This window comes from Mobula hypostoma, chromosome 4 (assembly GCF_963921235.1).
Source record: "Mobula hypostoma chromosome 4, sMobHyp1.1, whole genome shotgun sequence".
Classification (NCBI taxonomy): Eukaryota; Metazoa; Chordata; class Chondrichthyes; order Myliobatiformes; family Myliobatidae; genus Mobula; species Mobula hypostoma.
In genome coordinates this window covers 179,633,831-179,778,009 of record NC_086100.1, presented here as the reverse complement: position 1 = coordinate 179,778,009, position 144,179 = coordinate 179,633,831, and the positions used below count along the sequence as shown (strand labels likewise).

The 144,179-nt window shown below is 42.6% G+C and overlaps 1 protein-coding gene across 1 annotated transcript; it reads left to right on the top strand.

Moving 5' to 3' along the window:
- Positions 1 to 69,041: 69,041 nt before the first annotated feature.
- LOC134344988 (alpha-1A adrenergic receptor-like) lies at positions 69,042 to 138,691 on the top strand. Its single transcript, XM_063045123.1, has 2 exons — positions 69,042 to 70,810; positions 134,878 to 138,691. The coding sequence occupies exons 1-2, from the start codon at positions 69,856 to 69,858 to the stop codon at positions 135,489 to 135,491; spliced, it is 1,569 nt and encodes a 522-aa protein (XP_062901193.1). The 5' UTR covers positions 69,042 to 69,855; the 3' UTR covers positions 135,492 to 138,691.
- Positions 138,692 to 144,179: the final 5,488 nt, after the last annotated feature.

The window sequence follows — 144,179 nt, the reverse complement described above, 5'->3', positions numbered from 1 at the left end:
CATCAGCCCTCCTAGTAAAGGTTATTTTTAGTTCAAAGTAAATTTATTATCAAAGTGCATGCGGCATGTGTCACCATAAATTATCTTGAGATTCATTTTCTTGCAAGCATTCACAGGAAAGCAAAGGAATAGAATAGAGTCAGTGAGAAACTATGCACAAACAAAAACTGACAAATCACCAATGTGCAAAAGAAAACAAATTCTGCAAATAAAATAAATAAATAAACAAACAAACAAATAAATAAAACTGATAACATGAGCGGTAGAGTCCTTGAAAGTGTGTCCATGGGTTGTGGGTTCAGTTCAGAGTTGGGGTGAGTGAAGTTATCAGGTTCAGGAGCCTGATGGTTAAAGGATAATAACTGTTCCTGAACCTGGTGGGGTGGGGCCTAAGGCTTCTATTCCCTCCTTCCCGATGGCAGCGGCAAGACGAGAGCATGACCTGGGTCGTGGGGTTTCTTGGTGATGGATTTTGCTTCTCCTGGCAGCACTCTTTGTAGATGTGCTCAATGGTGGGAGAGCATTGCCTGTGTTAGACTGGGCCGTTTCCACCACTTTCTGTAGACTTTTCTATTCTTGGGCGTTGGTGTTTTCATACCAGGTTGTGATGCAACCAATCAGGATATTCTCCACTGGCCATCAGGGGAAAAGCTACCTTTAAGAAAAGTTTGCATAAGTGTATGGAGGAAAGGGGTATGAACTGGGTGCAGGAAGATGGGACTTGACAGAAGACTGGGTCAGCATGGACTAAATGGGCCAAATGGCCTGTTTCTGTGTCATAGCGCATTATCATTCTGACAGTACCCCAACAGTACTATTGAGTGGGGATTTTGAGGATAAATCCAGCAGAGATGAAGGATTTGTGATAATGTGCCACTTCATGATGATAGGCAACTTGGAACGTATCACATTTTATTGTTCCCAGACCTCATTTTCTCAATTGGGTTTTAAGACTAAGATCTGTCATTTGCATCTTGTTTATTTTCAGTCAAACAGACCTTATGTTAGTGAGAGATAAAATGTGTGTTTCTTGCACTGAGTCTGACCTGTGCATCAGTGAGCATTGCAGTAGAAGCAGTATAACTTATTTATTTCCAAACCTCATCCAAACTCTGTTATTGTTATTTTCATACTTATTCACATGATACTGTCATGCTTGGTGCATTACGCTGGTGATATGGTGCTTGTCGCTGCCCAGTTCAACTCAGTATTGCTGGTTAAACACAAGAGATTCTGCAGAAGCTTGAAGTCCAGAGTAACACATACAAAATCTTGGAGGAACTCAGTGGGTCAGGCAGTTTCTGTGGAAGAGAATCAACAATTAAAGTTGAAGTGTCTCGGCCTCAAAACACTGACTGTTTATTACTTTTCAAAGATGCTGCCTAACCTGCTGAGTTCCTCCAGCATTTTGCATGCATTGCAAAATATTGCTGAGACTTTCAGTTTTATCGGCTCCGAGGCAGGACAGAGGTGGATTCCAGTCAGTATCATCTTGCCGGTCTCAGTCTCAATGATATACAATATCTATATGTTTTTTTATTTAGAGATATAGCCCCTCCAGCCCACCAAGCCTGCACTGCTTAATTTCACCTTTGTGCCCAATTAAACAACTAACCCTTATTTATTTGTTTATTTGTTTGTTTATTCAGATACAGCATGGAATAGGCCCTTCTAGCCCATCAAGCCACTCTGCACAGCAATCCCCTGATTTAATCCTAACCTCATTATGGGACAATTTACGATGACTAATTAACCCATCAAACAGTACATCTTTTGACTGTGGGAGGAAACTGGAGCACCCAGAGGAAACCCACATGGTCACGGGGAGAACATACAAACCCCTTTAGAGGCAATGGTGGGAATTGATCCCAGGTCGCTGGTACTGTAAATTGTGGTGCTAACCACTACGCTTATACCCCTGGAACGTGGAGGAAACTAGAGCAACTTGAGGAAACTTACCCATTCACAAACTCCTTACAGGCAGCAGTGGAAATCAATAAGTTTGGCTGGACTCTATGTTTTCATGTGTATTCACTGTTCACCCTCTCAGTAACATAGGTGATAAGTTGCCACGGCTGTCGAAGTCAATACAGTCAACTACTTTCCAATGAAGGATCACAGACCCAAAGTATTGACTGCTTCTCCTCCTGGCATTTTCTGTTTTTGTTTCAGATTTCCAACGTCTGCAATGTTTTTGATTTTCTTTGGCTGTTGTAGTATCAAAGTTCAAAAACCTACTTTGAGAATCATTTTCTTGCAGGAATTTACAGGAAGGAAAGAAATACAGTAGAATTTTATGCTGCACACTACATAAACTGAGAAAGACTTTGTGCATCATCGAGTGATTTCCTACCTCTGCGCCTTATATATTTCTCCTTGCAAATTTGTTTTGTACTAACTACCATCAGGTCAATGGGGATTTCATAACCGTTTTTAGAGGAACAAACTGGATTGAAATACAATCTCTCTAGGTTTACTATCGTCCTCTCGACAGTCCAGACATGCTTTTGCAATCAAAACCAGGTCTCACTGATGATAAGGAGACTGAACTGTGAGCAACAGTTGCAATTAATAACCCTGACAGACTCGCAGGTTAAGCACTCCTTCACCTGCAAGGACAGTTTATGGCCCTGAACGGTGGTGAGGGAGGAGGTGTAGGGGCAGGTATTGCACTAGGCATGGTTACAGGGGTAGGTGCCAGGAGGGAGGTCAGTGGGGAGGGACAATTGGATAAAGAAGTTATGGAGAGAGCCAGAGGAGAGAGAGAGTCTGTCAAGATCGTTTCTTGCATCTGGTGGTTCCAGTGTGGCCTCCTCTGCAGCAGTGAGACCCAACACAGATTGGGAGCCTGCTTCATCACGCAACCTCACTCATGGTGCTCTAAAGGCCAGGATCTCCTGATCACCACACACTTCAATTCCATTATCCACTCCCACACCAATGTGCCTATCCATGGCCTCCTCTACTATCACAATGAGGCCAGTCACATTTTGGAGGAGCAGCACCTCATATCCAATCTGATGGCATGAACATTGATTTCTCTAATTTCCAGTAACCACTCCCCTTTGTTCCTCCATCCCTACCCTTTGTTTTCCCTCATTCTGATGGCTCTCACACCTTCTTCTTCCCCTCTCCTGCTTTCATAACTTGCACCTCACCTCCCTCTGGTTCCCACCCCCCCCCACACTTCTTCCTGTGCATTGTCGCCTCCCATCAGATTCCTTCCTTTACAGACCGCTACTTCTTCCACCTATCACCTCCCAGCGTCTTAGTTAATCTCCCCCTCCCCTACTCATCTACCTGTCCCCTCACCTGGTTTCACCTATCACCTGCTAGCTTGCACACCTACCCCATGCCTACCCCCACCACCTTTTTAATTCTAGCTTCTCCCCCCTTCCTCTCCAGTCCTGATGAAGGGTCTCGACCCAAATCTTTGGCTGTTCATTTCCCTCCATTGATGTTGCTCGACCTGATTTCCACCAGTACTATGCATGTGTTGAACATGTTTACACAGATAATGATTCCATTGTGTACACATATGTATGCACAAGTGTATTTGCCTGAAAGTAAAGAAGATCGAGCCTGGGGATGCAGAGCATTAAAGACAAGTTCTGGGCGCATGTGGTTGGTCTGGTCATGGGTAACTCCCCAGGACGTCGAAGGTGAGGGATATTACCAATATCAATGCCACTAAATATTAATGGGAGGTGGCTGATTGAAGTGTGCAATCCATCTTTTAAACAATTAAGATGGTTTAAATAAGCCGTTAATGTGACAGTAAGACAGCTGACCTGTCAATAAGAAGGGTAAAAATTTGTTTTGAATGAAAGGCAATATCTCCTAATTTTCCTGGCAAAGGCTTTCAAGAAGCTGATATACATTCAGTGGCCACTTTATTCGGTACATGAGCGGAACCGTGTGGTCTGCTGCTGTAGTCCAACCACTTGTTTGACTTGTGCGTTCAGAGACGCAGCTCTGTACACCTCCGTTGTAACACATGGTTATTTGAGCTGACCTTCCTGTTGGCTGCAGCCACTCTGACCATTCTCCTCTAACCTCTCTCAATTTCACCCACAAAACTGCTGTCTTTGGGATTTTTTTTTCGTTTCTCATGCCGTTCTCTGTAAGCTTTAGAGCTGTTTTGCTTGAAAATCCCAGGGGATCAGCAGATACTGAAAATGCAACTGTAATGGGACTCTTCAACATGCAAGGGAGTTGGGGAAGTCAGGTTGGAGTCCAATTGTTGAATTCCTCTGAGATGGCATTTAGCGCAGCGTGTGCTTGAGCCTACTCAGGATTTATTTTTTATTAAGTGCAATCGTGAACAATAGCCAGATCAGAAATGCTGATCAAGTTAACTAGTTCCCAAGGGGAACTCTGATAGGCCAGTCAGATGGTTCACTGCCGCTCAGCGATAGAACATAAAACAGGCACAAGGGTCGCTAGCCCCTGTACCCCAGAAACACACCTGAGCGGTGTGGCAGAGGTATGACCTGATCTGAAAGCATCATGTTTACTCATAACAGGTTGTGTTCACGGAGGAACAGCTTTGTCGAGGATGGGGTGATCAGCACAGATGGACAAATTATACCTCCACTACCCCTGGATGTTGTATAATAGCCCAGATCTTATTAGGGAGCTTAATGTAAAGGAGCCCATAGGAAGAGGGGAACATAAGTCAGTATCACTATGAAATAAAGGGAATTACAAAGGCATGAGAGAGGAGCTTGCCCAGGTGGATTGGGGGAGGATACTGGTGGGATGACGGCAGAGCAGAGGTGGCTGAAGTTTCTGGGAATAATTCAGAAGATGAAGGATAGATATGTCCCACAGAAGAGGGGGTTCTCAAATGGCAGGGCCAGGCAACTGTAGCTGACAAAGGAAGTTAAGAACTGCATAAAAGCCAAGGAAAGGGCATATAAGGGAGCAAAAGTGAGTGGGAAGTTGTATGATTGGGAAGCTTTTAAAATACAACTAAAGGCAACCAAAAAAAGCTATAAGGAGTAGGTGAAATATAAGGGTAATTGAGTCACTGAGTTTCTAAATCTTTGGTTTATAGTAATAAAGTCAATTTGATTTCTAGTGTTATCACCTGGACCAGGTCCACAAGCGTCACCAGGTCCACAAGCGTCTCGGATGGTTTGTAAAGTAGGTATTCATAATGACTTGATTATTCATCTTGCACCATTCTACCCATTTCTCACCTCTTTCATTTCTTTCCCCAGTCTAAATTTTCCTATGGTATTTCCATCAGCACCTTGTCCTACTTTAGCAATTAGATCTCCCATGACAATAACAATATCTTGAGTATATTCAGGAATTGTTTGAAGACGATTGAGATGAAAAACCAGAAATTAAGAAAAACATTGAAGGTCCAAGTATTTTAAAATCTGAAGTTCATAATGCAATAAATGAGATGAAGAAAGGAAAGGCAGCAGGTCCTGATGAATTAGTAATAGAACAAATTATTGCCCTTGAAGATTATGGAATTGAAAATCTTACTGATTTAATCAATGACATTTATGAGACTGGAATAATACCAGAAGAGATGAAAAATCAGTATTTATCATTCTTCCTAAGAAACCTGGAGCAATAGAATGTGAATACATAGGACCATAAGTTTAATGAGTCATATCACCAAGATACTTCTAAGAATTTATTGACAAGAGCTAAAAGTAAGATACAAGCTGAAATAGGTAAAGAACAATGTGGTTTTGTGAAAGACAAAGGTACAAGAAATGCAATATTGATGCTAAGGATACTATCAGAACGAGCTATTCAAGTGCAGAAAGATTTGTTTGTGTATTTTATCGGCTACACAAAAGCATTTGATAAAGTGAAACACTATAAATTATTTGAAATATTACAAGAAACTCTAGATCTAGATTTGAAAGACCTCTGCCTAATCAGAAGTCTATATTAGGAACAAAATGCCACTGTAAGAATAGATGGAGAAGTGAGTCAGTCAGTTTACGAAAATCAAGGGAGGCATTAAACAAGGGTGTATTTTCTCCCCTGATTTACTTAATGTGTACAGTGAAACAATATTACAAAAAATAAGAGACACCTTGGGAATCAAAGTTGGCAGTGAAAACATCAATAATTTCAGATATGCCAATGACACTGTGTTAATTGCAAGTACGGACGAAGAACTACAAAAATTAATTGATATAGTTGTTGAAGAAAGTGCAAAAATGGGACTATCTATCAATTACAAAAAGACAGAATGTATGGTGATATCCAAAAAGAAGGAGAATCCTATCCGCAGGCTCAGAATAAAAGGGGAAGACATAAAACAAGTACCACACATAAAAATTGCTGGTGAACGCAGCAGGCCTGGTAGCATCTATAGGAAGAGGTACAGTCGACGTTTTGGGCCGAGACACTTGATGACGAAGGGTCTCGGCCCAAAACGTCGACTGTACCTCTTCCCATAGATGCTGCCTGGCCTGCTGCATTTACCAGCAATTTTTATGTGTATTGCTTGAAATTCCAGCATCTGCAGACTTCCTTGTGTTTGCAGTTTTAGATAAAACAAGTACAGAACTTTTGCTACTTAGGAAGCTGGGTGACATCAGATAGCAGGCACGACATGGACATCAAAAGAAGAATTGGGATTGCAAAAGACGACTTTACGAGAATGAAGAGTATACTGACCAATACTAAACTAGGCATGATAACCCGCCTCAGAGTACTGAAATGTTACGCTTATCCAGTTATGTTATATGGTTCTGAATATTGGACAATATCTAGTAACATGAGAAAACGAATTGAAGCAGCAGAGATGTGGTTTTTGAGGAGGACGCAAAGAATATCATGGACAAAACGAATATCAAACGAGGATATCATGAACAGAGCAAACACAAAAAGAGAAATAATGTATGAGATCATGAAAAGGCAACTTAACTTTGTTGGACATGCGATTAGGAAAGAGGAGTTAGAATGTACTGTAATTATGGGAAAGATTGAAGGGAAGAAAGTGAGAGGAAGACAAGACGAATGATAATGGAGACAGCAGCCAGAGAACTGAAAATCAATACCAATGAATTAATCTACTTGACCCGAAACAGGAATGTGTGAGCCATGGCAGTCAAATCTCAAACTGGGCACCGCACCTGTTGATGATGATGAGGGCAAACTAGCCTATAACATAAAGCAGGATATGAAAAGTTTTTTTCAATTATATAAAGAGTAAAAGGGAGGTGAGAGCTGATATTGGACCACTGGAAAATGATGCTGGTGAGGTAGCAATGGGGACAAAGAAATGACAGATGAACTTAATGGGAACTTTGCATCCGTCTTCACTGTGGAGGACACTAGCAGTGTGCAGAGGCCAATGAGTGTCAGGGACAGGAGTGAGTCCCATTGCTATTACAAAGGAAAAAGTACTAGGCAAACTCAAAGATCTGAAGCTGGATAAGTCACCTGGGCCAGATTAACTATGTCCCAGAGCCCTGAGAGAGGTTGCTGAAGGGGTAACGGATGTATTGGTCATGATCTTTCAAGAATCCTTTGATTTTGGCATGGTCATGGAGGACTGGAAAATTGCAAATATCTCTCCACTCTTTAAGAAGGGAGAAAGACAAAAGAAAGGAAATTAAAAGCCAGTTAACCTAACCTCAGTGGTTGGGAAAGTGTTGAACTCTATTATTAAGGATGAGGCATCAGGGTACTTGGAGACTAACGATAAAGTAAGTCAAAGTCTACATGGCTTCTGTAAAGAGAAATCTTTCCTGACAAATCGGTTCGAGTTCTTCGAGGAAGTAACCAGCAGTTTGTCAGGAATTTGGATAATGAAATTGATGGCTTTGTGGCATAGTTTGCGGATGATACAAAGATAGATGGAAGGGTAGGTAGTGCTGAGGAAGCAACGCCATTGCTGCAGGACTTTAGACAAATTGGAAAAATGGGCAAAAAAGTGGCAGATGGAATACAGTGTTGGGAAATGTATGACAGTGCATTTTGGTAAAAGGAACAATAATTTGGACTATTATCTAAATGGGGAGAAGATTCAAACATCAGAGTTGCAGAGGGTCTTAGGAGTCCTTGTGCTTGACTTCCAGAAGGAGTCTGTAGTACAGCTTAACTTACAGCTTGAGTCTATAGTAAAGAAGGCAAATACAATGTTAGTATTTATTACAAGGGAAATAGAATATAAAAGCAAGGAGATAATGTTGAGGCTTTATAAGATACTAATCATGCTGAACTTAGAATATTGTCAACAGCTTTGGGCTCCTTATCTCAGAAAGCATGTGTTGTCATCGGGCAGAGTTCAGAGAAGGTTTACAAGGATGGTTCTGGAAATGAAGGGATTAACATGTGAGGACACTTCTGTGGTTTTGGGTCTGTACTCACTGGAATTTATTAGAATGTGTGGGGATCTCATTGAATCCTACTGAATGTTGAAAGAGTGGATGTGGAGAGGATGTTTCCTGTGGTGGAGGTATCCAGAACTAGAGGGCACAGCCTCAAAATTGTGGGACAACGATTTAGAACAGAGGTAAGTGGGAATTGTTTTTGGCAGTGAGAATTGAATCTCTGGAATGCTCTGCCACAGGCTGCAGTGGAGGCCAAGTCCACGTATATGTTTAAGATGAAAGTTGAGAGCTTCCTGATTGATCAGTGCATCAAAGGATGTGGCGAGAAGGCAGGTGTACAGAGTTGAGTGGGATCCAGGATCAGGCATGATGAAATGGCGGAGCAGATTCGATGGACTGAACGGTTTAATTCTGCTCCTATGTCTTATGGTTCTAAGATACTGAAACTACCCCTTCTGGCACCAACAATTATTCCATCGTCAAAGTCACTTAGATCGTATTTCTCCTCCATTCTGATGTTTGGTTTGAACAACAACTGAACTTCTTGGTGATGTCTGTATGCTCTTATGCATTGAGTTGCTACCACAGGATTGGCTGATTAGATATTTACATGAATAAGCAGATGAACAGGTGTACTAATAAAATGCCCACTGAGTGGACATTCAAAAGAAATTAGACCTTCAGAATTCCTTGCATATATCAGATTTTTGATCAATCATTGAGTTCAGTCTGGATCAATGTTGTGTGATGTTGGACATATCATGCAGATCACCTTCTCCCCAGTCTCAATACTGTCTGAAGTGTTTTTTTTTCCATAATACCACAGTGCCAGAATAGTTAAAGGAAGAGAGAAGCAACTTACCTTAAACTTTTTCCATTAGCTATGCTATGGGAAATCAATCAGAGTTTGATGGTTTATTGTGTTTCAGGATCATTGAAGTTGTTACTGCTTTGAGGGTGATTCCTGTTGACAAATGCAACTGAAGGGGCATCACATGATGCCATCAAGAAATTGGAAAGAAGAAAGAAAATCAAGTGACGAGAATCAGGAAAGGTCAGCCTTAGAGCAAAGGATTCGGTATTGCTTTGTCCCTTATTTTTAAAGTTTGAAGGAGTTTTGAAAGAAAAATCAAAAAAAAAATGTGCAACAACCCAGCTTGAAAACCTGAGAAAGAATGAGATAGATATGAACACATGAACATGAAATTCAGGCACAGAGGTAGCCACTCAGTCCCTTAAACCTGCTCCACCATTGAATCTACCATAAGACCATAAGACATAGAAGCAAAATTAGGCCTTTCAGCCCAATGCATCTGCCCACTATTCCACCGTGTTGATTTATTTATTTATTGACTTACCGTGTAGAGTAGGTCCTTCTGGCCCCTCTGGCCCTTCGAGCTGTGCCCCCAGTTTCATCCTAGCCTAATCATGGGACAATTTACAATGACCAAATAACCTACCAACCGCTATGTCTTTGGACTATGGGAGGAAACCGGAGCACCTGGAGGAAATCCACATGGTCATAGTGAGAACATTTATAAACCTTTTAGGCAGCGGTAGGAATTGAACCCGGGTCACTGGTATTGTAAAGCATTGTGCTAACCACCACATTACCCTGCCGCTCCTCTCAACCCATTCTCCTGCCTCCTCTCCGTAATTTTCGACACCGTTACTAACCAAGAACCTATCTACCAAAGGAAAAGTTAGCAGGGCTTTGAGGAGATGGGAATACCCCAGCAGCTCCTTCAAAGACCCAGCAGTAACATAATGGACAAAGGTCCTCCTCTGAGCTGTCTGATGCTGAGGAAGTGAAATTAGAGGAATATTGAGCATGATATCCATGTGGATATCACAGCAGATGAAACAAGAGGATATAAATGAGAGGCTAATCCATGTTGAAAATCCCCATCCATGTCCAATTTCACAGCAAGGAACATTTGATTTCCACAAGAAGGTAGTTATACTGAGAATTGGTGGATTGTCAAAGTTTCAAAGTAAATTTATTATCAAAGTACATATATGTCACCATATACTACCCCAGGATTTGTTTTCTTGCAGTCATTCACGGTAGAACATAGAAATGCAAGAGTATCAGTGAAAAACTACACACAAAGACTGACAAGCAACCAATATGCAAAAGAAAACTAATTTAACCTGTAACCTTTAATACCCTTCCTAATCAAGAGCCTATCAATCTCCATTTTAAATATAACCAATTACTTGTCCTCCACAGACATCTGTGACTATCAATTCCACAGATTCACCACCCTCTGGCTAAAGCAATTCCTTATCATCTCTGTTCTAAGGGGATGTTCCTTTAATCTGAGGCTGTGCCCTCTGGTCCTAGACTCCCCCACTGTAGGAAATACCATCTCCATATTCACTCTGTCTAGGCCTTTTGATATTCCATAAGTTACAATGAGGTCTCCCCTCATTCTTCTAAATTCCAGGCCCAGAGCTATCAAATGTTCTTCATATGTTTACCTATTCCTTTCCAGAATCATTCTTTTAAATCTCCTCTGGACTCTCCATGGCCAATCTAATTGTCATTTTAATCAGAATCAGGTTTATTTTCACCAGTATGTGATGTAAAATTTGTTAACTGAGCAGCAGCAGTTCAATGCAATACGTAATCCAGCAGAGAGAAAGAAAATAATAATAAGTAAAATAAAACATAATAATAATAAATAAACAAGTAAATCAATTACATATATCAAATGAATTTTTAAAAATGTGCAAAAACAGAAATACTGTATATTTAAAAAATGATGTAGTGTCCAAAGCTTCAATGTCCATTTAGGAATCGGATGGCAGGGGGGAAGAAGCTGTTACTGAATTGCCTTCATACCAGAGAGTGATGCAGCCTGTCAGAATGCTCTCCACCGTACAGCTATAGAAGTTTGAGTATATTTTTTGACATGCCAAATCTCTTCAAACTTCTAATAAAGTATAGCCACTGTCTTGCCTTCTTTATAACTACATCGACATGTTGGGACCAGGTTAGATCCTCAGAGATTTTGACACCCAGGATCTTGAAGATGCTCACTCTCTCCAGTTCTGCTCCCTCTATGAGGATTGATATGTGTTCCTTTGTCTTATGCTTCTTGAAGTCCACAATCAGCTCTTTCGTCTTAGAGATGATGAGTGCCAGGGTGTTGCTGTGGCACCATTCCACTAGTTGGCATATCTCAATCCTGTACACCCTCTCATCCCCATCATCTCATGTCATCTTGTTAACTCTACATCCCTCTAATATTTTGTAGCCTTTCTCCCACTACCTTTACCTTAAAAATATTTAATGTTTCTTCTTCCACCATCCTTAGAGAAAGACAGTTCCAAAGACTCAGGACAATCTGAAGAAAAGAAATAGCACCTTGATCTTATGAGTTTCAGTGATTAGTTTACCAAAATAATCATGCAGAGGCCTAAACTGACAGAGCAGGAAGATAGCTTCAAAAGTCAAATTCAAAATTGAGTTTATTGTCATCTGGAAAAGTGAAAGTAGGCACAGTTGTAATGAAAAACTTACTTACAGCAGCATCACAGGTACATAGAATCAGATAAGCAGCATTCACAAGAAAAATAAAAAATCTTCATAAATTATACACATTTTTTCAAAAGCACAATTAAAAGCAAAAAAGTCAATTTTTTATACAAAGTGATCACAGTGTTGCTAAACTGGCGTGATTAGGGTTGTACCAGTTGGTTCAAGAAGCTAATAGTTGGTGGGTACCTGTTCTTGAACCTGGTGGTGTAGGACTTCAGGCTTCTATCCCTCCCATTTGATGGTGGCTGCAAAAAGACGAATGGTGGAAGTCTTTGATGATGGCTGTTGCTGTGCTTCCTGTGAATATTACTGATGACAACTGTAGAATGTAAATCCAGATTAATAATCTGATAGTTGGAAATATAAAAGCTACTAATCTTGTTATAGGTGGCAGGAAGGAGATACGTCTCCACCAAAGGAGGTGTAAGGCACTCCTTCCCTCTGCTAGCCTTGTATGATCTGATCTGTCACCCTTGGACAAGATACAGCACTTGTTTAGCGCCCATCCTACCCCCCTTCCCCCCAGTCAGGGTCATGTGAAGTCATGGGAGCTGGTGGTGGATTGTTCGTATGAGCAGCTGGTGCATATCACAAGCCCTGGTTATAGAACGTAGAACATAGAACATAGAACAGTACAGCACATTACAGGCCCTTCGGCCCACAATGTTGTGCCGGCCCTCAAACCCTGCCTCCCATATAACCCCCCACCTTAAATTACTTCATATACCTGTCTAGTAGTCTCATGCGATCACTAACACCAGTTAGGCAATCTCTGAAGAGTCTCCCATCTTGTAGAGACACTAACCAGAAGGAGGCAATGATTATAGTCGCAGATAGAGCAACAGCATGGGGTCTTCCCCACAGGCAACAATTCCTTCACCCGATAGATAGAAGACCATGATCGCCTATGTCATCCAGCTTGGCACATAATGATGATGATGGTGAATCTTTGGTAATGATAACTACAGAAGCTACAAAAACTGCATCTGGTTTACAAATGCCTTTCAAGGCAAGGGAATCAGCCATCCTTGCCTGATCTTGAAATTTGAGTCCTTCCTGTGTGATTGACTTTTAAAAGTATCTTCTGAAGATCATTAAATGAATCTTAAAGAACAGCAAGCCACTTAACTGTACTGTTATCTTCATCACAAGGACAGTAATGGTCCACAAAGGAAGCTCACCAAGTCTTCTCAAGAACAATTTGGGTGTGCAATAAACGTTTGCTTTGTCTGCAATGCCAGATATGAAAAATGAATAAATAAATACAAAAGTGACATTTTGCTTTTAAGCATATTTGTATCCTGGTTTTTGATTCTCCCATGAGAAAGCATCCTTTCCATATCTGTCCTGTCAAGACATGTCAGGAGCATATAGTCGTAGAGAATCTCATACAGCAATGGGTGGCTGGCCAGCATCCATCCATTTACACTATCCCTACGTTAAACCCATGCCTAAATAACATGAAGGAAGTGGAGATGAAGTTACACAGTGTAACTTAGTGAAATCTGTTACCTCTCTGCGATGCTCCCCTGTTCTTTCATCTTTGATGACGTCATGTGCATTGACCCAGATCAACTTCTTCCTCAAAACCACATCCAAGAATTCTAGGCGATCAGCAAATGACCTGAAAACGTTGTGAAAAATCACTGCTTCTTGGACTACTATGGCAAGAATGTAAACCAGAGTGCAATATCAGATTCCACATCTCAACAACCGGATTCCTACCTCATGTCTGGGATTGGGAGCAGACTATTCCAGTTTGGGACCTCAAAAGTTCACAAAAGGTGAGCAGTTTTGGGCCCAATATATAAGGAAGGATATGCTGGCACTGGAGAGGATCCAGAAGAGGTTTACAAGAATGGTCCCTGAGATGAAAATGTTAACATATGGGGAGCATTTGATGTCTCTGGGCCTATACTCACTGGAGTTTAGAAGGATTGTGGTGGGGTGGGGGACAGAGATCTCATTGAAACTTATCGAATATTGAAAGGCCTGGGCAGAGTGAAAGTAGAGAGGATGTTTACAGAATGGGAATGTCTGGTATCAGTGAGCACAGCCTCAAAATAGAAGGATGTCACCCAAGAACAAAAGTGAGGAGAAATCTCTTCAGCCAGAAGGTAGGGAACCTGGGGAATTCATTGTCACAGACAGTTGTGGAGGCCACATCATTGGGTTGATAGATTCTTAATTAGTCAGGATGTCAAATATTATGGGGAGAAAGCAGGAAAATGGGGTAGAGAGGGAATAAAAAGATCAACCATGATCAAATGGCAGAGCAGACTCAATGGATCAATCGTCTAATTCTGCTCATATGTCATACGGTCTTATTATAAGTTCATCAAATGACCCAAGCAAATAATGAGGCTTGATTTCACTTGAAAACCTATTAATAGTAACCATGCCAAATAAACAAGAAACCCACTACAAAACAAAGTGGTGGTGGGGGTGTGGAATAAGCTGCCAGATGAAGTAGTAAATGCAGGCTCACTTTTAACATTTAAGAAAAACTTGGACAGGTACATGGATGAGAGGTGTATGGAGGGATATGGTCCAGGTGCAGGTCAGTGGGACTAGGCAGAAAAATGGTTCGGCACAACCAAGAAGGGCCAAAAGGCCTGTTTCTGTGCTGTAATGTTCTATGGTTCTATGGTTCTATATTAATAATGTGGCAGTCCAGGGGCATAGTCAACAGCTCGTCCCAGCATTCCCAGCAGCCAGTGCTATTTATTGTTCTTATTGTAAAAAGCATTCATGGTGTGTATGTTCAGTAGAATCACCTTCCCCATCTGTACGTGACTGGATTAGTTCTCCTGACTCTAACCTGGGCGTGCAATAACCATCTCCCCTGACTGAATGGGACTGAGTTGGAGGTAGTGCTGAGTGAACTGGTGGGCCTGAAGAGAGACAAGTCCCCTGGTCTGGATGGAATGCATCCCAGGATACTGAAAGAAATGGCAGAAGTTATAATAGAGGCTTTGGTGATGATCCACCAAAATTCTCTGGACTCTGGGCAGGTCCTGGCAGATTGGAAGATGGCAAATATTACGCCACTGTTCAAAAAAAGATATAGGTAAAAGACAGGTGACTATAGGCCAGATAGTTTAACATCTGTAGTTGGGAAAATGCTTGAAGCTATCATTAAAGAGGAATAGTGAGGCATCTGCAGAGAAATGGATCCATCAGGCAGACACAGCACGGATTCACTAAAGGCAGGTCCCGTTTGATAAACTTACTGGTGTACTTTGGAAGAATAACGAGCGCAGTAGATAGAGGGGAACAGATGGACATGATTAACTTGCATTTCCAGAAGGCATTTGATAAGGTGCGACAGAAAAGACTTATCCATAAGATAAGGATGCATAGATTTGGGGGTGATGTATTAGCATTGATAGAGGATTGGTTAACTAATAGAAAGCAGTGAGGTGGGATTCATAGCTGTTACTCTGGTTGGCGATCAGTAGTAAGCGGTGTGCCACAGGGGTCGATGCTTGGCTCACAACTGTTCACGATATACATTAATGATCTGGAAGAGCGGACCAAGTGTAATGTATCTAAGTTTGCTGATGATACTAAATTGAGTGGAAAAGCAAGTTGTGCAGAAGATACGGCGAGATTGCAGAGGGATATAGATAGGTTAAGTGACTGGGCAAGGGTCTGGCAGATGGAGTACAATATTGGCAAATCCATGGTCATCCACTTTGGAAGGAAAGATGAAAGAGCGGATTATCATTTAAGTGGTAAAAAATTGCTGCAAGTTGCCATGCACAGGTCTTAGGAGTGCTTGTGCATGAGTCACAACAGGCTGGTTTGCAGGTGCAGCAGGCTATCAGGAAGGCAAATGGAATATTGGCCTTCATTGCTAGAGAGATTAAATTTAAGATCAGGGAGGTCATGCTGCAACTATACAGGGTACTAGTGAGGTCGCACCTGGAGTACTGTGTGCAGTTCTGGTCTCCTTACTTGAAGAAGGATATACTGGCTTTGGAGGCAGTGCAGAGGAGGTCCACCAGGTTGATTCCAGAGATAAGGGGGTTAGACAATGAGGAGAGACTGAGTCACTTGGGACTGTACTCGCTGGAATTCAGAAGAATAAGAGGAGATCTTATAGAAACATATAAAATTATGAAAGGGATAGATAAGATAGAGGCAGGAAAGTTATTTCCACTGGTAGGATGAGACTATAACTGGGCGTCATAGCCTCAAGATTCGGGGGAGTAGATTTAGGATGGAGAAGAACTGCTTTTCCCAGAGAGTGGTGAAACTGTGGCGTTCTCTCCCCAGTGAAGCAGTGGAGGCTACTTCAGTAAATATAATTAAGACAAGACATGGTTCAATTGATTTTTGCACAGTACGGGAATTAAAGGTTATGGGGGAAAGACAGGTGGATGGAGATGAGTCCATAGCCAGATCAGTCATGATCTTATTGAGTGGCAGAGCAGGCTCGATGGGCCAGACTGCCTGCTCCTGCTCTTATTTCTTATGTTCTTATGTTCATACGTTCTCACCGAACCATGGTGCTCTGTCTGTTATTGTACTTGCAGAATAAAAATGGCAGTTGAGATAAATGAGCTCTTTTCGTCAGTCATCATGGACTGAATGCTCGCCAGAGTAATGTCCTGCCAAACTTATTGCTGGACGTTCATGTGTTACTGCTCTGAGCACAACCTGTCATTCAAACATTATTAGCCTTTGTACGATGTTTGGACCTCAGGCCTGCCCAATGCCACACTTCCACTCACTCATTTCCATACATCTGTTAATAATCTCACTCAAACATACTCTTTTAAATGACTTGAAAATCTCATTATCTTGAGTATGCCAAAGGAACCATATTAACATGCCCTCAGTATAGCTATTATTAATAATGACGGCCAGCCACTATATTAACAGACGTTCTGTTTTCCCTTCAGGTTTTGAAATTGTTATAAATAATTCAATTTCCTATTCTCTTACTTGAATAATCATTTTTTCTCCTTCCATTGCTCACCTAACAGAACCATTTCAATACTTGTGAAAAGAAGGTGTCATTTGCTTACTCTCGTAAAGAAAATGACTGAGTCCTCCTTCTGCTCATGATAGCAATTATTCCAGAAAGTAAATGTGTTTTGCTGTTTTAAACATTTTCATCTAGATGAGTATAAAATACTATGAGATGTCACTAATGATATACCCAGGAGTCCTATTTATAAGCTTTCAAGGTCATTTAATCATCAAGTTGCCAACATAAAAGACAAAGAGAAGTCCAATAGTGCCAGTCAAATCTCCCTCGTTGCGGAAAGACGTCACTGCAGTTTTATTTTATATGCATTTTGTTAAATAGGGTTTGTCAAAAAAGAAAACGTCGCTATGTAAATTTTGACAGAAGAGAACAGCAAACGCAGCCTCCGAAAACTATGCAAGGTGGACTGTGATTAAGTTGCTCTGTTCTTAGTGCAAGGTAAATGTGCTCCCAGCAGATGGTAGATAGTTTAATACCAGAGTTTCTGCAGATGATGGAAATCCAGAATAACACACAGAAGATGGTGGAGGGGGAACTCAGCAGGTGAGGCAGCATCTATGGAGGGGAATAAACAGTCATCAGGCCATTGCAGGCCAAGACCCTTCACTCCTGATGAAGGGTCTTGACCTGAAAAGTTGGCCCTTCATTCCTTTCCATAGGTGCTGCCTGCTCTTCTCAGTTCTTCCATGATTTTGTGTGTGTTACAACTGGTTTTGATGCACAGAGTATACTCTCAGCCGTCCAGCATCCATGAGGAATGGAGGTGCTGAGTACATGAATATGTATGACATTTGCTCAATCAAAAACCTTCCTGTACATCACACACTAGTAATCTAAGCTTTTTGATATATATTTTTTATTGTTGTCATTTTACTTTAGAGATACAGGAAAGTAACAAGCCCTTTTGGTCCAAAATTCCCATCTGCCTAATTACATGCATGTGACCAATTAACCTACTGACCAGTACGTGTTTGAAATGAGGAGGGAAACCGGAGCACCCGGAGAAAATCCATGGGATCGTGGGGAAGATGTACAAACTTCTTACAGACAGTGGCGGGAATTGAACTCACTGGTGTTGTAACAGTGTTACACTAATTGTTACACTACCATATAAGCCCTTGGTTGGAGTTGGGCATGAACGTTGTGTCCCAGCTGTCAGCACACAACCCAGGGCAGTACGACATGGAGAGCAAGATGTTGCCCATGTAGTAGGCTCCCCCCCACCCCCACATAGCCAATGAATCCAAATAACAGCAAAGACTGATTCAGCTGTGTCGCAGGAGTTGCCAGTCAGCGCGAAAGTGCCTTAGGAACTTCATCTCCAGATTTTTCCCTTTGAGTTTACTCTTGAAGCCTTCCCATGAGTGGGGATAGCCACAAGGCAGAGTTGATTTGAGATCAGAGTTTTCTTTCTCCTAGATGAGCTGCCAACCATAGCTGATGGGCGCCACCTGCCCAAAGCAACAGGTTTTAAGACACCAATAACCTGCATTTTCCCCCTCTCCTGCCAGTAGAACCAATTCCACCGGGCTTAGTAGCTAAGCTACACATAAAGACCAGGAGTTGGACTTGGGTATTGGAGGCTATTTGAGATGCACACCTTTAATAGGTAGTGGGAGGTTATCCTCAGTAGCTGCCCCACCCCCACTACCGCCAATAACAACATTAAGGAAGCTATGCTGCCATAATGTCCCTAAATCCTCTAACTTTATTTCATCTCCAAACTCTTCCTCAACACCAGCAAAAGAATAGATTTGGCCATTGACTTCAGGAAGGTGGGTGTGGTGCATCTGCTATTGTCTGTATCAATTATGTTGAGGTTGAGAGGGTTGAAAGCTTCAAGTTCCTGGGAGTGAACATCACCAGCAACCTTGTCCTGGTCCAACTATGTGGACATCATGGGTAAAAGAGCTCACCAAGTCCTTTACATCTCAGGAGGCTAAAGAAATTTGGCATGTCCCATATCAACCCTGACCAATTTTTAACAAGCACCTTATCTGGATGCTTAGTGGTTTGGAATGACATCTGCACTGTACGTGACCGCAAGAAACTGCTGAGAATTGTGGACACAGTTCAGCGCATCGCGGAAACAAGCCTCCCTCCACGGACTCCGTCCATATTTCTTGCTGCTTCAGTAAAGCAGCCAGCATAACAAAAGACCCCACTCATCCCAGGCATTCCCTCATCTCCCCTCTCCCATCGGGCAGAAATTACAAAAGGCTAACAGCATGTACCAGCAGGCTGAAAGACGCTTCTATCCCGCTATGATGAGACTGTTGAATGGCTCCATGGTATAAGATAGGCTCCTGACCTTGTAATTAGAATCAGGTTTGCTATCACTGGCGTAGGTCGTGAGATGTATTAAATCTGAGGCAGCTGTACAATGCAATACATGATAATAGAGAGAGGAAAAAAACGCTGTATTATTGCAATTGTATAATAGTTAAGATAAATAAGTAGTGCAAAAACAGGAAATAAAAAAGTTGTGAGGTAGCGTTCATGGGTTCAATTTCCATCCAGAAATCAGATGCCGGGGGGAAGAAGCCACTCCTAGATCATTGAGTAACTGTATCTCATTATCATTTTGCACCTTATCATTTACCTAAATTGCTTTCTTGTAACTTTTATACTTTATTCTTCATTCTATTACTGTTTCACCTTGCTCTACCTCAATGCACTGTGTAATGATTTAATCTGTATAAGTAGGAAGCAAGACAAATTTTTCAATGTATCTCAGTACATGTGACAATAAAAAAAAACTAATTCAATTTCCAAGTAACAGTGTAAAGTAAAATACAGGAAAAATAAAGCAATTGAATGACTGTTCTCACCATTACATGACATGCATAGTACTTTAAGAGAATATTGCTATTAATCAGCTTACTATTGCATGGTCCTTGTGCAAACATATAAATATACTAAAAATGTTTTTTGACATTTGAAATAAAATTCACTGCTTGAGCTTTTTACGAAATTGCTTAATAGTCTCAGAAATGATTGTTGGTTACACAAGAATTCCGAATGCATTGTTAGATCGATCTTGGAGGAGGTTAAAAGGGCAAATGACATTGTGCGCTGAAGGGCCTGTACTACGCTGTAGTGTTCTATGTTTTAAGCTCTATATACTGCAGATAAATGAGAGTTTACTGTCACAGTTAAGTGAGTGGGAAAATACGTGGGATGTAGTTTAAAACTTGACATGTAAAAAAATTCAAGAGACAGCGTGATTTGTAAAAGAAACTTAGGTGGAGTGTCACAGATCATAGCTTTTCAGCTTCTGAACTGCTTCCAGAGCCATAGTATTTGAGCAGATTTTCAGCTAAGTTTAAGGCTGATGTCCTCAGAAGGACAATCAATGACTGATCTACTGTAGCAGAAACTCGATGGGTACCGTTCTTGACTCACTAGAAAGGCCCCACTGCAGAAACCTGAGGCAAATAAATCAGAACTTTGCTGGTTTTGGTTGAAGTATTAAACCAAACCTCTCTGCTCCCTGAAGTGGATGCAAAAAATATCATGGAACTATTTTGAAAAGGAGCAGCATGATAAAACTGGCGATCTGCACAATGTTAACCATTCAATAAACATCACTAAACAGATTAATTAGTAAACTCAAAGACCTGGTCCTCAATACCCCCTCGTGCAATTGGATCCTGGATTTCCTCACTTTCCTCACCAGTCAGTTCAAATTGGCAAAAATATCCCCTCCACAATCTCCACCAGCACAGGAGCATCACAAGACTGTGAACTTAGCCTCCTGCTTTACACCTATGACTGTGTAGCTAAGTATAGCTCCAACATATTGCTTTGATAGACCGTCCTCAATCTCTGGAGATCACTATACCGTATGCAAAGAGTTTAACACTATAGTTGCTGATAAAATGATTCTGGCACATTGGAGGTCATAATCTTAGGATAAGAATCAGATCAGGTCTTCATATGGTGACAATATAATTACGCACAGGTTATAAATCTTTGGAATTCTTTCTCCCAGAGGATAATGGTCATTTAATCATTGACTGCACTCAGGAGTTTAATAGATTTTTTGTTCACTGGGGAAATCAAGAAACCTGGTGTGAGGATGAAAAACTGAAAATGATGTGGTAGATCACATTATTGGCGAAGGGAGCTCAAGTGGCTTATTCAATTAAATAGTATCACTCAAGAGTTGTCTCGTAATATACACTCAGTGGACACTTTATTAGGCATATCTGTATACCTACTTGTTAATGCACATGTATAATAAGCCAATCACGTGGCAGCAACTCAGTGCATTAAAGCATGCAGACATGGTCAAGAGGCCTGGTGGTTGTTCAGCCCAAACATCAGAATGGGGAAGAAATTTGATCTAAGGACTTTGAGTGTGGAGTGATTAAGGGTGCCAGGCGGGGTGGTTTGAGTATCTCAGAAACTGCTGATCTCCTGGGATTTTTGCATGCAACAGTCTCTAGAGTTTACAGAGACTGGTGAGACAAACAAAACAAATAAATAGCAATAAATAATGAGTATGAAGTAACAAGATAAAGAGTCTTAAGGTGAGATCTCTTGAGGAAGTAGAGTGAGTCCTTAAATAGAATGAGTGTAGCTATCCCATTTTATTCAAGAGCCTGATGGTTGAGGGGTAGTAACTGTTCTTGAACCTGGTGGTTCGAGTCCTGAGGCACCTGTACCTTCTACCTAACGGCAACAGTAAGAAAAGAGCATTGCCTGGGTGCTGAGGATCTTTGGTCCTCCTAGCCTAACAAGACCGTGCTGCCAAAAACACAGATGTGGCCAATTAACTGACTAACCTGGATGTTATAGAAATATGGGAGGGAATTGGAACACCTAGAAGAAACCCACATGATCAAAGGTGAACGTACAAGCTCCTTACAGACAGTATTGGAATTGAACCCAGGTCACTGGTGCTTTAATAGCGTTATACTATCCACTACGCTATAAATTTGGAATGTGAGGGGGGAAGCCCTTATGGTCACATGGAGAACATACAAATTCCTTACGGATCTATGCCATTGTTCATATGACATCATGCACGTTTCCTCTTTAAGCACACTTCTATTTAATTATTGGTAGTTGGACATATCTCCATTTTTCCACACAGTAATGCAAATCAGATGCGTAATGTTTCTTTCCACACAATGCGTTCATTTCCTCTGTCTTCAGTAATCCTAAACTCTCTAAGCAGGGGTTTCTCTGTACTATTTTGGTTATGCCCTGGCTCTTTCATAGTTTTAGGAGGGGATGAGATGCCTACTTTGCCCAAGAACATCTTAGCCTGAGAATCCAAGGAGGGGAAGACATGAAAGTTTCAAACAAATAAGCTGTTACCTGGCAACTGAGCATTAACAGCAACTCCTCAGTGAAACAATATAACTCAAGTGATATCTCTTGACTTAGGTTTAAGTGTTAATCTGGGACCACAGTGACCAGTGTAAATCACAGAATAATTGCACATTGTCCAATTCACAGCAATTGCAGCAATAATTAAAAGCCATTGTGAAATGGTGTGATCCCTTGCAAAAATCACCAGGGCCTACAGGTTTTAATTGGTAGGCTATTAAAACAAAAACTTTGCACTGTCTTAAAAGTTTCTTCCTCATGCAATTAATTTCATCAATCATTCTAGTTAGACCCCTGCCGCCCCAGTCACTGCACTGCATTTTAAGCACCTTGATCCACTTTTTATAATGCTATTTACATTGTAAGTACATTTTATTCCATGTCTACACTTTAACCTCAAGCCTATTTTTATATAATTCTTTATAATTGTTGAATGTTGGTGTTTTTTGTTGCGTGTCATACCAACACACATTCACTTAATTTGGACACATCGGGACCAATACCTTTTTGCCTGATTGAGCAGCTACCCCAATTTGCCAAAAGTATAAAAAAGACAAACTGCAGTTCAACTGAGTAATGAATTATATATTTTTTAATAAAATACAGATCAAATACTACTATAAAATTTTGTTTTAGTTCCCGATAGTTATTGGTGGAGGAATTCATCCACTGGCACATTCTTTTGATTGACAGCACAGATACCAGGTGTAGATAATAGACAGCCACAATACAATGCTATCGATGATAGCGTCCTCAAAATCTTTATATTCAAGAGGAATGTTACAAAGTTCCTAATTTGCTGAAGTAGTGAAATCACTTCATTTTCACTCCCAGCCATTTCTAGCATCTTCAAGCCTGAATGCTTGAAACCACAATGAGCAAAACGATTCCAAACTAGGTCTCGGCCTGAAACGTCGACTGTTTCTAGAGGTACTGCCTGGCCTGCTGTGTTCACCAGCAACTTTGATGTGTTTTGTCCAAATTGTCTTACTGCTTATTTCTTACCAATTATCAGTGATAAAAATCACTTTTCTTCTGAACACCGGAACATGCAACCGATGCTGTTTAAAAACTCTTCACTCTAAGCAAGGAGCAGTGCCCAATGGCCACACAAGTGCATGCACATGATGCTAGTTATAAATTGTTTGGCAACTGTCTCCTGTCCCAATTAAGTGGCATTATTGTCATCATCATCATTATGTGCCATGTCATATGACATTGGCGATCATGGTTTATCCATGATAATGATTGTTCTCGACAAATTTTCTACAGAAGTGGTTTGCCATTGCTTTCTTCTGGGCAGTGTCTTTACATGATAGATTATTCCAACCATTATCTGCCTGGTATCAGTGGTCGCATACCAGGACTTGTGATATGCACCAGCTGCTCATACAACTATTGACCCCCCTGCTCCTATGGCTTCACGTGACCCTGATTATGGGGCTAAGCAGGTGTTACACCTTGCCCAAGGGTGACTTGAGGGCTAGCAGAGGGAAGGAATACCTTACACCTTCTTTGTTGGAGACATATCTACACACTGCCACCCAAATTAAGTGGTATAGTGGCGCAAGTAAACAAAGGGAATTCTGGCTTTCTTAAAATTCGGTTTTGTTCTTTAAATAGGCAGTTTCCCAGATTAAGCGATGTCCCAATTCACCAGAATCCACTGTATATGGTGACAGTGACTGTGTGGCTCCAAGACCATAAGCAAATTTGCTGATGACACCACTGCTGTGGGCCGTATCAAAGGTGGTAATGAATGAGCATATAGGAGGGAGACTGAAAATTTGGCTGAGTGGTGTGATAACAACAACCTCTCACTCAATGTCAATAACACTAAGGAACTGATTGTAGATTTCAGGAGCGGGAATCCAGAGATCCACAAACCAGTAATCGTCAGAGGATCAGAGGTGGGGAGAGTGAGTAAATTCCTGGGTGTCACTATCTCAGAGGACCTGTCCTGGATCTATGATCTAAATATAATTGCAAAGGAAGCACAACAGCAACTCTACTTCCTCAGAGTCTGAGGAGATTCAGCGTGTCATCAAAAACCTTGGCAAATTTCTATAGATGTGTGCTGGGAGGTGTGCTGACAGGCTGCATTACAGCCAGGTATGAGAACACCAATGCCTTTGAGTGGAAAATCCTACAAAGGATAGTGGATTTGGCCCAGTACATCATGGCTAAAATCCTCCTAACCATTAAGCACATGAAATGTTACTGCAGAAAAGCAGCTTCCTTCATCAAAGATCCTCACCATTCAGGCAATGCTCTTTTCTCAGTGTTACCATTAGGTAGAAGGTACAGGTGCCTCAGGACTCGAACCACCAGGTTCAAGAACAGTTACTACCCCTCAGCCATCAGGATCTTGAACAAAAGGGGATAGCTACACTCATTCTATGTAAGGACTCACTCTATTTCCTCAAGAGATCTCACCTTAAGACTCTTTACCTTTTAGTTCATAATCATTGTTTATTACTATTTATTTCTATTTGCATTTACACAGTTTGTTTTTCATTAATCCTGTTTAACGTTCACTGTTCTATACATTTGCTGAGTATGCCCACAGGAAAAAGAATATCAGGGTTGGACATATGTGGTGACATGTATGTACTCTGATGATAAATTTTACTTTGAACTTTTGAACTTTGATAAAGTTGATCCTTGATCTGTGATCATTACAGATACCAATAGGAAGGTGTTGGGAAGGCGACTAGCCTCAATCACCCAGAATTTACGAAAAACAACAGAAAATCATCCAAAATTCCTGTTCCTGATTGTCATCTAACAAAGATGCAGGAGAACGTGTGTCTGTGGTGTGGAAGTGAAAATCAGATTGCTCTTGGTTTTCGTGCCTATACTCTCAGGCAGGCAACGGAGACCAGGAAACTGCTTTGTATTCATGACACTGAAATACAGTCAGAAGTGTAGGGCTGCAGGCGAGTAGGGACACAATTAAACAATAACAAGTGGTAGCCTAGAAACTGCCTCTGATGATTCCTTCATGCAATGTAAAAGTACCTGGGTTAAATGAGCAAGCAAAGATGTCACGCCAGCTCTCTCTGCACATGATTTCAATGACTTCATTTTAATATTCAGAGATTTACTTTTGGCAATATTTGGGGTGAATGGTAAATCTGCTGGAATGTATTCACAAGATTCTCACAATTTTTGGACAGAAGGATTTTTTATCCCTGTGTTGGGTGCATTAGAAACCAAGAGTTGGGATGGACTATATAGCATCTTGAGCCTGTCTGTCATTTAATAGGATTGTAGCTGATCAGAGTCTTAACTACATCCACTTGCCGGGCTCCCTCTCCTTAATACCCTTGCCCAACAGAAAATCCATTGATCAGATTTACTCCCGGAGTGAACACTTAACTGCTACTTAAAGGAGAGAATTCTGTAATTCTCCTACTTGGTGAAAATGTGATTCCCATTCTCCATTGAAAGACTTCACTGGCTCTAAAGTTTTATTCTTTTGTCCCAGACTTTGACGGCAACTGGAAAAAATGTACTCAATTCAACCATCAACTTCTTTACAAAATCTAAATCAATCCTCTTTAATCCTCTTTTGTCCTCCTTGTTAAGTACATGGATAGAAGGGGTATGGAGGGCTAAGGTCCCGATGCAGGTCGATGGGACTAAGCAGACTAATAGTTTGGCACAGATTAGATGGGCTGAAGGGCCTGTTTCTGTGCTGTAATGTTTTACGACACTAATCCTTTATATACCAAATCATAAAAAAATAATTTTTATAGTCTTTCTTTATAAGCTAACTTCAGAGTTCGGTAGCAAATTTGTGATGCGCATGGTCAATGTTCAAAGTTCAAAGTAAATTTATTATTAAGGTACATAGTGTATATGTCATCATATACTACCCTGAAATTAATTTTCTTGTGAGGATTTACAGTAAATAAAAAGAAGCATAATAGAATCAACGAAACACTGAAGGCAACAGAATTCTGCGCTGCTCCAGACATGGTCTATTTTGGGTTTAATATAATCACATTCAAACCTACTCACGTTGTATTTCAGAACTTCAGTTATAAAGACCTTCATTAACTCTGTTAATAATTTCATCTATGCCATGTACCTGACTGGTAAGTTCGGATTTTCATACAAGTTTTTTTTTATTTTCCATTTTCTCTGTTCTGATATTGTTATATACTGCATTTCTATTAATTTCTGATTTTATTCACTAATGATGTTTTTAGCTCTCCCTCAAATCCACTCTTTCTGTTTTCTCATGAGATGGAATTTCTAGACATGGTCTTGTCAAAATTTTAAACAGAAGGAACCTCCAGCATTACAATGAAAGGAGTAAACCCCTAAAGGCACTGTATATCCCACATAGTGCACTATATCAGAATCAAGTTTATTATCACTGGCATGTGACGTGAAGTTTGTTAACTTAGCAGCAGCAATTCTAGCAGAGAGAGAAAAAAAACAATAACAATAAATAAAATAAAACATAACAATAAATAAACAAATCAATTATATATATTGAATAGTTTTAAAAAAACATGCAAAAACAGAAATACTGTATATTTAAAAAAAGTGAGGTTAGTGTCCAAAGCTTCAATGTCCATTTAGGAACTGGATGGCAGAGGGGAAGAAGCTGTTCCTGAATCTCTGAGTGTGTGTCTTCAGGCTTCTGTATCTCCTGCCTGATGGTAACAGTGAGAAAAGGGCATACCCTGGGTGCTAGAAGTCCTTATAATGGACACTGCCTTTCTGAGACACTGCTCCCTAAACATGTCCTGGGTACTTTGTAGGCTAGTGCGTTAGCCCCTCCATACCAGACAGTGATGCAGCCTGTCAGAATGCTCTCCACTATAGAACTATACAACTATAGAAGTTTTTAAGTATATTTATTGACATACCAAATCTCTCCAAACTCATAATAAAGTATAGCTGCTGTCTTGTCCTTCTTTATTACTACATTGATATGTTGGGATGAGGTTAGATCCTCAGAAATCTTGACACCCAGGAACCTGAAACTGCTCACTCTCTCCACTTCTGATCCCTCTGTATCTGTTCCTTCGTCTTCCCCTTTCTGAAGTCCACAATCAGTTCTTTCACCTTACTGACGTTGAAGCAAGTTGGAACTTCTGCCTGTACCAGCAAGAGGTTGAAAACGACCTTGAATACTTCCACTAGCTGGTTAGCACAGGTTCTCAGAGCCTTACCAGGTACATCATCGGGACCTTCCACCTTGCGAGGGTTCACTCTCTTTAAAGGCAGTCTAACATCAGCCTCTGAGACGGAGATCACAGGGTCATCAGATGCAGCAGGGATCTTCACAGCTGTCGTTATATTCTCCCTTTCAAAGTGGGCATAGAAGGCACTGAGTTCATCTGGTAGTGAAGTATCACTGTCATTCATGCTATTGGGTTTCGCTTTGTAGGAAGTAATGTCTTGCAAACCCTCCCGGAGTTGCCGTGCATCCGATGTCACCTTCAACCTTGTTTGAAATTGTCTCTTCGCCCTTGAAATAGCCCTCTGCAAATCATACCTGGTTTCCTGGTACAGGCCTGGGTTGCCAGACTTGAATGCCACAACAATCTTTGTATCTCAGCAGGTAAGGCAGCATCGATGGAAATGAACAGTCGACGTTTTGGGTCGAGAACCTTCTTCAGGACTGGAAAGGAGGGAGAAGAAGCCAGAATAAAATGATGGGGAGGAAGGGAAGGAGGACAGATAGGAGGTGATAGGTGAAGCCAGGTGGGCAGGAAAGCTAAAAGGCTGGAGGGGAAGGAATCTGATAGGAGATGAGAGTGGATGATAGGAGATAGAATGGACCATAGGAGGAAAGGAAGGAGAAGAGGTACCAGAGGGAAGTGCTGGGCAGATGAGAAGAGGTAAGGGGCTAGGGTGGAGAATAGAAGAGGGGAGGGTGAGGGAATTTTTTTTACCTGAAGGGGAAATCAATATTCATGCCATCAAGTTGGAGACTGCCCAGATGGAATACGAGGCATTGCTTCTCCACCCTGAGGGTGGCCTTATCCCAGCCCAAGAGGAGATCATGGACTGACATGTCAGAATGGGAATGGGAATTCGAATTAAAATGTTTGTCTACCGGGAAGTTCTGCTTTTGGCTGATGAAGTGGAGGTGCTCAGCAAAGCGGTCCCCCAATTTACGTCGGGTCTCACCAATGTAGAAGAGGCCACAATGGGAGCACCGGGTATAATAGACAACCCCAGTAGATCCACAGGTGAAGTATTGCCTCACCAGGAAGTACTGGTGGCCTTGAATGGAGGTGAGGGAGGAAGTGAATAGACAGGCGTAGCTCTTCGACTGTTGGGAGGGATAAAGGGACAAGGGCGCTTGCAAGGATATGTGCCGGGGGACATTTATAGAACATATCACAACACTTGTAGAAAGGAGCCACACACCTCGCACAGAATTAATTGTCGTTACAACTATCCAGTCCTTTCATTATTTTATTTCCAAAGCTTGGAAATTCAACATTCCTTCAGAAAAACAATAAATTAATTATCAGCAAATGTCAGTCATCTTACACCACTATCTGCACATCAATGGCATCTCATTGGCTGCTGAGTGGTGCATTGGGACATCCCAAAGTTCCAGACCCATGCAAATTGCTTCTTATTTTATGTCAAACAATGGTTTTGATCACTTGAAAATTAATTGCCTTTTCATATGAGTCAGCATTTAGGGCTCCCCCAGAAAGGTCGCCTAGGAGAATGAAAGCTTTTCAAAAGGTTTGAAAGCTTTTCAAACTTTTCAGTCATATTTTTTTCAGAATAAATAAATTAATTAGTGGTAGACATACAGTATATTCAGGGAGCAATTATGCTAATTTAGAAATTGGAAAACTTTAAAATTCAAAACATTCCGAATAGGATTTAATCCAGTCTTGAACCTTAATCATCTTGTCTTTCAAGGTGCAGAACAAGACCTTCATAAGCAATTTGTCACAGGGGGAAGATTCTTCAGTTAAGTAATCTGATTTAGCTGATTATCAAATTACTTTTAGCTCAATTTGGCCAGGTTTTCCAGCAGATGGGTAGAGCAAACCTTAACGACTATCTCCGGTGAGGAAGTGCATTGAGAAGTTGGTTATGGGTAGAATCAACTCCGGCTTAGGCCCTGGTCCCACTACAATTTGCCTATTGCCACAGTAGGTCTATAGCAGATGGGATCTCATTGACTCTTCATGAGGTCTTGGATCACCTGAACAATACTAATACCTGTGTCAGGCTGCTGTTTATTGCCTACAGCTCAGTGTTGAATACAATCATTCCTGCAGTTCTGATCAACAATCTCCAGAACCTGGACTTCCGAACCTCCCTCTGCAACTGGATTCTCGACTTCCTCACCAGTAGGTCATAGTCTGTGTGGATCGGAAATAATATCTCCACCTCACCGATAATCAACACCGGCGCACCTCAAGGATGTGTGCTAAGCGCACTACTCTACTGCCATGGCTGTGTGGCGAGGCAAAGTTCAAATGCCAACTATAAGTTTGCTGACAACACACAACTATCGTTGGCAGAATTGCAGATAGTGACGAGAGGCATACAGGAGCAAGGTAGATCAGCTAGTTGAGTGGTGTCACAGCAGCAACCTTCCACGCAATGTCAGTAGGACCAAAGAATTGATTGTGGGCTTCAGAAAGGGTAAAAGGAGGAAACACTTCTTATCCCTCTTTGTAACTGCATTAATATGTTGGGCCCAGGATAGATCCTCAGAGATGCTGACAGCCAGGAACTTGAAATTATTCACTCTTTCCACTTCTGATCCCTCGGAGGACTGGAGAACTTATTTTAGAAATTACCTAGGGTTGCCCATAGCCCTCTATTTTTCTAACCTCCATGTACCTATCTAGGAGTCTCCTAAAAGACCCTATCGTATCCACCTCCACCACCATCACCAGCAACCCATTCCACACACTCACCACCTTCTGCATAAAAAACTTGCCCCTGACATCTCATCTGTACCTACTTCCAAGCACCTTAAAACTGTGCTCTCTCGTGTTAGCCATTTCAGCCCTGGGAAAAGCTCTGATGATGAATCAGAGCTAGATGGTGAGGGAAGGGAAGGAAGAAATACAAGGTGGTAGGTGAAACTGGGAGCGGGGGGAGGGGATGAAGTAAAGAGCTGGGAAGTTGATTGGTAAAAGAAGGCTGGAGAAGAGGGAATCTGATAGGAGAGGACAGAAGGTCATGGAAGAAAGAAAAGAGGAGAGGAGCACCAGAGGCCAAAGGAGGTGATGGACAGGTAAGGAGATAAGGTGAGAGAGGGAAAAGGGAATGGTAATGGTGAAGGGGGAGGCATTACCAGAAGTTAGAGAAATCGATGTTCATTGATTATGGTCTTCAGAAAGGGTAAGATGAGGGAACACACACCAGTCCTCATGGAGGGTTCAGAAGTGGAAAGAGTGAGCAATTTCAAGTCCCTGGGCATCAGCATCTATGAGGATCTAACCTGGGCCCAACACGTCGATGCAGTTACAAAGGAGGCACAACAGCATCTATATTTCATTAGGAGTTCAAGGAGATTTGGTCTATCACCAAAGACACTTACAAATTTCTACAGATGTACCATGGAGAGCATTCTAATTGGCTGCATCACCATTTGATATGGGGTGGGGGGGGGAGCACTGCACAGAATCGAAATAAGCTGCAGAAAGTTGTGAACTCAGTCAGCACCATCATGGGCACCAGCCTCCCCAGCACTAGGACATCTTCAAGGAGCAATGCCTCAAAAAGGCGGCATCCATCATTAAGGACCCCTGCATCACCCAGGACATGCTGTCTTCTCAAGGCCACCATCAAGACGGAGATACAGGAGCGGGAAGGCACACACTCAGTGATTCAAGAACAGCTTTTTCCCCTCTGAATCAGAATTCTGAATGGACATTGAACCCATGAACACCACTACTTTTCTTTCTCCTTTTGCACTACTTACTTAATTTAACTTTTTTAATATATATAGGATTCTTACTGTAATTTATAGTTTTTATCATTACGTATTGCAATGTGTACTGCTGCTGCAAAACAACAAATTTCATGTTTAATTTCCAATGATACTAAGCAGGATTCTGATTCTGATTCTGAACTTCTTACAGACCAAGAGGAAGTGTATTTCAAGGATCAAGGATCACAGATCAACTTGGTTCACTGTATATATATATAGATGAAAGAGGAATTTGCTGCAATGTGTTAATCACAGCGTAATGTAACAAAAAACAACAATGTTCAATAATTATAAAGGATATGCATTATAGAAAAATGAATTTAGAGATTAAAGTACATATACAGAATAAAAGGTGTATAAATACATAAATATCAGAATGTGCTTACAATATAAATAGCATTATAAAAATTGGTTTAAAATGCTTACACTGCAGTGATGGAGGTATTAGATGGAGGGGATAGGGGGAGGAATAACAAGAATAGTAGCAGATCAGATTAACTGGCTGGTGGAAGAAATTTTTTAAATGGCATGAAGTTTTTGTTTTAATAGCCCAATAGTGCTTTCCGGAGGGGGGGGGGGTTTGGAAAAGGCAGTTTACAGGGTGAGTAGTGTCCGCAATGATACTTTCTGCTCCTTCTTTGTCCCGGACACATACAAGTCCTGCAGTGATGGTAGACGGCAGCCATTTACCTTTTCCACTGACTCAGGTTTGCTGGAGTTGTTGTATACTGTGAGAAGATGCTGCAGCAAAGCACGCTGTAATACTATAGTTGATGCCTTGGTGTATTTCCCTGGGGATGTCCAGTAATCCACATCTTCTCCATGCACTACCCCTGCCCACAGAAGTCATATGCACTCTTCACTCTCTCTAACAACAGATCACCTGACATTCCACTATTACAACTTGCCACAACCCCCTCAGCAACCCTCCTAACCACTCAGAGCCACAATTTCTTTCCATCTCACCTGTCCTGATAATGAACCTTCTGTAACAATGCTTCTGAGATGATTGGTCTTCCATTGAATTTCTTTCACACAGGCAGTGCCCTGTTACATGCCCACTCCATTCCCTTCAACTTTGGTATATCACTAAAGACCCCAGCCAATTTCTACAGAGATACCTTGGAGAGCATTCTAACTGGTTGTATCACTGTCTGGTATGGAGGCGCTACTGCACAGGATGGGAAAGAGCTGCAGAGGGTTGCAAACTCCGCCAGATCCATCATGAGCACTATCCTCCCCACCGTCAAGGACATCTTCAAACAATGATGCTTCAAAAGAAAGGATGGCATCCTTCTTTAAGGTCCCCCATCACCCAGGAGATGCCCTCTTTTCATTGCTGCCATCAGGGTGGATGTATGGGAGCCTGAAGACATGCACTCAAAGTTTTAGGAACAGCTCCTTCCCCACCAGCATCAGATTTCAAAACAGAAAATGAGCCAACCCTGAACACTATCTCACTATTTTTGCAAACATGAGGAAATCTGCAGATGCTGGAAATTCAAGCAATACACATCAAAGTTGCTGGTGAACGCAGCAGACCAGGCAAGATCTCTAGGAAGAGGTACAGTCGACGTTTCGGGCCGAGACCCTTCGTCAGGACTAACTAAAAGAAGAGATAGTAAGAGATTTGAAAGTGGGAGGGGGAGATCCCTTATTGATTGATTTATTATTTTTTCCCCTTTTCTTTCTCTCTCTCCTTTTTCTCCCTCTGTCCCTCTCATTATAACTCCTTGCTTGCTCTCCATCTTCCTCTCGTGCTCCCCTCCCCCTTCCTTTCTCCCTCAGCCTCCTGTCCCATAATCCCCTCCCTTCTCCAGTCTCATATCCCTTTTGCCAATCAACTGTCCAGCTCTTGGCTCCATCCCTCCCCCTCCTGCCTTCTCCTATCATTTCAGATCTCCCCCTCGCCCTCCCACTTTCAAATCTCTTATTATCTCTTCTTTCAGTTAGTCCTGACAAAGGGTCTTGGCCCGAAACGTCGACTGCTGCCTGGCATGCTGTGTTCCACCAGCATTTTGTGTTTGTTGCTCACTATTTTTGCTTTCTTTTTGCTTTGCACTACCCAATTTAATCTCTTAGGTGGTGGCTTGTCATATGAGCAGCTGGTGCATATCACAAGTCTTGGTCATGTGACCACTGACGCCAGGCAGAGTATTGTTAATGGCTGGGGGTGGAGGCGGGCGGTGGTGGTGGAGTCACCCATCTTGTAAAGACACTGCCCAGAAGGCAGTAGCAAACCATTTCTGCAGAAAAATTTGCCAAGAACAATCATGGTTATAGACCATAATTGCCCACATCATAAGATATGGCACAAAACGATGATGATGATATGTCTATATATTGCCATGACAACATATTGCACTCTTCTGCAAAACAGTAAATTTCACAACATATGTTAGTGATATTAAACTCGATTCTGATTCTGATTCTGACCACAATGGGGTCTTTTTGAGCTCACTTTCCACCGAACCACATTCAGCATCGCGTGACCTGTGACATGATGGCACTTCCCCTGCTCGATCTGTATCGTCTCAACCACCGTTCCCCTTACCCACTGCAGTAAAGATTAGCTTAATTTGTCACATGCACATCAAAAACATTGACACGGTGAAATAAGTTGTCTGCGTCAACAACCAACACGTTTCACTGGGGGCAGCCTGCAAGTGTCGCCGTGCTTCCAGCACCAACGTTGCACGCTTCCAACCTACTCACCCTAACCCATGATTCTTGGAATGTGGGAGGAAACCAGAGCACCTGGAGGAAACCCACAGGGAGAAAGTACAGACTCCTTACGGACAGTGCTGGAATTGAACGCCAATTGCTGTTTTCTGGTTCTGCAAGCATTGCAATGACTATTATGCTACCATGTTGCTACAGTTGTTACAGTAGATGAAACAATTGTGCTTTTATTGTACTCTTATGTGTGCTCTTCCCTTCCTGAGTTGAAGGGGAGGAGAAGATGGCGGCGCGACGCAGCGCGTGCGGCCGCTCTGAAATGATATCGTATTTGTAAGTAGGATGTCGTGCACAATCCTGATTTGATGGAGACAGACGTGAGAAGCACGGAGGAACATCTGGAGAAACTTCTGAAATGCTCGCTTCGCTGCCGCTGCTACTGTGCGACCGAGAACCTCCGGAGGGGAAGGCCCCAAATCCTCGGCTTTGCCTATTGCCTGTTGTCGGGGCTGGGGTTGAAGTGCTTGGCAGAGATAGTGCTCGGCGTCGGAGGGCTGGTCAGAGGCTCGAAGCTTTCGGACGGACTCAAGTGTGGGCTGTGGCCAGGTGCCTCCAGGGTGTTGCATCGGCAAGTTTGCGGCGCTGGAAGCTCATGGCAGGGAGAGATTTTCTTCCTTCTACTGTCTGCGTGAGATGATGAGACTTTCGAGAGACTTTAAGACTTTTTTTACCATGCCCATGGTCTGTTCTTTATCAAATTACGATATTGGTTTGCACTGTTGTAACTATATGTTATAATTATGTGGTTTTTGTCAGTTTTCTTAGTCTTGGTTTGTCTTGTGTTTCTGTGATATCATTCTGGAGGAACATTGTATCATTTCTTAATGCATGCATTTCTAAATGACAATAAAAGAGGACTGCGTGTCCTCATAATCTAATCTATAATCTAAGAGCCAAAATACTCCCTCAGGAAGAGTTTAGCTAACCTTCCTTCAGGGATATGGGTTGGGAAATTGAGTGAATTGTCAGTAGGGACTACTCATCCCCACCACCTTCCCCAAAACTTTGAAATATAATCAAGGATCTCAGTGCATATCAGTATGTAACATGCCTTTGTTTTAAATGCCCTCCAAAAGCAATCATGGTGCATTTCGCTGACTTCTTAATATCCACTGTCACGATGAAGATTTCTCTGGGGAGACCAAACGTGAATTGGATGACCTTAGAAATTTACCATTCTGACGGCAAGCAGAAGCTCGAGGTTCCAATCAACTGTCACTTTAATTCTCCATTTCACTTGCACTCACTTTGACTCCTCTGACCTCCCGCACCATTCCAAGGAAGCTCAATGTATGGCTTATGTGCAGAATCAGAATCAGTTTTAATATCACCGGCTTATGTCGTGAAGTACAATGCAATACATAATAATAGAGAAAAAGACTGAAAATTACAGTAAGTATATACTGTATATTAAATAGTTAAATTAAATGAGTAGTGCAAAAATAGAAATAAAAAAAGTAGTGGGGTAGTGCTCACAGGTTCAATGTCCATTCAGAAGTTGGATGGCAAAGGGGAAGAACCTGTTCCTGAATCATTGAGTGTGTGCTTTCAGGCTTCTCTACCTCCTTTCTGGTGATAGCAATCAGAACAAATCATGATCTGGGTGACGGGAGCCTTTAATGATGGACATCTTCTTTTTGAAGTATCACTCCTTGTCCTGGATACTATGGAGGCTAGTGCCCATGATGGAGCTAAGTTTACAACACGCTGCAGCTTATTTTAGTCCTATGCGGTAGCCACTCCACCCCCACACCAGATGGTGACGCAGCCACTTAGACCACTCCCCACCGCACATCTGAAGAAATTTTCAAGTGTTTTTGGAAACATACCAAAACTTCTCAAACTACTAATAAAATATAGTTGCTGCCGTGCCTTCGTTATAGCTGCATCGATATGTTGGGTTCAGGTTAGATCCTCAGAGATATTGACACCCATAAATTTGAAATTGCTCACTCTCTCCACTTCTGATCCCTCTATGACCATATTGCAGCCAGCCTATGGATCCTTCTTTGGTAGCAGTCTGTCCTGCCCATTATAGTCATGGCCAATCCAATAACCCCCAATACACAATCCATAAGCAATACTGCCCATTGTGCACCCACTTAAACATTTACATTGTCTATGTTGTTACTTTACTGCCCCCTGTATGCCTCTTTTCCTTGCAGCTTCATCCTTCTGTCATCCAATCTCTCTCACTTCTATCCAATCACAGAACCTATCTTTTACTCATTCCACTCCTCCTCATTTCCCCTTTATTGCTGCTTACAAGAAACGTTATCCATCAGCTTTGTCTGCTTTTATTTGGCTCCGTGTCAGAAGTTTGGTAATACTTTGATATTATTTCTTGGAATCTCCCAGTAATACATACATAGGACATAGAATAGTACAGCACAGTACAGGCCCTTCAGCCCACAATGTTGTGCCAACCATCAAACCCTGCCTCCTATATAAGCCCCCACCTTAAATTCCTCCATATACCTGTCTAGTAGTCTCTTAAATTTCACTAGTGTATCTGCCTCCACCACTGACTCAGGCAGTGCATTCCACGCACCAACCACTCTCTGAGTAAAAAACCTTCCTCTAATATCCCCCTTGAACTTCCCACCCCTTACCTTAAAGCCATGTCCTCTTGTATTGAGCAGTGGTGCCCTGGGGAAGAGGCGCTGGCTATCCACTCTATCTATTCCTCTTATTATTTTGTACACCTCTATCATGTCTCCTCTCATCCTCCTTCTCTCCAAAGAGTAAAGCCCTAGCTCCCTTAATCTCTGATCATAAAGTAAAGCCCTGGCTCCCTTAATCTCTGATCATAATATTAAAATCAAACTGCTATATCAATGCAGGCTGTTCAAATGGCAAAAAAGCAATGCTTGTTTAATTCCAGCAATGATTGTCCTGCTCGCCAACTGATCTCAGCTCGACTGACATCCTCGGGTTCAAATGATACCAGCCGGTTGCATTATGAAAGTATTGATTATGTTAAGCCACTCTCACCCTTTTAGGCATTGAAGCGCCAATTGTCAGTTTAAGATCCTGTGCCAGAGACGGCTTTGACTCAATCTGAAGAATCTTTCAGAATGTGACTCTCTATAGATGTCGTGATTTCTTCTGAAATGTCCACGGAGAATTCCTGAGTGCTTAAATGCAAATCGATGAACAAATCAGTGTTTAAAACTTATTTTTTTCTTGATTCAATTTCCTGGTTAATTTAAAATCTTCTACTTCTTTCAGTGAGGTGCTTTTTGAATTATTAGCCTTCATGGGCATGGCTGGGCAGTATTTCTCAGCTGATGATTCAACGGCTGAAACCACTCACTGCCTCTATATTAATTAACTGCATGGGATGGGAGAGATGAAAAAGCAAAGGATTTCTGTAATTCTTATCCCAGGAATCTGTTTGACCAATGTTTCAGCTTGAGTAGCATCAGGCTGTCATAGTGCAAGATATCACTGAATAGTGATGCCTCAGAAAGACAACATCCATCATTAAAGATCCCCATCACCCAGGACATGCCCTCTTCATTGCTACCATCAGGGAGAAGGTGATGGAGGCTGAAGACACATACTCAATGTTTTAGGAACAGCTTCTTCACCACCTTCATCCAATTTCTAAACCGACAACAAACCAACCTATGAACACTACCTCACTGTAATTTTGTTCTCTTTTTCCATTACGTGTTTAATTTATGTATATATACAATACTGTGCCAAAGTATTGGGCACACATCTATAGCTCGGGTGCCTAAGACTTTTGTATTGTATTTGTCAACGTGGAGCGGAGAGTGAGTTTGTAAATCTGGTGGGAGCGAGGGATGCTGGGAATGGTGAGGGTGGAACACCATGGGAGGGGAGTGGAACAAGTGGCAGAGAAGGAGTGCTTGGGCAGGGGATATGTCAGATGCAGACACATCCAGCCCTGAGACACCAGGCACATCATTTGATTCCAAACAATTGGTTTATCGATCATTACAGAATGTCTCTCTGTTGCTTCCTGATCCCTCCCTTCTCCCTTCCCCTTTTCACAACCATGATTCCCCTCTCCCTCCCTTCTTCCTACTCTCAGTCCACAATAGAGACCCAAATCAGAACCAGGTTTATCCTCATTCAAATATGTCATGAAATTTGGCCTCAGAAGGACTTAAGACAGATTAGGAGAATAGGCAAAGAAATGGCAGATGGAATAGAGTTTCGGGAAGTGGAAGGCCATGCACTTTGGTATAAGAAATAAAAGGCTAGACTATTTCCTAAATGGAGAGAAAATGGAAAAATCTGTAGCACAAAGGCGCTCAGAAGTCCTTGTACAGGATTCCCTAAAGGTTAATTTGCAGGTTGAGTCAGTGGTGAAAAGAGCAAATGTTGGCATTCACTTCAAGAGGACTAGTATATAAAAACGGATATGTAATGTTAAGGTTTTTAAAGCACTGGTGAGGCCTCACTTGGAATACTGTGAGCAGGTTTGGGCCCCTTATCTTAGAAAGGATGTACTATTGACACTGGAGACGGTTCAAAGGAGGTCACAAAAATGATTCAAGGATTGAACGGCTTATCATATGAAGAACGTCTGATGGCTCTGGGCCTGTATTCACTGGAATTCAAAGGAATGAGGGGTCACCCAATTTAAACCTATCGAATATTGAAAGGAATCAATAGAGTGGATGTGGAGAAGATATTTCCTATGGTGGGAGAGTCTAGGACCAGAGGACATAACCTCAGAATAGAGGGCCATCCTTTTAGAACGGAGATGGGGAGGAATTTCTTTAGCCAGAGCGTGGCGTATCTGTGGAATTCATTGCACAGACGGCTGCAGAGGCCAAGTCTTAATGCATAAATTCTTGATTTGCCGGGACATGAAGGAATAAAGGGGGAAGGCGGGAAATTGGGGCTGAGAGGAAAAATTCTTCAGCGTGATCAAAGGGCGGAGCAGACTCAATAGGCCAAATAGCCTAATTCTGCTCCAATATCTTACGTTCTTCCAGAAATTTGGTGTTTTTCTGAGGCAGCAGTACAGCAGAATATATAAAATTACTACAGTACTATGCTAATGTCTTAGGCATCCTAGTTATATATACTATATGTGCATAAGACTTCTGCGCAGTACCGTATGTATATGTATACATTCTGATTCTGAAATGAGTGTCACTTTATATGACCCTTTGTATTCTTGTAGACTTCACTGAAGCTTGGACAAGCTCACCTGCAGCGGCTGCGATGATTTCCTTAATATGTTGGCTGTGTCTGTAATGCAGTCCTTATGGAGAGGGGAAAAATGCTGCCTTCCATCTATGATACAAAATCCAGCTCAAACGCCATATAAGGATCGATTACAGACTCTGAAACTATTTCTGTTGAATGCGTGGTGAGGTAGGACGTCCACAGCCGCCCATCCTATTCAATGTCAACACCTCCTCAACAAAGACTGCGCTAACAGTTTCCCAGTGCAAATGTGCACCTCGTAATGTGCAGCAACAGCTCTGCAGTGTTGCTGTCTTCAAATTGTCCATCACATTGAGCGAAGCAGCCATCTGAGATCAACAACGAACAGGAAAATACAACTAAAAAGCATTTTTTTTTTCCTTTGAGGTGTAACATGGAAAAAATGGTCTGCATATCTTTATTTTGACAATGACAACTGCTTCAGATATTTGGCTCTAATCTTTCATACTGGCTTGAAGACTACATTTTTCCATACTGACTCATCATACATTCACAATAAATTGGTGTGAAATTCGGCTGGAGTGGGTGTACAATGGAGGACATCGGCAGGTAGGAACTGCCACTGTTCATTATTCACTCCATGTGATCCACACCTATTTACAGCACCTTTCCCAGGCACTACATCCCAGTATTTAATAGACTGTTGATCATATCTGTGCACCTAATCCATAATCAAACATGATAGGCAATTCCAATCCACTGTCACCCATAACACTAGGCACCACTGCCCTGCATACAGCCACCTGAAGCACCTGTTAGAAACCTGCCCCATTCACTAAATCCTCACAATAGATCTTACAAGGCTGAGGTGACAACAGCCAATATAATGTCTGATCCTAATCCTGTAGGTCGTGCTGCCAAAGATGCAAGTTGTTTGCCCACAGTGCAAACTCTGACCAGTCTGTCCTGACACAGTAGCAGTAATCCAGAGCAACACACAAAATGCTGGAGGAAATCAGCTACTCAGGCAGCAGCTATAGAAAGGAATACCCAGTCGGCATTGCGGGCCAAGACCCTTCTTCAGCACTGGAAAGGAAAGGGGAAGATGCTGGAATGAAAAAGGTGAGGGGAGGGGAAGGAGGGTAGCTAGAGGGAGATAGATGAAGCCAGGTGGGTGGGAAAGGTGACGGGCTTGAGAAAAAGGAATCTGGCAGGAGAGGGGAGTACACCATGGGAGAAAGGGAGGAAGCTAGGTAGGGCACCAGGGGGAGGTGATAGGCAGGCGAGCAGAAGAGGCGAAAGGCCAGAGTGAGTATAAGAAGTGGGGGGGGGGGGGATTACCAGAAGAAGAAATCGATATTCATTAGGTTGGAGGCTAAATTAACAGAATATGAGGTGTTAATCCTCCACCCTGAGAGTGGCCTGATCATGGTAAAAGAGGTGGCCATGGACCAAGATGTCAGAATGGGAATGGAGATAGAGATTAAAATGGTTGGCCACCAGGAAAGTCTGCTTTTGGTGGATGGAGGTTTGGGTGCCACGGTAGCGTAGTGGTTAGCGTGACGCTATTACAGCTTGGGGCGCTGGAGTATGACGTTCAATCCCAGTGTCCTCTGTCAGGAGTGTCTCCAAGGAATGTGTGTGTTTTCTCCAGTTACCTCCCGCAGTGCAAAGGCATACAGGTAGGTTAACTGGCCATTGTAAATTGTCCTGTGGTTGGGTTAGGGTTAAATCAGGGGTGCTGGGTAGTGTGGCTTGAAGAGCCTATTCCACACTGTACCAGGGGTTCCCAGCCTGGGGTCCACAGATCCCTAATTTGATGGTGTTGGCTCATGGCATAAAAAAAGGTTGGAAACCCCTGCTCCGAAGAAAATAAATCAAATATAGAGGAGACTGCATCAGGAGAACCAGATACAAAGGACGACCCCAGCAGATTCACAGGTGAAGTGTTGCCTCACTGGAAGGACTGTTTGTGGCCTTGAATGGATGTGAGGGAGGAGGTGAACGGGCAGGTGTAGCATTTCTGTCACCTGCAGAGATATTTGGCCAGCTCTCTGAAACAAGCCAGTGTTAAGTTGATCTTTTTTAGGAGAGGCAAGGATTTTTACAGATGCTTTTAAAGGGCAGTAAGTCTATTTTGAAGTACTTTTCCTTATCTTAATTGGTTAAAATAAACCCCAACCTGTTGAAAGTGTTTCTTAGCAACACAGTACAATTTTATTGTCCAATTTATTCTTTGGGATAATTGGGTTAACATAAAATTTTCAGGATCGAGTTATGAAATAACATAGAAACTGTCAGACACAAATGCCAGGTTAAACTCAACAGGTCAGCCAACATCTAGGGAAAGGAATAAAGAGCTGATATTTCCATCTTGGCTCAAAACATCAATTCCTTACTCCTTTGTATAGATGCTGCCTGATCTGCTGAATTCCTCCATCTTTTTGTGTATATTACTCTGCATTTCCAGCATTCTGCAGAATCATCTTGTGTTTATTACATTGAAAGAGTCTCCGTGTTTCAATTCACAAACAGAGTAAGCATCATTTTGAAACATGGGAGAGGTCTACAGTCTCCAGCCACCCACAGCTCACCTGCCAATTGCGCACAATGTACTCAAAAATCCTGCAAGGTCCTCTTACAGCTTCTTGACCGCTGAAGTTGAGATGCAGCATTTAAATGTGCACGCAGGACAGCTGAGAAGCAGAAGGGAGATAAAATCCACTGCATAGAAACCCTCTGCCTTATGCCAAACTCAGTGAGAAATGAGGAAATGGGCGAAGACAGTGAAGCCACCTTCTCTAGGGACTGGATGCCCATTCATCTTCTATGACACTGACCAGGGAGGGAGGATATTAGACCTTAAGTTATAGGAGTATAATTAGGATATTCAGCCCTTTGAGACTACTCCACCACTTCATCATGGCTGGTTTATTATTCCTCACAACCCCACTCTCCTGCCATCCCTACTCCCTACTAATCAAGATCCGCTTTAAATATATCCAATGACTTGGCCTCCACAGCCATCTGCAGCAAGGAATTCCACAGATTCACCACCGTCTGGCTAAAGAAATTCCTTCTCACCTCTGTTCTTGTATTCGGAAGCTGTACCTTCTGGTCTAATATCCCCCACTATAGGTACACCCTCTCCACATCCACTCTATCTAGGCCTTTCAATACCTGAACACCAAATTCAGTATCGAGCTTTGGTTATGGTCCTAGGAGATTGCTACACTATCTTTCAGGTAAAACATACGAACAAACATTGATCCCATGGATCAATTTTACAGAATTTGTAGGTAACTATGTTCAGACTGCAAGTCAATATATATCCTTCAACCAACAACAATAAAGGAACATCTGTTAACAATCACACTAGGGGGTTGCTGTGCACAAACTGGCAGACACATTTCTTACGGTATATCATACCAGAGCACATTATTGACTGCAAACTATGTTAAAGGATCTGACATCCTGAAATATGCTATATAAATGCAAGTCTTCCATTTTTTAAAAACTTTTTGATAGTTGGCTGTTCTGCTGACATCCTGATGGAAAATCTTACTCACTCCATCAGCTCTCAATCTAAAAAGAAATCAAAATATACCAAAATACCAATAGAGAAAATGATCTCAACCTCACTGATCTTTTCATCTGACTCCACAACATGAACCCTCAATGTCACCTCAAGCTTATTCAACTCTCTCCCAATTCTACATGTGAAACGAAGAGATCCCCAAATATTTGAATATTCAGTGTGTAGCCTGGAGGAAATGAAGAGGAGGAAGAGGAGGAGGAGGAGGATGAGGAGGAAGAGGAGGATGAGGAGGAAGAGGAGGATGAGGAGGATGAGGAGGAAGAGGAGGAGGAGGAAGAGGATGAGGAGGAAGATGAGGAGAAAGAGGAGGAGGATAGGAGGAGGAGGAGGAGGAGGAGGAAGAGGGGGAGGAGAAAGCAGGTTGCCTGTAGACAATACATGTGGAGATCCTAAGATGTAAAAATTTTTCCCCAGTATTACACCATTTATGTGTGTATTGGTAAGCAGCTTCAAGCTCCTGTTTGTCAATATCTCAGAGGTTAACACATTGAAACCGTCATGAAGAAGGCACACCAGCAGATCTACTGTACTTCATTAGGAGCTTGAGGAAATTTGGTAGATCACCAAATACAGATTTCTACAAATGTATGGTGGAGAGCATTCTGACGGGTTGCATCACAGAACAGTATGGAGGCTCCAGTGGGCAGGATCACAAGAAGCTGCATGCTGATGGTTGTAGACTCAGTCAATTCCATCACAAGCACAACACTCTCTGCTGTTGAGAACACTTTCAAGAGGTGGTAACCCAGGAAGGCAGCATCCATCATTAAAGACCCTGACCATGTGGGTCACACCTTCTTCACGTAACTACCATCAGGGAAGAGTTACAGAAGCCTAACAATGCAAGTCATAACCTTGGGAATATCCACCATCGTATTTCTTAACAGTCCATGTACCCATGAACATTACCTTGTTATTTGTCTTTTGAATTTATTTTGTAACTTATAGTAATTTTTATGTCTTGCACTATACTGCTGACACAAAACTAATTTTACAACATATGTCAGTGTAAATAAACTTGATTCTGATTCTGATAAGCAATTTTACTGTAACAAATACACTTAAGAACTTTTTAATATGAAATTCATTCTAACGAGGCATTATCAGACTAATGCCAATTAAAGGAATGACTGGGAGGCTTAGTTATGTGGTTCTGCCAAAACAGTATCTTTCAGTACTTAATGCATATTTATAAAGTTAAAAAAAAAGTCAAAACAATAAGCATGTCGGAAACAAGTACTAAAAAGCAAAAAGATATCATATGATAAACTTTTGTTAGCCTAATATGGATTGCTGCATGACTTAGAGATTGAATGATCATATTACAATAAGTCTGAAAGGATTTTAAATTCCTTCTTCCCCAGATTTGCAGTCTGGCCATTGTTAAATGATACAATGCACCTGTGACAACTTAAACATAGTAATGATGTGTATTTTGCAGTATAAGCAAGGAGGTATACGGTGTTGAGTTGGACATAAATTATATTTAATAGCCCTTCTAAATACATTTCAAAATTTGATTTGGCAGGCTTGCCAGACATAAATCTATCAGATATTTTCCTGCAGAAAAAATATTTGGACTTTTTTGGCTGAAGTCTTAAGAGCCTTGGTGCTTATCCCTGGCATGCTGAGAATGTACAGAGTTAGTACAAACAGCTCCTACCCCCAGCAGTAATGGGTGCAACCTATACAGAAAAGGAGGCAAGACAGATCCATATGTTGTTTCTTTCTGGATCTGTTGAACGCATCTTCTTGACAATGATCTGTGAAATTGTTTGTGATGAGTGCTGAAATATTTCAGAACCTCTTTTCTAACCTTAACATGCAATTTATTTGCTTTGCTGCCAGAGTCTTAGACCTTGGATTTAACTTGGACAAAAGCTTTGCCAGGCAGCTTGCTGAATTAAGAGGATCAAAAAAAAAACCTTCGCTCTCTACCCCCAGCTCTTCCTGTCTCACCTCTGCTTGAGGTAGTTATCCCCTCATCTGCCCCGGGTTATCATCTGGGGGATGGTGCCGAGGAGACACTGACAAGTGATAAAGTTTTTTTGAAGGGAATAATCAAAAGGAGAAGAGAAAACAAAATGAGAAAGCAAAACATGATGAGGATGAAGAGAAAAATGATCTATAAAAGGACCAAAGATAAAACAAATATTTTGATGTTACAGACATTGAGTGGACCAACACAGAACCAGGCTCATTAGCCCACTACGTCCAGACCAATCAAAAGCATTCATTTAGACCAGACGTTCCCAACCTTTTTTGATGCCATAGACCCCTACTATTAACCAAAGAGTCCGTGGACTTGAGGTTGGGAATTCCTGATTTAGACAAATCCTACACTAACCCCATTTATTCTTCCAGTGTACACATCCCCTCCCACAAGATTTTACCACCCACTTTTAGACCAGGATAAATTACCCCATCAACCCACACATCTTTGGGATGTGGAAGGAAACTGGAACAGCCAGAGGGAGACAGAGGAAGAATGGAAATTCTGAAAAGACAACACCACATATCGGGATTGGTCCTGAGTCACTGCAACTGTGAGGCACTACCTCTTTGCATTAAAAGGTACTGTTTTTGTTTGATCAAATTGTGTCCTTTCTTGCAGAGAACGTGCATGATTTATGTTTTTCTCTCGTGAATGTCACTTATCTGATGGCATGTACCTGTGATGTTGCCGCAAGTATTCTTTTCCCTTGCACCTGTGCATACATGTGCTCATGAATATGAAAATAAACTCAACTTTGACCTCCAATTTGCCACCCTTATAAAAGTGATACTGTATCATCAGTTTACTGTGGGCATCTATGGTAGAAACAGGCTAGTATCTGAAGTTAAATACCTTTAATCTGTTTAATCTATTTCTCTCTTCGTTGGATATTTCCATCCTTAGGCTCATACAGTCATAGAGCACGGCAGCACAGAAACAATCTCTTTGGCCCATCCAGTCTGCGCTATTGTTTGATTTTCCGCATCTGCTGTATATTTTAATTTAGACATACAGCATGGAACAGACCCTTCTGATCCAATCAGCAGCACTGTCCAGCAACCCAACTATTTAACGTTAGCCCGTTTACAATTTACAATGACTAATTAACCTACTAACCGGTATAGAAACATAGAAACATAGAAAATAGGTGCAGGAGTAGGTCATTCGGCCCTTCGAGCCTGCACCGCCATTTATTATGATCATGGCTGATCATCCAACTCAGAACCCTGCCCCAGCCTTCCCTCCATACCCCCTGATCCCCGTAGCCACAAGGGCCATATCTAACTCCCTCTTAAATATAGCCAATGAACTGGCCTCAACTGTTTCCTGTGGCAGAGAATTCCACAGATTCACCACTCTCTGTGTGAAGAAGTTTTTCCTAATCTCGGTCCTAAAAGGCTTCCCCTCTATCCTCAAACTGTGACCCCTCGTTCTGGACTTCCCCAACATCGGGAACAATCTTCCTGCATCTAGCCTGTCCAATCCCTTTAGGATCTTATACCTTTCAATCAGATCCCCCCTCAATCTTCTAAATTCCAACGAGTACAAACCCAATTCATCCAGTCTTTCTTCATATGAAAGTCCCGCCATCCCAGGAATCAATCTGGTGAACCTTCTTCGTACTCCCTCTATGGCAAAGATGTCTTTCCTCAGATTAGGGGACCAAAACTGCACACAATACTCCAGGTGTGGTCTCACCAAGGCCTTGTACAACTGCAGTAGTACCTCCCTGCTCCTGTACTCGAATCCTCTCGCTATAAGTGCCAGCATACCATTCGCCTTTTTCACCGCCTGCTGTACCTGCATGCCCACTTTCAATGACTGGTGTATAATGACACCCAGGTCTCGTTGCACCTCCCCTTTTCCTAATCGGCCACCATTCAGATAATAATCTGTTTTCCTATTTTTGCCACCAAAGTGGATAACTTCACATTTATCCACATTAAATTGCATCTGCCATGAATTTGCCCACTCACCCAACCTATCCAAGTCACCCTGCATCCTCTTAGCATCCTCCTCACTGCTAACACTGCCACCCAGCTTCGTGTCATCCGCAGACTTGGAGATGCTGCATTTAATTCCCTCATCCAAGTCATTAATATATATTGTAAACAACTGGGGTCCCAGCACTGAGCCTTGCGGTACCCCACTAGTCACCGCCTGCCATTCTGAAAAGGTCCCATTTATTCCCATTCTTTGCTTCCTGTCTGCTAACCAATTCTCCACCCACACCAATACCTTACCCCCAATACCGTGTGCTTTAAGTTTGCACACTAATCTCCTGTGTGGGACCTTGTCAAAAGCCTTTGGACTGTTGGAGGAAACTCAGGCACCCAGGGGAAACCCTCGCATTCATGGGAAGGATATGGACATCAATATTAAAGTTCCATTTTTCCCCAAACATTTCATCTGCACAGACGAATGGTTGGTCTATCTCACTCACTTCAGAAAACCTAAGAAAAGAAATCAAACAATAGGGCATAAACTGAAGGAGGCTAATTGGCACTATTTCTTTAACTTGGCCCCACCTTCCCACACAAACTCCATATTCCTTCTTTCAATAAAAATACAAAAATTAATGGATGTTTGAAATAATGAGAGGCTCCATTGCCATGAACTGTTGTTTCCAAGTATTCTTATTTATTTTCATGTTATTGAATCAAAATAAACATTTCCACAGTATAATCTATATAAACAATAAGGGGCAAGTTGTGTGCACACTGGACAGAGAGCCATCCTGAGATTAATAGAACGTAGAATATTACAAACATGAGAAATTCTGCAGAATGCTGCAGGAACTCAGCAGGCCAGGCAGCATTTATGGAAAAGAATAAATAATTGGCATTTTGGGCTAACACCTGAGGAAGGGTCTCAGCCCAAAATGTAGAATATTACAGTACAGTACTGGCCCTTTAGACCATGATGCTGTGCTAAGCTTACAACCTGCTCCAAGATCAATCTAACCCTTTTCCCCCACTTATCCCTCCATTTTTCTATCATCCATGTACCCATAAAAGAGTTTCTAACTGCCCCTAATGTATCTGCCTCTACTACCACCCCCGGCAGGGTGTTCCGCACACCCACTACTCTCTGTGTAAAGGATATACCTCTGACATGTCTGCTAGACTTTCCCCCAATCACCTTGAAGTTATGCCCTGTTGCTCCATTCTGGGAAAAAGTCTCTTGTATCCACTCTAAATATTGGAATATAGCAAAACCAAGTGTGATGAAGTAAGTTATAAAGAGCTGTTATTCCTCCTTCAGTACTCTGCAGCCAATTGATCTAAATCAGGTGCAGGCTTGTTCTATAAATTATCCTGAGAAGCAATGATTTGATTTATGCACAGCCCATAATGTATTGAAACATACCAAGACATTCCAGGTTCACTGAGAAAACGTTGTCACCGAGCCACGCAGGAAGATATGAGAGCAGAAGGTCATGGAGGCAGGCTTCAGGGAAGGAAGCACTAGTTATAAGCTGGGTGGCGTTTGAGAGGGAATTCCAAAGATTGTGGTCTCAGCAGTAATCGAACGATTGTTAATGAGGAGGTATAGCAGACCAAAGTTGGAGAAACATGGAATTCAGACAATTGGAGAGCTAAATGAAAGTGCAAATATTTTCTTTACAACACAGAAGGAAGATGATCAACCCATTGAATCTATACCATATACCAGAGCAATCGTGTCATTCTAATTAAATCCCTCTAATCTGTCATCTTTTGTAGGCTCTTGAGTTTCACCCCAATTTTACTACCAATTTGCTGTAAGCAATTAGCCCACCAGCGGGATGTGGGAGGAAACTGTGGTCACGGGAAGAACCTGCTAACTCCACAACATCCAGCATCAGAGATCAGAACTGAACCAAGATATTGGACCTTTCAGACAACAATGCCCCCGGACAACATAGATAAGGGAAATGAATGCACTAAATGAAAGAAGGCATAATGATGTGGCTAACAGCCCTTGCTTCACAGTGCCAGCGAGCGGAGTTCAATCTGGACATCCAGTGCTTTCTGCGTGGAGTTTGCATGTTCTCCCTGTGACCGCGTGTGTCTTCCTCTGTGTGCTCTTGTTTCCTCCACATCCCGAAAATGTGTAATTTGGTAGGATAATTGCCACTGCAGATTTTTTCTTGAATGTAAGTAAAACCTGGGGCAGTTCCTAAAAGGTTTGGAAAGAATTAAGAAATGGGATTAATGGAGGACCAGTGTGAAAGGGGTGCCTGATCGTCAGTGTGGATGAGCAGAACCAAAGCTTAGTGTCAGGTCTTCTTCACAGTCTTAAAGACTTCTATCAGATTTATTCTCACACAGTATAATCTTTTCAAAAGGGTTCTATTTTAGTGACGCATGGCCCTTCATAGCTCACGTACCTTCATACTTGTAAAGGAATATACAGAGAATGGAAGAATATGGACTATGTGTTGCCAGAAAGGAATAGGCATCATTAGCTCAATTAGTTCAGCAGAACGTCATGGACCAAATGCTCTGTTCCTGTGCTGTACTATTCTATGAAGCAATCATTGATGTATTAATGCTTGGATCTGTCAATCCTGTGTCCATGAGATCTAGCTGAAGAATATGTTCCGTCAGGAATAGGTACTTTTACTGTCTGGTCACAACACTGTCTGATATGGAGGGCCAACTACACAGGATTGGAAAAAGCTGCAGAAGATTGCAAACTCATCCAGCTCCATCATAGATACCAACCTTCCACCTTCGAGGACACCTTCAAAAGGCAGTGGCTGGAAAAGGAGGTGTCCATCGTTCAGGGCCCCAACCGCCCAGTCCTCTTCTCATTACTACCATCAGAGAGGAAATGGAGGAGCCTGAAGACACATGCTCAGCATCTCAGGAACAGCTTCTTCACCTCCATCAGATTTCTGAAAGGTCCACGAACTCATGAACACTACCTCACTATATTTGCTCTCTTTTTACACTACATATTTATTATTTGAGATATATTTCTTATTGCAATTTATAGTATATTTTATGTATTGCAATGTACTACTGCAGCAAAACAACAAATTTCGCGACACATGTCAATGACAACAAATTCTGCTTCTGATGGGTTCATCTTCCACAGCTCCAATCCTGTTAGAGCAACATATCGACATCTATTAGAGAAGATTTAGTTAAGGGGAGAGGATTAGGATGGTTTGGATGGGTACGAGAGCACAATAATTCATAGCCTAGCTTGTAGGCATTTGTGCATGAAATACTAATGGAGGTACTTAGGAGGAAGACCCTCGGCGACCACTTCTTTTTTTCAAGCGGTTGTTCTGGAGGAAAGATTCTGTGAGTGGTCCCCCATATCCTTCTCAGTTTTTATTTTACGAGGCTGAGTTGCGAGCTCGACACTCAACTGGCACGGATGGAAAGCGTGCCCGGGGGTGGCCCGACTGGATTCGAACTCGGGAACCTTCGCTCCAGAGTCCGGCGGTGATGTCGCTGCGCCACCAGCCGGCACTGAGGTAACACAAAGTGCATTTTTGAAGTCTACATTGTGAGTCTCCAGGGGGAAGTACACTTACCATTAATCAGGTAAGCAAGGGCTGACCAAGAAATTAGTAAGGAGAAAACAGCGCGTAAAAAATATTCAGAAGTATGATTTTGTGATATGATACACAATGAAACTAGAATAGTTATTTAGAAGTATACAAAAGGTAAGAGATCAGTGAAAGTGAAAGAGACAAAGTAAGAGGAAATTATAAAATAATTATTAGAGAGAATAGTAAATGATTTCTTTTTGTGCATTATGTTACTTGGCTCCCTAGCGTCTAAAGAAATCTATTCTGGGCTATAATAGGAAGCAAGGGAGGAGATTGCTGTGGCTCTGACAGATTTATGCATCTGCATTTATTATCTATCTTCAAAGTAGAAGACACATACAAGAGGTGGAGACAAATAATAAATATATCAGCGCCAAGGAAAGTAATAAGATCAAAACTGACAGGTCTACTAATGCTGATAGCAGACACAGTTTGGGTTTAAAATCTAGATGGCTGTAGAGCTAGTGGATGCGTCGAGAACACACTCAATGGCAACTTTATTAGGCACAGGAGTAAAAATCGGTGTGGTCTCCTGATGCTGTAGCCCAGTCAATTCAAGGTTCAACATGTTGTGCATTCAGAGGTGCTCTGGGTGCCACAGTAGCAGAGCAGTTAGCACAGTGATATTAGAACTCAGGGAACTCGGGAGTTCAGAGTTCAATTCCAGCACCATTCTGTAATGGTGTAATTCAATACACTCTCCCCATCGAATGTGTGGGCGTTTCCTTGGGTGGTCCGGCTTCCTCACATAATCCAAGGACATACCAGCTAAGTTGGTTGCTCATTGCAAATTGCCCCGTGATTAGATTAGGGTTGATTGGGGTTGTGGGGGTTGTTGGGAGGGTCTCCACCATTCTGCATTGCCAAATAAACAGAATTAAAATTCTGCACACTACTGTTGTAATGTATAGTTATTTTAGTTAATGTCGCCTTCCTGTCACCTTTAACCAGTCTGGTCGGTCTGTTTGCCACCACTACCACATATACATGTCCCGCCTGCAATAGAGTTTGTGGGTCCAGGATAGGACTGTATAGTCATCAAAGATCTCACCGTTAAAGGAGTGGATGTCGTTATTGGATTTCGATGGACAACCGAAGAAGAACCAGTCTGGTCATTCTCCTCTGACTTCTGTCATTAACAAGACAGAGCTGCCATTCATTAGGTGTTTTCTGTGTCTCACACCACTCTCTGTAAACTAGAGACTGTTGTACGTGGAAGTCTAAGGAGTATAACAGTTTCTGAGATACTCAAACCACCCCATCTGGCACCAACAATCATTCCACAGTCAAAGTCATGTAGATCCCATTTCTTCCCTATTTAATTGTTTGGTCTGAACAACAACTGAACCCTGGGACATGGCTGCATGCTTTTATGCATTGGGTTGCTGCCACATCATTAACTGATTAGATATTTGCATTCATAAGCAGGTGTACGGGTGTACTGATAAAGTACAGACTGAAAGGTAAATTCGCAAATTTGCTTCTGAAGAACGATGACACACAAAATGCTGGAGGAACTTAGCAGGTCAGGCAGCATCTGCGGAAATGAATGAACAGTCAACATTTTGGGCTGAGACCCCTCTTCAGGACTGGAAAGGAAAGGGGGTGATGGCAGAATAAATAGGTGGAGGGAGAAGAAGAAGGATAGTTAGAACGTGATTGGTGAGGCCAGGTGGGCAGGAAACGTAAAGGGCTGGAGAGGAAAGAATGTGATAGGAGAGGAGAGCAGAACATAGAAGGGGAAGGAGGAAGGGAGCCAGGAGGAGGTGATAGGCAGGTAAGAAGAGGTAAGATGCCAGAGTTGGGAAAAAAGAGGGGAAGGAGAGGGATTTTTTTTTTAAATCGGATGTTCGTGCCACCAGGTTGGAGGCTACCTCCACGCTGTGGGTGGCCTCATCATGGCACAAGAAGGGTGCTAGTTAGCCTAAAGTTTGTCTGTAATAGAATTTGCCTTGAATAGAAGACAAATTAATTTGCATAAAGACCATATTCTTGCAGGGCTAGAATTGGTTATTCCAGTTCCTTGTTCTTATGTTTTTGTTTACAGATCCAATTATATTTGAATTTAAATGTGTATTCTTGATCCACCCACTGGAATTTCACAATAAAATACTTTAACAATGGATTTTGATGAGACAAAAAGCAATGCTGCCTGACCTGCTGAGTGCCTCCAGCATTTTGTGTGTGTTGCATTGGATTTCTAACATCTGCAGAATTTCTCGTGTTTATGAAATGAAAAGACGTTTTTTGTTAGTTCAAATCAATCTGGAAAATTATCCCATCAACTATATAAAGTCTTCATTGCAATTCACTTGGCAGATTACATCCTTTCCATTGTAATGTTCAGTCATCTGTGAAGTTCAGAATTTGGAATTAAAAACACAATTCTAAATTTGAGGATAGTACCAAATTGGGCTGAAGGGGTACTGATAATGGCTGCAACAAATGACAGGAGGATAGTAATGCATTTGCACAATAGGCAAACAATTCTGAAGCCTGGAACAGATAAATGCCCCACAGCACATTTCAGCAGGAAGGTGTAAGTATTGTGAAGCAAATATTTTTCAAACTAAAGTCACTAAAACTTGGGCGAGCATAGAAGCATAACACTATTAGAGGGTTGGCAATCCGGATTCAATTCCTGCTGCTGTCTGTGAGAAGTTTGGCCATTCTCCCCACGACTACATGGATTTCTCCCGGGTGCTCTGGTTTCTTCCCATGTTCCAAAGCCGTATGGGTTAGTAGGTTAATTGGTCACTTGGGTGGAATTGGGCGGCAGAGGCTTGCTGCGCTGGAAGGGCCTGTCACCTTGCTGTATCTTGAAAAAAATAAAAGCAGTATGGGTTAGCAAGGCCATAAAAAAACATTTCTAAATGGTTTGAATTAAAAATGTATGGAAGCTACACTAAATCTTAATTTCACCTTGATTAGTCTATGCCAAGTATTGCATACAAATTTACAAAGTGGATGCAGTGGAACTGTCTAGGGTGCATTCACGGTTTGCAAGGATGATGCCAGAAATTGAAAATGCATATGCCACAAACTGATGAACAGAATGAGTCCATTTTCCCATGAGAAGAGAAGGCTGGGGGATGAGCTGGAAGTTTTTTAAAAGGATATAAAAATATAAAGTGGATTCAGTGAGAACATTTCCATTTAACATTTTCTCCCTTTTCAAAGATGAACCATTTACTCCTTGCTCTCTGTCTACCTCACTCAATATTTCACATACATTGAGATTTACTTTGTAAAACCAACAGCAGATCCATAGTCAGTGGCCACTTTATTAGGTACACCTGTGCATCTGCTTGTTAATGCAAATATCTGATCAGTCAGCTCAATACATTAAAGCATGCAGACATTGTCAATAAGTTCTGTTCGCCTTTAAGTTGGACGGCCAGTCGTCATTAAAAAGAAGAAGAGGGAGATGAATAGAAAAAGGAAGACGAAGAAGAGGAAGAGAAGGAAGAAGAAGGTATTGTTCAGACCAAACATCAGAATAGTTAAGAAATGTGATCTACATGATTTGGCCATGGAATGATTGTGTGTGGCAGATGGGATAGTTTCAGTATTTAAGAAACTGCTGATCTCCTGGTATTTTCACACACAACGGTCTCTAGAGTTTACAGATAATGGAGCGAAAATGAAAAGAAAGTTCCAGTGAGCGGCAGTTCCCTGGGCTTTGTTAATGAGAGAGCTCAGAAGAGAATGGCCAGACAGATTCAAGCTCCCAAGAAGGAGACAATAACTCATAGAGCCTCGCGTTGCAACAGTGGTATGGTGAAGAGCGTCTCTAAGTACACAATACGTTGAAACTTGAAGTGAATGGAATACAGCGGCAAAAGACCAAGAATATACAATGAGTGGCCACTTCGTTAGGTACAAGGAGGTACTGTACCTAATAAAGAGGCTACTCAATGTACAAGTACACACTTACACCTCTGTTCAGTGGCTTCCCCTTCAGTTGTCACGGTGGAAGCTGGCAATAAGAAGACCATAAGAGCGGATGTGAGCATTTCGTCCCTTCGTGTCTGCTTTGCCACAACTAGACACGGATTCATAAACAATACCGCAGCTCGGACAAAAACTAGCGGTAGCTTTGGCTCATAATAAAGTTTAGCAACTCACTTGTGCTGTTCCCACCCCACCTCGCTTCGTGCCTCGTGCCCGTGTACTTTTGCTGACCCTCTCCAGCTCTGTTCCGGAGATATTTTACCTCAGCCACTTGGTGGTGACTTGGTGAAGGACACGGCCACGGGGACAGCATGTAGATTCCGCAGTTGTTAACACATGCTGGTTTAAACACTGAATATACTTTAACAAAAATTCGGGCTGGGATTTACAACACTCCGGGTAAATCCACATGGGTCGGCCGTGCCCGAGTCACGGGATGGCAACAAGAAACTTCATCTCTTCCCCAGAGCACCTCCACAGCTCCCATCCGCCTCTCCCGCCGTACAGGCGTTGCAAAGGTCTACAGTTAACGGCAACTGCGACCTTACCAGCTTCGACCATGTCCCAGTGATAAATCACACACATTGAGAATAACTTTGCAACTATTATAAACTGGCTAAACTCCTGCTAGTCTTGCGACCTGCTCGGTCATTTAATGTTGGTATTTTCTATGCAGTGGCCATTGGGCTTTCAGTCTGAAAATTCTCCCTGGAGCCGGGGGCTATGCACCTACTCCGCACCCGTCTCAACTACCTCACTCGCTCACACCCTCTTCCCCACTCCCCGACCCTTCTCCCTGTGCAGGATAGGACAACGGGCAGCATTCAGCTAATACATTTCCTCGAGGAGTATTTCCCACATCTGATTTAGCACGCCCTCTCCCTTTAATCGAGTGAAATGTCCCTTCCGAAGCATATTTCAGTAAAATTCTAAATTAAGCAAGAAATTAAATTTAACGGGAGAGCAGATAAACCTTGCGCGACTTGTCGTATTAGTCTGCGAGCGTGTAATTGTGCATAGCGTTTCCCGACACTCACTAACTCCCCCGGGCGAAATGGAAAGCAGGAGGTATGAAAACTACGAAAGCAGAGAAATTATCTTTCAATCAAAACATTTAGAGTGTTTATGCTGTTGGTTTTAAGTAAACAAGGCGACATTATTGGCGATACAAAATGCATGGTGTTCAGTCTCATGTCCCGTTCTGGTCGGTCTTGTCCCAAACCACAACATTGGTAAGAATCTTCCAGAAATAGTAAGGGACAGAGGGTCCAGTGAGATGGAGGAACTGAGCGAAATACATGTTAGTAGGGAAGTGGTGTTAGGTAAATTGAAGGGATTGAAGGCAGATAAATCCCCGGGGCCAGATGGTCTGCATCCTAGAGTGCTTAAGGAAGTGGCCCAAGAAATAGTGGATGCATTAGTGATAATTTTTCAAAACTCGTTAGATTCTGGACTAGTTCCTGAAGATTGGAGGGTGGCTAATGTAACCCCACTTTTTAAAAAAGGAGGGAGAGAGAAACCGGGGAATTATAGACCGGTTAGCCTAACGTCGGTGGTGGGGAAACTGCTGGAGTCAGTTATCAAGGATGTGATAACAGCACATTTGGAAAGCGGTGAAATGATCGGACAAAGTCAGCATGGATTTGTGAAAGGAAAATCATGTCTGACGAATCTCATAGAATTTTTTGAGGATGTAACTAGTAGAGTGGATAGGGGAGAACCAGTGGATGTGGTATATTTGGATTTTCAAAAGGCTTTTGACAAGGTCCCACACAGGAGATTAGTGTGCAAACTTAAAGCACACGGTATTGGGGGTAAGGTATTGGTGTGGGTGGAGAATTGGTTAGCAGACAGGAAGCAAAGAGTGGGAATAAACGGGACCTTTTCAGAATGGCAGGCGGTGACTAGTGGGGTACCGCAAGGCTCAGTGCTGGGACCCCAGTTGTTTACAATATATATTAATGACTTGGATGAGGGAATTAAATGCAGCATCTCCAAGTTTGCGGATGACACGAAGCTGGGTGGCAGTGTTAGCAGTGAGGAGGATGCTAAGAGGATGCAGGGTGACTTGGATAGGTTGGGTGAGTGGGCAAACTCATGGCAGATGCAATTTAATGTGGATAAATGTGAAGTTATCCACTTTGGTGGCAAAAATAGGAAAACAGATTATTATCTGAATGGTGGCCGATTAGGAAAAGGGGAGGTGCAACGAGACCTGGGTGTCATTATACACCAGTCATTGAAAGTGGGCATGCAGGTACAGCAGGCGGTGAAAAAGGCGAACGGTATGCTGGCATTTATAGCGAGAGGATTCGAGTACAGGAGCAGGGAGGTACTACTGCAGTTGTACAAGGCCTTGGTGAGACCACACCTGGAGTATTGTGTGCAGTTTTGGTCCCCTAATCTGAGGAAAGACATCTTTGCCATAGAGGGAGTACAAAGAAGGTTCACCAGATTGATTCCTGGGATGGCAGGTCTTTCATATGAAGAAAGACTGGATGAACTGGGCTTGTACTCGTTGGAATTTAGAAGATTGAGGGGGGATCTGATTGAAACGTATAAGATCCTAAAGGGATTGGACAGGCTAGATGCGGGAAGATTGTTCCCGATGTTGGGGAGGTCTAGAACGAGGGGTCACAGTTTGAAGATAGAGGGGAAGCCTTTTAGGACCGAGGTTAGGAAAAACTTCTTCACACAGAGAGTGGTGAATCTGTGGAATTCTCTGCCACAGCAAACTGTTGAGGCCAGTTCATTAGCTATGTTTAAAAGGAAGTTAGATATGGCCCTTGTGGCTACAGGGGTCAGGGGGTATGGAGGGAAGGCTGGGTTCTGAGTTGGATGATCAGCCATGATCATAATAAATGGCGGTGCAGGCTCGAAGGGCCGAATGGCCTACTCCTGCACCTATTTTCTATGTTTCTATGTTTCTATGTAACCCTGTCCCAAACCACATCACTAGTACCAGCCCTGTCTCAAACCACAACACTAATGCCAGCCCTGTCTCAAACGACATCACTAGTACCAGCCCTGTCTCAAACCATGACACTAGTGCCAGCCCTGTCCCAAACTTCAATATAATATCAACACTGACCTAAGCTACAACACAATGCCAACCCTGTCCCAATCCACAATGCAATGTCAACCCTGTCCCAATCTACAACACAATGCCAACCCTGTCCCAATCCACAACACAATGCCAATCCTGTCCTAATCCACAATGCAATGCCAACCCTGTCCCAATCCACAACACAATGCCAACTCTGTCCCAATCCACAACACAATTCCAACCCTGCCCCAATCCACAACACAATGCCAACCCTGTACCAATCTACAACACAATGCCAACCCTGTCCCAATCCACATTTCATTTGGTATGATCCCTAGTCCTAAAACACTTCATTGTCACCTACTCACTATCTTCCATGATCCATGACCACTCACTCCAGAGAAGCAACAGGCATTATCACAAGATAACCTCAAATCATAGAATCCCCGTGTAATCTCAGTTTAGAAGAAGGAGGGGGAGATCTCATTGAAACCAATTGAATATTGAAAGGCCTAAACAGAGTGGAAGCAGAGAGGATGTTTCCTATAGTGGGGGAGTCTAGGATCAGAATACAAAGATGTTCCTTTAGAACAGAGGTGAGGAGGAATTTATTTAGCCAAAGGGTGGTGAATCCGCAGAATTCATTGCCACAGATAGCTGTAAAGGGTGAGTCATTGGGCATATTTAAAGCAGAGGCCAATAGGTTGTGATCAGCAAGGATGTCAAAGGATATAGGGAGAAGGCAGGGGAATGGGCTTGAGTGGGATAATATATCAGCCATGATGGGCTAAATGGCAACAGACAATTCCTGCTACCCTAGCATAACCCTAGGAGGAATCGCAATGGGTCATTTGCATAAACAACCAACATAGTCTGAGAATTTTGCTAGGGGCAGTCCACGAGAGTTGCCATGCTTCCAGTGCCAACATAGAAAGCCCACAACTCACAAACCCTAACTGTATGTCTTTAGAATGTGGGAGGAAACCAGAGCACCCAAAGGTAACCCTCGCAGTCACAAGGAGAATGTATAAACTCTTTAAAGACAGCAGCAGCAATTAAAACCCGATCGCTGCTACTGTGTGGTCCAGAATCTCTGGAGGAGAAGGCCCCAAATCATCGGTTTTGCTTGTTTCAGCAGCCGGGGTGAGGTCGAAGGCGCTCGGCAGAGGATGGCGCTCGGGAGGCTGTATCGGAGGGGCTGGTCGGCGGCTCGAAGTTTTCGGACGGACGGACTCAGTGCCGGCTGTGGTCGAGTGCTTCCAATGCATCGGCAGTTGTCGGTGCCTGGAGGTTTAGGGCAGGGAGTTTCTCCCTTTGCCGGCTGCTATCGGGGACTCGGGAGTCCATTGGGACTTTGAGACTTTTTTTTTACCGTGCCCATGGTCTGCTCTTTATCAAATTATGATATTGTTTTGCACTGCTGTAACTATACGTTATAATTATGTGGTTCTGTCAGTGTTAGTCTTTGGTTTGTCCTGTTTTTCTGTGATATCACTCTGGAGGAACATTGTATCATTTCTTAATGCATACGTGCATTTCTAAATGACAATAAACGAAGACTGAGTGTTCTCATAATCCAATAGTGTTACACTAATCACTACACTAACGAGAGATTTTTTTTAACAGAATAGGAATAAACTTTGATAGTAACAATGAAATGGCAGTTACCACTTTTTTTTAAACAAAGGAAACAAGAAAGCAGATTTTTTACTAAAGAATAAACTTATAACAAATGTTATACTAATGTGGACAGAATGATTGGGAAGAGGTTGTGAGTTTGCTACAGAAACCACAGAAAAGATTCACAAGCACTTTGCTGAGGCTGGAGGCATCAGGTTATGAGGAGAGGCTCGATAGGCTACGGTTGTTTTCCCTGCAGCTGAAGAAGCTGAGGGATAAACGCAGAGAGCTTTATAAATCATGAGGGGCGTGCTGTAGATAAAAGTAGATTGTTGCAGACTTTTGCCCAGATTAGGAATGTCTAAAATAAGATTGGCATAGTTTTGAACTGAGAAGGGAATGATTTTAAAATGATATGAGGAGCAGGTTTTTCCTCACAGAGGGTGGATGTATATTGAATAAGCTGCCCGGGGAAGTGATACAGGCAATTACAATGAAAACAGCATGTCATCTAAAACTTTGACAAGCTTTATAGAAGCACAATGGAGGGTATCCTGACTGGTTGCACCATGGCCTAGTATTAAAACACTAAGGACGTTGAATGAAAAAGGCCATTAAAAGTCTTGGATACAGCGAGTCCATTATGCATAAAGCCTTCCCCGCCATTGCACACATCTACAAGGAACACTGCTGTGGGAAGGATGCATTCATCATCAGAGGTCCCCACCATCCAGGACACGCTCTTTTCTTGTTGCTGCCATCAGGAAGATGATATGGGATCCCCAAGTACCACACCACCAGTTTCCGGTACAGTTATTACCCTCCAACCATCAACCTCCTGAACTATATTGTTAACTTCACAGACTCTACAACTTGTGTTCTCAATATGTCTTACCGTTTTTTTTGTTTTTTACTTTTTTTGTATTTGCACGATTTGTTGTTGGCCTTTGTGCACAGTTTTTCATTGATTGTATTGTGTTTCCTTGCACTTACTGTGAATGCCCACAAGAAAAGGGCTATGGGGCTATGGTAGGAAACTTTGTCACATGGTGTGAGCAGAATTATCTGCAGCTTAATGTGAAAAAGACTAAGGAGCTGGTGGTAGACCTGAGGAGGGCTAAGGTACCGGTGACCCCTGTTTCCATCCAGGGGGTCAGTGTGGACATGGTGGATGATTACAAATACCTGGGGATACGAACTGACAACAAACTGGACTGGTATAAGAACACTGAGGCTGTCTACAAGAAGGGATAGAGCTGTTTCTATTTCCTGAGGAGACTGAGGTCCTTTAACATCTGCCGGACGATGCTGAGGATGTTCTACGAGTCTGTGCTGGCCAGTGCTATCATGTTTGCTGTTGTGTGCTGGGGCAGCAGGCTGAGGGTAGCAGACACCAACAGAATCAACAAACTCATTCGTAAAGCCAGTGATGTTGTGGGAATGGAACTGGACTCTCTGACGGTGGTGTCTGAAAAGAGGATGCTGTCTAAGTTACATGCCATCTTGGACAATGTCTCCCATCCACTACATAATGTACTGGGTGGGCACAGGAGTACATTCAGCCAGAGACTCATTCCACCAAGATGCAACACAGAGCATCATAGGAAGTCATTTCTGCCTGTGGCCATCAAACTTTACAACTCCTTCCTTGGTGGGTCAGACACCCTGAGCCAATAGGCTGGTCCTGGACTTATTTCATAATTTACTGGCATAGCTTACATACTACTATTTAACTATTTATGGTTCTATTACTATTTATTGTTTATGGTGCAACTCTAACGAAAACCAATTTTCCCCGGGATCAATAAAGTATGACTATGACTATGACTATGAATAAAATGAACCTCAAGGTGGTATGCAGTGACATATATGTACTTTGATAATAAAATTTACTTTGAACTTTGAATATTTAGAAAACTTTAGGATAGCTGCTTGGAAAGGAAAGGTTCAGAGGGATGTTGGAGAAATACGGGCAAATGGGACACCTTGGTTGGCAAGGATAATTTTGGCTGAAGGACCTGTTTCCATGCCTTATGGTTCTGTGACAGTAACTGACAAGCTAGCAAACTCTGGCAATGCTAGGAACTTATCCATCACTGGAATGAAAAACATTTTTTTCTTAAATTGTGCCTTTATTCAAATGAAAATGGGCTACAGACAAAATATGGAACTGAACATTCTCAATTCCAACATCTATATCAGAGATAAGGTATTGGAATTGGTACCCAAGAAAATGAAAATCAGAAAATATATTAAAAAGAAAAGATAAAAATAATTGCAAAATATTAGGTCATGCTTAGCTAAAGTATTCAATCATTAACATGCTAACGAAAGAATACCTTCAACAAATAATTGAAAAATTAGATGATGTTAATGCAATGGGTACAACATATTTGGGTGCTTAAAAGGTGTTTGGTAGGATCTTCTGAAACAGACCCTTTAAACATGGAACATGGAACATAGAACAATACAGCACAAGAACAGGCCATTCGGCCCACAATGTTGTGCTGAACCACCTAAAAGCAGATCAAAAACACCCAAACACTAATCCCTCCCATCGACACCATGTTCATATCCCTCCACCTTCCTTACATCCATGTGTCTATTCAAACATCTGTTAAAAAACTCTAATGTATTTCCCTTTACCAATATACCAGTCAGCACATTCCAGGCATCCTCAGTAAAGAACATACCCCTCTTGTGCCCCTTGAATCTACCCTCTCTCATCTTCATTGCATGCTGTCTGGTATTAGACGTTTCAACTCTGAGAAACATTCACTGTATACTCTATCTATGTCTCTCATAATCTTACAAACCTCTGTCAGATCTCCCCTCAGCCTCCAGCACTCCAGAGAAAACAATCCAAGTTTATCCAGTCTCTTGTGATAGAACATGCCCTCTAAGAAAGGCAGTATTCTGGTAAACCTCTTCTGCACCCTCTCCAAAGCCTCAACATCCTTCCTATAATGGGATGAATAGAAATGTATGCAGTACTCCAGATGTGGCTTAACCAGAGTTTTAAAAAGTTACAGCATGACCTCCTGACATTTGAACTCAATGCCTCAACTAATAAATTCAAGCATTCCATAAACCTTCTTAACCACCTTATCAACCTGTGTAGCCACTTTTAAGGAGCTTTGAACTTGGATCCCAAGATCTCTCTGCTCAGCAACACTGTTAAGGACCTTGCCCTTGACAGTGTACTGTCTCCTTGTATTTGCCCTACTGAGGTGCAACAGCTCACATTTATCTGGGTTAAACTCCATCAGCCATTTCTCAGCCCATGTGTGCAACTGATGTATACTGTTTTCTGTTCATTGCCAGTCTTCTACACTGTTTACAACTCCACCAATCATGGTATCACCCGCAAATTTACTAACTAGCCATCTGCATTTTTATCCAGATCATATATATACATTATAAACAGCAGAGGTTCCTGCCCAGATCCCTGTGGAATTCCACTAATTACAGACCTCCAGCTCGAATAAGTCCTTCAACCACTACCCGTTGTCTTCAATGCACAACCCAGTTCTTAATCCAAATAGCCAAATTGCCGCAGATCCCATGCAACTTAATGTTCTGGATTAGCCTCATGGATGATTTTCCTTCACTCTTGTTCTGCATGGTTCCAAAGTAACTCACAAGACTGATATGCAGCCTGCATTTTCTTCCAAACCTGGGCCAACAAAAGTCTTATCATGTGGGCAGGTTCATAGTTTGTGAGGTGGTGCAATTCACACAGGGGTCCTGTATGTTCTCACTGCACAGACTCGAAGATCCCAGTGACATGCTTCTCTACTTTGAATGGTGATGGTTCCCAGGTGAATGTGGGATTGTTGAAGTTCTGCAAGGAGTGTTTGAGTGCCTCCTCCATTCTGCTCTTCTGTCTCACTGTTCTCATCCCTGTGATTAAGTCTGGAATAAAGTGCCTGTTCCAGGAGTCCAATGTTGGGCATTCAAATAATGACACTCACCTTCCCCCCACCTGGTTTCATCTAATGCCTGCCAGCTTGTACTCCTTCCCCTCTCCCTCCTTCTTACTCTGGCTTCTTCCCCTTTCATTTCCAGCCCTGAAGATGACTCTCAGCCCGAAATGTCAACTCTTTACTTCTCTCCATAGCTGCTGCCTGTCCTGCTGAGTTCCTCCAGCATTTTTGTGTGTTCTGCTCAAATAACATGGCCTGGTCAGTGGAGCTGACTGTTGTAATCAAAGCCTCAGTACTGGGAGAGGATACCAACTTTGGTTTATTTATGCTATCAGGATTTTCCAGAGAGAGCAATGATGGCATTTTTCAAGTTCCTTGAGGAGCTTGCTGTAAGTTGTTAACTTCTTAGAAGAACAGGAATCACTCGTGCCCAGTAGACCATGAGATTTTTTGTGCGCTAGCTCTGAATTCTTGATCTTCAGACACCCTTTTCCTCAATTGGCAAGGGTCATACTGTTGTGTTGAAAACAAGGGTGAATTTCACCATCTATTTCTGCCTAAGATGAAAGATTTACACCCATGTGCAAGAAATGATCTATGTTTTATATGGCTTCAAAATGGACTGTTATTGCCAAATAAATGTTTTGCATTGGGGAAGAGGTCTTTGTCATTGAATCATAAAGCACCACAGCACAGAAACAGGCCATTTGGCCCATCTAGTCTATGTCAAACTGTTTTTCTGCCTAGCATTATCCTGATCTGGACCATAGCCCTCCATACCTTTCCTATCCATGTACTGATCCAAAAATACTTATCCAGCTGATATTGAATGTAAGGCCTATCCTCCCGAATGCTTCAGTCGATATTCATGGTAACAATTAAAGGAAGAGCACAAACAAGGTTTAGAAATTGTAAGAAGATAAGAAAGTGGAATTGGAATTGTCACATGTACCAAGATACAGCAAAAAGATTTTCGTTGCATGCCATCCAGCAGATCATTCCACAGTCAAATCAGTGAATTAGGTAGTAAAAAGAAAAACAGAATGCAGAATGCTGTGTCACAGGCAAAGTGCAGTGCAGCTAGACAAAGAAATTGCAAGGGCCACCATGAGGTCCATTGCAAGATCAAGGGTTCACCTTTTTGCAAATGAGAGGTCAATCCTTGAATGTTATAACAGCAGGATAGAAGCTGTCCTTGAGCATTGTGGAGCACGTTCTTTAAAACCATCTGCCCAACAGGAGAGGGGAGAAGAAAGGATGACTTTGGTAGGAAGAATCCTTGACGATTTCAATTGTTTTCCCAAGGCAGTGGAAAATAGGAACAGTCAGTGCAGGCTGAGCTTGCGTGATGGACTACACTATGTTCAGAACTCTCTGCAGTTTCATGTTGCCTTTATTTAAGATACAAGATTGTTTATTGTAATTTTTCAGCACACGGTGTAAAGGAGAAGAAAATAATTGCTAGTCCAGATTTGATGCAGCCTAAAAAAACACAAAAAGAATAAAGAAACAATAAAAAACAAAAGAAATGCAGTAAGTAGAAATATAAATTGGAGAGGGTTCAAAGGAGGTTCACAAAAATAATTTCAGGATTGAATGACTTGTAATATGAAGAGCGTTTGATGGTTCTGGGCCTGTATTCACTAGAATTCCAAAGAATGAGGGGTGACCTCATTGAAAGCTATTGAATAGTGAAAGACCTTGATAGTGTGGATGTGGAGAGGATGTTTCCTATGATGGGAGATTCTAAGGCCAGAGAACGCAGCCTCAGAATAGAGCGGCATCCTGTTAGAGTAGAGATGAGGAGGAATTTCCTTAGCCAGACAGTGGTAAATCTGTGGAATTCTTTACCACAGGCAGCTGTGGAGGCCAAGTCTTTATGTAAACACAAAATACTCTGCAGATGCTGGGGTCAAAGCAACACGCACAACACGCTGGAGGAACTCAGCAGGTCGGGCAGCATCCGTGGAAACGAACAGTCAACATTTCGGGCTGAGACCCTTCATCAGGACTGAAGAGGGAGGGGGCAGGGGCCCTGCAAAGAAGGTGGGGGGAGAGAGGGAAGGAGAAGGCTGGTAGGTTCCAGGTGAAAAACCAGTAAGGGGAAAGATCAAGGGATGGGGGAGGGGAAGCAGGGAGGGGATAGGCAGGAAAGGTGAAGAAGGAATAGGGGAAAGCACAATGGGTAGTAGATGGAATGATGCCTGCAGAAAGCGGAGAGGGGTAGAGAAGGAAAGATGTGCTTAGTGGTGGGGATCATTGAGAAGGTGGCAGAAGCTACGGAGGATAATGTACTGAATCTGGAGGCTGGTGGGGTGGTAGGTGAGGACAAGGGGAACTCTGTCCCTATTGTGGTAGCGGGAGGATGGGGTGAGGGCCGAAGTGCATGAAATGGAGGAGATGCGGGTGAGGACATCACTGATGACTGCAGAAGGGAAACCACGATCCTTAAAGAAAGAGGACATTTGAGATGTCCTGGAATGGAAAGCCTCATCCTAGGGCTTTATGTATATTTAAAGCAGACATTGATAGATTCTTGACTGGTCAGGGCATGAAGGGATCCAGGAAGAAGGCAGGAGATTGGGGCTGAGAGGAAAATTGGATCAGCAATGATGAAATGGCAGAGCAGACTTGATGGGCCAAATGACCTAATTCTGCTGCTGTATCTTATGGTCTGAAAGCAATCCTATAAAATACAATGTGTAAGTAACTGTTATGTACAGTACATAGACCAACTATATATACATAAAGCAATACTTAGTGATGTGTCTGTGCTGGTAGTGGGGGTGGTCGGGTGGGTTAATGGTGGAGATGTTGATTAACCTACTGGCTTGGGAGAATAACTTTTTTTGAATCTGCTTGTCCTGGCATGGGTGCTGAGAAGCCTCTTCCCTGATGGAAGTGGGACAAAGAGTTCATAAGCAGGGTGGATGGGACCCTTCATGATATAGCCCTCCTTTTTCCAGCACTTTTCTATACATACACTCTTTCTACTTCATTAGGTACACCTGTACACCAGCTTGTTAATGCAAATATCTATTCAGCCAATCATGTGGCAGCAACTCAATGCATAAAAGCATGTAGCGATGGTCAAGAGATTTAATTGTTGTTCAAATCAGACATCAGAATGGAGAAGAAATGTGATCTAAGTGACTTTGACCAGACTGGGCGGTTTGAGTATCTCAGAAACTGCTGGCTTCTTGGGATTTCCATGCACAACATTCTCTAGAGTTTACAGAGAATGGTGTGAAAAACAAAAAAAAAATCCAACTCTATGGACGAAAATGCCTAGTTAATGAGAGGGTTCTGAGCAGAATGGCTAGACTGGTTCAAGCTAATAGGAAGACGGCAGTGTCTCAAATAAACATGCATTACAACAGTGGTGTGCAGAAGAGCATCTCTGAACACATAACAAATCAAATCTTGAAGTGGATGGGCTACAGCCTTAGTAGACGATAGACATACACATGTGGCCACTTTATTAGCTACAGGGGGTACCTAATAAAGTGGCAATTGTGCGTGCATGTCCTTGATGGCGGGTAGACTGGCGCTGGTGATGAGTTACCAAGCCTACATTCTAACTGGATCATTATTGGAATCTACTGATATTAATGCTTTACGCTCAGGCATCAAAATTTGAAATTCATACCAAATGGTGATGAAGTTGGTGAGGATGAGGAGGAGGAGGAGGAAGCAACAATGGGGAAGAGAATTATGAAGCCTGGCTGAGGGGAGTGTTGGGTGGGATGGTGAGGAAGAATTCAACATAATGAAAGATGAATCTTAGAAGATTTGCAAACTAGGAAATTGGGGATTATCATGGATAAATCACAACAAGAAAGCTAGTTTTCTACACCCCAGAAAATAGGTCAGAATGTAGCAAAGAGCAAAGGAGAATTCTGGGAGTAGAAGAAGAGGAGAAACACATTAAAAACAGCGTCACAAGTTAACAAGACAATTACAGGTGATAACAAAATAATATTTATAGATTTCTGGCGATGTAGGATTTGAAATAAGATTTAAAGTTCTGTCAAAACTTGATCACGCTCTGTGTAGAGTTTATGTTTAAAAAGGACACGGAAACAAAAAGAGAAAGCAAAACGCAGAGCTAAGTTACGTTTGTACCTAAAATGGGGCAAGACTGGATACACTGAGGAATCACACACTCCGCGTCCCTACAATGATGAATGAATCGGCCGCTCTAGGTGTGTGTGGACGTGAAGGGAATTCAGAATGAAGCCAGACATACCAGTTGGAAAATGATGGACAGTTAGTGACATCCCGGACTTTTTCCCGGAAGAGGCAGGTGACCGTGAACAGCTGGTTAACGAATATTTGGCGAGCGAATATCCGAAAAGGGAATTATAAACATTGAGTTGAAATAAGGGAGGTGGAGTGCGAGGAAACTCCAGCGCAGACGAATTGGTCGAAATGGTCTGTTTCTAAGATAAACCCTGCATTCCATATGCGTTTCTGTTCAGGAGAAGGGAACTTTATCCACGGTTGAGGTATCCTCACAGAGGGCAGATAAATTAGGATAGCACTGCAGCCGCAGATTGATTTCCCACACACACATTACTTGATCAGTTTCCAAAATGTGAAATTAACATGTGTGCAGTGCTGCCAAAATTATAGCAACCCACAGAAGCGCGGGGAGGGGGGGGGGATATTTTGAAGGGAAACATAGAAAATTAGACTTTTCAGGTCCTTTGCAATAATCAGCTTACAGAGTCTATGGTCTTGCGATTGACGAGCGTAATGTTCATTAAGTCACTGCCTGACCTTGGGCTGTCTCAGAATGAAGCACGACCTGTGGTCTTTTTGGGGTCAGAATATGGCTCGACCTCCGTACTACATTGCTAGACACCTATTGATTAATGTCAATCTAACAGTCACACTTATAAATAAAATTAATGGTATGGCGGGACAGACCTGTCTGAGCTCTGTAGTAATCGATTAGACGTGCTGTTCTCAAGTATGTGCACAATCAAATTTCGATTAGCCGCGCACAGCATTGGTGGTTCAGTGTCCGGTGTTTGGCACTGTATGGCCAGTGCCTTATTGCTTCATAAGGCAAAATAGAAACGCGAACTACTCTTGTTCCACTTGTTGCTTATCCCCTCTCTCTCTCACTTTCTCTCTCTCTCTCTCTCTCTCTCTCTCTCTCTCTCTCTCTCTCTCTCTCTCTCTCTCTTTCTTTCAACCCTCAACTGCAAGAATAAATACCAGAGAGACGACTAGAAAGAGAGCTGAGATAGATCCGGGGGTGAAGGAGTGAGAGTTAGAAAGTGAGGGGTGAAAAGAAAGAATAGTAGGTTGGAAGGTAGATTATAGGACAGACAAGACATTGGGGAAAAGGCCACAGATGACAGTATAGTTCCTGTGTTCTGTGGATCAAAGTTACAAACATAGTGAGAAAGAAGGAGAAAAAGCCAGGTGAATATCGTTAGAGGTTCAAAGTCTGAAGGTCTCGGAGAAAGGCAAGGAGAGCAGGAACAATACAAGCAGACAGAGCACTGAGGGTTTTGGAAGGGGAAAGAGAGAGGGGGAGATAGATAGAGAGAAATACGTAAAAAATTGCAAATTGCTGGGTGGACCCCGGGACGGGTCAGAAACAAATGGAGAGAGAAAAAAAAATTGAGACAAAGTCAAACAGATATAAAGAAAAAAATCTAATGACAAGAAGATGATGGAAAGAACGGGAGAAAATTGGAGATAAAAACAAAATCAGTGAAAAAAGATTTTAACATCTATTTAATTACAAATTTAGCATATTCAATCATATGTTGTTGCGAGCTCAATACATGTTTAAAGGCAGATCTTATTGAAATTAGTGATGGTGTTTTGCATTTGGTTACATTCTACATATAATATAGTAATATGGCCAAATCACTTTTAACATTGTAAAGTAATGTAATGTTTGATATGAGTGGAGTATTTCGTCTTAGCATGGGTCACCATAGGAACTATCTTGTCAAAACTTCTTACTTTTAAATGTCAATGGATTTTTATGTCCGCCCTTTTCTCGATAAGTTTAGGGTGGTTTCTGTAAACAAGATCCCCTACTTCCGAGATATTTAAACGATCAAACATTGAGGCTTTTGATTATTCGCTTCCGAACTGCGAATCGCGCCCCGTTGTTGCGAAGCTTTGTAACGTACTGTATCGGAGCAAAGAAGAATCAACGCGCTTCTCCTTGTATAACAGCATGAAGCAGTTATAATTTACATGCCATTGAAAGACAAGGGAAGCAAATTATACATCAGAGGAGGGGGAGAATAATGAAACTCAAAGTAAAATGTTTGGTATTCACGGCAGAACTGGACAATGAAGACGTTTATATTTCAGGATTCGGAGGTGAGCAGTGTGGTCAAACAGAACTTGCTATTTCCCAATGGCCCGTTAAGCACTGACAATGGGATAGGTTAGCTGCAGCTTATTTATTCCACTCGATGCGATATATTTCTATAAATAAGAACACTTTCCATCTGTAGTTGAGTAGTTTGCCGGTTGACTGTCTGGTGATTGCCCAATAGGTCTCTCCGCAGTCGGATCTCTGGTGCCCCCTAACGCTGGCCGCCGCAGGCGCACGGTATCCGTGACGTGAGGACCATCCCGAGGAGGCGAGGTTTCCAGGAGATTGAAAAGTGATATTGAAGCTTCAGCACCTAAGTGCTTCAACGGATTTTCAGTAGTGGTCAGCTTTGGGAACTCTTCTTACTAGTGTATGACTTCATGTGTGTCTGTGTGTGTGGGGTGCGTGTGTGTGTCTGTGTTTCTGTGGATTTCTGTGTGAGAGGGACGATAACAATATTATCCCAGGACTGTGCAGATGCTAGGCAGTGAGACTGTGCAGGAAAAGTTGCAGCCGCTTTTGAATGGGAGTCGGTAAAGGAAAGGGATGCCGCCTGGAAAACGGAGCCTAACGACGGGGCTTCGGTCAAGCTCAAAATGCGATGGACAAGTGAACTTGCCCAGTTACCCTGCAGGACTCAGTTATGGAGCATAAACAACCCCGGGACGGGTTCCGGCGGGGACCGCGGCGCTACATGGATATCCTTTTGCTTGAAGAGGCTGAAGTTGGCAAACTCACTCACATGGAGACGGCAGTTCTTCTAAAATGACTTTTTCTGAGTTTACCAATGAGAGCTTCCACGGGAACTGTTCGGATGCGTCCACGATTAACTATGGCCTGTCCCCGAATGAGTCCATCACCGCCAACAGGTCAGTCCGCCCCGAGGAGCTGGATGTCAACCAAGCGGTGGCCCTGGGGGTTATTCTAGGTGCTTTCATCCTGTTCGCCATCGTGGGTAACATCATGGTTATTCTGTCAGTGGCTTGCAACCGACACCTACAAACGGTAACTAATTATTTCATCATTAACTTGGCCATCGCCGACCTCCTCTTGAGTACCATCATCCTTCCCTTCTCGGCCAGTCTGGAGATCGTTGGTTACTGGGCTTTCGGGAGAATTTTCTGCGATGTCTGGGCTGCGGTTGATGTCTTGTGTTGCACGGCCTCGATAATGAGCCTCTGTGTCATATCCATTGACCGCTACATCGGCGTGCGCTACTCTCTACGCTATCCAACTATTATGACTGAGGTGAAGGCGGTGTGGATCCTGATCATTCTTTGGGTCACCTCCATCGTCGTCTCGGTGGGTCCTCTACTGGGCTGGAAGGAGCCGGCCCCGGACGACGAGACAGTGTGCAGCATTACCGAGGAACCGGGTTACGCCTTGTTCTCCTCTCTCTTCTCCTTCTACCTCCCTCTCATGGTTATCCTGATCATGTATTTTCGCATCTACATTGTGGCCAGGCGGACCACCAAGAGCCTGGAGGCCGGAGTGAAGAGGGAGCGGAGTAAGACCGTGGAGGTGGTCCTGAGAATTCACTGCAAGAGCGTTCTGGACGACTCCAACCCCAACTTCAAGAGCAAGGGGCATCACTTGCGCAGCTCGCTCTCCATGCGGCTCCTCAAGTTCTCCCGAGAGAAGAAGGCAGCTCAGACCCTGGGTATCGTGGTCGGAGTCTTCATCCTCTGCTGGCTGCCCTTTTTCACCATCTTACCGCTAGGTAGGTAGATCGACAAGGTCTAGTTTATAGATTCTCGCCGGTTTCACACTTCAGCAGTTTCCTTACTATAACGCTGTTGTCAGGAACCAGTTAATTGTCACTGTCAGACCAAGGCGCATCTAGCTGTGTGTGACACACATTACCTTATTCTAAAACGAAGCTGTATCTGGGTACGCAGCCAAGTAGCTTAGTGCCGGCAGGCCCTAAGGGCAATCACTTATTACCCCTTTCTTTTCGATGTATGTTCAGTTTCCTAGTGTGTCACAGTGAGGTGTTTACACTTTGTTACGAATGGCAAGAAGTCAAAATCAAAATATTGTACCCAAAATAAACCAGTAGTGAAACTCAATTCTCCAAACAAGGGGATTATCCCCCGCCAATTGTGTTCACCTCTCCACTCCTGGTCACCCGTCACTACTCTCACCGCCAGACCGCATCTCCAGCCCGGTACAGTACTCGGTCTGGAGGGCCGATTGTAGTTGGGGACGCTGCTGTTTTCTGCCTGGTCATTTAATTGGATGGACCTGACAGGACTAGCTTATGCTAAGGCAGTTCTCAAACTGCGATGAAGATGCCACACGCATTCCAACTTCCAGCAATCCACACTTTCCCACGTGAATCAACGAGTGTTTCTGTGCTGCGCTGTTGCTCCGCACTCGGTGAATGCGATTTCATTGCGGCTATGATCCACGTTTCTTTAAGTTACCAAGTTAACGGGAAGTTTCACTACACAATTCAGGCAATCAAACTGTTAAATTCGGGAACCGGCCTTTCTGCCCATCGTGTCTGCACAGACCATGATGCCAATCTAACTATAATCCCATCTGCCAGCACATGTTCCTTGTCCCTCTATTTTCTGCTTGCTCACGTGTCTGTCTAAATGCCTCTTAAAAGTGACTGTGATATATGGTTCCACCACCTCCCAGCAACGCATTGCATTCTCTGTGTAAAGGCATGCATCATAAACCTTCGTATTTTCCCTCTGTTCTTAAATTTATGCTTAATTCCACAATGGGAAAAGACACGGAGCCCATCTATGCCTTTCATAATCTTACATATTGTTATCAGCCTCCGTATTCCAGAGAAATTCTTGTACCTTCTTCCTGATGGCAGCAGCAGAGAGAGAGCACGTCCTGTGCGGCGTGGCTCTGCTGGTAAAGAATGGCATCAGATCATTAGGAAGAAGTGATATAGGATTGGAAGATGTTGAATCCTTGTGGATTGAGTTAAGAAGCTGCAAGGGTAAAATGACCCTGATGGCAATCATATACAGACAGTAGCTGGGGTGTGGACTGCAGAATTCAACAGAAAATAGAAAAGGTGTGTGTCAAAAGGGAAATGTTATAACAGTCATTGGAGATTTTAACATGCAGGTAGATTGGGAAAATTAGCTTGGCAATAGATCTCAAGAGAGTGAAATTGTTGAAACCTACAAGATGGCTTTTTAGAGCAGCTGGTCATTGAGCCTACTAGGGGATCAGCTATACTGGATTGGGTGTTATGTAATGAACTGGGGGTGATTAGGGAGCCTAAGGTAAAGGGACACTTGGGAGACAGTGATCACAATATGATTGAGTTCAATTTGAAATTTGATGGATACAAAATAAAGTCTGAGGTCGCAATATCTCAATGGAGTAAAGGAAATTACAACGGTATGAGAGCAGAGTTGGCCAAAGGAAACTGGAAGGAGATGCTGACAGGGATGTCAGCAGAGCAGCAATGGCGTGCATTTCTGGGGGGAATGAGGAAGGTGTAGCATAGATGTATTCCAAAAACAAAGTCATTCTCAATTAGCAATATAGTACAAACGTGCCTGACAAGGGAAGTCAAAGCTAATGTAAAAGCAAAAGAGAGGACATACAACAAAGCAAAATTTAGCTTTAGGAAGATAGAGGATTAGGAAACCTTGAAAACCCTACAGAGAGAAACAAAAAGAATTATTAGGAGGGAAAAGATGAAATATGAAAGCAATCTAGAAAACAATATCAAGATGAATAGAAAAAGCTTTTTCAAGTATGTGAAAAATGAAAAAGAGATGAGAGTGGATCTAGGACTACCAGAAAATGGGGCTGGAGAAATAATAATGGGGGACAAGGAGATGGCAGATGAATTAAAGGAGCATTTTGCATCAGTCTTCATTGTGGAAGACCCTAGCAGTATGCCAGTTATTGAAGGGTGTGATGGAAAAGAAGTGAGTGCAGTTACTGTTACAAAGGAGAAAGTGCTCAAAAAGCTGTTAAGACCTAAAGGTGCATAAATCACCCAGACCAGATGAAGTACTCCTTTAGGTTCTGAAAGAGGTTGCAGTCGAGATTGTGGAAGCATTAGTAATGATATTTCAAGAATCATTGGACCCTAGCCTGGTTCTGGAGGACTGGAAGATTGTAAATGTCACTCCATTATTTAAGAAAGGAGGAAGGCAGCAGAAAGGAAATTGTCGACTAGTTAGCCTGAAATCAGTGGGTGGGAAGATGTGGGAGTCAATTGTAAAGGATGACATTATGGAGTACTTGATGACACAGGACAAGATAGGACAAACTCAGTATGGTTTCCTTTAAGGAAAATTTTGCCTGATGAACCTGTTGGAATTCCTTGAGGAGATTACAAGTGGGATAGATTAAGGGGGATGCAGTGGATATTGTATATTTGGATTTTCAGAAGGCCTTTGACAGGGTGCCACACATGAGACTGCTTACCAAGTTAAGAGCCCGTGATATTACAGGAAACTTACAAGAATGGTTAGAGCATTGGCTGATTGGTAGGAGGCAGCAAGTGGGAATAAAATCATCCTTTTCTGGTTGGCCGCCAGTAACCAGTGGTGTTCCGCAGGGGTCGGTGTTGGGACTGTTTCTTTTTGTGCTATATAACAATGCTTTAGATCATGGAATAGATAAGACCAATAGACCATAAGATATAAGAGCAGGAGTAGGCCATTTGGCCCATCAAATCTTCTCCACCATTCAATCATGGGCTGATCCAATTCTTTCAGTCATCCACACTCCCCTGCCTTCTCCTCATACCCTTCAATGCCCTGGCTAATCAAGAACCAATCTATCTCTGCCTTAAATACACTTAATGACTGGGCCTCCACAGCTGCACAGGGCAACAAATTCCACAGATTTACGACCCTCTGATTCAAGTAATTTCTCCACATCTCTGTTCTAAATGGACGTCCTTCAACTCTAAAGTCGTGCCCTCCTGACCTAGACTCCCCTACCATGGAAAATAACTTTGCCATATCTAAACTAATGGAGTTCAGGCCTTTTAACATTTGGAATGTTTCTTTAAGATACCCCCTTCATTCTCCTGAACTCCAGGGAATACATCACAAGAGCTTCCAGATGTTCCTCATACGGTAACCCTTTCATTTTTGGAATCATTCTCATGAGTCTTCTCTGAACCCTCTCCAATATCAGCATATCCTTTCTAAATTGAGGAGCCCAAAACTGCACACAATACTCCAAGTGTAGTCTCACGGGTGCCTTATAGAGCCTCAACATCCCATCCCTGCTCTTATATTCTATACCTTTAGAAATGAATGCCAACATTGCAATCTCCTTCTTCATCATCGACTAAATCTAGAGGTTAACCTTTAGGATATCCTGCACAAGGACTCCCAAGTCCCTTTGTATCTCTGCATTTTGAAATTTCTCCCCGTCTAAATAATAGTCTGTCTGTTTATTTCTTCCACCAAAGTGCATGACCATACACTTTCCAGCATTATATTTCATTTGCCACTGCTTTGCCCATTCTCCTAAACTATATAAGTCTCTCTGCAGGCTCTCTGTTTCCTCAACTATACTCGCTCCTCCACCATCTCCAGCGTCATTTTCTATTAGTCCTATATCTACCCTTGACTCTCTTTTACCCTTTATATACTTAAAAAAGCTTTTAGAATCTTCTTTGATATTAGTCGCCAGCTTTCTTTCATAATTCTTTTTTTCCTTCCTAGTGACCTTCTTAGTTTCCTTCTGCAAGTTTTTAAAGGCTTCCCAATCCTCTGTCTTCCCACTAGCTTTGGCTTCCTTGTATGCCCTCTCTTTTGCTTTTACTTTAGCTCTGACTTCACTTGTCAGCTATGATAAGGTTTTTCTTCCATTTGAAAATGTCTTCTTATTTGGAATATATATGTCTTGCACATCCCTCATCTTTTGCAGAAACTCCAGCCATTGCTGCTCTGCTGTCCTTCCTGCTAGTGTCCCTTTCCCGTCAACTTTGGCCAGTTCCTCTCTCATGCCTTTGTAATTTCCTATATTCCACTGAAATACTGACACATTGGATTTTGGTTTGTCCTTCTCAAGTTTTAAAGGGAACTCGATTATATTGTAATCACTGTTTCCTAAGAGATCCTTATCCTCTCTAATCACCTCCAGATCATTGCACAACACCCAATCCAGCACAGCTGATCCCCTAGTGGACTCAACAACAAGCTGTTCCAAACAGCCATCCCTTAAGCACTCTGCAAATTCTCTCTCTTGAGGTCCAGTACTGACCTGGTTTTCCCAATCCACTTTCATGTTAAAATGCCCAATGATTATCATGACATTGCCCTTCTGACACGCCTTTTCTATCTCCTGCTGTAATTTGTAATCCACATCCCGGCTGCTGTTTGGAGGCCTGTATACAACTGCCATTAGGGTCCTTTTACCCTTGCCATTTCTTAGCTCAACCCATACAGACTCTACACTTTCCAACCCTATGTCATCCCTTTCTAATGATTTAATATTATTTCTTATACACAGGGCCACACCACCCCCTCTGCCTACTAACCTATCTTTCCGACTCAGCATATATCCTTGGATGTTCAGCTCTCAAAGGCAGCCATCCTTTAGCCAAGTTTCAGAGATGGCCACAACATCATACTTACCAATCTGTAGCTGAATTTCAAGATCATCCATTCTATTTCTTATGCTGCATGCATTCAAATATAACACTTTCAGTCCAGTATTTGTTGCTTTCCGTTTTAACTGCACCACGCCTCCATTGCCCTGTAACTCATCCCTCCGGCTGTGATTATGCCTCATCTCCTGCCTCTCCTTTTTATCACCTCTGTTGCATGTTATCTTTGATTTATTTCTGGCTTTGTTGCCAAGTTTGCAGATGATACAAAGATTGGTGGAGGGGCAGATAATGTTGAGGAAATGGGTAGGCAGCTGAAGGACATAGACAGATTCAGAGACTGGAGAAGAAAGTGGCAAATGAAATACAATGTTGGAAAATGCATGGGCATGTACTTTGTTAGAAGAAATACATGTGCAGACTATTTTCTAAACGGGGAGAAAATCCAAAAATCTGAGTTGCAAAGGGACTTGGGACTCCTTCTGCATAACACCTCAAAGGTTAACTTGCAGATTGAGTCGTTCTTGAGGAAGGCAAATGCAATATCAGCATTCATTTCAAGAAGCCCAGAATACAAGAGCAGCGGTGTGATGCTGAGGCTTTATAAGGCACTGGCGAGGCCTCGCCGGGAGTACTGTGAACAGTTTTGGCCTCTGCATCTCAGGATAACACTGGCATTGGAGAGGGTTTAGAGGAGGTTCACAAGGATGATTCCAAGAATTAAATGGTTATTATATGCGAAATGTTTGATGGCTCTGGGCCTGTACTCACTGGAATTTAGAAAGAGGGGAGAGGGGATCTCATTGAAACCTTTTGAATATTGGAAGCCCTAGGCAGAGTAGATGTGTAAAGCAGGTTTCCCATGGTGGGGGCATCTGGGATGTGAGGGCACAGCCTCAGGATAGAGCAACATCCATTTAAAACAGAGATGCAGAGAAATTTCTTTGGTCAGAAGGTTGTGAATTTGTGGAACTTGTTACCACGGGCAGTTGTGGAGGCCAGATCATTGGATGTGTTTAAGGCAGAGACAGAGGGGTTCTTGATTGGCCATGGCATCAAGGTTACAGGGAGTGGGGCTGAGGAGGGGAAAAAGGATCAGCCATGGTTGAATGCTGGAGCAGACTTGATGGGCCAAATGGCCTTATTCTACTCCTTTATCTTTTGGACTTATGTCATTAGAATATAAACAAAAATATTAAATAATCAGAACTGAAAATCCAACCTGTTTATTTGGAACTGACTCAATATTAAAGTTATAATTATCACCTTATCCATATTCAATCACAAGATGTGGGTGTCACTGCTCACGCCAAGAATGCTCTCCACCCCTCGGTGCCCCAGTGTAGTATCTAGGAGGTAATCAAGGACATACCCTGTAGTTCTCTATTGGACATCACAGATGCAATGAAAATACTTCAGAACCCACTGCCTTCTTCTTTTCAACAATGTACCCATCATTTCCTGACTTACCCCAAATGCTCGGTCCGGAGTCACAAATAGGCCAGACCTGGTGAGGATTATATGCAACTCCAGACACACAATGTCTTCCCTGGAGGACGTTAGTAAAGGAAAAATGTTTTTTTTCCTTAAGATATAGTAGTTTCTTGATTAACGTTACTACTTTTTTTTCCAGAAGTTACCAATTTATTTAATTAGGCACCACGGTGGCATAGCAGTTAGTGTGACACTATTATAGCTTGAGGCATCAGAGCTTGGAGTTCAATTCTGATGTTATCTATAAGGAGTGTTTTAGCTTTTCCACCTATCACCTCCCAGCTTCTCACTTCATCCCCTTCCCCACCCAGCTACCTTCCCCTTCACCTGCCTTCACCTATCTATCACTTTCTAGCTCCACTTCTTCCACTCACACTCCGCCCACCTGCTTATTCGCGGTTCTTCCCACTTCCTTTCCAGCCCTAATGAGAGGCCCCAGCCTGAAACATCAACTGATTATTGCCCTCCATGGATGCTGCCTGACCTGCTGTGTTTCTCCAACATTTTGTTTGTGTTACATCGTATCTTCATGGAGTTTAACAGTGGGAGGTTAAGCTGAGTAACATTATCATGTAAACAGTTAAAGTATTAAGAAGAACTTTGGGACAGTGTCACGAACCCCGTGATGGGAATAAAGAACCAGCAGAGATGGAAAACACTTTGGAGTCTAGTATTGCTATGAACTAAAAATATTTATTAGTAACTACGCAATACAGTAATCTAAGTGAAGATTAATCAAACAGGTTAGCAATGATTGTATGAAAGTAAGTATATCAGTCAGTGTGGAAATATATGTATGAAAAACCAAGCTTCTTTAAGTCTAGGGTTAAAAAGATACAGTCTTACGATGATGAGTAAAGTTCAGTTCAGTTCGTGGTATTTAGCTGAGTAGCGATGGACAGAGAGAGAGGGAGAGATTTGAGTCTTCAGGTGAGCTGATGTCGTCGATCTTCTCGGCGTCCTCGGAAATCCTTCACAAGTCACTGACTGTGACTTAACAAGGGGGACTGGTTTTCTGTGGTGGACCTATCACCCTGGCAAGGGTGGGCACATAGACAACTCCCCACCAGTCAGCCCCTTCTCCTTCACTGCAAGAGCGGTTGGATCGATCCGCCTGATGGACCCTCCAAAACCCACATTCTCTGCAGGCACAACAATGCTCATTCAGTGTCCAGATCATGTGTCTGAGGTCTGTATCATCTGACCTCCTATTTATCTCACCAGGCCGAGCATCACCTGTCATTCAAAGAGTCCCTCCTTCCTTTGTCTGTGAAGAAATGCAAGCAAGCCGAGCTGTCCTTGAAAGTAACATCAATAATGTGCTGTCGGTCACCATAGCAACCTTCGAGCTGCTCGGTGCTATCTCCAAAGTGGACATCCAAAGTCACCTCCAGTGCCCTAACGTGACAGTCCAACGGTTAATCTTCGTCTCTCTCTCTCTCTCTCTTTTCAAAACAAACCATCGGTGATTAATAACTCTTTCTCTCTCTCTTCAAACAGTTAATAGGGGCCCTCCAGGATCCCCTCACACTGAAATAAGACATTGCACCCCAGAAGTTTTGATTTAAATCAGTCTGATCTACAGTACTGTGCAAAAGTCGTAGGTACAAGTTGTATATATAGCTAGGGTGCCTAAGACTTTTACACAGTACTGTATTTGTTAACATGGAGCAGAGGGTGCGCTTATAAATCTGACTGGAGCAAAGCATTTTGGGAATGGTGAGGGTCAGGGTGGAGGGGTGTGGGACAGGTCGTACAGCAGGAGTGCCAGGGGTGGTGGGGGGGTTTATTGATCATTACAGAATGCCTCTCTGGTGCTCCCTGCTCCTTCCCCTCTCTCTTCCCCTTGTCTCAACCATGATTCCCCTTTGCCTGTACCCTTTCCTCTCTCAGTCCACAATAGAGACCCATATCAGAATCAGGTTTATCATCACTCACATATGTCATGAAATGTGTTGTTTTTTGTGGTATCAGTACAGTGCCATGCATAAAATTACTACAGTTCTGTGCAAAAGTCTTAGGCACATTAGCTATTTAAATGTGTCGAAGATTTTTGCACAGTACTGCATATTTTAACTCTATCTACCTGTTTAATATGTTTTAATACATTTTATCCTGTAGATTCCAATCAGACTGCAACATCTTATTGTAGCAGATGAATGAATGATTATCTTTTACACAGTTAGACCATAAGACCATAAGACCAGAAGACATAGGAGCAGAATTAGACCATTCAGCCCATCGAGTCTGCTCCACTATTTGATCATGGACTGATCGAATTTTTCCAGTCATCCCCACTCCCCTGCCTTCTCCCCATACCCTTTGATATCCTGGCCAATCAAGAACCTATCTATCTCTGCCTTAAATGCATCCAATGATTTTGCATCCACAACGCTCGTGGCAACAAATTCCATAGACTTATCACCCTTTGACTAAAGTAATTTCTCTACATCTCTATTCTAAATGGACGTCTTTCAATCCTAAAGTCATGCCCTCTTGTCCTAGACTCCCCTACCATGGGAAATAACTTTGCCATATATAATCTATTCAGGCCTTTTAACATTCGGAATGTTCCTATAAGATCCCCACCTCATTCTCCTGAACCCCAGGGAATACAGCCCAACAGCTGCCAGACGTTCCTCATATGGTAACCTTTTCATTCCTGGAATCATTCTCGTGAATCTTCTCTGAACCCTCTCCAATGTCAGTATATCCTTTCTAAAATAGGGAGCCCAAAACTGCACACAATACTCCATGTGGTCTCACGAGTGCCTTATAGAGCCTCAACATTGCATCCCTGCTCTTATATTCTATACCTCTAGAAATAAATGCCAACATTGCATTCGCCTTCTTCACCACTGACTCAACCTGAAGGTTAACCTTTAGGGTATCCTGCACAAGGACTCCTAAGTCCCTTTGCATCTCTGCATTTTGAATTCTCTCCCCATCTAAATAATAGTCTGCCCATTTATTTCTCCCACCAAAGTGCATGACCATACACTTTCCAATATTGGATTTTATTTGCTACTTCTTTGCCCATTCCCCTAAACTATCTAAGTCTTTCTGCAGGCTCTCTGCTTCCTCAACACTACCCTCTCCTCCACCTATCTTTGTATCATCAGCAAATTTAGCCACAAATCCATTAATCTCATAGTCCAAATCATTGACATTCATTGTAAAAAGCAGCGGTCCCAGCACCGACCCCTGTGGAACTCCACTGGTGACTGGCAGCCAGCCAGAACAGAATCCCTTTATTCCCACTCTCTGTTTTCTGCTGATCAGTCAATGCTCCACTCATGCTAGTAACTTCCTGGTAATCCCATGGGCTCTTATCTTGCTAAGCAGCCACATGTGTGACACCTTGCCAAAGGCCTTCTGAAAATCCAAGTACACCATATCCACAGCATCTCCTTTTGTCTACCCTGCTTGTAATTTCCTCAAAGAATTGCAGTAGGTTTGTCAGGCAGGATTTTCCTTTCAGAAAACAAGCTGACTTAGGCCTATCTTGTCATGTGCCTCCAGGTACTCCACGATCTTGTCCCTAACAGTCGATTCCAACGTCTTCCCAACCACTGATGTCAGGCTAACAGTTCTATAGTTTCCTGTCTGCTACCTCCCACCTTTCTTAAATAGCGATGTAACATTTGCCATTTTCCAGTCATCCAGTACAATGCCAGAATCTATCGATTCTTGAAAGATTATTGTTAACGCCTCTGCAATCTCTCTAGCTACTTCCTTCAGAACACGAGGGTGCATTCCATCAGGTCCAGGACATTTATCCATCCTCCCACCGTTAATCTTCCCGAGCACCTTCTCAGTTGTAATTTTCACTGCACATATTTCACTTCCCTGACACTCTTGATTGTCCGGTTTATTGCAGATATCTTCCAATGTGAAGACTGATGCAAAATACGCATTCAGTTCCTCTGCCATCTCTGTGTCTCTCATTACAATATCTCCAGTGTCATTTTCTATTGGTTATATATCTACCCTCGACTCTCTTTTACCCTTTATATACTTAAAAAAGCTTTCAGCATCTTCTTTAATGGCCTCCTTTCATAATTAATCTTTTCCTTCCTTATGACCTTCTGAGCTTCCTTCTGCAAGTTTTTAAAAGCTCCCCAATCCTCTATCTTCCCACTGGCTCTGGCTTCCTTGTATGCCCTCTCTTTTGCTTTTACTTTGGCTCTGACTTCACTTGTCAGCCACGGTAGTGTCCTTCTTCCATTCAAAATTTCTTCTTATTTGGAATATATCTGTCTTGCACTTCCCATATTTTTTGCAGAAACTCCAGCCATTGCTGCTCTGCTGTTCTTCCTGCTAGTGTCCCTTTCCAGTCAACTTTGACCAGTTCCCCTCTCATGCCATTGAAATTTCCTTTATTCCACTGAAATACTGACACATTGGATTTTAGTTTCTCCCTCTCAAATTCCAAAATGAACTTGATCATATTATGATCACTGTTTCCAAAGGGCTCCTTAATCTTAAACTCTCTTATTACCTCTGGATCATTGCACAACACCCAATCCAGCACAGCTGATCCCCTAGTGGGCTCAACAACAAGCTGTTCTAAAAAGCCATCCCTTAGACATTCTGCAAATTCTGTCTCTTGAGGTCCAGTACTGGACTGGTTTTCCAATCCATTTTCATGTTAAAATCCCTAACGATTATCATGACATTGTCCTTCTGACACGCCTTTTCTATCTCCTGCTGTAATTTGTAATCCACATCCCGGCTGCTGTTTGGAGACCTGTATACAACTGCCATTAGGGTCCTTTTACCCTTGCCATTTCTTAACTCAATCCATGGAGACTCTACACGTTCCCAGTCATATGTCATCCCTTTTTAACGATTTAATATTATTTCTTATACACAGGGCCATACCACCCCCTCTGCCTACTAACCTATCTTTCCAATATACTGTATATCCTTATATGTTCAGCTCCCAATGACAGTCACTTTTTAGCCAAGTTTCAGAGATGGCCATGATGTCATACTTGCCAATCTGTTGCTGAATTTCAAGATGGGCCATTTTATTTCTTATGCTGTGTGCATTCAAATATAACACTTTCCGTCCAGTAGTTGTTGCTTTCTGTTTTAACTGCACATGCCTCTATTGCCCTGTAAATTATCCCACTGGCTGTGATTGTGTCTCATCTCCTGCCTGTCCCTTCTATCATCTCTGTTGCTTGCATCTTTGATTTATTTCTGTTTTCCTCTTCCTCAGCCCTTTCACTCCAGTTCCCGTCCCCCTGCCAAATTCTATTGAATTATCTTACAGCAGGGGTTGTTCCTACTTTCCTAATCAGGTATGAATATGATAGACCTATATACAGTACAAAAATATAGGAGTATTACTTCAAAGCTCTCACGGAACTTGCATTAAGCTCTATTGTGTCTGCACAGTAGGAATACAAGCAACTTAAATTTCCTGCTGGAACAGTTATAATGCTCCCTTTGCTGATTTAACCTATTTGTACTGATTGTGTTGGCATTACTTATAAGATAAAATTTTATTTATCCCGAAGGAAATTATTGTTACAAGGTTGCTCAGTCAGAAAAATATACTTTAAAATAAAAAATGTAAGTATTGAGCTATGAGAAAAATACAAAATGTCCATTAAAATGTAGTCGTGCAAAATACAGATGTGAAATGAAACCATATACTTATGCACTTAAGGAGGAGGAGTTGTAGAGTCTTATAGCTACAGGGAGACAGGATCTCCCGTGGCGTTCAGTGGTGCACCTCGGTGGAATCGGTCTGTTCCCAAAGGTGCTCCTCTGTTTGTCCAGTGTGCTCTATGAATGCAGACAGACTTGCTTTCACTTCATTACACACACTGCTTGAGGGTTAACCTCTAAAAAAGGCTCACTTATTGCTCAGCGTTCATAAACGACAGTAAAAAACACTACAGGAGGAATTCAGTAGGTCAGGCAGCAATTACAGATTGTCAAAATTTACGGTGGGGATCCTGCATCAGTTCTTAATCAGAATTATTATTAAATATAGAGTAATTTTCTGGCGTTGAACATTACTGCTGCGTACATTACATATATATGTGACAAGAAATTTCTTGTTTTGCAGTAGCAGTAATATTCAAACCCATAAAATTACTCTGTATTACAAAACACTGTATATAAGTAGTGCATAACAACAGAGAGTGTTCATGGGTTCATGGACCATTCAGAAATTAGATTGGATTAGAGTAGATTTAACTTTATTGTCATTGTGCCGAGTACAGATACAAAGCCAATGAAATGCAGTTAGCATCTAAACAGAAATGCAAAGAATAGTGTTATTTACAAAATAACTGCGAATAAAAAGTAAGTGCTACAGCACACAAATATAAAAGTACTGAGACAGTACAATATGGGTGCAATACTGCTTAGCGTTGTGATGAGAGGTTCAGCAGTGTCACAGCCTCAGGGAGGAAGCTCTTCCTGAGCCTGTTGGTGTGGGAGCTGAGGCTCCTGTAGCACCTACCGGATGGGAGGAGAGTAAAAAGTCCATGGTTAGGGTGAGATGCATCCTTGATAATGCTTTTCGCCCTGCCCAGGCAGTGTTTATGGTAGATGTTCTCAACAGTGGGCAACTGGGTGCCGATAATCCACTGGGCAGTTTTCACCACATGCTGGAGTGCTTTGCGATCCGATATGGGACAATTGCCGTACCTCACTGAGATGCAGTTGGTGAGTATGCTCTCAGTGGTAAAATGGTAAAAGTCTGTCAGTATCCTGGGACAGAAGAGAGCTTCCTTTATGCTTCACAGGAAATAAAGGCGCTGTTGCACCTTTTTGATCAGGATGGAGGAGTTCAGGGACCAGGTGAGATCCTCGGAAATGTGGACACCAAGGAATTCTAATGGCAGATGGCAAGAAGCTGTTTCCAAAGCACTCAGTAAAGGTCTTTAAGCTCCTGCACCACCTCCCCTATAGTAGTAATGAAGGCTCAGAAGGTGAGGATCCTTAGTAATGGATGCCATCTTCTTAATATATTAACTCTTGAACTCTGAACTCCCAAACAATCTGAGTGGTAATAGCTCCAGGCTACCATGGTGCCCTTTTGTTTCATTTCCTGGTTTCCAATCTGGATGAGACCAATAAATTCCAATGTCCTTTCCAGGACAGCTATAAGGATTAAATACAACTTGCCCAGGCCAAGTTGGAGTCCCACAGGATGTATGCCCCCGTAACTCAGTACAAACAGGCAGGATGTTGTTAATCAGCCAGTTCACAAAGAAAGTTGGTGAGTGAAATGGGAAAATTCAAGTTGAAGCACCCTTCCATAGAATCAGACAACAGAGAGGAGACAAGGACAACATTTTACAATCAATGGCCGCTTTATTAGGTACACTTGTGCACCTGCTCATTAATTAACAAATCTAATCAGCCAATCATTTGACAGCAACTCAATGCAAAAAATCATGCTGACATGGTCAAGAGGTTCAGTTGCTGTCCTGACCAAACATCAGAATGAGGAAGGAATTGACAGTGGAATGACTGTTGGTGCCAATCGGGGTGGTTTGAGTATCTCAGAGATTGCTAATCTCCTGGGATTTTCATGCACAACAGACTCTGGAGTTTACAGAGAATGCTGCAAAAACACACAAAAAAATCCAATGTTCAACGGTTCGGTGGACAAAAGTGCCTTATTAATGAGAGAGGTCAGAGGATAATGGCCAGACTGATTCAGGCTGACAGGAAGGTGACAGTAACTTAAATAACCACACATTACAACAGTGGTGTTCAGAAAAACATCTCTGAATGCACAACACATCAAACCTTGAAGTGGATGGGCTACAGCAGCAGAAGACCACAAATATACACTCAGTAGCCATATTATTAGTTACAGGAGGTAGCTAGTCAAGTGGCCACTGTGTATATTTATCAACCAACATTTCAGATCAACCTACAAAGGAGAAATTGGGGTAGCTGATCAAAAGTTTACTGGAAGAAGTAAATTATCACTTTACTAAATGATAAAGATGAACTTTTGACTTCAAAATCTACATCACTGTTGCCCTTGCAGCTTACTACTGATCTGCACTGCTCTTTCTCTGTAACTGTAACACTCTATTCTACATTCTGTTATTGTTTTGTCCTTTACTACCCCGACATACTTCTGTTTTGAAACAATCTATATGGATGGCATACTAATCAAATTTATTCCCTGTATCTTAGTACATGTGGCCAGTTATCATTTATCAGACACATATTAATTAATGGCCTGAGCAGAATCTCTTTGACACAGAGGGTGATACTTATATGGGATGATCTGCTGATATTCTGGCAAGTTCAAATTACAATTCTTGAAAACGAATTTGTAATTTTCACCAAAGAGGTATATGGATAGCTAAGTTAGAGGGCTATGAGCCAGGAAAATGTGACTAGCTCTTACCATCTACTAGCTACTACCATCGGGTGGGAGGTGCAGGAGCCTTGGGCCCACGCTGCCAAGTTCAGGAACAGTTGCTGCCTTGCTTCCATTGGGCCCCTAGATCAGCTTCACTCACCTCAGCGCTGCACGGCCTCCACAGGTTTTGGACTCACTTTCAGAGACTTCGCAGCTCATGTTTCCAGTGTGATTCATTAATCATTTTTATTGTTTGTAGGATTTGTCCTCTTTTGCACATTGGATGTTTGATGGTCTTTGTTTATTTGTGTAGTTTCTGTTGTATTTCTTTGTTTTCTTGTTGATGCCTGAAAAAAATAAACCTCAAGCTTCAGTACTTTGAAAATAAATGTACTTTGAATTCAGACAGACAGACATTTTGGAGTGCATGGACAATTTATGCTGAAGGGTGTGTTTTCGTGCTGTATGACTCTGAATCTAAGCACAAAGAAAAATAAGAGTGGTAGCGTGAATTCCAGATTTCTGGGCCCTGGTGATTTAGATGGTGAATTCAGCATGGTGTGGACTATGGGGACAGAATCAGAGTAAGAGTGAGGTGCTTGTAGTACTTGTAGTCTCTCTCTCTCTCTCTCTCTCCCTCTCTGTCTATCTTTCTCTATCGCAATCTCTCTCTATCATTATCTCTATCACCTTCTCTATATCTATATCTCTTTGTCTCATTCTATCTATCTCTCTATTTATCTCTCTATCTGTCTCTCTTTCTGTCTCTATCTGTCTCTCTATCTCTCTCTACCCCTCTCACTCCCCCTCTCTCTCTCCCCTCTCCCTCTCTCTCTCTCACTCTCTCTCTCTCTATGTCCATATTAAGTATTTATAATGCCATTCGTTACAATATTGTGGTGTTTAGGCACCATATCAAGGGAGTTTTGTGTATTTTATGACTCAAGAACAAAATCAATTTATAGACGTCTGTAAAAACGGATCCTGTTTATTATCTAGAGTGGCCTGTAGTTTGTTTTTCAGGTGATTAAAGATTCTCATTAGTGGTTCCTAAAATTGTTTCTCTGCCCATTACTGGATAGATATAACGGAAGTAAATGCAATTCCATTCACCAGAACAATGGAATACCATAAGACCATAAGACTTAGAGCAGAATTAGACTATTCGACCCATTGAGTTTGTTTTGCCATTCCATCATGGCAGAGTTATTATCCCTCTTAACCGGATTTTCCTGTGGTTTCCCCATAGCGTTTGACACCCTTAGTAATCAAGAACCTTTCAACTTCTGTCTTAAGTACACCCAATAACTTGGCCTCCATAGTCATCTGTGGCAATGAATTCCACAGATTCACCACTCTCTGGCTAGAGAAATTCCTCCTCATCTCTATTCTGAAGCTCTGCCCTGTGGTCCTAGACTTTCGCCTGCTATAGAAATTACCTTCTCCACATCCTTTCAATATTTGATAGCTTTCAATGAGATCCCCACTCATTCTTCTAAACTACAGGCACAGAGCCACCATATACTCCTCATACATAAACAGCCTCATTCTCAAGATCATTCTTATGAACCTCCTCTGCCCCCTCTCCAACGCCTGCACTTCTTTTCTTAGGTAAGAGACAGAAAATTGCTCACAATACTCCAAATGTGCCCTGATCAATGCCACCAAGAACATATATAGAGATAGGTGTTGATCAAGGGTCAGTGGCATCACGAACGATCCCACAGACCTTGCTGATGGACTGTTTGTCCCACTCCCATCAAGCAAGAGTCTAGATAGCATCCACACCAGGACCACCAGACTCAGAAACAGTTATTTTCCCCAAGAAGTAAGGGTGATCAAAGTCTCCACCCAATAACTCCCCCACCAACTGATTATTTCCCATCATTCACCTTATGTAGAGCCTTGCATCACTTTATGGGCATACAATCAATCCATGTATAGAGGCTATATTATGTATTTATATTAATTGTGTTTTTGTTATTATTATTGTATTCTTTATCTTTTGAGTTTTTTTTTGCTGTATCAGATGCAGAGTAACAATTATTTTGTTCTTCTTACACTTGTGCACAGAAAATGACATTAAACAATCTTGAATCTTATAAAGCATTACATCCTCGCTTTTATATTCTAATCCTCTTGAAGGCACTTGCCTTCCTTACTATCTATTCAACCTGCAAGTTAACCTTCCGGGAATCCTGCACAAGGACTCCTGCGGACTCCGAAGAAAGATTGGAGGAAGCAAGTGTGATCAACTGTCATAGAACTTGGCTGGACTCTGAAGGGCAAGAAGGAGGAGTTTATCTTCATCATTGTTTTATCAGGGTCACTTTAGTTCTGTGGGTACCCAGTGTGCTTCTGGGTAGGTTGGGCATGATTTTGGAAGTTTACAGCCGACTCAAGAACTTTGGAGAGGCACAGGGGGTTAGTGTTGGGCTAGTAAGACAATGAAGGCCAGGGTATTGATTTGAGGAGATGGTACTGGATTTGAATGAGTGGAGAACAATTCCTGCAGAGAGGGAACTGTTGACAATATCAGTCAAGAACTGAAGTCAATGGCCAGTAGCTTAATGGAAATTGATTCTAAGGAACAGCAAATGAATTTCTTGGATTAGGTGCATTCAAGGAGGACATGAATAGAAATTGGAGATGGGTCATCACAACAGGGTGTTGTAACATCGTGATTATGTTACTAAGTAAGATATTCAGAGTCCCAGACTAACAATTTGATGTTTTGAGTTCAGAACAGTAGCAGTTGGCCACATTGATTAATGTATAAAATTATATGGCATCAGAGAGAAAGTCTACTGTCCATAAATCTTCTGGACTTTGTGAAACTCCAGAAACAGAACACAGGGGTTAGCTTTTAACTTTGTTCTGAAATGGACTAAAGAGCAACTTGTCTTGGGTCTCACCCTGAAATATCAGCTGTACCCTTTTCCTTAGATGCTGCCTGGCCTGCTGAGTTCCTCCATTTTTTTGTGTGTATGCTGTATCCACTAAACTTCTAAGAAAGTTGAGGCACTGCTGTGCTTTAGTTGTAATGGTACTTCTGTAATAGACCCAGCACAGATCCTCTGAAATGATTACACTGAGGAATTTAAAGTTGCTGACCCTCTCCACCTCTCATCCCCCATGGCAATTGGCTCATGGACCTCCGACTTCCTCCTCCTGAAGTCAATAATCATCTCCTTGATCTTGCTGACTTTGAGTGAGAGGTTATTGTTGTGACACCACTCAGCCAGATTTTCAATCTCCCTCCTTTATGCTGATTGATCACCACATCTGATTTGGCCAGCAACAGTGGTATCATTGCAAACTTAAATAAGGCATTGGAGCTGTGCATAGCCTCACCATGATGAGTATCAAGCGAGTAGAGAGGGGGCTAAGCACACAGCTGTGTGTGGTGCAACTGTGCTAAGGAAGATTGGGGAGGAGGTGCCGTTGCCAATCTGAACTGACTGGGGTCTGCAAGTGAGGAAATCGAGGATCTGGTTTCACAATGAGTTATTGAGGGCTGGGGTTTAAAGCTTATTGATTAAGTTTGAGGGGATGATGGTATTGAATGCTGAGCTACAGTCAATGAAGAGCATCCTGACGTATCCATCTGTTCAGATGTTCCAGTTTTGTGTGAAGAGCTAATGAAATGACATCTGCTGTTGACCTATTGTGCAGCTAGTGAAACTGAAGTTGATCCTAATCGCTTCTCAGGCAGGAGTTGATGTGTTTCATCACAGACCTCTCAAAACACTTTGTCACTGAGGATGCAAGTGTTACTGGATGATAGTCATTGAAGCAGGTTATCACCTTCTTCTCAGGCACTGGTATAATTGAAGCCTGCTTGAAGCAGACTGCTGAAGCGAAAGGTTAAAGATATTGGTGAACGCTCCAGTCAGCTGATCAGCTCAGGTCTTTAATACTCAGCCAGGTACGCTGTCTGGACCGGATGCTTTCCCTGGGTTCATCCATAAGACCATAAGACCATAAGATAAAGGAGCAGAAGTCGGCCATTCGGCCCATCGAGTCTGCTCTGCCATTTTATCATGAGCTGATCCATTCTCCAATTTAGTCCCACTCCCCCACGTTCTCACCATAACCCTTGATGCCCTGGCTACTCAGATACCTATCAATCTCTACCTAAATACACCCAATGACTTGACCTCCACTGCCGCCCGTGGCAACAAATTCCACAGATTCACTATACTCTGGCTAAAAAAATTTCTTCGCATCTCTGTTCTGAATGGGCGCCCTTCAATCCTTAGGTCATGTCCTCTCGTACTAGACTCCCCCACCATGGGAAACAGCTTTGCCACATCCACTCTGTCCATGCCTTTCAACATTTGAAATGTTTCTATGAGGTCCCCCCTCATTCTTCTAAACTCCAAGGAACACAGTCCAAAAGCGATCAAACGTTCCTCATATGTTAACCCTCTCATTCCTGGAATCATTCTAGTGAATCTTCTCTGAACCCTGTCCAACATTTTCACATCATTTCTTAAATAAGGAGTCCAAAACTGCACACAGTACTCCCCCTGAAAGATGCTCGTTTGCAGAAGTGTGGAAGACTATACAGGGGAGAGTGATTTAATTGCATTCATTATAGCAGGGAAAGGAAGCGGGGGAATAGCTATACATTCCAGGATGATCTTCATTAAGTCTTCAGCTTATAATCCTTCAACGTGCATCTTCATTATGAACAGCAACCCCCACTGCTGTTTTGACATACTGTCTTCCTGATATTTCTGGAGTTATAGAGTAATGTAAAACGAAAATAGGCCCTTTGGTCCAACTTGTCCACTCTGACTGAGGCCTTCATTTCAGTTTCTTCCATTTGGCTGCATTCATCCCAAATCACTCCGAATCTTACCGGTTCATAGACCTATCCAAGTGTCTACATGCTGCCCAAACCACTCCAAATCTCACCTGTCCTCAGACCTATACAAGTGGCTGCATTCAGCCAATATCACTCCAAATCTCACCTGTTCAAAGAGCTATCCAAGTGTCTACATCCTGCCTAAATCACTCCAAATCTCTCCTGTCCAAAGATCTATCCAAGTGTCTACATTCTGCCGCTTCCTGCACCAACATAACATGTCCACAACGCATTAACCCTTACTAGACATCTTTGCAATGTGGGAGGAAACGGAAGTACCAGGAGGAAATCTATACAGTAACAGGGAGAACGTACAAACTCCTTACAGACGGTGACTGAAATTGAACCTCAATCTTACTGCTGATGCCACCATAGTGTTCTGCTAAACACTATGCTACCATGCCATGTAAATAATCTTCTTGTTTTAAAATTAGACTTTATTCATGATAAAAATATATACACAAGGAGAAACATTACACCTGGTCACCTCAGTACAGGAAGGAGAGAGTGCAGAGAAGATTTACAAGGATGTTGCCTGGATTAGAGGGCGTGCCTTATGAGAATAGATTGAGTGAACTCGGCCTTTTCACCTTGGAGCGATCAAGGATGAGAGGTGATCTGGCAGAGGTGTGTAAGATGATGAGAGGCATTGATCGTGTGGATAGCCAAAGGCCTTTTCCCAGGGATGAAACGGCTAACGCAAGGGGACATAGTTTTAAGGTGCTTGGAAGCAGGTACTGGGGGGATGTCAGAGGTAAGTTTTTCACACAGTGAGTTGGCTAAAGAAATTTCTCTTCATCTCTGTTCTAAAGTCACATCCATCAACTCTAGGCTATGCCTTCTGGTTCTACTCTTATCCACTATTAGAAACATCCTCTCCACATCCACTCTAACTAGTCCTTTCAATATTTGGTAGGTTTCAGCGAGACACCTCCCATTCTTTTAAATTCCAATTACATGCCTAGAGCCATCAAACGCTCATCATGTGCTAATCCTTCCATTCCAGGGGTCATTCTCACGAACGTTGTCTGGACCGTCTCCAATGACAGCACATCCTTTCTTAGATGTTGGGCCAAAAACTGCTCACAGTACTCCAGAAGCAGTGAAACCTCATTGTACTAGTTTCCATTTGCCATTGTTCTGCCTAACTGCTTAATTCTACAGTGTAAATCATTCTCCCCCACACTGACAATTTTTATATCATCTTCCATGCATGCACGTATTTCAGCAGGCCTGTGGAACACACTGGAATCTGCCCTTCAGTCACAGGAACAGCCATCAAACGTTCCCTGCTTTTGAGATAGCTTTGCATCCAATTTGCTACTCTCCCCTGAATTAGGTGGGATTGTACATTTTGATCAGGCCCTCATGTGGAACATTGTCAAGTTCTTTGCTAGACACATCCCCCATCTTGACTCTCCCCGATTAATGCCCATCTATCTCAGTAGAAGTTTACACTGTTTCTCAGAAATGATTCCAATAATGTTCCTAATAAAATTAATTAGCCTGTAATTTATTCATCCAATCCTTTCTTAAACAATGGGTCAATTTTAGAAGTCCTTCAATTTTCTGGCAGTTCTCTTTTAGGCAAAAAGGACTGAAATAAATAGTGAGAGCCTCTACAATTATCACCATGACCTATTGATGTATTCCTCATTCAGACCTGACTACCCTCAAAGACACCAACTCCTTAATGCATGCAAGAGATTCTGCAGCTGTTGGAAATCTTGAGCAACGCTCACAAAATGCTGGAGGAACTCAGCAAGTCAGGATGAGATGCCAATGCCAACTGTTTATTCACCCCCGTAGATGCTGCCTGACTTGCTAAACTGCTTAATACTCGCTCTTTTACTACACTTCTCCCATGTGTATTCCACACTTGACCTTCTTAACTGCAAGAAGCATCACTCCCCTATCACAGCTGAAAAATATTCCACAAAAAATGTTACCCACATCCTCCACCCCCCCACACAGAGATTACTTCTGTGCTCCCTTGTGGACACTTTTGCCTTCATTATCCTTGTGAGTTTTGTTTATGCACTTATAAATACCCTGTGATACCATGTGGCAGTTTTTTCTCATGCTCTCTCTAATTTTCCATTTTTTTTCATTTCCACCCTCATTTTCTATTTTCTATGAATGCATTTTGTATTCAGCTCTCAATTCCAATACAAGCTTTGATCTTATGTTCGATCTTGCACGCCATATGGCAATTCCACCCTTCTTTGCGGGAACATATTTATTCTGAACCACGTGAATCTCCTGGACTTTCTCACACCATCCTAATGCTGATTTATCAGTTTCTGATGTGTGGCACCGTCATGGCAGGGCAGTGGTTATCACATTCAAGCGATCACATGCGATAATCCCCAGATCAGTCCTGGGCAGGAACGCCGGATTCAGTTCAATTCTGCACGCCTAATATGAAGACAAATTACCTCCTTCACAAAGACACAAGAGACTGCAGATGCTAGAATCTGGAGCAAGCGACAAGCTGCTCCACAAGCAGGTTGAGCAACATCTCCGGGAGGAAAGGACTCTGTATCACATCAGGTGCTCGGAACTGAACTGAATCAGGTGTTCCTGCTGAAGATCGAACTGCAGACCTTTCGCATGTGAGGCAAATGTGGTAACCTCTACACTACAGAAGCAATGCCCCACCGTGAAATGAACTCTGGTACAGGGTTTCAGCTTGAAACATCGACAGTTCCTTTCATCCTGCTCAACTCACTGGATTCTTCTTGCAGTTTTTGGTTTCCTCCATCATGTTTGTGAACTCTGTATAAAGAGGAGCTCCTGATGTCTCATCCTATCCCGATATAGCACTTAAACTTTATTTGTCTGCCTGTACCGCACCTTCTCTGGAACTGTAACATATTCCACATTCTGTTCTTTTCTCATTCCCTTTTGTACTATCTTGAGGTATTGAAGTATGGAATGATCTGTCTAAATGATAGCCAAACAAAAGCTTTCCACTGTATTTTGGTGCATGACAATAGTAAATCAACTACTAATCATCAAGTAGACATATCAAACTCACTTTAGCAAAATCAATTCTCAGCCTAGAAAAGCTGTCCTGGAACCTTAGTTGAATCAAACTGAATTACTATCCACTGCCCAAGTGCTCTTCAACTGATACTCGTTATACCTGCCCAGCGTCATGCTCTAAAACTAAATCAGGAAGCTCATTTGCAGTCCTCACTCATAACCTTTCCTAAATGGGGACTAAAGAGAAACCCTCCTAAATGCAATTGAAAAATTCTGTGTGCTCTGTACTTTTCACACTGATTGTCATTACCCTTCATCCTACCATCTCCATATTCCATATTCACTAATCCCATTGACACTATGTCTATTTCCACACATTCTTTGCCTATTTAAGGGCCTGTCCAAATGACTCTTTAATGTAATGATTGAATCTGACCATATCACCTCTGACTGCAAGTTTCCAATATCAACCATTCTTTATGTAACCCCTTGTATCCTTTTAAAACTCCTTCCTCACACTTTATGCCCTCTTGTTTTTGATACCATAAGAAAAAGATTCTGACCATCTTCTTTCTCAATAATTTCATAAATCTCTCTCTGGTCTCCCCTCAGCCCCCTCTATTCCAGAAAACTAAATTCAGCCTAACCAATCTCTCTGCCTAACTGTAATCCTGAAAATGTTCTTTTGAATCTCTTCTGCCTTCAATCTACTGCAACCATTTTCTCCTAGTTTTTCAGTTAATAGAAGGTAGTTGAAAGCCCTCCTTTATTCCTGCCCTTTACTTTTGTTTGGAATTTGCCTGTTCTATTTCCATTTTGTTGTTCACTGGTTTATTGTACCCAATCAGAGTGTGAATTCTCCAGTATTGACCAGAGTGTGAATTCCCCATTTTGTTGTTCACTGGTCTGTTGTACCTGACCAGAGTGTGAACCCTCCAGTTTGTTGTTCACTGGGTCTATTGTACCGACCAGAGTGTGAATTCCACATTTTGTTGTTCACTGGTCTATTGTACCGACCAGAGTGTGAATTCCACATTTTGTTGTTCACTGGTCTGCTGTACCCAACCAGAGTGTGAATTCCCCATTTTGATTTCTTTTTATGTTTGCGGTACACTTTAAGGATCTATCTAATTGCCACACCTCTTCCATATTTTCATTCCCTTTCCATCTGTCTGAAAACATAGCCAGTACACTAGGCAGTTATTCGTACTCCTCTTTAAGGCATGTTTCAGTAATTGTTCAGTTACTGGACTAGTAACCAGAGTTCTTCATTGTAGTACAAACCTGACTCTGCACGCAGTCACTGTGGGGAAAAAATTTGCAAGCAATTAACAGAGTCTGGAATTTAAAACAAAAACAAAGCTCAGTTTCGCCAACCACGGAACTACCAGATTATTGTAAAAGCCTGTTTAGTTCATTATTGTTTTCGAAAGTAAACCTACTAATTCCTCCCCAAGCCTACTTGTAGACAATTTCAGATCAACCATGTTTTAGAGTCTCAACTGGATCCTCATTACAGGAGCAATTAGGGAAACATATAAAATTCCCATCTAATGAATTTTGGGATATCCCTCTGTATCATGAGCTCAGCTGCTTTAATCACTCTACTCCCTGCATTTAGGTTCATAAGCATAGTCATACAACATAGCACAAGAAAGGCCATTCTGCCCACAATGTCTGTGCTGACCATGATACAAATTCACACTAATCCCATCTGTTTGCACATATTCTATATCCCTCACAAACACAAGAGATTCTGCTGATACTGGAAATCTTGAATAAAACATACAAAATTCTGGAGGAACTCGGCAGGTCAGACAGCATCAATGGAGGGGAATAAACAGTTGACCTTTTGGGTTGAGACCCTTCATCAGGAAAGAAAGGGGGCAGAAGGTGGGTGAGGTGAAGTAGTACAAGCTTGTAGGTGTGATGTGAATCTCCTTGCGGGGGAAGGTGGGTAAATGCGGGGGGGTGAGATGAAGTGAAAAACTGGGAGGTGATAGATGGAAACAGTAATGGCCTGAAGAAGAAGAAATATGACAGAACCATGGACCATAAAAGAAAGGAAAGGAGGAGGGGCATCAGAGGGAGGTGATGAGCATATGCAAAGAAGAGAAGTGGTAACATGGGAGCCAGAATGGGGCATGGAAAAGAGAGAAGGGAAGAAATTACTGGAAGTTTGAGGAGTAAATGTTCATGCCGTCAGGTTGGAGGCTGCCCAGACTGAAGATAAGGATTTGCTCCTCCAACCTGAGAGTGGCCTCCTTCTATTCCCTGTCTGCTCCTTTGTCTGTTAAACTTCACAATTCTACCTGCTTCTCCCACCTCCTTTGACAGCATGTTCCAGACTCTGGCCACTCTTTGTGTAAAACTACTTGCCTCGTAAATCTTCCTCCTCTCACCTGAATGCTACATTTTCTAATATTTGACATTTCAACACTGGAGAAAAACTCCATGCCTCTCATAGTGTAATTTTATATACTTCGATCAGATCACCCCACGGCCTCCTCTCTCCAGCGAAAACAATCCAAGGTTGTCCAACCGCTCCCTATAAATCGTACCCCTCTAATCGAGGCAGCATCCTGATGAACACTTTCTGAATCCTCTACAGGCATTCCACATCCATCCTGTAATGTGGTGAGCAGACCAGCCCAAAATTCTTCAAAATGAGCTACTTTCCTGTTTGAAGAAAGGCAGGGAATGCTGGATGTACTCAGCAGGTTAGGCAGCAGCTATGGAAAAGAGAAACAAAGAAAGATGAAGAAACAAAGAAACAGTAGTCTTACTCGTCACACGTTTGCAGAAGCATACAGTGAAATGCGTCATATGTGTCAAATCAAATCAGCGAGGATGGTGCTGGGCAGCCTGCAAGTGTTGCCACACTTCTGGCGCCAACATGGCATGCCCACAACTCACTTTCCCTAACCTAAACTTCTTTGAAATGTGGGTGAAAACTGGAGCATCTGGCGGAAACCTACACGGGCACAGGGAGAACATACAAAATCCTTACAGACAGTGGCAGGAATTGTAAAGCAATTGTGCCAATCACCATACCACAAATGGAAAGTTAACATTCCAGATTACTGGCCTTCCGTTGGAGACGTGCTAGTAGGAAACATTCTAAAGTCAGAGGTATTGGAGAGGGCTGACATTGCTGTTGCCGGGGTAGAGTTGTTTTTTTGGATCTTTGTTGACCTGTTCAGCTTTGGAGGGAGGCATGGGAAGGGAGTGAAGTACAGGTGAGAATGGGTGACACACTGGCACAGTCAGCAGTGCTGATCGGGAGATCCGGGCTCATTGCTGATCTGAAGTGCTGTCTGTGCGTTCTGCCTGCAATCACATGTAGCTCATCTGAATGCTCTGGTTTTCTCCCATGTGAGGGTCATTTGGTTAATTGGTCACTGTAAATTGCCCTGGTGTGCGGGGGAGTTGTAGAGACGGGGGGTGTTACTGGGAATGCGGAAAAATAAAATGAAATGAGTGCAAATGCACGTTTGATGGTTAGCACAGACTTGATGGATGGAAAATGTGAGGGAGATGTTTGCTACAAAATCTCTATCAACTAATTTATTTTAAAAATTGAATTCTAGGAAATCCAAGAAATATAGTTTGCTGTATAAACTGAAGCTGTGGGCAATAGAGATATACTGTCCATCTGCAGATGTCCTTCATATGTAACTTGTTTACTGCATTTTTGTTTGCTGAAGTTGTAGTTAATGCAGGCATATAAAGACAGAATGTACCAGGACTGTCCATCACAAAATCAGCGAAAAACTGCTAGCCATAAACATTAAATTGGGAACAGATGTTCTCAGGAAAAAGTACGGAAGAAATGTGGCAAATGTTCAGGGGATATTTGTGTGGAGTTCTGCATAGGTACGTTCCAATGAGACAGGGAAGTTATGGTAGGGTACAGGAACCGTGGTGTACAAAGGCTGTAATAAATGTAGTCAAGAAGAAAAGAAAAGCTTACTAAAGGTTCAGAGAGGAAGGAAATGTTAGAGATCTAGAAGATTATAAGGCTAACAGGAAGGAGCTTAAAAAGGAAATTAGGAGAGCCAGAAGGGGCCATGAGAAGGCCTTGGTGGGCAGGATTAAGTAAAAACCCAAGGCATTCTACAAGTTTGTGAAGAAGAAGACATGAAAGAATAGGACCTATCAAGTGTGACAGTGGGAAAATGTGTATGGAACCGGAAGAAATAGCAGGGGTACTTAATGAATACTTTACTTCAGTATTCACTATGGAAAAGGATCTTGGTGCTTGTAGTGATGACTTGCAACAGACTGAAAAGCTTGAGCATGTAGATATCAAGAAAGAGGATGTGCTGGAGCGTTTGAAAAGCATCAAGTTGGATAAGTTGCCGAGACCAGATGAGATGTACCCCAGGCTACTGTGAGAGGCAAGGGAGGAGATTGCTGAGCCTCTAGCGACGATCTTTGCATCATCAATGGGGACGGGAGAGGTTCCGAAGGATTGGAGGGTTGCAGATGTTGTTCCTTTATTCAAGAAAGGGAGTAGAGGTAGCCCAGGAAATTATAGACCAGTGAGTCTTACTTCAGTGGTTGGTAAGTTGATGGAGAAGATCCTGAAAGGCAGGATTTATGAACATTTGGAGAGGTATAATATTATTAGGAATAGTCAGCATGGCTTTGTCAAGGGCAGGTCGTGCCTTATGAGCCTGATTGAATTTTTTGAGGATGTGACTAAACACATTGATGAAGGAAGAGCAGTAGATGTAGTGTAAATGACCTGGATGAGGAAGTGAAGGTATGGATTAGTAAGTTTGCTGATGATACAAATGTTGGAGGTGTTGTGGATAGTGTGGAGGGCTGTCATAGGTTACAGCGGGACATTGATAGGATGCAAAACTGGGCTAAGAAGTGGCAATTGGAGTTCAACCCAGATAAATGTGAAGTGGTTCATTTTGGTAGGTCAAATATGATGGCAGAATATAGTATTAATGGTAAGAATCTTGGCAGTGTGGAGGATCAGAGGGATCTTGGGGTCTGAGTCCATAGGATGCTCAAAGCAGCTGTGCAGGTTGACTCTGTGGTTAAGAAGGCATACGGTGTATTGGCCTTCATTAATCGTGGAATTGAATTTAGAAGCCGAGAGGTAATGTTGCAGCTATTTAGGACCCTGGTCAAACTCCACTTGGAGTACTGTGCACAGTTCTGGTCACCTCACTACAGGAAGGATGTGGAAACTATAGAAAGGGTGCAGAGGAGATTTACAAGGATGTTGCCTGGAGTGGGGAGCATGCCTTATGAAAACAGGTTGAGTGAACTCGGCCTTTTCTTCTTGGAGCGACAGAGAATGAGAGGTGACCTGATAGAGGTGTATAAGATGATGAGAGGCAATGATTGTGTGGATAGTCAGAGGCTTTTTCCCAGGGCTGAAATGGTTGCCACAAGAGGACAAAGGTTTAAGATGCTTGGAAGTAGGTACAGAGGAGATGTCAGGGGTAAGTTTTTTATGCAGAGAGTGGTGAGTGCATGGAATGGGCTGCCAGCGACGGTGGTGGAGGCGGATACGATAGGGTCTTTTAAGAACCTCTTCGATAGGTATATGGAGCTTAGAAAAATAGAGGGCTATGGGTAAGCCTGTGTGGCACACGGCCAAGTGGTTAGGGCGTTGGACTAGCGATCTGAAGGTCATGGGTTTGAGCCTTCACCAAGGCAGCCTGTGTGTCCTTGAGCAAGGCACTTAACCACACAATGCTCCAGTCTACCCAGCTGAGAATGGCTACCAGCAAAAATGCTGGGGGTTAACCTCGCAATAGACTGGCGTCCTGTCGGGGGGAGTCTCATACTCTCAGTCGCTTTACGCCATGGAAACCGGCATAAGCAAAGGCCTGATGGGCCACAAGGCTACTGACAGACTTTAATGGGTAAGCCTAGTAATTTATGAGTTAGGGATCTATTCGGCATAATTTTGTGGGCCAAAGGGCCTGTATTGTGCTGTAGGCTTTTCATATTTCTATGTTATCCAGACACTTCATGAAGAAACTATCCTGGTTGACCTTTAATTAATGCAGGCTGCAAATTTTTCAGCAGAATTATGACAGGGCAAAATGTAAAAGATAAAACATAATTTAAGAAAAATCCAATCACATAGTAACACTGAGATATTGATAAAAATAACAGCAAACGCAACGTACGGACTCGCTTTCATGTTAGTTTTATTTATTTAATTATTTATTTATCTATCTCTCTATCAATCAATTAATTAATTAATTGTGTATTTGCCCATGACGTTGCTGCGTGTAAGTTTCTCTGTTGCACCTGTGCATACAGAACGTATGACAATAAACTTGGCTTGACTGAGCTAGTATTTAATTTGCATGCAAGTATGGATGGAGTGCTGGAAAATTAGATTACTTGATAGTTGGCATTGCCATAATGGGTCAAAGGGGTTGTTTATAATCTGTCTAACTTCTGACTCTTAATTCCTTCTCCATTGTCAGGTTGTAGAGCCACAGAGTAATACAGCATGAATACAGGGCCTTCAGCCCAACTCATACATACCCACCAAGCTAGTCCTACATGCCCACATTTGGCCCTTGTCCCTCTAAACCCCTCCTATTCATTCACTTATCGGAATGTCATCCCAGATCAAAGTAACAGCAGCTCATTTACTTTTGAAGTGTTACTTCCCATTATTTTATAGACAAATGTGATGCTTTAGTTGGGCACAGCAAACTCCCAAAAATAGCAGGGAAGTAAACGTTAGTTTATCATGGTCACATGTACTGAGGAAAAGTGAAGAACTTGCCTTGCATACCATTCATGGAGATCATAAGACCATAAGGCAATAAAACAGAGGAGCAGAATTAGGCCACTCAACCCATCGAGTCTACTCCTCCATTCCATCATGGCTGATGTATTCTCCCTCTCAATCCCATTCTCCTGCCTTAACCATAGAACCATAGAACACTACAGCACAGGAAACAGGCCATTTGGCCCTTCTAGTCTGTGCTGAAATGTTATCCCCATAACATTTGACACCGTGACTAACCAATAATCCATCAATCTCTACTTTAAATATTCTCAGTGACTTGGCCTCTACAGCTATCTGTGGCAATGAATTCCATAGATTCACCACTCTCTGGCTAAAGAAAAACCTTCTCACCTCAGTGCTAAATGGACGGCTCTCTATTCTGAGGCTTTGCCTTCTAGTCCTAGATTCACCCACCTTCAGAAACATTCTCTCCACGTCCACTCTGTCTAGTTCTTTCAATATTCGATAGGTTTCAATGAGATCTTCTCTCATTCTTCTAAACTCCAGCAAATACAAGTCCAAAGCTATCAAACACTCCTCGTGTGTTAACCTTTCATTCCCAGAAACATTCTCATGAACCTCCTCTGGACCCTCTCCAATGCCAGAACATCTTTTATTTCAGAGAACCAAAACTGCTCACAATACTCCAAATGCAGTCAAACCAATGCCCTATAAAGCCTCCACATCACATCCTTGCTCTTATATTCTAGTCCTCTCGAAATGAATGTTAACATTGTATTTGCCTTCCTTGTCACCAACTCATCCTGGAAGTTAACCTTCAGGGAATCCTACACAAAGATACCAAGACTTTTTGAATCAGAATCAAGTTTATTTTCACCAGCATGTGTCATGAAATTTGTTAATTTAGCAGCAGCATTACAATGCAATATAGATGATAATATAGAAAGAAAAAAAATAAGTAAATCAATTATAGTAGGTATATATATGTATAATAAATAGATTAAAATAGTGCAAAACAGAAATTTTTTTTTAAAGTGAGATAGTGTTTACGGGTTCAATGTCCATTTAGGAATCATAGGCAAAGGAACCTGTTCCTGAATCACTGAGTGTGTGCCTTCAGGCTTCTGTACCTCCTTCCTGATGGTAACAATGAGAAGAGGGCATATCCTGGGTGATTGGGGTCCTTAATAATGGAATGTCGCCTTTCTTCTGAGGCACCGCTCCTTGAAGATGTCTTGGAAACCACAGAGGCTGTACCCAAGGTAGAGTTGACTAATTTCACAACTTTCTGTAGCTTCTTTTGGTCCTGTGCAGTACCCCTCCCCCCACGAGGCAGTGATGCATCCTGTCAGAATGCTTTCCACGGTACATCTATAGAACCTTTCGAGTGCTTTAGGTGACAAACCATATCTCTTCAACCTCCGAATGAAATATAGCTGGCTGTCTTACCGCCTTTATAGCTGCATCAGTATGTTGTAAGCATGTTAGATCCTCAAAGATCACATCCTTCCTCACACCCAGGAACTTGAAATTCCTCACTCTCTCCATTTCCAATCCTTCTATGAGAAATTGGTATGTGTTCTTTCATCTTACCCTGAAGTCCACAATCAGCTCTTTAGTCTTACTGTCTGAGTGCAAGTTTGTTGCTGCGACACCACTCATCTTGCTCCTATGCGCCTTCTTATCTTCATCTGAGATTCTACCAGTAATAGTTGTATGATAGCAAATTTATAAATAGCATTAGAGCTATACCTAGCCACACATCATAGTTATAGAGAGAGTAGGGCAGTAGGCTAAGCACTCACCCCTGGCGTGTGTCAGTACTGATCATCAATGATGTGGAAATATTATCACAACCTGCGCAGATTGTGGTCTTCGGCTGGGAAGTCAGAGGGAGGTACGTACAGAAGGCTAGGCTCTGTAGTTTATTGATCAGGACTGTGGGAATGATGGTATTAAACACTGAGATATAGTGAATGAACAATATAGGTGTTTTTAAAGTCCAGGTGATCTAAAGCTGTGTGAAGAACCATTGAGATTGCATCTGCTGTAGACCTGTTATGGTGAAAAGCAAATTGCAGTGGGTCCAGGTCCTTGTTGAGGCAGGAGTTCATTCTAGCCATGAACAACCTCTCAAAACATTTCATCACCATAGATGTGAATACTACTGGGCAATAGTCGTTAAGGCATCTCACACTGTTCTTGTGTCCTGACGAAGGGTTCCGGCCTGAAACGTCGACCAATCTTTTCCACGGATGCTGCCCGACCTGCTGAGTTCCTCCAGCGTGTTGTGAGTGTCACACTATTCTTGAGCACTGGTATATTTGTTGTCCTTTTGAAGCAGGTGGGAACTTCTGAACATAGCAGTGAGAGATTGTAAATGTCATTGAAAACTCCCACCAGTTGGTTGGCACAAGTTTTCAAGCCTTACCAGGTACTCTATCGGGGCCTGCCACCTGGCAAGGGATCACCCCCATTAAAGGCAGCCTGACATCGGCCTCCAAAATAGAGATCAAGGTCACCAGGTGCAGCAGGGATCTTCACAACTGTAGTTACATTTTTCCTTTCAAAGTGGACATAGAAGGCATTGAGCTCATCTGGTAGTAAAACATTGCTGCCATTCATGCTATTGGGTTTCACTTTGTAGGAATTGCACCTCTGATCTTTGAATTTTCTCCCCTTTTAGAAAATAGTCTACACCTTTATTCCTTCTACCAAAGTGCATGATCATACACTTCCCTACACTATATTCCATCTGCCACTTGTTTGCCCATTCTCCCAATCTGTCTAAGCCCTTCTGCAGGCTCCTTGATTCCTCAACACTACCTGCTCCTCCATCTCAATTTGTTTCATCTGCAAACTTGGCCACAAAGCCATCAATTCTGTCATCCAAATTATTAACATACAATATGAAAAGAAGCAGTCCCAATACTGACCACTATGGAATCTCATTTGTAACCAGCAGCCAACCAGAGTAGGCCCTCTTTATTCCCACTCTTTAGTCCTACCAATCAACCATTCTCCTAACCATGCTAATATCTTTCCTGTAATACCGTGCACTCTTATTTTGTTAAGCAGCCTCACATGTGGCACCTTGTCAAAGCCTTCTGAAAGTCCAAGTACACAATGTCCACTGACTTCCCTTTTTCTATCCTGCCTGTTATTTCCTAAAGGATTTTCAACAGATTTGTCAGGTTAGATTTCCCCTGAAAAAAAACAATGCTGACTTTGATCTACTTTAGAATGTGACTCCAATTACCTGAAAAACTCATCCTGAATAATGGATCCAATGTCTTCCCAGTCACTGAGGTCAGACTAACTGGCCTATAGTTTCCTATCTTCTGTCTCCCACCCTTCTTAAAGAGTGGAATGACATTTCTAATTTTCCGGTCTTCAGGACCCATTCCAGAATCTAATGATTCTTGAAAGATTATTTCTAATGCCTCCACAACCTCTTCAGCTACCTCTTTCAGAATTCTCGGGCGTAGTCAATCTGGTCCAGGCGACTTATCTATGTTCAGACTTTTCAGCTTTCAAAGCACCTCCTCCTTATTAATAGCAATTACACTCCCGCCCTCTGACACTCTTGAATTTCCTACATACTGTTATTGTGTTCCACAATCAAGACTGACGCAAAATACTTATTAAGTTCCCTCCACCATTTCTTTGTCCCTCATTGCTACCTCTCCAGCATAATTTTCCTGCAGTCCAATATCCACTCTCTTCTTTCTTTTACCCTTCATATATCTGAAAAATAATCTTGGTATCCTCTATGATATTTTTGTATAGCTTACCTTCATATCTTTTCTCTCCTTATGTTTTTCTAGTTGCCTTCTGTTGGTTTTTAAAAGCTTCCCAATCCTCCAACTTGACACTAATTTTTGCTGTATTTTATGTCCGCTCCTTTGCTTTAATGCTGTCTTTGACTTCCCTTGTCACCCACATTTAGTTGTTCCTCCCTTTAGATTACTTCTTCATCTTTGGGATGTATCTATACTGTGCCTTCTGAATTGTCCCAAGAAACTTCATCCATTGCTTTTCTGCTGTCATCCCTGCTTGATCTTTTCCAATCAACTGGTCAATTCCTCTTTCATGCCTCTGTAATTTCCTTTACACCACTGGAATACCATTAGCTCTGACTTTATAATCTCCTTCTCAAACTGCAGGGTAAATTCTATCATATGATCACTGACACCCTCTCGGTTTCTTTTCCCTTAAGCCCCCTAATCAAATCTGTTTCATTACACAACACCTAGTCTAGAATTGCCTTTTCCCTGGTAGGCTTAACCACAAACTGCTCTAAAAAGCCATCTGATAGGCATTCAACAAATTCCCTCCCTTGGGATCCACCACCAACCTGATTCTCCCAATCTACCTGAATATTGAAACTCCCCATGACTATCATAGCATTGCCCTTATTGCATGCTTTCTCTGTTTCCCAGTGAAATTTATATCCCACATCCTGGCTACTTCGGGGGGGGGGGGTCAGGGGGGTAGCTTTATATAACTCTTATCGTGGGCTTTTTTACCCACATGGTTTGTTACCTCTACCCACAAGGTTTCTGCATCTTTTGGTCCTAAGTCAGTTTTTCTAAGGATTTGATTTCATTTTTTACCAACAAAGCCACTCTGCTGCCTAGCTTTCTATCCTTTTGATACAATATGTATCCTTAGAGGTTAAGCTCCCAACTATGATCTTCTTTCAGCCACGTCCCAGTGGTGCCCACATCATCAAACCAGCTAATCTCTGACTGTGCTACAAGATCATCTATCTTATTCCATATACAGCGTGCATTCAAATATAACACCTTCAGTACTGTAGTCATCGTCCTTTTCAATTTTGTCCTATGCTACACTTCACTTCATCCCACTGACTGCAATTTTGCCCTGTCATCTGCCTGCCCATCCTCATCAATTCATGCAAAACACACACACACACACACACACACACACGGAGATATTCAGCAGATCAGTCAGCATCATTGGAAAAGAGTGCTGGTGGAGGGGAACTGGTTGGGCCTCTGTTCAGATAGAGGCAGAACGTCTTCAGACTCTTCTGATACAGGAAGGAAAATGAGTTTTCTCTCAGGCCCAATCCTGAAATGTTAACAGCTTCTCTTTTTTAATGCCTGACGTGTTGATTGTTTCCAACATTTTCTGCTTTTATTTCAGCTTTATAGCACTTATAGTTATATAAATTTTCATGAACGTCTGTCTGTATTTTTGTTGAACATTAAAAAAATACCTTAGAGTATTGTTTTCCAAAAAGGCACGAATTCACCTGGGTATCACAGCCAGTTTCTATGCATCAGTGAAGATCTGAAAGAAATACAACAGTCGATTTGGCCTTATCCACCTATGGGACAGATTGACTGCTGCATTTCTCACATTGTACAAGGGACCTCTCTTACAAAGTACTTTATTGACAACAAAATGCTTTGAGAGGTTATGTCATGTGCCGTAGAATTGTAAGGTTTTCTTTCATGAGCAACACACACAAAATGCTGGAGGCACTCAGCAATTCAGGCAGAAGAATGAAGAGTCAACGTTTTGGGCCGACAGCCTTCATCAATGTACAATGGTGACTTAACACCATTCCCCTGGGTGTATGCTCAGCAGAACAGATGGTAAATCAATTACTGAAAGAAAATTTGAACACTGCAACATCAAATGCATCAACCTGTGCCACCAAAATTTCACCACCATCCTAGACTATTCATCTGTACACTATATCCCACAAATTGATTGCAAGCCAAGAACTTATGGGAGACTTCTGCTAGCATTGCAAATTTCTGTCTGGGCTGTCCATTTTTGTTGCATCATTCACAATAAATCAATGCCAATGCCAAGGTTGCTGTTCACCCAGTCACAATCTCTATTTGATTGCTGGATATTCTACTTGTGAGCTATAAGAGATGACAAAAGTGCTCACAAGCAGAATGATGGTCCAAGAACCATAGATCTGTGTAGAACGTGTCACATAAACAATCTGCCTTTAAAAACCTCATGCTTCTTTTTGAATCCTTCCATGGTGACAACTCTCCAAAGCTTTAAAATTGCTTCCAGATCTAAAAAAAAAATTCAGAGTTTCTACTTTTTGCAATTTAATTTTGAAATTTGAAAATGAAGGATAAACGCACATAAAATGCTGGAGGAACTCAGCAGGTCAGACAACATCTATGGAAATGAGTAAACAGTCAACGTTTCAGGCCAAGCCCCTTCATCAGTTCTGGAAAGGAAGAGGGAGGATGCTAGAATGAGTACCTGCTGGAAGGTGAGAGGTGAAGCCAGGTAGGTGTGGTGGGAGTTGAAGTAATAAATTGCGAGGGAACAGGTGGAAAAGGGAAAGGGCTGGAGAAGAAGGAATCTGTTAGAAGAGGAGAGTAGAACATGGGAGAATGGGAAGAAGAAGAGGCACCAGGGAGACGTGACAGGCAGTGAGGAGAAGAGATAAGAGATGAGAGTGGGGAGTAGAAGAAGAGGGAAGGGTGAGAGAAAAAAAATTCCCAGAAGGAGAAATCAGAGCTCATGTCATCAGGTTGGAAGCTACCTCAATGGAATAGGAGGTGTTGCTCCTCAACCCTCATCATGGCAGAAGAGGAGGCCATGGAATTAAAATGGTTAGTCACTGAGAAATCCTGCATTTTGTGAATAGAGTGGTGTTCAACAAAGTGGTCCTCCAATCTTCCTCAGGTCTCACCAATGTAGAGGAGGCTGCATCAGGAGCACCAGATACAGCAGGCAACCCCAGTAGTTTCCACGGGTGAGGTGTTTCTTTACCTGAAATGATATTGTTGGGGTCCTGAATGGAGGTGAGGGAGGAGGTGTTTGAGTAGTTGTGGTACTTATTCCCCTTGCAGAGATAAGTGCCAAGAGGGAGATTGGTGTGGAAGAAAGTATGGACAAGTAAATCACAGAGGAAGCAAACCCAGCGGAAAATGTATGGGGGGGGAGGTAAAGATGTAGTAGGGTCCCACTGAAGATTGTGAAAGTCGTAGAAAATGATGTGTTGGATGCAGAGGCCTATAGAGTGGTAGGTGTGGACAAAAGGAACTAAATCCCTGTAAATTTGGTGGGAAATGAGGTGAGCATGAATGTCTGGGAAATGAAGAAGATAAGGAAGATCTCTGATGTTCTGGAAAGGAAAGCCTCATCCTGGGAACAGTCAGGGAAATGAAGAAGATAAGGAAGATCTTTGATGTCCTGGAAAGGAAAGCCTCATCCTGGGAACAGATACTGTGGAGACAATATAGCTGAGAGAAGGGAATGGCATTTTTACCGGAGACAGGGTAGAAAGAGATTGCCATGGGAATCAGTAGACTTAATAAAGATATAGGGAGACAGCTTGCCTCCAGTGATAGAGGCAGAGATACTGAGAAAGGGGAGAGAGGTGTAATAAATGAACCAGGTAAATTTAAGGGCATGGTGGAAGTTGGAGGCAAAGTTGATGAAATTGGTGAGCTCAGCATGTGTGCATGAAGCAGCACCAATCCAGTCATCAATTTAGCACAGAAAGAGTTTGGGAGCATTATCAGTGAAGGTTGGAACATGGACTGTTCCATGTAGCCAATGAAAAGACAAGCATAGCTGGGTGCCCATGTCTACACTTCGAGTCTGGAGAAAGTGGGAGGAACCGAAAGAGAAACTGTTGCAGGTGACGACCAATTCCACCAGACAGAGGAGGATGGTGGGTGGAGGGAAACTGGCTGCGTCTGTTGTCAAGGAAGAAGAAGAGCGCTCTAAGGCCTTCTTGATGTGGGATAGAGGTCCATGGTGAAAATGAGGCAATCAGGGACAAATAATTGAAAGTCATTGAGGAGATTGACAGCATGTGAAATGGACTTTTCTCAACCTTCACAGAAAGTAGAGACACTGCAGGGCTTTCTTTGCTATGGAGCTGGTGTTGAGGGACCAGGTGAGATTCTCCACCAAGTGAACACCAAGAAATTTGGTGCTCTTAACGATCTCTATGAAAAATTCGTCGATGTTCAGCGGAGAGTGGTTGCTCTGTGAAATGTCACAGTAGTAAGTGGGAAGGGATTGAACCGGGGGGATAAAATGGAGTTGAACTGTGCAAACACAGGTTCAGAAGGGTACGGGCAGGCAGAAACAATGGACCTACTCGGACAGTCAGTTTGAGAATCTTGGGTAGGAGGTCAAAACAAGCAGTGCGGAGTAAGAGAACTATGAGGCTGGTGGCAGTGGATGGGAGATTTCCAGATTTGATGAGGTTTGAGATGGTGCCAGCTGTCGTGTGTAAACAAAGGATGTTGCTTTTATCAATAAAAGTGTCATTCTGTGAATTAACAATTTCTTCATCATTTAAATCTTGGTTTGTGAAACCATGTGCAGACAGATAGAATTAGATTGGCACTGTGTTTGACATAGACATGGTGAGCCAAAGAGCTTGTGCCCGTGCAATTCTACGTTCTGGTTTATTACTGTATGTTTACATTATTTTGAGTGTGTATCTCAGATAGCCAAACCCCTTTTGATAAAAATCAGCATGCATTATTTGGATTGGTCAAGTCAGCTATTTCTCTGGCCGTAGCGGTATCTTGGTTGGTAATCTGTATTCCTGGCAGACTACGTATCAACACAGCTTGATGTTTGGCAAATACTCAAAACCACGGCAATGGTTCTCATACTGACACATGCGATGTGTATACCATCCAGACCACACACAATCCTTTATCTGAGAAAACATGAAATAATTTCTCATTGTCACTACTTCAATCATCCTTGGATAATTGATAATGTAAATCTATTACTGTGGTTACAACTATAAGCTTAATTTGGACATTTGCTCAGGTTAAGACCATAAGACCATAAGATATAGGAGCAGAAGTAGGCCATTCGGCCCATTGAGTCTGCTCCACCATTCAATCATGGGCTGATCCAATTCTTTCAGTCATCCCCACTTCCCTGCCTTCTGCTCATATCCTTTGATGACATGGCTAATCAAGATCCTATCTATCTCTGCCTTAAATGCACCCAATGACTTGGCCTCCACAGCTGCTCGTGGCAACAAATTCCACAGATTTGCCACCCTCTGACAAAAGTAATTTTCCACACCTCTGTTCTAAATGGATGGCGTTCAATCCTGAAGTTGCGCACTCTAGTCCTGGACTCCCCTACCATGGGAAATAACTTTGCCATATCTAATCTGTTCAGGCCTTTTAACATTCGGAATGTTTCTATGAGATCCCCCCCTCATCCCCCTGAACTCCAGGGAATACAGCCCAAGAGCTGCCAGACGTTCCTCATATGGTAACCCTTTCATTCCTGGAATCATTCTTGTGAACCTTCTCTGAACCCTCTCCAATGTCAATATATCCTTTCTAAAATAAGGAGCCCAAAACTGCACTCAATACTCCAAGTGTGGTCTCACGAGTGCCTTATAGAGCCTCAACATCACATCCCTGCGCTTATATTCTATACCTCTAAAAATGAATGCCAACATTGCATTTGCCTTCTTCACCACCGACTCAACCTGGAGGTTAACCTTTAGGTTATCTTGCAGAAGGACTCCCAAGTCCCTTTGCATCTCTGAATTTTGAATTCTCTCCCCATCTAAATAATAGTCTGCCCTGTTATTTCTCCCACCAAAGTGCATGGCCATACACTTTCCAACATTGTATTTCATTTGTCACTTCCTTGCCCATTCACCTAAACTACCTAAGTCTCTCTGCAGGCTTTTTGTTTCCTCAACACCACATGATCCTCCACCTATCTTTGTATCATCAGCAAATTTAGCCACAAATCCATTAATCCCATAGTCCAAGTCATTGACGTACATCATAAAAAGCAACGGTCCCAACGGCGACCTCTGTGGAACTCCAGTGGTAACCAACAGCCAGCCAGAATAGGATCTCTTTATTCCCACTGTCTGTTTTCTGCTGATCAGCCAATGCTCCACCCATGCTAGTAACTCCCCTGGAGTTCCATGGGCTCTTATCTTGCTAAGCAACCTCATGTGCAGTATCTTGTCAAAGGCCTTCTGAAAATCCAAGCACTTCAAATCTACTGCATCTCTTTTGTCTACCCTGCTTGTAATTTCCTCAAAAAATTGCAGTAGCTTTGTCAGGCAGGATTTTCCTTTCTGGAAACCATGCTGGCTTTGGCCTATCTTGTCATGTGCCACTAGGTACACCATAATCTCATCCCTAACAATCGGTTCCAACAGCTTCCCAATCACTGATATCAGGCTAACAAGTCTATAGTTTCCTTTCTGCAGCTTCCCACCCTTCTTAAATAACAGAGTAACATTTGCCATTTTCCAATCATCCAGTACAATGTCAGAATCTGTTGAATCTTGAAAGATCATTGTTAATGCCTCCACAATCTCTCCAGCTACTTCCTTCAGAACCCGAGGGTGCATTCTATCAGGTCCAGGAGAGTTATCCACCCTCAAACCATTAAGCTTCCTGAGCACCTTCTCAGTTGTAATTTTCACTCATGATTGGTGCACTGGTTACAACTGAGTTCCCACAAAGCTTTCCCCTTTTAAACTTGGCTCCTGGGCCTGTGTGCAGCCTCCTTTCTTGGAGTTCTCCAACTCATGACTGGTGAGCTGGTTATACACCACCATCATTCTATGTTCACAGAGATGCCTCAGCACAGCAGCTTGGTGTGTAAATCCAAGCTCTTCTACTTCTGTCTGTCTGTCTGTATCTTGTTTTACGGCGGTTGGCATCCAGCTTAATGGTGCATTACCGCCACCCTCTGCTCCAGAATGTGCACTAGACATACATTCTAAATCCCTTCACCCAATCACACACACACACATACACACACACACACACACACACACACACACACACACACACACACACACACATACACGCACATATATATACAAACCTACACTTCACCCTCCCATCTTTGACCATCCTAGTATCCTATTCCTGTTTATTCGTCATATTCTATAAAAAAAACCCCTGTACCCCTTAAAAACGCTAAAAATACCCGGACTTGTACTCTCTCACCCGTGCCCAGCAACCCTTTTAATGTGAATTCCTGCATCCCCAACTCCCTTAATTTATTTCTCATCATCTCTCTCTGTATCCCATACTTCCTGCAACTCAGAACTACATGTTCTACTGACTCCTCTTCCTGACATTCCTCACACAATCCTGTCTGGTGTTTCCCTATCATTTTCAGTGTTTTGTTTAATGCACAGTGCCCCAGCCTTAACCTAGTCCACACAATTTCCTCTCTTCTGTTTCCATTACCTACCCTAGTAACTGCAACACTCTTTTGTATTTGATATAAATGCCTCCCTTTCCCCTCCCTGTCCCATCTTTCTTGCCACATTCGGTTGACTTTTTCCTAGATTACACACTTAACTTCTGCTTTACTGATACTAATGTGCATTTCCACATTTTCTTTCTTTAACGCCCTCTTTGCCAACTCATCCACCCTCTCATTCCCCTTCACCCCTACATGTGCTGGAACCCATAGAAATTTTACCAGACCTCCCTGATTTGCAATTCTTGTAACTAACTGAAGGACTTCATAAAGTACATCTTGCCGACTGTTTGTGTGAAAAGACCTTAAACTTGCTAGAACTGAGGATGAATCTGAACATATCAATGCTTTGGCTTGTCTGGCTTTCTGTACCCATTGCAACGCAACCAACACTGCCAGCATCTCCACTGTAAACACCCCTAACTTATTAGATGTTCTTCTGCTGATTCCAATTTCTTTTGCTGGTATTACCACCCCAAACCCTGTCACTCCTGTTTCAGGTTCCTTCGCACCATCTGTATAAATGTGAGTATAATCACTATACTTTTCCATCACATGACAGTTAAATGCATTTACCAAATCTGTTTTATATCTTTCTTTCCTTTTTACCTCTAACAAATGCCAGTCTATGTCAGGCCATACAAGCTTCCATGGAGCTACAACCGGATAAACTACTGAAGGACTTATCCTCAGATCAAATATTCCACATTCTTTCGCAATATCATTCCCTACCCGACTAAAGGTATCCCTCTGAAACGTCCCATTTTCCCAGCACTCCTGCAACACTCCTTTAGTAGGGTGAGAATCATTGTGCCCCTGCAAGTTAGCCCAGTAGTTTGCCATCAGTTGCATCCTTCTTAGTTCCAAAGGCATTATTCCCATTTCTACCTGTAGGGCTGACACTGGTGACTTTTTAAAAGCCCCACTGCACGCTCTCAAGGCCTGAGCCTGAATCACATCCTGTTTCCTTATAAGAGACCTAGCTGCTGATCCATATACTATATTTCCATAATCCAATACAGATCTCACTAAAGCCACATACATTCTCTTCAAAGCTGAACAACTTGCTCCCCATTCCCTACCAGTCAAACATCTCATCACATTTATTACTTTTTTATATTTCTCCTCAACTTTCCTGATATGGTCTGCCCATGTCATGAATCAAATATAACTCCCAGAAATTTAAATGATGCAACCCTTTCTAATTCAACCCCATACATTCTTAACTTCTTCCCTACCTCAATCCTTTTCCTGGTAAAAAATACAGTTTGAGTTTTATCTACTGAAAACCTACATCCCCAATCATAACCCCACTCCACCACTTCATCAATTGCTTCTTGTAGTTTCCTGATTATATGGTCCATGTTCCTGCCTCTTTTCCACAAGGCCCCATCATCCGCAAACAGTGACCTACCTATATCCACTGGTACCTTTGTGAAGACATCATTGATCATAATGATGAAAAGTAACGGGCTAATCACACTACCTTGAGGTGTGCCATTTTCCACTATGTACTGTTTTGATAATTCTGATCCAATCCGAACTTGAATTTTTCTACCAAACAAAAAATCTTTAATCCAATTAAAAACTCTCCCACCAACCCCCATCTTGTGCAGTTTAATTAATAATCCTTCCTTCCACATCATATCATAGGCTTTTTCAATGTCAAAGAACACTGCCACTACTGACTCTCTATTTGCCTGGGCCTTCCTTATTTCAGTCTCTAACATAATCACTGAGTCCATGGAATTCCTTCCCTTTCTAAAACCACTCTGATAACTTGCCAGCATTCCCCTTTTCTCAAGCTCATATGATAACCTTTCTGTTATCATCCTTTCCATTATCTTACATATACTTGATGTTAATGCAATTGGTCTGTAGCTAGTGGGTTTTGACAGATTCTTGCCAGGCTTCCTTATAGGAATTACTACTGCTTCTTTCCATGCACTTGGTAATCTTCCCTCCTCCCACACTCTGTTATAAAAATGCAGCAACTTCAAGAGTGCTCCTTCTCCTAGATATTTTAGCAACACAGAGCATATCAGATCTTTCCCTGGGGAGGTTGGTCTCGATCTCTTTATTACTGTCACCATTTCTGCTAATGTAAGTGGATCATCAATTATATCATCTGTTCCTTCCCTCCTGCTTAACACACCTGGGTGTTGGCTCATTATTCTTTCCCTTCTTCTTCTCCCTTCTTCAGACAAATTTTCTGAACTGTGTATCAGTACAAATGACTTGGCCATGACCTCAGCCTTATCCCTACTGGAGACTGCAGTTTCCTCCTCAGATATCATTACTGGATATTCCCATTCCCTTCTATCTCCTCCCATCCTCTTAATCATTCCCCATATCTCTCCCACAGGTTTTGTTCTTCCTACCTTGTCGCAAAAACTCCTCCAACTTGCCCTTTTAGCTTGACGTATAGTTCTTCTCACCACTGTCTGTGCTTTCTTATATTGAACCAAATGCTGCATATTATGGGTTCTTTTAACTAGCCTGAATGCTCTATTTCTGTTTTTTACAGCCTGACAACGTTCCTCTGTCCACCATGGTACCAGTTTTCTATTCATCCTATTTTTACTCCTAGGTATAGATCCTTCTGCTGCCATGATAATTGCTGAAGTCACCTGACTGTTTAATTCATCTACATTTCCAGAAATATCAATCTTTGTCAACCCTTCTTCACTCAACTTCTGGAACTTACCCCAATCAGCTTTTTCAAACACCCACTTTGGGGTTCCGCCACCTGGTCTTACTTCAACTCTTTCACCCACTGAACACAAAACTGGGTAGTGATCACTGCCTACTGTTGAAGCAGTCCAAACTCCCCAGTTACTAATGCCAGCCAAGGTATTAGACACTAACGTAATATCTAACACTGACTCAGTTCCTGTTGTTATATCTATCCTTGTGCCACTACCATCATTCATACACACCAAATCCTTTTCTTCCATCAAATCTTCAATTACCTTTCCATTTGGATCTGTAATCTGATCCCCCCATATTGTGCTATGAGCATTGAAATCTGCACACCACACTACTTTATGTCTCTTTTGTCCTTGTATCTTTAATAGGCTGTCCAAATCCAACCTTTTACATGGATTGTAGTAGTTAATTATAACCACTCCCTCCCCTCTCTCCCACACTTCCACCACCATGTATTCCTGATCATCTCCTTTTTCCAGTACCCAATAAGGTATACCTTGCTTGATTAACATAGCACAACCCCCTCCTCCCCCTAGATTTCTATCTTTCCTTATCATTGTATACTCATATACCACAAAGTCTAAAGTTGGTTTCAACCAAGTTTCCTGAATACACACTACATCCGGTTTTACAACCATTTCTTTAATAAAGTGCTTGAATTCCTGGCTATTGGCCAGTAAGCTCCTTGCATTCCATTGTAAAAGAATCACCATAATTAGTATTAACCAACACATGACACTTCCTGGCTTGACTGATTACTGAGGTTCTCCCTCACTTCCTCCCATGTCAGTCCTACTAACCCTAAATGGTTTACTGCTGCTTTTACCACCAGCTGAATTTTGTCACTTTTTGACTTTACCTCAGCTGTACTATTAATCACTCCTGCAATGAATGTTACTAGAGCCTTTTTGTCTACATAAATCCTGTCATTTGTTCTTTGTTGCATCTCTCGTATCCCTATTGCTCCTTGTTCATTAGGAGCATTATTCTGTTCTCTTGACATTCTTACAGCTTCTGCATAAGTGATCTTTCTTTTCACTCTTACTTCCTGAATTTTAGTCTCCCGTCTCATAACCTCACACCCACTATATGCAACATTGTGAGCTCCTCCACAATTGCGGCATTTTGGTTGAACTCCTGTTCCGCACTTTCCATATTCATGATCACCCCCACATCTAGCACATCTCCTCTGCCTTTTACAGTTTTTAGCCACGTGTCCAAACCTTTGACAATTATAGCACCTCAATGGCTTTGGCACATACACCCTTACTGGGTAACTCATGAAACCCAGGAACACCTTCCTTGGCACTCTTTCTTCTTCAAATTCAATCAATACTGATTCACTTTCCTTTTTCACTCCGTCCTTTGTTGTTTTCAGTCTTAGAACATTCATTACTTTCCCTCCTTTGATATTCCTCTTTATCTCCTCCATATTTATACTCATTGGTATCCCAGTGATCACTCCTTTATAACCATTGTTTTGTGCTCCTACCCTCCCAGTGTATTCCACCTTGCATTTTCCTATCTCTTTTAGCTTGATTGCTTTCTCAAGTTGTTCCTCATTCGCACATTTTACCAATAAGTTGCCATCATTAAGGACTTTTGCAAATACTATTTCCCCTATCTTATTTGTCAGAGTTGTTGTTAGCACAAACGGGTTAATTTTCTTCATATGTCCCTGAGCCTTCTCATTAAACCTAATTATGACAACACCTCCTCTCTGAGCTTGTTCATCTTCCTCACTTTCAGAGCTTTCTCCACTATCATTTCTTATTCTTTTATTCCCTTTGTCTTGGTTTTTATTCATCCGACCCCTCACTACCTCCTCATTCCCTTTATTTCTCCCTTCACAATAATCCACTTCTCCCCAGCTGCCTACCTCTGGTCCCAAGTCTCTATCCCTCTCCTTCTCCACTTTCTTTCCCTCAACCCCGCCTCTTATCTTGTCCGCCATTACTGGACCCACACGACCCCCTTCCAGCAATTTCCGTTCCTTCCCCACTCTCTTTCCCTCAACAGGTTCCAAACCACATTCACGCATCAAGCAAAACACAGCCAGCTTCCAGTCGAGCCAACTCAGCCACTCCCTTCTCAGACGCCGGAAGCCAAAAGCCCTCCTGGCCACTCCTCTTCAGTTCAACCTCAACCAACAAACTGTTCAGCTCTTCTACTTGTACTGGGCATGGTGATATGAACACAGCATTTGCTCCAGCTGGAAACACTTATGCTCAATAGATTATTTTCATTTTATTAACCAATTGTTGTCTATTGTAGCTGGCCAATCTGCATACTTCACTACAACTTTAGGTACTTTAAAACAATACCCTTTAACACTCTCTACGTTGCTTCAGTCCTGAGACATTCAAAACCTGTCCTGAACAAGTATCAAGATTAATCATCCTTCTTACAAGGGAAGATAACTGAACTAGAGCCAGGAGAGTTTGGGGATGATGCAGTCTGGAGCAGAAATACTGCTGAAAGATCTCAGCAAGTCAAGAAGCATCTGTGAAGGTAAAGTAATGCTTAATATTTTGGGTCTGGACCCTGAATCAGGATGGACACAGGGTTCCAACCTGTAATGTCAACCATTACTTTGCCTCCACATGATAACTGAAGTGCTTGCCTTGTGTGTCCTCCCTATCAGCTGTGCTAATCTGCACCTTTGCTGGTTTTCTGTCAATCAGGACTCATTGATCAGCCATGACCTTTCAGCCATGAAAATGGTGAAGCAGATTTGACGGGTTGAATGGCCTAATTCTACTCCTATGTCTTAAGATCTTATAGACTGTGAGCTCAAAGTCTCTTAGTTCCATCAATAGTTACTCGCAGAAATGATAATTATACAAACTAAGGTCCATTTCATCTGCAAAGGTTGTAATATTGTGCAAATTCATTTCTTCTGTTTCTTGGGAGAAAGTTCCATGTTGACTCTTCATTCTGTATTTACAAATTCTCTTACAATGTATAGAAGACATTTGGCCCCTCGGGTCTATGCTATCTGACAAAGTAATCCCATTCTTCACTAAAGTCCCCTTCAGACAATCCTCCCTACCTTGCCGTCAACTTGCCCCAGATTTAACCGTTTACCCATACACTAGGAACAATTGTTAGTTAACCTGCCTGTGCCTCTGTGAACAACAGCACCGCTACACTCTTGGAAATTTGCATATATTCAGTATGTCACCTCAAACTTTGGCAAACTTCAGTAGATGTAGAGTGAAGAGTATCATGACAGGTAGCATTATGGTCTGGTATGGAAACAACAATACCCAAGAAAGAAAAAGTTTACAGAAAATAGTGGATGCAGCTGGTCCATCACAAGTAGTACGCTCCCCACCATCGAGCACGTTTACGTGGAGTGCTGCTACAAGAAAGCAACATCCACCATTAATGACGCCTGCCTTCCAAGCCAGGCTCTCTTCTTGTGAATCACTATTGGGAAAGAGGTACAGGAGTCTTAGGTCCCATACAACCAGGTTCAGGGAGCGTAATTACCCTACAACTGTCAAGGTCCTGAACCAGCATGGATAACTTTACTCACCAAAACTCTCAACTGATTCCATAATCTACAGGCTCAATTTCAAGGACTCTACAACTCATGTTCTCAGTATTTTTAATTTTTTAATTTTTTTATTTGCCAATTTATCTTCTTTTGCACATTGATTATTTGTCCACCATTGATGCTGCCCTTACCCACGTCTCCTCCATTTCCAGGAGATCCGCATTCACCCCATCTTCCCATTACCTTGACCTCACTTGCCACACCATGAGCACCCGCATCCAACACGTCATCTTCTGCACCTTCCACCATTTTCAACTATCTTTTCCTATTGTAAAACACATCTTCCCACCCCTCCATTCTCCGCTCTCCACAAGGATCGCTCCCTTTCTGACTCTCCTGTCCATTTGTCACCCCTGCAAGTGACAGAATGCTACAGCTGCCCATTCACCTCCTCCCTCACATCCTTTCAGGGCCCCAAACAGTTCTTTCAGGTCAGGCAATATTTCACCTGTGAATCTGTCGGGGTCATCTGCAGTGTCCAGTGCTCCAGATGCAGCCTCCAGCTTCGTTAGATGCCACATAAATTGGGGAACCACTTTGTCGTGTACCTCCACTCCATCCGCCAAAAGCGGAATTTCCTGGTGGCCAACCTTTTTAATTTCTATCCCCAATCCATGGACTCCTCTTCTACTATGCTGAGGCCACTCTCAGGGTGGAGGAACAACACCTCTTATTCCATCCAGGTAACCTCCAACCTGTTGGCATGAACATTGATTTCTCCTTCTGGTCTCTTTTCCTCTCACCCTTCCCACTCCTATTCCTCACTCTGTCCTCTCATCTCCTCTCCTCACCTGCATATCACCTCCTCCTGGTTCCTCCTTCTCCCCTTTCTCCCATGTTCCACTCTTCTCTCCTATCAATTCCTTCTTTTCCAGCTATTTACCTTTCCCACCCACCTGGCTTCAGCTATCACCTTCTAACTTGTCCTTCTTCCCCTCCACTAACCTTTTAATTTTGGCATCTTCCCCTTCCTTTCCAGTCTTGATGAAGGTCTTGGCCTGAAATGTGAAATGTTTATTCATTTCCACAGATGCTGTCTGACCTCCATGTGTTGCTCTGGATTTCCAGCGTCTGCAGAATCTCTTGTGGTTATTTGTCAGTCTTTGTTTATGTACAGTTTTTCATAAATTCTATTGTATTTCTTTGTTTTGTTGTAAATGCCTGCAATCAGAATCAGAATAGGTTAGTATCACTGACCTATGTCATGAAATTTGTTGTTATGCAGCATCAGTACATTGCAATACATAATTGGTTCAGCTAGTGGCTTAATCTACGGGAAGACAGCCCCCGGCCCGGCTACAAATCAGTACCACGAAATAATGAACAGTACACAATATGCAATTACATGATTGAGCTTTATAATTCTTAATTTGACTATATGGTTAGTAAAGAAACAAAAAAGAAAAGGGCCGATTCTCATGAAACAACCTAACACACAATGTTGGAGCTCACAGTTTCGTCCGCTGGTTTCCCGTCGATTTCCTCCGAGCGTAGCCGACCCTCGGACCCTTGCTCCAAGTCCACTCAGTCTGGCGGTCTACCAACTCTCTCCATTCGTGTCTTCTCTCTTCATCTCTCCCTGATGAAAGACCGCGAAATCCCTGCTCCCAGCCCCACAAGAGAGAACAACATACCTTGTATTGGATAGCGCACATTCCAAAGCCTCTGTTATCTCTAGTCATAACCCAAACATTGCTGCTGCAGAGAAACCAATACCTTAGCAGTGAAACATTACAGAGAGGCCATTGCATTAGCAGTGAAACCTTACAGCACATTACAATAATAATAAAAACTATAAATACAGTAAGAAGTCTGTAAAAGTTAAATTCGATAAGTAATGCAAAAAGAGAGGAAAAAAATGTAGTGAGGCAGTGTTCATGGGTTCAACATTCATTCAGAAATCTGATGGCAGAGGGGAAGAAGCTGTTCCTGAATCACTGGATGTGTGTCATCAGGATCCTGCATATCCTGGCTGATGGTGACAATGAGAAGAGGGCATTTTCTTGGTGATGGGGATCCTTAATGATGGATGCATCCTTTTTGAGGCAACGCTCCATGATGTCCTGGATACTGGGGAGACTAGTGCCCATGATGGGGCTGACCGAGTTTACAACTTTCTGCAGCTTATTTCGATCCTATGCAAAAGCCCTCCCCGCTCATACTAGGTGATTATGCAGCCAGTTAGAATGCTCTCCATGGTACATCTGTAGAAATTTGTGAGTGGTTTTGGTGACATACCAAATCGCCTCAAATTTCTAATGAAATATACCTTCTTTGCAACTGCACTGATGTGTTACCCAGGCTGGATGTTCAGAGTGGTTGACACCCAGGAACTTGAAATTGCTCATCCATTCCTCTTCTGATCCTTTTATGAGGACGGGTGTGTGTTCCCTCGTCTTACCCTTTCTGAAGTCCACAATCAGTTCCTTGGTCTTCTGACGTTGAGTGCAAGGTTGTAGCTGCGACACCACACAACTAACTGATATATCCCACTCCAGTATGCTTTCTTATCGCTGTCTGAAATCCTGCCAGTAATAGTTGTGCCATTGGCAAATTTATGGAAGGCATTTGAGCTCAAATGAATCTCACAGTAGTAAATGTTAACATTAACATTATACTTTGATAATAAATTTACCTTGACTTTGACATGGATTGTCCAAGGAAATAGAAGCACTCAGAGGAAAAAATTGCAAATTCCACACCGACTGCAGTAGAGGCTGGAACTGAAGCTGGGTTGCTGGTACTGGGAAACACTGGCCCTCCCAGTTGCCCCATTGTGCCTCCCAGTAACTAACACTTCTGTCTGTTGTTATGGCTTGCGTTTCACAAGCTCCTGCTACGTGACCTTTCTTCTGACATGAGTAGACTCTTTAAACAGTTGCATGTGCAGCTCCTGGCAGTACATCCTCCAACAGTGACTGGTACCACGTAGACATGTGATGCTCTCTTTCTTTCTGAAATGTTTTCTTGTAAAGGATGACTCATCCGAAAGTAAGAACACTTTTTCCTTCACTCAGCTTTCCCCATTGATTAAACCATACATTAGCAAATAGAGAAACCCTTGCTGTCCATGGTATCATGTCTTGAAGTGGACCTTGAGTACTGCTATAATAAATATTAATCAAACAAGAGGGAGCACTTACATGCAGTACTTACGTCAGTATACATATATGCACAGGCGATGATTTTGTTTCATACTTATACTTTATTGTCACCAAACAATTGATACTAGAACGTTCAATCATCACAGCGATATTTGATTCTGTGCTTCACACTCCCTGGATTTCAAATATTAAAGATTAAAAATAGTTAAAATTAGTAAATATTAAAAATTCAAATTATAAATCATAAATAGAAAATAGAAAAATGGGAAGTAAGGAAGTGCAAAAAATCTGAGAGGCAGGTCCGGATATTTGGAGGGTACGGCCCAGATCCGGGTCAGGATCCGTTCAGCAGTCTTATCACAGTTGGAAAGAAGCTGTTCCCAAATCTGGCCATATGAGTCTTCAAGCTTCTGAACCTTCTCCCGGAGGGAAGAGGGATGAAAAATGTGTTGGCTGGGTGGATCGTGTCCTTGATTATCCTGGTAACACTGCTCCGACAGCATGCGGTGTAAAGTGAGTCCACGGACGGAAGATTGGTTTGTGTGATGTGCTGCGCCGTGTTCACGATCTTCTGCAGCTTCTTCCGGTCTTGGACAGGACAACTTCCATACCAGGTTGTGATGCACCCTAGAAGAATGCTTTCTACAGTGCATCTATAAAAATTAGTGAGGATTTTAGGAGACAGGCCAAATTTCTTTAGTTTTCTCGGGAAGTAAAGGCACTAGTGGGCCTTCTTGGCAGTGAACTCTGCTTGGTTGGACCAAGTCAGGTCATTTGTGATATTGACCCCGAGGAACTTCCATGGATCAAAGGAGGCTGACAGCTAATCTTGAAAGAGGTGTATCAAATTGTAAGGGGCATATCACAGCACAAAAAAAGCTGGAGGAGTTCAGCAGGTTAGGCAGCACCTGGAGAGGGAAATGCTTTGTGTCAAGACGCTTCGTCGGCCCAGCTGAAGGGTTTTATCCCAAAATGTCAGCTGTCCATTTCCTTCCATAGGGACTTCCTGACCGGCTGAGCTCCCACAGCTTTTTGTATGTTGCTCCAGACTTCATCAACTGCAGTCTCTTGTGTGTCTCTGGGAGTTGGAGACTGGGCAGATAGTCAGCATCTCTGGATAGATAGTGCAAAGAAAGAGCTTCAAAGGACCTTGAGGGGAAAGCTTTTCGCACAGAGACAGTGGCTGAAATGTTGAGGAGGTGGTGGATTTAGATGCAGTCAGTACATTTTAGGCACATTTAGACAGGTACTGAAATAGCAGAGTGTAGAATGATGTAGACCTAGAGGAGGCAAATAAGATTAGTATAGACAGGAGAAGGTCACCATGGATGTGGTGAGCAAAAGGGCCTATCTCTGTGACTCTGACTCTAGAATATCACTACATCCTCTGACCGCATGGTGGAGACCATAAAACCAGAAGACGTAAGAGCAGAATTGGGCCACTCAGCTCATCAAGTCTGCTCCATCATTCCAGTGTGGCTGATTTATTATCCCTCTTGCCTTCTTGCTCTGTATACAAATACTCCACAATAACATCGATATCACCTTATTTCAAGCACAGTATTTTCCATTACTGACCCCTGACCTGGCTGTGTTGACAGCTGGTTGTCCATACTTAAAAGCTCTTAAACGGATGCTGCATATAAAAGGCTTGTGTCAGCTTTAGGATTCATTTGAAACTTTTGAAAGGGGTTTAACTTTCATTAAGTCAATTGAATCAAAAGCATTAATGAAGCCAATTATTGAGTGCCTCCAACTAAATAACTGTAGACAATTGACCATTCTGAATTATTGGACACTCTCCTCTGCTGCCATTTTGGGTTGAATGGTGGATGTTCCAGTTAAAGTGAATATCACATCAAGACAAATTAAAAAGCTTATTGCTGTGACTCAAACCAATTACTTATAAACTTACTATTCACTGTGATTGTCTAATTAATGCAACTAAATCATTGTGCAGTAATACTAATTTCTTGGGCAGAAGAGAGACTGCAGATGCTAAAAATCTGGAATAACATACACAAAGTGCTGGAGGAACTCAGCAGGTCAGGCATCCTGATAAAAGGTCTCAGCCCAAAATATTGACTGTTCACTTCCCTCCATAGATGCTGTCTGGCCCACCGAGTTCATCCAGCATTTTGTGTGTGTTGTTTCCGGTGCCTATCTGCACATTAGAAATTAATGAAAGTGAAAATTAATTAAATTACAGAAGCTGGGAGTTTAGAATTAAAGCTGAAAGTGCTGGAAATACGTGGCAGGTCAGGTAGCATCTGTTAAAAGAGAAAGAGCAGACATTTCAAGTCAAAGATCTGTTGTCAGAATTAACATTAGCTAACAAGGTGCATTTGATCTCTAATTTAGTAGTCATTAATATGCACATTTTAACCCACAAATCTGTCTCTTTTTTGGATTTTTTGTTTCCATCTTATGGAAGTAGTTGGAGTCAGACAGAAAGTGTATAGAAAGGGTGCTCTGAACATCCTGATGTGTGGAGCAGGGTTGGTGAACCTTCTACTGGCCTATTCCCACCCTGTATGTTAACCTACAAAAGCACTGCAAAGCTTTAGATAAATGTTAATCAATAAATCAACAGTTCTACCACAGCATCACAGACCCAAAACATTGAACATTTTTCTTTCCACAGATGTTGCCTGCCCTGATCACTGTCTCCTGTATTTTCTGTTTTATTTTAGATAAATGAGCTTGTGAGTGCGTGACCAGAGGACTTGAGCACCTTATGAAAATAAAGCACCCATAACCAGAAAATCCCACTGATAAAATAATGAGAGCTGAAAGATCAAAAAGCAAAACAAGCTGATGGAGGAACTCAGCATGTTAGGCAGAATTTTGGAGGGAAATGGACAGTCAATGGTTTGCTTCGAGTCCCTTAATCTGGACAGAATTGCAGACCCGAAATATTAACATGTCAATTTTCTGCCACAGATGCTGCCTGGCCCTTTGTGCTCTTCCAGAAGCTCAGCTTTTTTGTTCCGGATTCCAACATCTCTTGTGTCTCCTGGGAGAGAAGTCATAGAGTTATAGAAAAGTACAGCACAGTGATAGGCCCTTCAGCCCATCTAGTCTATGCCCAAGTCTGTTTATCTAATGTATGCCCCAGACCTAGGGATTTGCTTTTTGATAACATTAATCAGAAATTGTTTAAGTATTTTGGATAGAAATGTTGGTGGAATAAAAGGGTATTGGAAATCCAGAATAACGCACACACACAAAGTGCTGGAGGAGCTCAGCAGGTCAGGCAGCGTCTATGGAGGGAAATGAATCCTGATAAAGTCTCTTGGCCCAGAAAGCTGACTCTTTATATATAGATGGTGCCTAACCTGCTGAGTTCTTCCAGCATTTTAGGTGTGTTTCAAGGGATATCAATTTAACGCATGCATGTGGCATTGAAGTAAATCATTTGTAAAGATCTATTTGAATGGCAGAGCAGGCATGGGGGACCGACTACCCTCCTCCTGCTTCAATGGCTTAGATCCAACCATCCTCCACCCATTTCCTGACCACTGTAAATAAAACATAGAGAGCAGAAATGTGAAGAATCAAAACCGGGGACCAATGGGAAAGATTCACAGCAGAAGCTCTTAAAAAGTGTTGACTGAATTGCTTACACCAAAAATTCGGGATATTGAATACAAGGCCAGCTTCTTGCATCACTCGTTGCAGACCACTAGATGGGTAAAGCAAATAATCCCTTGTATTGCTGGGAACCTAGCATGTGCAAGGGGTCAGCGAGGAGTTGGGTGACAAGGAGTTGGGTGACAACGAGTTGGGTTACAAGGAGCTGGGTTACAAGGAGCTGGGTGACAATGAGTTGGGTGACAATGAGTTGGGTGACAATGAGTTGGGTTGCAAGGAGCTGGGTTGCTCTGATCAGAGGGTTGTCCATATTTCTCAGTGAAGCAGGTTTTCCACAAGGCTCCCATCTCTAACAGGATCATAACTCAAACGCAAGAACAGAGAAAGCAGCATGCCTTATACTTAAACACATTATTACATAACTAGTTGGTTTTCATCTGTGCTAATTGGACATTTGGCAGGAATTTAAAAATAAATCTTTCCTGTCTAGGAAGTAATTGAACTGAAGTTTACACTGCGGAAGTTGCAACAATAAAACAAAGGCAAGCCAGAGTCCTTTCCTTTTCTCTGATTATGGGTGGAGATAGTTGAGGTGCACATTGAACTGTTGCCTCACAACTCCAGGGGTCTGGGTTCAATCCTAACCTCGGGTGCTGTCAGTGTGAAGTCTGTGCATTCTCCCTTTGTGTGGGTTTCCTCTTGATACTCTGGTTTCCTCCCTCATCTTGTGTGGGTTGGTCTCTGTAAGTTGCACTTGAAATTGACAGGAACGTGGAAAGAATGGATGACAGAAAAAATGATGGGAAAATAGGATCGCTATGAGTCAACCTACACTTCAAGGCTTCTTTCTATCTCATGAGGTGATCTTAATGAGCTACAGGTTTCGAAGGGAGAATGGGGCAGTGGTTGCAGAGGAATTTTCAACGTGTATCTACTACTGTACCTCTACGGTCAGTTCAGGAAAGTAGCATTATACTGTAATTTTGTAATTTAGTCAATTGCTGTTAATTAGACAATTCTGAGAACAGCAGTCCAAGCCAGTCAGGGAATGATGAAAAGCAGCACAATTTCTTGCTGACAGCAGAGGGAGGAATGCTGACCAAGCCAACCTATCCGTTGGCCCTGGCACATCCTTGAATTGTGTGGGTCATTGATGCAAATGACATATTTCTCTGTATGTTTTGATGTATAAGTGATAAATAATAATATCCTTTCATCTTTAATTGCTGCACATGAATTCCCAATAGAAGAGATGTCACTCTGTGCTCAGTTTCCTTACTGCTTTTGCCTTTGATGGCCAGCTGCAGGCCAAATACCTTTAAACTAGTATAAAAGGCATAGAAGGCTTTCAGCACCCAAGGCATAGAGAGCCTCAGAACTAATGCAGGTAAATGGGATTAATGGAGTTAAGTACAATGGGCCACATGACCGTCTCTAACAAAGGAAGTATAAGGAGCTCCTTCCCTCTGCTAGCCTGCAAGTCACCCTTGGGCAAGGTGTAGCACCTGCTTAGCCCCCCCCCCCCCCGATCAGGGTCATGTGAAGCCATGGGAGCAGCGGGTGAATGGTTCATACGATCAGCTGGTGCATATCACAAGTCCTGGTTATGCGACCAGTGATGCCAGGCAGACAGTCTCTGAAGAGTACTGATAATGGCTGGGGCCACAAATCTTGTAAAGGCACTGCCCAGAAGAAGGCCACTTCTGTAGAAAAATTTGTCAAGAACAATCATGGTGATGAGTCCATGAACGGCTACATCATATGGCATGGCACAGAATGATGATGATGATGAGCATGACCACGATGGGCTGAAGAGTCTTCTTCTGTGCTGTACGATTCTATGACTCATGTTAAAAGGAAGGAATCCAACCCAGCTTGTTTCATTTTAGTAGCTTATGATACCAGTCACAGCATTCGATCTTGCTGGATCTCGTTCAGTAAGGGTGTCAAATGTTATGGGGAGAAAGCAGGAGAACGGGGTTGAGGGAAAATAAATCATCCACGATTGAATGGCGGAGCAGACTTAATTGATCAAATGACCTAATTCTTTCCTATCTCTTACAGTCTAATACCATTCCACCTCCAGAGGTTTCACTTTATTACAGAGTACTGAATACGAGAGATTTCTGCTTCCCACACACAGAATCCAGGAGCTTTGGACAGTGGAGATTCTCGTTTTCATGGATTCCAGAAGCAAGTGCCCTGACCATGATAATTTATTGCAGCTTAACAGCATTGTGCCTCCATAATAAGAAACAATTAAGTTAATTAATCCTTAGATAAAGCATCAATTAGTTCCTTAATTGAGAAACTGGTGAAGGTCCAAAGACCAAAGTGTTGCCTATAGCTGAAAAGAGAAGTCTGCTGAAGCAGTTGGCCATCATCTCATGCTGAGCTGAAGTTTTAGATGCCGGCAGCAAATCAAACTGCTTTCATTGCTGGCGATCAGACTCCAGTTAGCAGAATGTTTAGCAATTCAGCACTCTGCATCGCTTCCCCGTGACAAAGTGCAAATATTGGCAAAGTTCTCCAACTGATGTGAATAATGAACTAATCTTATTATCAGAATAACAACTGCAGCTCTCACACACCCTTTGATGCAGGAATTTCTCCTCTGCTTCTGAAACAAATGGTAAATAATTGGTTCATTATTGTCACATTTACACCCAGTGGCCACTTTATTAGGTGACAGCTGTACACCTGCTTGTTAGTGCAAATATATAATCAGCCAATCATGTGGCAGCAAGTCAATGCATAAAAGCATGCAGACGTGGTCAAGAGGTTCAGATGTTGTTCAGCCCAAACACCAGAATGAGGAAGTAATGTAATCTAAGTGATTTTAGTAGTATGGTTCAGATCACGAATTAAAATCAAATGACTCTGCTACACCGCAGACCTGCGGGAATAAAACCCAATACAATCCTGATGAAGGGTGTCAGCCAAAAATTCAATTGTTTATTCTTCTCCAACGATACTGCCTGACCAGTTCAGTTACTCCAGTGTATCTTATGCATTGCTTTAGATTTTCAACATTTGCAGAATCTCTTGCTGCAGTAAATATTTGATAACCATTTGTGTTGCCCCCCCCCCCCACCTTGTCACATCCCACTTGCCATTTCGTCATCAGTTGGTTGGGGAATCTGGCTGATTCATTGAGGTAGTAGATTCAGATTGCCGCATCTCTCAGGCCAGTCTCTCCCGTTGGGAGGACTGGAGACACACTCAGAGAAGCAGCAAAAGATGAATTAAAGGAAATACTTCCTAGTCCAAAAGAAACACGAGGATGCCACCTTACCTGGCAATCCCTGCTTCCCTCCAACGTTTTTGAACTCTGGTAGTTGACTTTTGTGCTGTCTGAGTTTTTTTAGTTGGTTGGGGTAATACTATTACAGTGCCTGTGCGAGCTAAGATCAGAGTTCATTTCCCACCACTGTTTGTAAAGAGTTTGTACATTCTCCCTGTGACTGCATGGGTTTCTATCCGGTGCCCCGTTTACCCCCACATCACAAAAGCATACAGATTAGGGTCAGTGAATTGTGAGCATATTCTGTTGGGGGCTGAAACATGGCAACACTTGCAGGCTGCCCAGCACATACCTCGCTGATTTAATTTGATGGAAACCATCCATTCACTGTATGTTTCATTAGACGAATGACAAATAAGGGTTTTTTAAAAATCTTAAATTGGTTTATTGTAATCTTGTATCAACGTACAGTGAAAAACTTTATTTCATATAGATCACATCAAGTCGAGTCTTTCAGTCACAGAGAAAGGGCAGTACTGTCAAACAATAAAGTGCAAGGCCACGATGAGCTGGATTCTAAGTTCAAACATCCATTTTATCTTACAAGTGGTCCTTTAAATTGTATGGTAACAGCCGTCCTTGAACTTGGTATCTTTTGCCTGACGAAGGGAGGGGGTGAAAAACAGAGAATGGTTATGGTGAATGGAGTCTTTGATTATGTTAACAACTTTACTTGGGCAGCAGGAAGTGTAGACAGAGGACATGGAGGGGAGGCTGGTATCTATGATGTGCTGAGCTGTCTCCACAAGCACATGCAGATCAGTTGCCGTACTGAACCATTATGCACCCAGACAGGATGCTTTCTATGGTGCATCTATAAAAATTGTAGGGGATATGATAGATTTCTTTAGTACTCCAAGAGAGCAGAAGCACTTTTTTGACAATGGCTTCTATATGGTTGGATTAGAACAGGTGAATGGAGAACTTCATAACTGGAGATAGTTGTCAATTATCTCCACCTCAGTCTCCAAGATTCCTGGTGTTTGAACAGAATTGAACATCCTTACTATCATGCAGGGCCCCCCTGCCTTATTCTTCAAAGTTCATTGTAAACTTATTATTGAAGTACTGTACATATATGTCACCACATACACCTGAAGTTCATTTTATTGCGGGCATTCACAGTAAATATAAAAAAACACAATGAAAGGCTGCACCCAATAGGACGGACAACCAACTAATGTGCAAAAGACAACAAAGTCTGCAAATACAAAAAGAAAGAAAATAAATAATGATAATAATTAATAAATAAACAATAAATATTGAGAACATGAGATGAAGAGTCCGTGAAAGTGAGTCCACAGGCGGTTCAGTAATGGGACGAGTGAAACTGAGTGAAGTTACCCTATGTGGTTCAAGAGCCCAATGGTTGATGGGAAATAACTCTTTCTGAACCTGATGGTATGGGTCCCAAATCTCCTGCACCTTCCTCCTGATGGCAACAATGAGAAGAGAGCATGTCCTGGGTGGTGGGGGTCCCTGATGATGGACGGTGCTTTTCTGCGACAGCGCTCCCTGTAGATGTGCTCAATGGTGCAGAGGCTTTACCCATGATGCACTCCCCGCCTAAGCCTACCACCTCCTATCTCAAGGATTTGCTTTAGGTCTAACACTTCAGCAATCCTTCTTATCAAATCACAGGCCGAGCTGCTTTTGATCTCAGAAGTGTTCTGCCCTGTGCAAACTACAGTGAGATGTACTACTCAGAACGCAGAAGTATTACTTTTCCACCTATTTTATTTTATATAAAAAGTCCAATGAATGAATATTTGCTGAGAATCTAATTGTGCTCGTCCATTTCCTGTCCTTTAGAGCAGTTCCTGCTACTGAACCCAGCTGTGTGGATGTTGAGGGGATGTTTCCACTTGTGAGGCTGTCTAATTCTAGGCTCTATAAACTAATCAATCCGTGATAGTTACCAATAAATCCAAGTAGGAACATGCCAAGAGAGCAGTGATATTATAGAGCCCTTGGCCATCAAAAGCAAGAGTGGCATTTGTGTAACAACTTTCTAGACTTCCCAAGCACTCCACAGACACCAGGGTACTTTCAAGAAGTAGGCAAAGGAGACCAATCCTCCTACTACACTTCAATGGTTTTCCCAAACTATATTATGTTTACATTTAGAAAAAATTAGAAGTGACATTTTTGATCCTTCGGTTAAATTTGAAGAGACTTGGAAACCATTTATTCAACATTTTCAAATGATGTAATTTGACCTTTCCAAATCCTTCTTATTAACTTAAAATATATGAATAGAGGAGCGGAGTTGACGACATTACTGAACGTGTTTGATTTAAGATAATGGTCTAGCCTTGTTTTGTTCTGTTTGCTTTCTTTTTTTGGGTTTAGTATTTTTTTTTGTTTTTTTGGGGGGGTTTTCTTTGTTTCTTTGTTTCTTTTTCTTTTTATTTATTTTTTTCTCTATGATTAATTATATCAAGAGTTTGCAAATCTATTATACTTGTATTATTTGAAATCTTTTTTTTGTACATGCTTACCAACAATAAGATTATTCCAATCTTTCTGTATCAATATTATTATCCTGTTTATAATTTTGGAAAATTAATAAAAAGATTTAAAAAGAAAGAAAGAAGTAGGCAGTGCTGTAATAGGGTAAACTGCAGCCTTTTAAATCTCAGCTAAACAGTGGAGTATTCAGGAGAAGATACCCTTTTAGCAGATGTCCTTAGCCACATGACAGGAGAAATTCCTTTGCTTTTCTCCAGAATCAAGATAAAACTAAAGATTAGCTTTAGTTGTCACATGTTTATTAAAACATCAAAACACACAGGGAAATGCATTGCTTGTGTCAATGATCAGCACAGTCCAAAGATGTGCTGGAGGCAGCCAGCAAGTGTCATCATGCCAGAAGCATGCAGCGAAAAGCATCATTTGCATCAACAACCTACGAAGTCCAAGTAAAGATCTTTCAAAAATCACTAGATTCTGGAATGGTTCTGGAAGACTGGAAAATTATGTCACTCCACTCTTCAAGAAGGGAGAGAGTCAGAAGAAAAAAGTTATAGGCCAGTTAGTCTGACCTCAGTGGTTGGGAAGATATTGGAGTCAATTGTTAAGGATGTGGTTTCAGGTACTTGGAGGCACAGGATGAAATCGGTTGTAGTCAGCATAGTTTTCTCAAGGGAAAATCTTGCTTGACAAATCTGTTGGAATTCTTTCAACAAGCAGGATAGACAAAGGAGATTTGGTTGATGTTGTGTACTTGGATTTTCAGAAGGCCTTTGACAAGGTGCCACACATGAGGCTGCTTAACAAGCTATGAGCCCATGGAATTACAGGAAAGATTCTAGCATGGATAAAAGAGTGGCTGATTGGCAAGAGGCAAAGAGTGGGAATAAAGGAAGCCTTTTCTGGCTGGCTGCCAGTGACTAGTGGTGTTCCACAGGGCTCTGTGTTGGGACTGATTCTTTTTACGTCTAATGTCAATGATTTGGATTGATGGCTTTGTTGCAATGTTTGCAGATGATTAGATTAGATTAGATACGAAGATAAGTGAAGGGGAAGGTGGTTCAGAAGAAATAGAGAGACTACAGAAGGACTTTGACAGATTAGGAGAACAGGCAAAGAAGTGGTAAATGGAATATAGTGTCAGAAAGTGTATGGTCATACACTTTTGTAGAAGAAATGAAAGGGTTGACTATTTTTAAATGGAGAGAAAATACAAAAATCTGAAGTGCAAAGGGATTTGGGAGTCCTTGTACAGCATTTCCTAAAGGTTAATTTGCAGTTTGAGTCTGTGGTGAGGAAGGTAAATGAGATGTTAGCATTCATTTCAAGAGGACTAGAATAGAAAAGCAAGGATGTAACTTTGAAACTTTGTAAAGCACTGGTGAGGCCTTACTTGAAGTATTGTGAGCATTTTTAGGCCCCTTATCTTAGAAGGGATGTGTTGAAACTGGAGAGGGTTCAAAGGAGGTTCACAAGAATGATTCCAGGATTAAATGACTTGTCATATGAAGACCGTTTGATGGCTGTGAGCCTGTATTCACTGGAATGCAGAAGAATGAGGGATTTACCTAATTGAACCCTATCAAATGGTAAAAGGCCTTGACAGAATGGATGTGGAGAGGAAGTTTCCTATGGTGGTAGTGTCGAAGACCAGGAGGCACAGCCTCAGGATAGAGGGGCGTGCTTTTAGAATGGAGATGAGGAGAAATTTCTTTATCCAGAGAGTGGTGAATCTGTGGAAAGCATTGCCAAAGGCAGCTATGGAGGCCAAGTCTTTATGAATACTTAAGGAAAAGATTGATAGATTCTTGGTTGGTCAGGACATAAAGGGATACGGGAGGATTGGGGCAGTGGAGGTAGGAGACAGGGGCTGAGATCAGCCTTGATGAAATGGCAGAGCAGACTCAATGGGCCAAATGGCCTAATTCTGCTCCTGTATCTTATGGTCTTATTGACTTTAGCTTCCAGCACGGACATAGCATTCCCACAATGGAATAAACTTAATCTGTATGTCTTTTGAATGAGAGGGGAAACTGGAGTACCTGGAGGCAACCCACGTGGTCATGGGGAGAACGTACAATCTCCTGACAGAGAGTGGCATTGGACCCGGAACTTCCAGTTGCTGGTGCTGTAAAGCCATATGCTCCCTTGCCACTTAAAAATTTATAGCACCGAAGCCATTCTGGACTTCCTGTCAGATCGCCAACAGGTGGTAAGAGTGGGCTCCCTCACCTCTGCCCCTCTGACCCTCAACACAGGTGCCCCTCAGGGCTGCGTACTAAGCCCCCTCCTTTACTCTCTGTATACCCATGACTGTGTCGCCACCCACAGCTCCAACCTGCTAATTAAATTTGCTGACAACACTACACTGATTGGCCTAATCTCAAATAATAATGAGGCAGTCTACAGAGAGGAAGTTACCACCCTGACACAGTGGTGTCAAGAAAACAACCTCTCCCTCAATGTTGCAAAAACAAAGGAGCTGGTTGTGGACTACAGGGGAAATGGAGACAGACTAGTCCCTATTGATTTCAATAGACATGGGGTTGAGAGAGTGAATGGCTTTAAGTTCCTCGGCATAAACATCACCGAGGATTTCACATGGTGTGTACACACCAGCTGTGTGGTGAAAAAGGCACAACAGCGCCTCTTCCTCCTCAGATGGTTGAAGAAGTTTGGTATGGGTCCCCAAATCCTAAGAGCTTTCTACAGGGGTACAACTGAGAGCATCCTGACTGGCTGCATCACTGCCTGGTATGGGAACTGTACCTCCCTCAATCGCAAGACTCTGTAGAGAGTGGTGTGGACCAGCCAGTGCACCTGTAGTTGTGAACTTCCCGTGATTCAGGACATTTACAGGTGTGTAAAAAAAGGGCCCGAAGGATCATTGGGGACCTGAGTCACCCCAACCACAACCTGTTGTAGATGCTACCATCCGGGAAACAGTACCACAGCATAAAAGCCAGAACCAACAGGCTCCGGGACAGCTTCTTCCACCAGGCCATCAGACTGATTAATTCATGCTGATACAACTGTATTTCTCTGTTATATTGACTGTTCTGTAATAATATTATAATATACTATTATAACATTATAATAAATAACTATAAATTGCACATTGCACATTTAGCCGGCGATATAACATAAAGATTTTTACTCCGTGTATATGAAGGATATAAGTAATAGTCATTTCGATTCAATTCATTTGATCCATCACAAACACAATGGCCAAAAGATTAGGCTAAAATGCACTGGACAATTTTACACTGACCTGAATTTAACATATCATCTGAAACCTCCAACAGACCAGCCTCTCGTCAGCATGCAAAGGAGTGCTGAAACATTATTAGCTTTTATGTGATTTAAAAGGCTGCGGTTTTCCATATTACAACCCTGCCCACCCTTGAAAGTACCTCATTGTCCATCCCGAGCCAAGTTTCTCTCCATAGATGCTGCCTGATCTAAGAGTACCTGAATCACAATCAGAAGCAGCATCAGAAATCGGGTTTATTATCACTGTCTCGAATTTTCTTGCTTTGCAGCTGCATTACAGTACACTAAATAAAAAAGTACTATAAATTATGATAAGAAATGTATTTTGAAAATAAATTAAATAAGTGGTGCAAAAGAAAGCAAGCATATTGAGATGGTGTTCATGGGTTGGTTCATTGTCCCTTCAGGAATCTGATGGCGGAGGGATGGAAGCTGTTACTAAAACATTGAGAATGTATCTTCAGTTTCCTGTATCTCCTCCCTGATGACAGCGGTAAGGAGAGAGCACGTCCTGGGTGACAGGAGTCCTTAATGATGGATGCCCCCTTTTTTGAGGCATTGTCTTTTGAAGATGTTCTTAGTGCTAGTGCCAAGGGTGGACCTGGCAGAGTTTGCAACCCTCTGCAGCTTCTTCCAATCCTGTACAACGGCCCCTTCATACAAGGTAGTGACACATCCAATTAGAATGCTCTCCACTGTACATCTGCAGACATTTACTAGGGCCCTTGGTGGCATAGCAAATCTCCTCAAACTCCAAATGAAATATAGCTGCTGGCGTGCCTTCTTCATAATCCCATCGATATGTTGGGTCCATAAAAGAGTTTCCGAGACGTTGACACCCAGGAGCTGGTCGCCCTTCCCGCTACTGCCCCCTCAATGAGGACTTTACAACATTTTCTGTTCTTATTCCAGATGAGATGGCAGAAAGTTCATTGAAGGATAAAGACCATAACACCGTAAGACATTGGAGCAGAATTAGACCGCTCTGCTCTGCCATTCGATCATGGCTGATCCACTCAACCCCATACACATGCCTTCTCCCCATATCTTTTGACGTCCTGACCGATCAGGAAACTATCAACTTCTGCTTTAAATATACCCATGGACTTGTCCACCACCACAGTCTGTGGCAGGGCATTCCATAGATTCACCACTCTCTGGCTAAGAAAACTTCCTCCTTCCCTCTGTTCTAAAAGGTCGCCCCACAATTTTGAGGCTGTGCTCTCTAGTTCTGGGTACCCCTACCAGAGGAAGCATCCTCTCCACGTCCAGCCTATCTAGTCCTTTCATCATTCGGTAGGCTTCAATGAGATCCCCCCGCATTCTTCTAAGTTCTAGTGAATACAGGCCCAAGACTGCCAAATGGTCTTCAAATGTTAACCCCTTCATTCCCAGAATCATCCTAGAAACGGTGGCATGGACATGCTGGGTAGAAAAGTGTTGTAACTTCAAAGAGATGATGAGACATCTGCTCATGCTTTTATCTTTCTTTCCTTTGGATATATTTCAGGTGCTTTCTTCCCATCCATCAAGCCCTCCGATGTGGTTTTCAAGGTGATCTTCTGGCTGGGATACTTCAACAGCTGCATCAACCCGATCATCTACCCCTGCTCCAGCAAGGAATTCAAGCGAGCCTTCATCAGGCTTCTGAAGTGCCAGTGCCGCCGGAGGCGCCGACCCCACTGGCGCGTACACAGCCACCGAGACTGGCAGGCCTCCATGAATAGTTCAGTGCGTGGCCACAACGGGGACACGTCAGCCAGGTCTGTCACGAACCAAGAGACGGTGTCAATCGACAGCACCTCCACACTGAGCCGCAAGCAGTGGGGGAGCAGTGAGGGGGCCAGTGGGGGCATAGGGGCTAGCCGAGTGCTCAGCCGCCACAGCTGGAGACTCTTTCCTTCCTTGTCCAAATCGCCTTTCCAACTCAGAGAGAAAATGAACAACCTCTCCAACAAAATCAGGATGGGACAACGCCAGCCTTGTGCGTCAGCTATCACGAAGGTAGAGAGCATTCCAGTGGAGTCCATTTCCATTGGCGTGTGTCCGGAGTTCAAAGAGCAAGACGCCTATCAAATCTACGAGGTTAACGCTTCCTGTGGACTGAAGGAGACCGATATTTAAGGGGAAGGCAGCGGGATTGTTGGTGTGAGATGCATGTTCTCTAAATGTGCTTGTTCAAGGATAGTTGTTGTTTTTGCATTTCCAATTTTGACTTGAGAATGGGTAAAAGCTTTAATAAGTACTCATGCTGGGAAGTTTCTCAGGATCTCTCGTGATTGTGTTCCCTGTGGATTCCTTGAGATTTCTCTGGCTTGTGTTTTCTTTCATGATCCATTAGAAAATACCCGGTCCATATCGTCCACATTCCTCTCGGGAAGCCCACTCAGCTCCCATTATGTTTGCCTGTGAACTTCCAAACAGCACATTGTGTTCCTCTGGGGATATCTCATTCATCCCAAACAATTTCTTCTAGGGATGTCCCAACACACCATCATGCTCCTCCACATATCCCTAATTTTCCCCATTCTCCAGGGATTTCTTCAATCATCTCTAACCATCTTCCTTTAGGAATTTTCCTGTTGCTCCCCTGGAGATCTGGAGTCTTTTTTCCCTTCCCAGAGCGGAAGTATCAAATGCCAGAGGGCGCAGCTTTAAGGTGGGGGGCGCAAGTTTAAAAGAGATTTGTGAGGCATGACTTTTGCCCAGAGAGTGGCACACACCGCCAGGGGTGGTGATGGAAGCTGAAGCAACGTTGGAATTTAGGAGACAAGTGAAGAGGCAGGAAATGGAGGGGTATAGACAAATGGGATCAGTTTAGTTTGATATCGTGGTCTGCACAGACATAGCAGACTGAAGGACCTATGTTGCTCCAGATTGCATCATCTGTGGTACCTTGTGGAACATATGTTCTCTGTTCCACATTCTTTGTTCTATGTTCCTCATTCTATGTTCTGTGCTTCTATTCATGTTCCCCTAGAGATTTCTCAAGCAGCTAGAGAGGGCACAATGATTGGGAGCACCCTTGACTGGCCTTACCCAATCATACTGAACCATGTTCTTTGTGGTTGGTTATTATTTTCCCTTGTGTTCCCTCAGGGGTCTCCCTTCTTCCCTGCTCCACGCCATGCCTTTTGAGGATTTCACCCTGCAATCTTCCCACATTCCATGCCTCTCAGAAATTCCACTGCAAATCACCCCATGTTGTACTGCCTGAGGTACCTCTCAGTCATTTCCTACCGCCTGCCACCATTAAATTTCTCACGCGCGCGTGCCCACACACACACACACACACACACACACACACACACGCGCAGTTTTTCTCTCCGTGCTCCTAGAGTGTCTTCCCATTCCATCCCTGGTCTCCACCAACTTCCGTCCACTCAATTTTTGAGCTTCTTTCCATTTTCCCCAAGCAACCTCATGATCACGCTCTCTTCCAATGTTCACTCAACGTTCTCTCCCCAGTCAGCCACCATGGGTCAAGGAGAAGCTCAGCGGACCCCTAGACGGGTCCGGATAATTGAGTCACGCTGAGGTTGCAGTAGCTGCTTTAACGGAATCCACGTAGAAGTTCCTGGTAACATTGTCCTGGACATGAGTGCAGATCAGAAAGATTGCATTGTTTGGGTTTCTGCTGTTTGAATAGCTTAGGACTATCCTTTTACTTTTGATGCATGGGATCAAATCTAGCTCAGGAACCTAAGGAATGAAAATGTCTCCTCTACAGATTGTGAAAATTGAACCAAAAAATAATGAACTGTGGTCCACGTCAGCCTGGGAACATGGTAAGTTGCCCGTACTGCCCTATAGAGGGGTTCACACCAGCCTGAAAGCATAGTACATTGTCAGTTCTGCCCCATTCCTCTCACTGGGGCAGTGGAGTAATGGTGGTAAATATCAGACTCCTGGAGGAATTCAGCGTCAGCCAAAATCTGTGGAGGGAAATGTTGCTGCAGATTCCATCACCTGTGGCACCTTGTTCCTCTGGCACTGTACTGTGTTCCCAGAGGGAATGAAGGCAGGTCACAGAGAATATGGGTTTATCCTGCATTTGGCCATCTGGTCACTGTGTACTGTATGTATAAAAAGGCCCTGTCTCCCACTGCATGCACAACCTTCACCCTAAAAGTCATTAAAGGAACCAAGCAAATATCTGCCTATTGGATCATTATTCTGAGAGCTGCAAAACAGGTCTGGGGACCCACTGGCATGCACAGTAAAGAAAATAACCATGGTTCTTTGGAATAAAGGTCCTTCAGTGTCGGATTGAAACTGTTCTCACTACCGACTGCAGGTTTATTGACTTTCAGAGTTCTGTTGAATGTCCTGCCAGCTTTAACAAATGGCCGTCCAGCTCAAAAACAGGAACTCTACATGTATTTTTGCACTTTAATGCGTAGCAGAGCATTGTAGGGCTTTGAAAGTGGAGCAAGTGCCAGAGACCGTCAGTCAATGTCTCCTGACAACAACTCTTCAATCCTGTAAATGATGAACTCCCCTGGTTTAATCTCACATCTGAAGCTCCTGAAGCTTTGAGCCTTGTGGTGAGACGTCAAAGCCTCAGGAAGCTACAGGGAGTATACCATGTTGATTTCTTTGATACCTTACGTTGGGAATAGTTTAGAAATATTTGCTTGGTGGGTGAAACTACAACAGTGCACTTGAACTGATCATCAGCCATTTCCCCCATCACTATTCTGTCCACAACGTGGACTGCAGTATCTTGATGAGACTGCATCAAATCCCTGACCCTCTACATCCTGATAATCCCAGCCCAAGTAACACCCTGCTCTGATTCCTTAAAGACAATTAGGGATGGTCAATAAACACAGGCCTTGCTGATGATGCTCCCTTTCAACACTCCCTGGATAAAACACAGAAGGAAATCTGGTGACGTTACCCTCCTTCTTTTGCCCGGGAAGATGAAAGATCAAGCACGCTTTCTCCAGTGTGGCCTCAACAAAGGTTATCAAAGACAGTGACATTGTACAGTGGGACTCCCCTGGCCCTTTGGAGAGTTTTCCTTCTCTCTGTGCTCGAGGTTCAATTATGCAGCAGAGAAAATTCCCTTCCAGAATGGGCTCCTACTGAACTCTAAACATCTTTGGAACTTTACATCACGGAGAGTAGTAAGTGTGGGGACTTACTGTATAAATGTACAAGTTCAGAGCTGTCTATCTCACTCACCTCCCTTAAAGGTCTGATAGGAGTGGTTTTTATTGCAGTTAAATTCCCGGTGATCAACAAACTGAAAATTGTGATTCTTGTAGAGTGTTTATCAGTGGTATTCTTTCACCATCAAAGTACAGGGAATAAATTGGTTTACACAAGTGAATGGCTCTGTGCTGTTGGTTAATGTCTGCCTCTTCTTAATCTTCAGTATTTACTCTCAAGCTAAAGTGGCTCCTGAAGTGAAATGGGGAAATTTTAAGTATGACAAATGAAAATGATTCTTCAGCCCAAACCTTAACATGGTATTAATGTGGTATTAAAAGCCAAAGAGTAGGGTCTGAAATTTCATTTTCTACTGGGTGTTTGATGTGCACAGCTCGCAACATATTGAGGAGCTCAGACTGACTCTTTCCTTTCCAGTCCCGATGAAGCGACTCAGCCCAAAATGTCGACTGTTTACTCTTCTCCAATGATGCTGCCCCACCTGCTGAGCTCCACCAGCATTATGTGTGTGTTGCTTAAGATTTCCAGCATCTGCTGAATTTCTTATGTTATGTCGAGGAGGAGTAGGGTTGCTATGGAGATGGGGTTGAAAGGACAGGGTAAAGCCAGCCTCTTCTGTTACTTCTGTAGAGCAGGGACTGGAGGGGAGTATTTACTTTCCACGCAGTTTTAGCCTTCTTCGTCACTGTGGTGCGTGTCTACAGTAGTTAGTCTTCAATACAAACCCATTAAGTAGGAATTTATAAACACAAGCAACACACATAAAATGCTGGAATTTGCATGTTCTCCTTGTCACTGTGTGTGTCTCCTCCAGGAGATAAAGTTTCCTTCCACATCGCAAAGACGTGCTGGTTAACTGGCCGCTGCAAATTACCCTTAATGTGGGTGGGCAGGTGAAAAGAGCACTAGTACAGTTTGGATGGACCAAATGTCCTCCATCTCATAAAAAATTAGAACTATTCTGCAAGTATTATCCTCAAGAGGCTACTTATCAGTCGAGTTAAAGAACACCTGAATAATACTGGGAACACTCGGAGTTACAAAAGCAGTTTCATCTGCTTGGGCAGTACCAAAATTTCTTGAGAAGAGTTTAAATTGAATCAGCGTCACATAACCCCTGTCCAAGCATTCCTTTCCCTCTCATTAGACGCTGCTGAAAACAAATAGAGGCACTAGCAATTTTCTAAAGCTCAAACTGTGCTTTCTTTTTGAAGGTGCAGAGAAAGGAAACAATAAATTTGTCCATCTGTGCTGATCACCCCATCCTTGACTAAGCTGTTTCACCGTGAACACGACCTGTTATGAGTCAACATGATGCTTTCAGATCAGGTCATACCTCTGCCACACCGCTCAGGTGTGTTTCTGGGGTACAGGGGCTAGCGACCCTTGTGCCTGTTTTATGTTCTATCGCTGAGCGGCAGTGAACCATCTGATTGGCCTATCAGAGTTCCCCTTGGGAACTAGTTGACTTGATCAGCATTTCTGATCCGGCTATTGTTCACGATTGCACTTAATAAAAAAAAATAAATGAGAAGTGACCAGGTCACTCAGTTTACTGCATGAGCTGGACATTGTTTTTGGTGTGATTGTATATGGGAATATTAAATGCATGCAATTAAAAACCAAAACAGGAATGAGAATTCACCTTATGAGATGCTGGTGAATAAACTCTCTCCTCTAGTTCTATAAACTCAATGAAGCCAGATGTGATGTTCCACATTGGATTGGTTTAAGGCTTATGAACGGGTGTTTTCTGGTTTGAAGTGTTACTGGGGAGAAAGCACATACCGATTTGTTGAGTTATTATCCTGTTTCCGTGCTTGTCAAGCCTCTACAGCAGAGGTTCTGGGCAGAGGAGATATAACTTTCTTTGGTCACCATACGTAGCGCCATCATATGGGTGCCATGGTATTACAGGGGTTAGTGTGGCGCTATTACAGCCCGGGCATCGGAGTTCAGAGTTCGGCTCCGGCTCCTTCTGCAGGGAGTTGGTACTGTATATCCTCCTCAAGAGCATGTGAGTTTCCTCCAGATGCTCCATTTCTTCCCAAAGTCCAAAGATGTACCAGTTAATAGGTTAATGGGACGTCGTAAATTATCCTGTGATTAGGCTAGCGTTAAATAGGTGAGTGGTGCAGGCTCATTGGGCTGGAAGACCCTGTTCCGCACAGTATTTCTAAATAAAATAAAATCATAAGCATGTTGGCCAAGATTACTTTGCTGTAACCTTCCAGCAGAAAGGAGGGAGCGTTAACTGCACCTGAAAGTATAAACTCAATGTAGACAGACAAAAGTACTGTCTGCAGACAGACTCCTTACATTATATTGTTATTCCATGTCTGCAGTTTTGGGAAGTCACCAAGCACCACACTTGATGTTTAATTATGTTTTGGTTATTTTCCAAATGTCTTCAGAATAAACCACACAATGATTAATTTGCATGAGTTTCTCCTCTGGGGATGAAAGGATATTTTTATCCTTTTACTGATGAAACAGAACAAGTTGTTTAATAGGACTCATGATGTTGAAATTGGATTAGGTAATGACCAATATGTAATGGGGAGTGCTGGGGGATTAAAAGACGATTTGGTTTTGTATCTGCAGGGTATTTTATTGCTGTTGTCATGATGTCCGAGCAACTTCTCAAATTCATGCTTTTTTTCCTGAAAAAATGAGATATGTAGAAGTATTGTAAAATCCCTCTTCCCAAATAGAAATGTCAAAACATCAATCAAAATGGGTAATAAAACAAATTTTAGCTGCTCATTTTCTTCCAGCTGGGTAAGCGTGGATCCAGTTCCTGCCTCTGTTCTCCAGTTGGGCCTCCTTCTTGGCATTCTGTGATACCCTTGACCAGGGCTAAACCATCCAGACCTGATAGTGCCTCAGTCAGTATTTCTTTGGAAACACAAAATTCAATCCAGCTGTATTTATTAGCTTTTCATTTCCATATGCACCACTGAATTAAATAAACAGAGATCAATGAACTGGCTTGTTTGGTTATTTGTTCAATAATCTGTCTTTGGGAGCATGCTGGAGAAGATGATCAACCTTCTCCTAATTCTGACCATGTGGTTCCTCTCCTCTTACCCTTTCTTCCATGGCCCACTGTCCTCTGACTGATCATTTCCAGGGATGCTGCCCGACCTGCTGAGTTCTTCCAGCGTGTTGTGAGAGTCCTCTCCTATCATATTCCTTTCTCTTCGGCCCTTTAGTCTCCCACCTGTCCCCATCCAACTTCTTCCTCCAACCCGCCCACCCACCTTCTCCCTCACCTTGCCTCACCTATCACCTGCCAGCTTGTACTCGTCTCCAACCCCCATCTCCTTATTCTGGCTTCTAACCCCTTCCTTTCCCATCCAGATGAAGAGTCTCAGCCCATAACGTTGACTGCTTATATCCTTCATTGGTGCTGCCTGACTTACTGAACTCCTCTGGCACTGTGTGTGCGTTGCTCAAAAGAAAACTAGAATCAGAATCAGGTTTATTATCTCTGGCACATGTCGTGAAATTTATTGTTTCATCACAACAGACACTGGACTGTCTGGTCCATGGCTCCTACAACAATGTAAGATGCCTCAGTGGTTTCAATGGAATGAATTTCGGAGCTGGAACATAACATGCAATTACCACGAAAAGTTGAATTTATAACTTCTCTTGATCTGTAATTCACAGTATTAACACCACAGCTACCAGAAAATGTAACATGATAAGTCAAGTCAAGTCACTTTTATTGTCATTTCAACCATAACTGCTGGTACAGAACATAGTAAAAATGAGGCAACGTTTTCCAGGACCATGGTGCTACATGAAACAATACAAAAACTACACTGAACTACATAAGAATAAACTCAAAAACTACACTAGACTACAGACCTATCCAGGACTGCAAAAAGTGCACAAAACAGTGCAGGCACTACAATAAATAATAAACAAGACAATAGGCACAGTAGAGGGCAGTAGGTTGGTGTCAGTCCAGGCTCTGGGTATTGAGGAGTCTGATGGCTTCGGGGAAGAAACTGTTACATAGTCTGGTCGTGAGAGCCCAAATTCTTCGGTGCCTTTTTCCAGATGGCAGGAGGGAGAAGAGTTTGTATGAGGGGTGCATGGGGTCCTTCATAATGCTCTTTGATTTGCGGGTGTAGCGTGTGGTGTAAAGTCTGTGATGGCGGGAAGAGAGACCCTGATGATCTTCTCAGCTGACCTCACTATCCGCTGCAGGGTCTTGCGATCCGAGATGGTACAATTTCCGAACCAGGCAGTGATGCAGCTGCTCAGGATGCTCTCAATACAACCTCTGTAGAATGTGGTGAGGATGGGGGGTGGGAGATGGACTTTTCTCAGCCTTTGCAGAAAGGACAGACGCTGCTGGGCTTTCTTTGTTATGGAGCTCGTGTTGAGGGACCAGGTGAGATTCTCCGCCAGGTGAACACCAAGAAAGCTGGTGCTCTTAACGATCTCTACGGAGGAGTCGTCAATGTTCAGCGGAGAGTGGTTGTTTCGTGTCCTCCTGAAGTCAGCAACCATCTCTTTTGTTTTGTTCACATTCAGAGACAGGTTGTTGGCTCTGCACCAGTCCGTTACCGCAGCACCTCCTCTCTGTATGCTGATTCATCGTTCTTGCTGATGAGACCCACCACAGTCGTGTTATCGGCGAACTTGATGATGTGGTTCGAGCTATGTGTTGCAGCACAGTCGTGGGTCAGCAGAGTGAACAGCAGTGGACTGAGCACACAGCCCTGGGGTCCCCCGTACTCAGTGTGATGGTGTTGGAGATGCTGCTTCCAATCCGGGCTGACTGAGGTCTCCTAGTCAGGAAGACTAGGATCCAGTTGCAGAGGGAGGTGTTCACGCCCAGTAGGCTCAGCTTTCCAATCAGTTTTTGAGGAATGATTGAGGAATAAGCTGTTATGTACTGTACTTTCAACTCAATGTATCATTTAAGTACATACATGCACAAAGTGATGAAATACACATACATTCATATACACGTGTGCGCACGCACTCATGTACACACAAGCACACGCACACGCTCACACACGCAGGCACATACACACACACTCTCAGACACACACACACACACCCTGCAGACACACTTATACACAAGAACAAACACTTGCTGATCTCCACACATGACTGGGAGAGAAGTATGACTGGGAGTTCAGTACATATACTGTCTGTAAGCAGATATTGGTAGCCACACAAGCATACAGTATACTGTACATATGCACGGAAACTGCACACATTTAAGAGATATGCTGGAGATGAGTGGGAATGCTGGGCGGCTCTACAAATTATTTTCTCCATGATTTTTATCCACACCCTGAGCCAGCTCCAGTGTACACATGTAAACACTCGCATACTTTGAACACAGTCAGAATACTTTATCTGGAAGTAATTAACAAATTAAATGTTTTGTTGGAGTTCAGATGAAATATCAACTGTCCATTTCCTTCAATAGATGATGCCTGATCTGCTGATCCTCCAACATTTTTTGTGCTGCTCCTGATTTCAGAATCTGCAGTCTCTTGTCTCGATTTTGTTCTTTAAATGCCACATCATCTCAGCAATCTGGAAAACTATCATCATAAGCATTGGAAGGCATGCATTAAAATCATGTGAAATTTACCCCTT

What these genes read in the sequence shown, in the direction of transcription:
- LOC134344988 (XM_063045123.1), top strand. Translation starts at nt 69,856, where the DNA reads ATGACTTTTTCTGAGTTTACCAATGAGAGCTTCCACGGGAACTGTTCG. An exon ending in TTTCACCATCTTACCGCTAG is followed by an intron (nt 70,811 to 134,877) that starts GTAGGTAGATCG and finishes GATATATTTCAG; the next exon opens with GTGCTTTCTTCCCATCCATC.